Genomic DNA, 144179 nt, shown 5'->3' on the forward strand with positions numbered 1-144179 from the left:
ACCGATTATGTATTATCTTGCTTTACATTCAGTTATAACAATTTACTAGCATTTACTGACTTGAATCAGAAAGTAACAAAAGTAATACAAAGAAGAGCTATTGTGGCCAAATTTCCAAAACAAGCATCTTTGCATTTTCCACTTGCACTAGGCTAGCAGAAACAAGCTTTCCTCTCAGATCCTGTTTAGGCTTCTAGGCAGTGTAATAGCAGTGGGCAACATGCAACCCCAAAACTGTGTATGACCCTCAGTCTAATTTGAAAAGCCTTAATTTAAACTCTTGGTCCTTCCAGGCAACCTATAAGATAAGGAAGAAGAGATACAGATAAAACAGAATCATAAAGAGACAAAGAAAAGAAGATGCCTGCCTGGAGGGGAAAAAAACAACAACAACATGTCAGAAAGATAGAAAATGAATTCCCCACTCACATTGGCCTCCAGTTCCCACACATTGCTTGCTTCAGCTGTGACCCCCTTGCCTCTTGGTATATCATGAGATACAAACAAGGTTAACAACTTTTCCCATATAGATAAGTCTGCTGAGTAGTGTATTGTAGCATCCAGTGCAAACCATGTTTTTCATTTTTTATAATAACCTAAGATACAAAATATCTCAAAGAGATCTCAGCACTTCATATTATGACTCAACTATATCAGTGATATTATAGATACTACCATTTTTTCTGAATTAATAGATTAAGCTAGCACAGCACATACAGCTTAAAGATTTACCTCTTGATTGAGAAATGCAAGGTGCCTCATCTGGAACTCACTGATTCTGATTATTGTTGTCTGCCAAGGACTGCAGTTCAGAGGGAAATGCAGTACGTAGCTGGGAATTTTAAGGCAGTGTTATAGAATGCCATTCCTTATTATCCACAGCCGTCATCTACCAGAATTGGTTGACAATCATTTTGCTTTTCACAGTTAGTATATTTTTACTATATCAGGATTCCTTTTATTTTGTTAAACTTCCTTAAGATTTCAATATAAAAAGATAAAAGCAAACAAGAAATGGAAAAAGTAAAATATGAAAACAAAATAGGAAAAAGTCAAAAGTGCAGAAAAAGAAAAGAAAGAAAATACAGAAAAAGAATGACTTCTGACTTTATTTGCTACAGATAAGTATATTTGCATTAAACTTTTGCTCTAAGTTTACAACATGGTTTCATTAATTTTATTGCCCATTATTATTTCTAATGATCAAAGCCAGATATTATGATTTCATTTTTTTATGTTTCATGAAAAAAGTTCAAAACGAGTTTCCAGGTAGCATTGAAATTAGTCAATGTCTTTTCTCTAATCAAAGGTGTCAGTTTCACCATCTTAGCCTATTCCATCAATTTCACCATCCATTCTTCCATTGTAGGTAATGTTGAATCTGTCCACCTTTGGGCATATAAAAGCTTCACTGCTGTTACCATATATAAAAACAAAATTCCATGAGTTCTTTCTCACTGTTTGGCCTCACAGTTTGCCCAAAAGAAAAGTCTCTGGTTTTGATTGTATATTAATCTTTAAGACCTTCTGAATTAAAATATGTATTTGATCCCAATTTTCTTTAGCTTTTTTGCATGTCCACCAAGGATGATAAAAAGTCCCCTCTTGTTTATACTTCCAACATACATTTGAAGTTACTTTGTACATTTTAGACAATTTATCTGGTGACAAATACCAATAATACATCATTTTATAAAAATTCTCTTTAAGATTATAACATAGTGTAAATTTCAATCCTTTCATCCACGTATTCTTCCACTGTTCTATTTGTATAGTATACCCAAAGTTTTTAGCCCATTTTATCATACAAACTTTAACTTGTTTATCTTCTGTTTCTAATTTCAATAAATGTTTATACATCTTCGCAATAACATGTTCATTTGTACAGAGTTCAAATTCAGTTTTACCATATTCAGAGTCAAAAATCCTTTTATCTGCTTTAAATCTTTATAGTAACTGAACATATGAAAATCATTGACATATATAACCTCCAGATATCAAATGCTCTCTTGATTTTAACTTTAAATCTGCCTGTGAAAAAGCCAATACAGGTAGTCCTCGTTTAACAACCATTTGTTTAGTGATGGTTCAGACTTATGGTGGTGCTGAAAATACCAACTTATGACCAGTATTTACACTTACAACTGTTGCAGCATTCCCACAGTCACGTGATCACAATTTGAGTGCTTGGCAACCAGTTCGCATTTATGGCTGCTGCAGCATCCCATGGTCATGTGATCACCATTTTCTACCTTCCTGGCTGGCTTCTTGCAAGCAACATCAATGGGGAACCATGTGGTTTGCTTAATGCCCACATTGATTCACTTAATGATTGCCACAAAAAAGGTCATAAAATCAGTTCAGATTCACTTAGCTACTGAAATTCTGGTCCCAATTGTGGTTGTTAAGTGAGGACTACTTGTGTGTCACTATATGTTAACAATTTATGCTTAGTTATCATTTCTTTTCTATAAAATGCTTCTTGTGGTGACAACCATAAAGGAATTTTCAGAGACAACATAGCTCTGTATAAACTAATTCTTAAAATCTACATTGACCTTGACTTTATCACACCGTAAATAGTTGTGCCATCCAAATCTCAAACCATGCCCTTCTAATTTCAGTAACCTCCTGTTTCTCAAAGTCACCCAATATTTCATCCACACTAGGCAACAAACTGCAAAACACAACTTCAAATCCAGTAAATCTAAACTTCTTCTTTCTTTAGCATCTTGTAGCACTTTGTACTTAATTCATGTTTTTTTTAGCTTGCCACACAAATTTTGAAATATCTTTCTGGCATTGTTTAAATGGTACATCAGTTGTCAAAACATGTATTGTCTGAAACAAAAATAATATTCTAGGTAAAACATTCAACTAATCACAGAAATTCTTCTCAACAATAACAATTGCAGTTTTTCCCATCTTAACATATATTTTTTATTGTATCAGGATTCCTGATGGATCATATTCGAAGTCCATCTAGTCTAGCATTTTTCCTTCAGTGGCCAGCTAGATGCCTTTCAACAGCCAAAAAGCAAGGCATAAAGAAAATAGTATCTCACATTATTGTTCCCCGGTAAGTTACTGAGCTGTATCTGGAGTTTAACATTACATTTCATAAGAAGTATCATACTGAATTATGTCCACAGATTTTGAGAATACTTCTTGAGAATAGCCTTTCTAAAATGTTGAGAATTTTCTTATGTTTGATTAATATTTTTAGAGTAGGGTCTCTAATAAGAAGAGCTCCTGGGAATATTCCTGTTAGGGTATATATCTGTTTTCTAATACAGAATATCCCTTCCTTCCTTCCTTCCTTCCTTCCTTCCTTCCTTCCTTCCTTCCTTCCTTCCTTTTTGGTACCCAGTTCTCATCATTAAATTGATACAATTAACAAAAGATGTAAGAAACAATGGGATAAAGTTAGTAATTAGAGTTCATTAACTACAAGTAATACTTGGCTATTTTTATTACTTGTATGGGATCGAAACGTTATCATTTTATCATTATTTTTTTAATGTTTTATTGGCTTTATTGTATTTGGTTTGCTCACCTGCAGTTTGCACTGACACTGGAAAACCTTCGCAACTGCAAGATTTCCTCTTGCAGGTTGACAGGATGGGAGGGTGGAAATGAATAGGAATGAAGCCAGCTGATGCAGGGACCAACAGAAGATCACAGCAGCTGCTTCCATGATTAGAAGTGCACATATATTACTGTTTTCCTAATTATTGTAATCTGAGACAATATTTGGACGGTCCCTATCTTACTTGAGTCAGAATGGATAGGAAAGAAGCCAGAGACACTAACTCAGATAATGAGTGAAGATAATGCTGTTTATTACTATATAAATGTAGTGCAAAGTGTCTTTACAAGATTTTTATATGTATGTATGTATTTACCTATATGTCTCTATAGTAACCTTGCATAAATATGTATTCTAATACTTGGAACTTAACAACTAAAACAACTAAACAACTTAAATTTCTAACACTTTACTTATAATACAAACTGCTTTGCTGCTATTTTCTCCTCCCAGCCAACTTCAGGCTTAGGAATACTAACAGCTTAATAATCTCTTACCCAGTTATCCAGCACCTGGACCATGTAGAGTTTGCTCTGCCAGAGTCCAGGCCTGTGTCACCTTTATGTTGGCTCTTTTATATAGGTTCTTCTTTGGTTTCAGCTGCTCTGTTGCCTCCTCTACTCCATGCCTTGTCCAGTTGCCTCTCACTCCAGCAGCATCTCCTGCCAAACCTGGAAGAAAACCTCCTCCTTCTGTCTATCTGTTCTGGCTCTTTTATATTTCTTCCTTTTGAACCCTATATGTTAGCTTGTAGGTGCATCTAAGGAGTTTTAATCTCTCCCCCCACTTCTCTGCAAGTGCCTATGTGACTACGTTGGGCATTGCAGAGATAAAAACTGTGACCTTGATAGTTTCAGAGCAGTTGATCCTTCCACAAGGCCTAATCTTGTTCCTAGCCAATATTAAAATGTCAGTTCTTTAAGTTTTACAAACAATTGTTTTTATACTTAATCCATAACAGAACCAAAATTTGTAAATTTTATTTAATTTTCCCACATCAGAGAGTTGTGCTCAAGTGACCAACCTGATCAGATTCTAGGGGGAAGATGCCTGTATCTTGTGATATGAGACAGGAAATGTATGACATTGACTATTAATCAGCCAATTCTATCCTCTCCAATGGTGTACCCATTGCCAGTGTAACTGAGTCTATCTTGTTGTTGATCATTCTCTTCTTCTCTTTCCTTTCACCTTTCCCACCATTAGAACCTTTTCCAGAGAGCTACAGTCGGTCGTCACATAATGTGTCCAAATTAGGATAATTTGAGCCTGGTCATCTGTGTCTCAAGTGAGAACTCTGGGTTTATTTCTATCTAATAAAAATAAATAATTAAATAAATATGACCACTACATCTAAATGGTATAGGGATACAGAGAATTATATTAAAGATCCTACCGCGGAAAAGCTTCTTATCTGAATCTAACCATTTTTTTTAATTATTACTTTGATGGTGCCATTTAAATGTTCAAGTTCTTTCAACTATCAATGCAGTACTTCATCTAACATTTTCTCAGTGCTAACATCAACTCAGACAGCCAGTCTGGTGTAGTGGTTAAGGTGCCAGGCTAGACACTGGGAGACTGTGAGTTCTAGTCCTACCTTAGGCATGAAAACATCTGGGTGACCTTGGGCCACTCTCTCTCTCTCTCTCTCTCAGCCCTAGGAAGGGGGCAATGACAATCCACTTCCAAAAAACTTGCCAAGAAAACTGCAGGGACTTGTCCAGACAGTTGTCAGGAGTCAAGACTGACTTGATGGCACTTAAAAAATAAAAATCAACTCTAGTGTTCTGTCCACTAGGATACACCATTTTCATAGTTTTACATGCATTGAAGATGCTGAACACATAATGCCAAAACTAACTCCGAAGGAATACAACTGCATACATGACATAAGTATTGAAGGCAATGAAGAATATAACAAAGAGAGAAAGCTTTTGGTGTGACTCAGATAATTGAAAATGTCAGTCCTCCAAATCTTCTGGGATGTGCTTCATAATTAAAGCAGTAATAGAAAATGATAGATCTTTCATATTTGGCATAGAAATCGAGCCTTGATCAGTGAACCAAACTAGCTATGATGACTACTGTTAAAAACTGGGAGGGGTGGTAATTGAAATCCTCACTGGCAAAACCCTTCTTCCAATAGTTGCCCAGTAAAAGATAATTACAATAGGCTGCCACCAGTCAAGCTAAACCTCATGACACTGACAAACTGCAAACCTCTCCAGATAGGGTGTTTTTAACTTTTCTGCCAAGGACTTCTTTCTTTAGCTTAAGCTAGGAAAAACAGAATATTGTTTCCAGCCCAAAATCCAGAATTACAGAAATTAACAAAATTAAATATCTATTCTGAAACCCATGGCTGTTCAGTCTAATATGTGGGGAAGTTTTCAATAAGAAATTCTCAATGAAGCCAAATCTCCAGAGAAGGAAGGAAGGAAGGAAGGAAGGAAGGAAGGAAGGAAGGAAGGAAGGAAGGAAGGAAGGAAGGAAGGAGTTTATTAGGCAAAGAGAACACAGAGTTCCAAATAAAATTAATACAATCATATTGCAGAGATATATTTTGGGGGAAAATATAGATTCAGGACTTTATGGGCTAGGCTAATATAATCCTTTGTAGAAGGAAAGGAGGAAGGGAAGGAAAGAGGGAGACACTGTAAATGTGGTGCTCTACTAAAATTAAGTCACATTTATAAATACACATTTTAGCTGATCACAAATAGTAGCACTTGTGTTTGGGGATAATCCTTAAAATTTCCCACTATAGGACATGTCAGACATTCAACCACCTTTATTTTCTTCCCCCATCCCCTTAATTCTGGCACTTTACAACCAAGGGACTGAATTAGCACTCCAAAACCCTAGATTTCTCACAAAGCCTCTTGAGAGACTTGATTAAATTTGGATCATGTTATAAGGATCTCACCCACGGAATCAGTCCATGTAGCAATTCATAGGCTATGGGCACATCTGCAATTTTGAGAAGATGTTGAAGACACTGTCTCAAAATGGTTGCTGGAGGGACTGGCATGAGGACAGAATCAGTAAAAATACTAATTCCTTGAATGCTAATCACCTACAGGATATCTGTTATTATCCCTGTCTATTCTTGTCTTTTTCTGGGCAGATTGCATACTTCCAAACAAAGCAGTGGTATCTATTTGGGGCCCAGAGGCATTCTTAGAAATAAAAATAATATTCAAATTCTGGTGTTTCATTTTCCAGCATGCCACTTCCCCATTTATTTGAATAAATTGTGGGTTTTTTTAAAAAAAATTAAATAGAGCAGATTAGGGAGAGAGCCAGGTTTCTGCAAGTGAGTTACTGTTTGGGCATACTGGTGGTTCCAGGTACCATGTCAGTTAACTGGCATCACACTGTCACCCAGACCCTTCAGACAGTTATTCATGCCCTGGTCACCTTATGACTGGATCACTGCAATGCCCACTACATGTGGGCTGCCCTAAATGACCATCTGGAAGCTACAAAATGCATCAGCTTATGCAGTAACAGGCACTTCTTGGTACGCCCATGCACTACTATAGCTGTGTGAACTGCATTGGTTGCCAGTCAGCTTCTGAGTGGAATTCAAGGTGCTTGTTATTACCTATAAAACCTTTCATGCCATACAGCATGGATATCTTACAGACTGCCTCTCTCCAATTATTTCTGCCCTCCCAGTACATTCTGGCAGAGTGGGTACAGGTCTCCTCTATTAAATGTTGACATCTAGGAAGCATGCCTTCTCTGTCATGGCTTCCAACCTCTGTAATAGCATCCACCCAAAGATATGGATGGTGCTCTCTTTCCTGGGGTACCTAAAAGCCCTTAAGACCTGGATTTGGTCTCAGGCTTGGTGTTAATGTGTTTTGAGGTCCCTGGTGTGGTTTTTGTTATTGCTATGGCTTTTTCAGCCAGGGCTGTCTATGTTATGGTATGTTTTTAGTTGTTTTTATTGCTTTTTGATTCTGTAAGCCACCCAGAGTCTACTGGAGTGGGCAGTTTAAAAAAATTAAGAGGAGGAGGAAGAGGAGGAGAAGGAGATGGTATCTTCAGGGATCTAGAATTTTGCCAATCTTTTCTACATTTCTAATATAAATAGTTATTGCTAGTCACTGAGCCTTTTATTTGTACACTGTATTTTGTTTCAATTTCTATCATGGGGCTACATAGCCAAATGTGTCCAACCTTTTTAGTTTTAACCTTTCAAAATAGGTCTAGAACTTGCAAATGAAACTTTGAAGAAATTCACTGTCATGCTCTACTCTGTGGGTGGTGAGAGGAAGCAAAACATTTACTTAAAGTTTCCTTCATGAAATTCAAATTGGGGAATATATAATAGCTGTTGCCTGTGAACATTCGTATAAAGATAAATATACTATATAAATATTTAAATTAGATTCATCTCTCTTGGAATTTAAGCTCCAACCACACTTGGTAGGGGAATTTTTTTTGGTTAAAACCATTTTTTTCTTCAAGGGAATGTTCTGATCTTGTGGGATCACTGCAACCAGCAATAACTGGTAAATATTAATTTGCTGCTCGGTCACCCACTGGAAAAGTGACCGCAGACAACTCTTCAACTTTGACAGACCTCTTTGAGATTTCTTACCAAACATCTATGCACACTTCTGCCATTCTATTTTATTCTCAGCATATGCTGCAAGAAAACCAAATAAAGAATATACAGTGTTTCTTATTGCCACAAAATTAACACATTATCTTAAACTGTAATTGCTCTTCCCATTGCTAAAGAACTGACCTGTGGGTGGGGTGGGGGCAATCAGAATAGTTTCTTATAATGTAAGAAAAAGAGAAGAAAATATTTCATAAAGTTGAGAGAGAACAGTATAAATTATTTACATGCCTAGTATAAAAGGCCCATGACATCTTGTTTTTCTGATTTTAAATTACAAATGATAAGAAGATACTTCATAAATATGAACTTCCATTCATTTTGTCTTTTCCTTTCCTTTAACATCTCTGAATCTCATTCTTCTTCCTCCCACCCACTAAAGCATCATGGCTAAGCAGACCACAGCCCATGGGCTGCAATTAGAGTCCATCAAGGAACAGACTGTTGGTTACTCCTTTCTCCCAGCACTACAGAAAAATACTTCAATTTTCAGTATAGTCACTGGGAGGAAAGGAAGAAACCACTTCACCTGTCCCCTCAGATTCTCTGCTGGAAGCACTGGAGGGAAAAGTGAAGTCTTATGTTATCATCCTTCTCCTTGTTGACCTGAAGGTAGTTGTTAACATGTCAGTTTTGTTTTCTATATTGTGGAATTCATTATAATTTTGGATGATTCTAGTCTTGTGACATCAGAACATTTCTCTGCAGAATTGTTGTTTCTGGCTATCAAATATAATTCTGCTAAGCCCTATCCCAGCACTCACATTTTTGGATAGCATGTAGAAAATTCTCCAGATGTTATGGAGACATGTACAGCTCCTCATGGGAAGAAGGAATCAAGGTTACCATTGTATGATGTAATGTATATATGTGGAAGGAGGTGTCATATGAATCTCTTTCTTGTCAGCTGTATTTAACTATAATGCAAGGGAATGAAGAGGACCTGCTAGTAACACCAAAATATATTTCTAGATTTAAAAAAATCAAACACTTTCTATTTTACTGCTTCATGCCCTGGCTGCTAGCAGCACTGTTCCTGGAGCTACCTAAAGATATGAGTGCTAGGATGTATGGGAGCTAGGGAACAGATTAGGTCTTACTATGCCCACAATCTCTTTGATATAAACATCAGGCTTCACTTTTCGCATAAATGGGATGAGTAGATATAAATAGCAAACATGACTGGCCCTATCATATTTATTTTCATTCTCATGAAAAATTGCAAAAGCACTTTGGGTGAATACTAACTTACTTAATTTTTTTGATTTATTTACTTTTTTATTAAAGTTATATTTATTTTTATTTAAATATAAATAACTTTATATTTATTTATACTTCCTGATTGTAAGGGTTAGTTGATTTCACTCTGTCTCTGATTCATTCTTGATTAGTTGGATAAAGATAACTAGTTATGCGACCCCTGAGCAATAGTGGTTTGTTTGAATGTATTGTTGCTGCCAGCGGGGTGGGGTTGTAGTGGGTTTTATATTTGGCATTTTATTTATGCAAGCCTCCCAGAGTCACCATGAGTTAAATCTCGAAGGAAGGGAAGGAAGGAAGGAAGGAAGGAGAATCTGTGAGACAGATTGTTTTATGCACCTATTAGAACATTGCACTTGGAGAGGAAAATATCCTTTCTGTCCATATCACTGAAGATTAAACTCCATCTGTTCACTTCTATTGTGATCCTGACAGCTACTTATGCCAGTAAGACTTGGAAGGCATCAGCAAGTATCAACAAGAGGCCTGATGTGTTCCAACAGAGATGCCTCCGCCGAATCTTAAAGATCCGATATTTTGACCACGTCACCAATGAGGAGGTGCTCCAAAGGAGTGGTTCATGTAAACTTCATAACATCATCACATGTAGAAGACTCCAACTGGCTGGTCACATCTTTTGCATGGAAAACAACCAGATCCCTAAAGTGGTAATGTGTTGGACACCCCCCCCCCCCGATTTTAAACGTCAACAAGAACACCCTCAAATAACATGGTGAAGAAAACTGATATAAGACCTGATTGAATATCACATGGAAAGATGCCAAAGCACTCACCCAAGACCGAAAGAGTTGGAGAATCCTTACTGCCCAATATGCCATGTAGCATTGAGTCAGGACAAGAGAGAGAGAGAGAGATTAGAACATTGCACTTGGAGAAGAAAAGTTCGCATTCAAGGTGCTGCTTAGCTTTAAGTTCAATGTGAAAATATGAAATACATATCAGGATCAAATGGGATATTGCCCAGCTACACATATTGGAGAAAGAAGAAAATAAACTCAGGAGTTATTTATGATGAAAGTTATTTACTCATGGGTATTTTATTCTAACTATAATGCAAGGGAAAGAAGATGACCTGCTAGTAATACCAAAATATATTTCTAGATTTAAAAAAATCAAACACTTTCTATTTTACTGCTTCATACCCTGGTTGCTAGCAGCACTGTTCCTGGAGCTACCTAAAGATATGCCTAGTAGCTGCCAAACCTGGCCTGAAATTTACCTAGGTATGAGATATTAGATGACCCGTAAAAGGGTTAAACCTTATCCAGACATAGAATATTAGGTTCCAAGCAACAGTTACCACAATATAAAAGGATGAATATGTATGTATGTATGTATGTATATACTGTGTATACTGTATATATACCATATGTATATGTGTGTGTGTATACACACACACACACACACACAATGATGCTTTGCTTCACATAGCATAGTGGTGACTCACATTTTGCTTCAAGGGAAAAGCACCATGTAAAATGTTTCATTAATACAGTATGAACTTATTGCACCTTTATTTATATCCAGGTTTATGAAGGGCCACTGGACTCCCCTAGTGTAAGCCCTTCAGTCTGCCACCACATTGCCAATTCTTCTTAATAAAAGTTTTCATTTAGGATAAGTGCTTGGAGCGGAATAGAAAAATATTAATTTGATAAAAAGATTCACCGTCATGAATATTTCATTCAACTCAATGCAGCATGATTCCTGTTTACCACCCATAAATTAACCTAGGGATATAACTTTTAAATTTACATGTGAAATTACTTTTCCTTATAGATTTTCACTGAACCTTGAAAGATGCATTACTTTATTGAAATAGAGCCTTTAGTTAAAACAGCTCCTTGACTTACAGATTTATATCTCATTTCCCATACAAATGAATGAACTTACCCAGATACTCAATCTTGTCATGCCATTCCTAGGAGAATTTTACAGACCTTCAGTGTCCTGTGTTTCATTTTTTATAAGAAATGAACACCAATTATGTCACCCATGTCTTTCACTCAATAAAATATAGAACTTAGAGTTAAACATGCTCTTTGGGACTGTTGAGATTTACTCTAGCTTCTAGAGTATATGAAATTATAACTAAGATAAAAGCAGTATAGAACAAAGATAAAATTTTAAAAGATGGCAAAAACAGCAATAATCTTAAAACTTACAAGAACGTTGAAAGGTTTGATAATATTTAAATATCAATAATGCCATATAAGAAGAGGCCATATATTTTCTGGTACCTGAAATATAATAAGATGTACATATGCCTCGAAGAAGATTCCAGCATTTAGCCACCAGCATTAAAAAGACCATCTCTCCAGTGGAGATGTGTATTAGCCTGTATAATGAGTTTCAGCATTTTTGTTTTTGTTTTTAATTGTAGTGGAGAAGAAGTTAAGTCATTGCTGCTGTTTCTGTAGCTGAGTGTACTCTGATGGGGAACAGAATCTCGGTACTGTTATTAGTATTACTTCTACATATGTTATTTTCAATCAGCAATAGATAATTATTTCCAACTGAACTATTGGCTTTTTTAAGCAATTGAAAATATGTCCTTGATTTCCTGAACTCTTCAGTAAATCCCACAGCTATAATGTGGTGTTCAGATTTTAACTAAGCTTCATTACTTCATAATAAAACAACTTAACTTGCAAATAAGAAGCCTTCTTGGCATTAATAGCAAAAGATTTAAATCATTTCCTTTGCTATTTTTTACTTGCTTTCTAAAGTCAAATTTCTAGTGAGATTATTAACATCCAGATATTATGATAATTGGAGACAAAATGTAGTATATATTGGGAATATTACTTTGAGAAATTACACAAACAATTAGTTTTTAAATTCCTGCTTAAGGAAAAGTATTTAATCTAACATTCACTCTGCAAATATGTTTCTATTTTTCATACAACCATCTACTTTTTAAAACATTTTTATACTCTTTGTTCACTGATACTTTACTTTTTGGGCCACTGAGAGGAAGTACATGCAAATTTAATGTTTCATCTGTTATATATTCACTCAGTTAAGAGAATACTTTTTTTATTCAATTACACAATATCTGTTATATGTGAGAGACACTGAAGAGTTTTTTAGGCCTTCAAGATCAGAAATAATGTTGTCAAGTTCATTGTGTTAAAGTAATTTGTAATTAAGAAACCAGTAATGAAGTTGCAAACCAGATTAAATTTTCAGTCACCAATTCTGCCTTTGTTGTTATTTAAAAAAATGTTGAGTCAGAAATTATTGCCATTAAGTATCAATAAGTCCTAATATGTCTGCTACTCAGTGCTAGTTCAAATGATCTTGAAATTCTGATCCATTCTAGGATGATGTTCTCTTTTGAACTCAGAACAATAATTATTTTGAAGAAGAAAAATAATGCAAATATGAAAAAAACACAGTATTCTCATTTTCATTTATCATATTTATCCACATTACTAAAAAAACATTTTATGACAGGTGATTTGAAACAACAAAAAAAAGAGATTGTTGTCTGCTTTTAAAGTAAAAGCTATATTGTGCTTTATCAAATAAAATGTGTGAATATAATTATCCTTCAGCTGTGTACTTCTTCAAAATGTGGGATGTCATTTAATGAGTCAAAATTATATTACAAAAAATAAATACTGCATACACTGATGCATATATTATGGAAAGTTTAAACTTACATTTATATCAATGTGAATGTTGGAAGAAATAGTATATATGAGTCTCTATGCAGTTCCCTTCTTCCTATCCTTAAATTACAGACTGCAGTGAAAAAGGTAGAGAAAGGGCTTATGACTGATTGCATGCAAAATTCATGTGCCCCCATCCCTGCTCTTCACTTATAGTTCTCTCCTATAATGAAGAAAGGTTTTCTAGCTTTTTACATACATTTGGGCCATTTATCACAGAATAAGAACAAGCAAGAGCTCTAGAATTAGAGGAAAAAATAAAATAGTCATAAGCACAATCATAAATCTGTAGTTGTAAAAAATGAATTATGTTACCTCTCTATTTCATAGCTCCTGATTTCTACGTCTGCTTTAGATTTCATAGGAAAGCTCAACATTGTTAAATAATGTTTTCATTGTTTCATCCACTACAGATGTCTCCTATCTATTAAATAAGATTCAATATCTAAAGGGAAGCTAATCTGTGTTATGATAGATAACCCAAACATGTACCATTTTCTTTAATCTCCCATATTACAAATAGTTACTCTTTCCTTTTCCACTACCATGGTAAGCCCATGAAGAAATAATAATGACAGACAACAATTTTCTTGAATCTTATGATGCAATTCTTTAAGATAATGTAGAGTATGAATTCTACACTTATTTAGTGGGAAATCAATACAATAAAATTTTGTATTAATTAGTTATGCATAAACTTAGATAGAGGTGCAGTGTTGCGTTATTTCTTCCTTGCAAGTCAGTTCACTCGCCCTTATTCAATTGTTAGTAACAGAACAGAAATGCATCACCTCTTTAAAACTGTGCCTGACCTTGAAAGGACTCATGGAATTGCCTCAAGGGGAAGGAGAAAATTATCTATTCCTAAGACACCTTATCTATACGCACCTTGAATAATGCTTAAAATAAAATTTGCAAAAGTATGTCTGAAATCTAAAGAAAACAGTAGCTATTATGATGAAACCAGCTGTGGCCTTTTATAGCTTTCTTTATCTTTTATGACTGCTCTGTTCCCTGAAGTCTATCTGTGAAGTGCAGAAAAAGTTTGCACCATATGATTATGCTAAGGTTCCAAAGCCAGTGAAGTACGAGATAATCTTCTGAGCTGAGAATTAGTGTCTCGGGCAACTAACAAGAAACCAAAAGAAAGTTATTCCTAAAGGAAAGTTGGATATCTAAAGGCTCACCTGAAGCTATAGCACTTTATCATTCTTCAGATCAATACTTGTGACTATCTGCATGTTAATATTTTCTCTCACATGTGACATGTGTCTTGCATTCTTTGCCAATACAGAACATTGTGTGAATTCGTACAAATTTCTAGTTGGTAGGCTCAGAGCATGTACGGTACAAAGGTGATTTTTGCATGTACGAAATGTTTTCACCTTTGAAGCCACAAACAAAGTACAAGGGAAAGACACTGGATATTTTGAAATAATTATTTTTCTACAGTCTTTTCCATGTATTATTAAATCTCTGCACCTGCACAGGGGCAGTATTTTCATTCCTTCCACCCTATCGACTTCATCACCCTCCAAATTTGGAAGGAGTTTTGGAATGAGAGATTTCCTCGGAATCTTTCATGAAACACTGCATTCTAACAAGTGCATGCAGAATCTCCATGGACAGAAGAGGCTCTCTAGTTCATATAATCAGCCTGCACATGAAGAGGGACAACAATAGAAAAAGGGAGCTAGACTCTGCTTCCTCCATGTATATAGAGGCTATGCACTTTAATAATGCTTGAGGGATGCTTTACTTCATTATTAAAACATCCAGTTCTGAGATGAAATAGAGTTGAGATAAAATAAAACTGACATCTCAAAACTGTTTTAAATCTTCATCATATTGTAAGGCATATTCATACCTACAGAGATCAGTGACAGCAGTTGATGTTAATGGTGCAGAATTGTCATCTTAGTTGAGCTGTATGACTATGAAGTTTATGATTTAAGAGTATTCTGAAATTATTTATCACACTGAACATTTTCTACTAAATTGGAGATTGTTTTATTTTATTTGATTTTGTTTTATGACATACTATAAAAAGGGATGACATTAGTCATGGTATTGGCAGGGTGCTAAATCATATAATACACAGAGAAAACTCTTCTATAAAAGGAACAGGGATTCAGTACTGCTTCTATCCCTGGATATCTTTCACTATATAATCATATAGCACTTGTAGAAATTGCTATCAGGAGAATATATTTTATACTTAGTATATTGGAAATTCTAGATCAGACCTGTCTACAAATCAGCAGCGCTATACCAAAGCCTGAATTTCAAAGCCACACAGTCTAGAGGCCGTCAATGACCCCTGTTAGAGATTAGTAAAGTTCTTCCAATGCAGGCATTTCCAATTATTCAGACCTGACCTTAATGAATGGCAAGTAAAGGCTTATGTATTATGTAATGCTTGCAATATATTAACTAGAAAAGTCGATCCAACTGGTTAATTTCCTCCAGGGTTATTGTGCTGCAGACCCTGGGTGTTCACACAAACACAGACATCTTTGCAATATCATGTCAGATTCAAGAGCACTGAACTAATACCTTAGTGTTTGTCCAGTCTAGTTTATTACAAATTGCTCTTTCAGGTAAAGTTTATAATTTGCTACTAGAAATTATTCATGGCAGCAGAGCAACCTTCACTCTGGCTCAAGATAACTGTGGTAAGGCACTCAAAATAATTTCTCCTGATTGCCTACCATATGCACAGAAAAGTTAGAGCATGGGAAGTACAAATAATTCTCTTTGTCCTTCATGCTTATTATATTCAATTAATTTTTCCTATGCTCTTAACTGAAGTCTATCTAACTCCACTCTCAAGCTCACATTCACACCTGCAAACAAACAAAGCTTTTCCCAGTCCTGCTTCTCTTTTGTGGCTATATAGCAAAATAGCAGTGAAAACACAGATGTTAATCTAAGTGATTGTATTAAAAGAAATAATATGTTCTTATAAGGAATGAAAACAAAAATAATAGTTTGATATAAAAGAACTAATAATCTAGATCCAATAAAAATATATTGCTCTACTGCAGGTAGATTGTGGATAACCAATCTACAATCTATCTAGAAGGGTGTCAAGCTGGAATTAAAAATAAAATAAAATAAAATAAAGGGTGTAGAAGAGATTGTGCAGGAATGAAAAGAAGCAGTTCTTCTGTCTATGACCATGGTTTATATATTTTTATTATTTCAGGATCCAGGCTGTAGGTTGTCCTTCTCCTGGTTCTGGGACATGATTAGTTCTGGCCTTTGTTTTCCTCAAGCATTTTTCTCAGGCAAGGTTTGGCATCCAGAACAACCCTCCAGTGTCTGGGTATTATTATTCTTTATGTGGTAGTTCATTGGGCATTGACAATCAATGGTTGGGATTTTACAAAATCACATCAGCTTTGTCCTTGTTCATAATTCTTTCAGACTGTGGAGTTTAAAAAGTAGGTTTTCTCAGTTAAGACTATGATTTTTAGGTTTAAATAATGTTTCCTGTATCAACATAAAAGTTCATAGAATTAAGACAGTTGTTGGGATTCAGGATGCCTTTTGATATTATAACTTACTCTATATCAGGGTTTCTCAACCAGGGTTTTATGGAACCCCAGGGTTCCATGAGAGGTCACTAGGAATTCCCTGGGAGATCACAATTTATTTAAAAAAGCATTTAAAATTTGGTTAACTTCACATTAAAGAGGTAAATTTCATTCTTTATTTTTAGTTTAAGAACACTGTTAATGTGTATATACAGGCCTACACATGAAACAAATATAATAATTTTGTAACTTCTGGCCTATATTTGAGTTTCAATGTGCAGAGGTTCCCCAGGACCTGAAAAATATTTCAAGGGTTCCTCCGCAGTCAAAAAGTTGAGAAAGGCCGGTCTAAAGTGACGCTGAGGAAGAGAGCAGAAGCCAGATAACAAGGCATAAAAGTGTCAGGCAAATGGTAGTGTAAAAGGTATAAAGCAAGACTATGGCACCAGCCTCAAGGTCCGAATTTGGGCGATAACTTTATTGACAATATAAAGTTGGAGTTAATACCTACAACAAAACAGTGCTTGTTTCAATGTAAGTCTGTTCATATTTAAAGCTGTAACTGCAGTCTCTATTTCATCCCTATATTCATGATGGTGTAAAATTGCATAGTCATATCTCTGGCTGTTTTCTGTTTTCAAACAACACTGGGCATTTTAAATGTGTGTTTCATTCATTTTGTACTAAAAAAAAAAAATAAGGACCGTAAAAGAATGGCATGTCAAGGATAGGGTAGGCTATGTCAAGGATAGTTATAGTTCACAGTGAAATATGGTTGCCTGAACAGGAGAGGGGTATTAGCAGACGAATTTGCAGCTGACTTAATGATGCTAGAATGATGACACATAAACATCACACAAATGCACTTTTGTCCTTGTACATCCCAGCAGCTAACACAGTTCCTCAGGGTACCCCCCACCAGCAAATGCCCATGACTATTAAGCTATTAACTCCAATGACTAGTTGTGTTCCCGAACGTCTGATAGAACCCTTTCAGATATCTAGTTGAAATCTTTCCAAGCCCTGCTGTTTAGCTGGGGAATAGACATGGAATCTTCTGATGCAAACCACCCATGTTCACTGCACAGGTGCTTCTCCTTCCTTGTTGTAGGTCTTTACTTTATGGTGTGATTTTTTTTTTAATCATGATGGCATGAACATTCACAGATTTCTTTTTGAAGCAGTGAGGTAGGAATCACATTACCTTCTATGGCATGGTAAAAGCACAGTCTGAGGATATGACTGAATGGCTGGAGCAGGCGTTATTTTACTTTTTTTACACCTGGTTTTCCTTTTACATAAAACCACATAATAATGATTTTCACCAACTGTTTTAGTAACCCATATATTAATCCACCAATATTACTTTAAATATGAAGGATATTTAAGATATTTATTTCCTATTATTCTTCCATCTTTGCTGTGCAATTTTATTTAAAAAGGCTGTCAAATTCCACTTTGCAACTTTCAGGGTTTTTTGCAGGGGAAGGGGGTAACATCTCCCTGGAATTATTTCAACAAGAATTGATATTAGATGGAGATTTGAACATTAAAATGTCAAGCCAAGGATGGTTAAGAGATGGAAGGTAGCAGTGAATCAGCTGCCATTCCAAAAAACTTCAAAGGCATGCAAACAAAACCTATCCTGTAAGGGTATCTGACCTATTAATTATGTGCTAAAAAAGCAAAGCAGGCTCCCCACTGTTTTCTGAATTGTCTACACAACAGAGATTGGTTTGTAAGTGGCTATCAACAGCATAATAATAAATGATTTAAGAAAAGTATTAAAAGTTAAAAACAAAGTTTATCAGGTGTGAGCAGTTCTTTAAATGAGTGTGATTATTGCATGCTGGTGATAAATACTATACCCAAACATTTTAACCATTTGTAGTCATCATAAAAAGCATTTTTGTGGAGTTTTGTTGAAAATAAAATGTGCATAATTGTAAAATACTCTTTCAAGATTTAGCTTTTCTTGCTTTCATGCAAAATGTTCCACAAAGGAATGTTACATTCCTTGTATTCACATTAAATATGAACTACCATACTTCCTGAAAGTACCTTATTGACATAAACACATCTAGACATACAACATATGGAAGAAATATTTATGATTTATAGTTGATATAAAATTGAGAGAACTTTTGTCTCTCTATAAGTTAGAGAAGGAAGAAATCTAAATTAATATAGGAAAAAAATCAGTACACTGACATTGGACAGATTATATCTTGCTTTGTCATAGTTTGTGTGAAATGAGTTTTGGAATTATAATGATCATAAGATGAATATGAGTTAGCATTGTGATGCGGCTATAAAAAGGTGAATATAATTTATGCTTCATCAGTTTCCAAATACTAGAAAAAAAGTAGTTTTACTTTATTCTGCAATGGACAGAGCCTACGTCAAGTCGTTCATTCCACTTTTACAAAGGTTCAGAGTTATTGGAACAGGTGAAAAGAAAGCAGTAAGAATGATCAGGGGACAAAAAACTAAATACAGTGAGCAAGATGGATGTTTAGCATTAAGGGAAGACAGGGGACGTGATAGCATTCTTCAAGGGTGATAAATGTCTGAGGGCAAGAGGCCACCTCTGATCCTACAATGGCATGGTTGAATTTTTCAGGCATTTTTGGCCTTTTCATGGGATACGTATCAAGGATGGAAACAGTAGGTCTCCAAGAGGCAACTGTTCTCATACCTACCTTTAATAACATACTAAGTTCCAGAAATGGGCCCAAGTTTTAAAATTTGGCTATTGAATGCTATGGTCTGGAAACCACATGCAGACTGGGGCATTTAAATAAAGAGATGTCACAACAAAGAAAGCCAATACCTGTTTCTGTTGTTCCAACATGAAAGACATGGAATGAATGTCTTAATTTACAAGACAGCAGATTCCAGCTGAATGTTAGGGAAGGAAAAAGAATGGAAATAGCTCAGCAGTAGAATCAGTCCCCAGAAAGATGGATGCTCTTTTCCTGGTTTATTTTATTTTATTTATTAAATTTATATTACCACCCCTCTCCCACAATGGAGAACTCTGGGCGGTTTACAATAAAAAAGATCATAAAAACTTCTAAATCTCAGTCACAATTTTAAAAACATATATACGATAATAAATATTAAATCCAAGGGGAGATGGAATCCCGATCCATAGGGGTGCTATGGCACCAACCACCCCCAGGTGGAGCTGTTACCCTCCCCATCCCAAGCAAGGTGGCAGAACCAGGTCTTCAATTTCTTCTGGAAGTCTGGGAGCGAGGAAACCCATCTCAACTCTGGGGGCATGATATTCCAAAGGGGTGGGCACCGCTGCAGGGAAAAACCACCTCCTGGACCCCGCTAGATGAAATTCCTTTGTTGATGGGGTCTGTGGCATGCCCTCTCTGCCTGACTGGGTGGGGCAGGTGGATGTTATGGGGATGAGGTGGTCCCTCAGATACCCTGGTCCCATGCCATGCAGGGCTTTAAAGGTGATAACCAACACCTTGAATTGGATCCAGAAGCAAACTGGTACCCAATGCAGCTCACATAACAGTGGTGTCACATGGGCTGATTTCACAGCACCAATAACTCTCTACGCAGCTGCAATATGAACCAGCTGAAGCTTCCGGATACTCTTCAGGGGTAGCCCCATGTAGAGCACATTGCAATAGTCTATGTGGGAGATGACAAGGGCATGAGTGACTGTTTGGAGAGCATCTCGATCCAGGAATGGGTGGAGCTGGCGCACTGCCCGAAGGTGTGCAAAGGTCCTCCTGGCCACGTCTTCCACCTGCTCTTTGAGCAGGAGTCACAAGTCCAGGAGAACCCCCAGGTTCTGCACTGGTTCTGAATGGGGCAGTGCCACACCATCCAGAACCAAAGATGACAACTTCCTGGAAGCCGAGGGGCCATCAATCCACAGCCACTCCGTCTTACCAGGGTTCAGTTGAAGCTTGTCATTCCTAATCTAGACTCCCACAGCCCCAAGGCACTTGGAAAGGGTGGAGACTACATCACTTACTCTTCAGCAAAGGATCGTTACCTTGTCGTGGTGCTGGAGCTTGAGCACCTCAATGATGCCATGAGCTAAACCGTGAAGGGCCACCCAAGACGGGAAGGCCATGACAGAGAGGTCAGACTAAATGCGATCCCTGGGGAAGGTAATGGCAACCCACCCCAGTATTCTTGCCGTGAAAACTAAATGGATCAGTACAACCAGAGATATGTCGGTATACCATCGGAAGGTGAGACCCCCAGGTCGGAAGATGGTCAAAATGCTACTGGGGAGGAACAGAGGATGAGCTCAACTAGCCCCAGACGTGATGGCGCAGCTAGCTCAAAGCCGAAAGGACGGCTAGCGGCCGACGGTGCTGGTGGTGAACGGCGAATCCGATGTTCTAAGGATCAACACACCATTGGAACCTGGAATGTAAGATCTATGAGCCAGGGCAAATTGGATGTGGTTATTGGTGAGATGTCAAGATTAAAGATAGACATTCTGGGCGTCAGTGAACTGAAATGGACTGGAATGGGCCACTTCACATCAAATGACCACCAGATCTACTACTGTGGACAAGAGGACCACAGAAGAAATGGAGTAGCCTTCATAATTAATAGTAAAGTGGCTAAAGCAGTGCTTGGATACAACCCAAAAAATGACAGAATGATCTCAATTCGAATTCAGGGCAAGCCATCTAACATCACAGTGATCCAAATATACGACCCAACCACAAATGCTGAAGAAGCTGAAGTAGAGCAGTTCTATGAGGATCTGCAGCACCTACTGGACAACACGCCTAAAAGAGATGTTATTTTCATCACAGGAGACTGGAATGCTAAGGTGGGCAGTCAAATGACACCTCGAATTACAGGTAAGTATGGCCTGGGAGAACAAAATGAAGCAGGACATAGGCTGATAGAATTTTGCCAAGACAATTCACTCTGCATAACAAACACTCTCTTCCAACAACCTAAGAGACGGCTTTATACATGGACTTCACCAGATGGACAACACCGAAATCAGATTGATTACATCCTTTGCGGCCAAAGGTGGCGGACATCTGTACAGTCGGTAAAAACAAGGCCTGGAGCTGACTGTAGTTCAGATCACGAACTTCTTCTTGCACAATTTAGGATCAGACTAAAGAGATTAGGGAAGACCCACAGATCAGCTAGATATGAGCTCACTAATATTCCTAAGGAATATGCAGTGGAGGTGAAGAATAGATTTAAGGGACTGGACTTAGTAGATAGCGTCCCGGAAGAACTCTGGACAGAAGTTGGCAGCATTGTTCAGGAGGCAGCAACAAAATACATCCCAAAGAAAGAGAAAACCAAGAAGGCAAAATGGCTGTCTGCTGAGACACTAGAAGTAGCCCAAGAAAGAAGGAAAGCAAAAGGCAACAGTGATAGGGGGAGATATGCCCAATTAAATGCAAAATTCCAGAGGTTAGCCAGAAGAGATAAGGAATTATTTTTAAACAAGCAATGCGCGGAAGTGGAAGAAGACAATAGAATAGGAAGGACAAGAGACCTCTTCCAGAAAATTAGAAACATCGGAGGTAAATTCCAGGCAAAAATGGGTATGATCAAAAACAAAGATGGCAAGGACCTAACAGAAGAAGAAGAGATCAAGAAAAGGTGGCAAGAATATACAGAAGACCTGTATAGGAAGGATAACAATATCGGGGATAGCTTTGACGGTGTGGTCAGTGAGCTAGAGCCAGACATCCTGAAGAGTGAGGTTGAATGGGCCTTAAGAAGCATTGCTAATAACAAGGCAACAGGAGACGACGGCATCCCAGCTGAACTGTTCAAAATCTTGCAAGATGATGCTGTCAAGGTAATGCATGCTATATGCCAGCAAATTTGGAAAACACAAGAATGGCCATCAGACTGGAAAAAATCAACTTATATCCCCATACCAAAAAAGGGAAACACTAAAGAATGTTCAAACTATCGAACAGTGGCACTCATTTCACATGCCAGTAAGGTAATGCTCAAGATCCTGCAAGGTAGACTTCAGCAATTCATGGAGCGAGAATTGCCAGATGTACAAGCTGGGTTTAGAAAAGGCAGAGGAACTAGAGACCAAATTGCCAATATCCGCTGGATAATGGAAAAAGCCAGGGAGTTTCAGAAAAACATCTATTTCTGTTTTATTGACTATTCTAAAGCCTTTGACTGTGTGGACCATAACAAATTGTGGCAAGTTCTTAGTGGTATGGGGATACCAAGTCATCTTGTCTGCCTCCTGAAGAATCTGTATAACGACCAAGTAGCAACAGTAAGAACAGACCACGGAACAACAAACTGGTTTAAGATTGGGAAAGGAGTACGGCAGGGCTGTATCCTCTCACCCTACCTATTCAACTTGTACGCAGAACACATCATGCGACAAGCTGGCCTTGAGGAATCCAAGGCTGGAGTTAAAATCTCTGGAAGAAACATTAACAATCTCAGATATGCAGATGATACCACTTTGATGGCTGAAAGCGAAGAGGAACTGAGGAGCCTTATGATGAAGGTGAAAGAAGAAAGTGCAAAAGCTGGTTTGCAGCTAAACCTCAAAAAAACCAAGATTATGGCAACCAGCTTGATTGATAACTGGCAAATAGAGGGAGAAAATGTAGAAGCAGTGAAAGACTTTGTATTCCTAGGTGCGAAGATTACTGCAGATGCTGACTGCAGTCAGGAAATCAGAAGACGCTTAATCCTTGGGAGAAGAGCAATGACAAATCTCAATAAAATAGTTAAGAGCAGAGACATCACACTGACAACAAAGGTCGGCATAGTTAAAGCAATGGTGTTCCCCATAGTAACTTATGGCTGCGAGAGCTGGACAATAAGGAAGGCTGAGAGAAGGAAGATAGATGCTTTTGAACTGTGGTGTTGGAGGAAAATTCTGAGAGTGCCTTGGACTGCAAGAAGATCAAACCAGTCCATCCTCCAGGAAATAAAGCCAGACTGCTCACTTGAGGGAATGATATTAAAGGCAAAACTGAAATACTGTGGCCACGTAATGAGAAGACAGGACACCCTGGAGAAGATGCTGATGTTAGGGAGAGTGGAAGGCAAAAAGAAGAGGGGCCGACCAAGGGCAAGGTGGATGGATGATATTCTAGAGGTGACGGAATCGTCCCTGAGGGAGCTGGGGGTGTTGACGACCGACAGGAAGCTCTGGCGTGGGCTGGTCCATGAAGTCACAAAGAGTCAGAAGCGACTAAACGAATAAACAACAAACATCACTTACTTCACCCAGGATAGAGATACATAACTGAGTATCATCAGCATATTGATGATACGTCATCCCATGGTGACAGATTATCTCATCCAGCAGTTTCACATAGATGTAGAATAGGAGAGAGAACCGAACCCTGCAGCACCCCACAATGGAGGTGTTGAGGGTCGGATATCTTCTCTCCTATCACCACCAATTGGGAACGGCCCTGGAGGAAGGAGGTGAACCAGTGCAAAACTACACCACCCACCCCCAATCCCCTGAGCCACCCCAAAAGGATACCATGGTCAATGGTATTGAAAGCCACTGAGCAGTCCAAGAGAGCCAGGATGGATGCACTCCCTCCATCCTGCTCCCACCAGAGATCATCCGTAAGTGCGACCAATGCAGTCTCTGTCCCATATCCCAGCCTGAAACGTGAATGAAAAGAGTCTAGATAATCTGTTCCACCCAGAATCCTCTGGAGCTGTAGCGCAATCACTTTCTCAACCACCTTTCCCAAAAAAGGTAGGTGGGAGACAGGGCGAAAATTGCCCAATATAGTAGGGTCCAGGGATGGCTTCTTGAGGAGGGGGTGCACCAGCACTCCTTAAAGGCAGCTGGAAATGCCCCCTCACTCAAGGATGCATTAACCATTGCCTGGACCCAACCACAAGTCACCTCCCAGGCTGATTTTTCCAGCCAGGAAGGGCACGGGTCAAGATGGCACGTGGTTGCATTAACAGTCTGGAGGATCCTGTCCACTTCTTCAGGCCCAACAGGATCAAACTGTTCCCCTATAACAGGGCAAGTACACTCCCTTGGCATCTCCACAGACTCCACTTCATGCTTAGAGTCCAACTTTGAATGGATCTGAGCGATTTTGTCCTGCAGATGTTTCGAAAACTCTTCCGAACGGCCCTGTAGGTGGGTCACTGAATCTACCAGACCCAGAAGAGATTGAGCAATCTTAAACAGGGCTGTCAGATGGCATTCTGTGGACACAATAAGGGCGGAGAAATACTCACGTTTTGCCACTCTTACCACCACAAGGTAGGCCTTAATAGTGGCTCTAGCTTGTGTTTGGTCGGATTCAGTCTTTCTCCAGAAGCGCTCTAGACGCGTCTTAACCCTCTTCAAAATCTTCAGCTCCTCCATGATGTGTATTTCACCACTAGTTATGGATGGTGTATAGCTATTACCAATTAAGAAACAGTATACAGATACATGAACAGTAACAGGCATATAAGTACACTAATAACTTTAAATAATACAAAGCTATTTAACAAAAGGGAATGAATTCCTCTTTGTGGAAAGAATGCAGGGAGACTGGCTCAAAGGTAGTAGTGGTCTTTTTACACACAAAAGACAGAGAAGTCTCCTTCAAGGTGCTGTATATTTTTTAAGACCAATATGTACTAAATCAAATCAACTTCCCCCATCCCTTGCAAATACCCATAATCTTTCCATAGAGTCTCAAGTAACTGTTTTTCCAGCATTTTGATCCCCTCTTCATGGATTGAACATTCTCTCATTTGGTCTACCTGAATCCAGTCAGTTTCTCCTTGTCTTGATTACTCCAGCTGAATCCACCAGGTAGTTCCATCATGGGTGAAACTTCCAGCTTCTCACCTTTCACATTAGCTAGCCTGCCAATCAATGTTCTGGAATTCTTGCAAACCATACTTTTCCCTTCAACCTTTTGCTTACTCATAAGTAATCTTCTTGCCATCAGAATGGAGGCTTCCTGACCTGCTAGTTCCAAATGCCCATCCTTTCTTGTTTCCCTCTCTCCTCTTCTGACTTGCCACACTCCAAACTGAAGTTCTATATAGATTTCTAAGCAGGCTTTCTGTGTCCTCCCCAGTATGAACTTCATTTCCATTGACTCTGTCCCCTTTCCCAAAACATGACCTTCAGAGGCTGGACTAGTTAAATCATAACCTGCATATCAAGAGAGCTAGGAAGAGCTTCCTATCTCTTCCCATTATTTCAATATCTATTTCTCTACCATCTCTGAAGATCCTACTTCCTGTGACCTGCAATTTACTGTAGCCATTTTATTATAAGGTCTAAAAAAGGCAGAGAATTCAAATTTCATATTATAATATTCATATTATTAATATTCATGTTAATTCCATATTATAAATAACTGCATTTCATGTTTCTCATTCATCTGTATACAACATGAAAGCTTGCATATTTATATAATATACAGTATTTGTGTTAATTTGACTGATTAAAGACAGTACTCAGATATTTTGTTATCTTCTTCACCCTTCAATATACACCAATATGGCTGGCATAGCTTTATAAGATTTTACAAGATATTACATTTAGCCATTCAGGATGCATTCTATTTCAGAGGAAGATGATTGTATACAATCTAAGACAAAATTAAAAAACAAAACAAAACAAACAAACAAACAAAAAAGAAACAAGAGAATAGAATTACCTGAATCTGTATTGGAAAGAGATATGTCTCAACTCTAGAAGAGACAATCAATCTATTTGTTAAATATTATTCTCAATTGTTTCCATTCATCAACAGCCATTTTCCTGGGACAGATTTCCCTCTATCTCATTTTATCTTGGACATCTTCTACAGATCCTTGGAGATTTAAATCACTTAACTGTGAGGCTGATGGAAAAATAATAAAACTTTCATTAGTGTCAGTTTCTGCCTTTATATTATAAAAAAGCAAGACCTTTTTCAGGAGGACAGGGATTGGGGAAACCTTCTGGGTGTATGTGCTAGAAGGAGCATCTCTCTCTGAAAGATTCAGATACAAAGACTATCTGGCAAGAATGGCTCGCAAAAAGGCTGCAGTATTGTGAAAGCAACTGAGAGGGGAGATTTTCATTCTTCCCATATCCTGATTTTAATTATATATATTCAGTGACGTGTTCTGAAGTGTGTAGAAGCTTTTGTATAATTTGATTGGACTTAATAAAAGTGCAACAGTATTTTGTGAAGTTTGTCTCACCCCAATGGACCTGTATGACTATAACTGTTTTAATATATCCAGGCAAAAAGCAGGATTAAATCTGTGGAACTGTTAAAAAAAACAAAAACCTTGACCTTTCATTTTATCTTTTCAAATGGAAGCTTAATATAAAATGGTTAAAACAGTGTGGGGGTAGTTAAAGAAGGAAAATGGGGTAGATAAGAAATAGAATTTAGTTAGACTATCAGAGACTCTGGATGCACATCAAAGAAATGTCTGTGAACATGATCACTTTGATTAATTCTAGATTCTGGTTAAAATAGGCAATATATAATTATTTCAGTGTGGAATCTTATTACTGGCAACTTACTATATTCCATCAATATACGTAAGAATTTGATTTGTTCTTCTCTGGCTGCCTGGAATCCTATCAGATTTCTCTTTCTCTAGGAATGGAGAAGAGAGAAGCTTCAGGAGGTATAAAAGCTTGAATGGATTTAGGATAAAAAGAGAATAGTTATTTTTATTGCTGGCCTCTGCCTCTATGCCTGAAGGAAAATCTGCCAATCATTCAGTGATGAATGCTGTGGTGAAAAGGATGGCGTTTCTTTCCTATCAACTGAATATATATATATAAAAAAAAACCTCAAATACATACAAACACACATGCATGCCAGAATGTAAGAAAAATAAAGATCAGTGTTTTCAAATTGTGGTAATTGTTAATGTACGCCTCTGTATGTGTGTGTTCTTATTTTATCAAAATTATTACAGTAATTGATTTGCAGCTATTGATAAATAGGCCAAAGTTTCTGTAATTTGCTTTTATTAATACTAATAGTATTTAAGAACATATAATTAGACCTGCTTGATGAGCCTACAGGCCTGTTCAGTCCACAGAGAATAATTCAACAGCCAAAAGGATGCATTTGGGAAGCTCTCAGATCTGACTGGAAGGGATAGCCCTCTTCTGTTGTTGCTTTCCAGCAACTAGCATTTATGATATGCTGCCTATGAATCTGAAGTAATAAACATCCACTGATTTCCTGATATTTCAGGAGCCTGCCTGCCCAGTCCCCTTATAAAACCATCTAAACATTTGTGGAATGACAGTATCGGCATAGGATTACTCAAAAGATAGAGTCAAATTCAGCGATGACTCCAGATAATAAAGCAATCTGAAACTGATTTGATGAACATATTTCTTAAACATCAGTTACAATTAATACATGAAGACATGGGTTTTTAAATGGGAAAAAAATGCCACCAAAGCAGTAGTAGAGAGAAAATAAATAATAGAAAATGCAGTAATAGAATGTTACAAGATAATTCATTTTATAGGAAAATAATAGTACTTTCCTTAAAATATCACTATTGCTCTAAAACTCAAAGAATATTCCTGTATTCAGTATTACCTGGAAAAAAATTAAATGGCATACAGTTGAATTTAATATAACTAATCTATCTGCATTGTCTTATTTTTTTAAAAAGAGGCTATAGAACTGACTGCCACAGTGTTCACAAAAATTGTCCCAATGGGGATATGCTGTTTCTTCTATACAAGCATTCACTGTTTTTACTTTAAAAAAAGCTCTGCATCTTACAGATACTTACTTGCCTGGTTCCTCTGATATAGGCAAAACACTGTCACTGCTATAAAAAGAAAATTACTATATGAATAAAAATAAGACTTATTAAGGGAATTAGTTACAGGGGAATAAAGTGTTGCTTTTCAACTGAAAGTATGAGATTATTTCAGAATTAGGTTAAATACAGTCAGTTACAGTTCCTAGTATGTGACAGGCTTTCAACTACTTTAGCCTTTAGTATAGATAACCTAGCTCATTGCTTGAAATCAAAAACATACACAGAGATTACTCACAGAATATAAACTCTGTGTGTGTGTATATATGTGTGTGTTTATAAAAGAGAGTAATTAAATATTTTTAAAAGTTTTTTTAAAGTTTTAAAATAATACTCTTGATCTACTCTTCAAACAAACAAAAACATACAGCCTTAGTCAATTATATAATAGAAGAGGAGTAACAATAGTAATAAGGCAATGTCTCTGGCTTTTAAAGGACAAAATGTTCAATAAAATAGGATCAGTTTTCAAGCTGTGTTTTTTCCTCCCTTAAAATCTATCAGGAAACATGTTAATGCTTTTTTAAAAAAATAATATCCATCAGAATTAGTGCAGCTGCTCTGACTTGTTCAGTTCCTGCAGAGCAGTGGTGTGCAAGAATATTTTTGTTGTAGATCTTATGTAAAATATGGATCTTAGTGATATTTAAAATTATTTATTATTCAGAAACACTACAAATATAACCTTTTGAACTTGCACTCTGTGCTTAAGCAACAAGTGCTGAATGACATTACAACAGCTTCTGAAAGATGACAAATACATTTTTCTAATGTGTGATATCATTGGCTTTTGTGTGTGCGCACACCTTCAAGTCAGTGTTGACTTCTGCCTTGACTAGTTGACTGTAGACTCCTGCAGGTTTTTTGGCAAGATTTCAGAAGTGGTTTGCCATTACCTGCTACCATTTTCCTAGCGCTGAAAAACAGTGACTGGCCCAAAGTCACCCATCTAGCTTCATGCCTAAAGCATGAAGACTAGAACTCATGGTCTCCTGGTTTCTAGTCCAGTGCCATAACTACTATACTAAACTGGATCTATATAGTTGGCTGTACCCTTTAGACTTTTGGTTTTATATACTTTCCTTCCTTCTTTAAGCCTGTACATCTCTATGAATATTTTAAAAATATTTTCATGATAATTTATTCTGTTTTTACTATTCAATTCAATACCCTTTTCAGAATTAAGTAACAACAATCTTATTTGCTATTTTCATGTCAATTAGATTTTACTATGAATAAAATTTAAATGACTTCCCTGTTTCCAAATTGTCTAGCAAAATCCAGTGGAATATGCATTTACATTAAGGTCTTTAGGATTAATACCCTATTCTCTTTGATTATAATATTAGGTTTCTTTTGATTATTTCAATCAGACAATGAAATCAATAACTTCTGCAAAATGTTAAAATTCAAACATATACACATACAGGTGTACAGATTTAATTAGAAGTCCTGATTAAATGACCTATGTGTATCAATTTCAAAGCAGAATTTTATTAGCTTTAAGTCATTTATATTTAATGTGCTTGATCCAGATATTTAGTGCAACCATGTATTTTTAGGCAGTCTTTGTTGACTCAAGATTTCATGTGTTATGTTTTGGATTTGTGATTATGAATTATGAATATAAGTGTAAATATACACCAGATATATACATATTTAGCCATGCCATCCTTTATCTATAGTTATTACCAAAGCTATCAGATTTGGACTATGAAAATCTAAATGTCTACAAGCTCACAGCAAATATATGTTAAAAAAAAAAAAGATAGAAAATTCTGCTGCTTTGCTAAGAACTCTAGGGAGTCAGGAACCTAAGGGAAAGTCTCCATGGCTGGCAAGGCTCTCCATTGCATACACTTATACTCTACATGCAGGTAAAACAAGAGAATGAAACTACCATGCGGCTGCATAAAACTAGTAGTCCAAAACAGTACCTGGGAGTAAGAGAACTACTTAATTTACTGGGATTTACACTTAATACACAGGCTGAGTAAAACTAATGCCTTCACCTCCATAACTTGAGTATAAACTGTATGTGGATGTTTTAATGGATGAAATAGGAAAATTTGAAATCAGTTCTTTTGTTGCCTCTATATATTTCACCATATAAGCATCACCATCCACTACAAACTTCTGCCAAGACTGGATGGGCAACTTAAAGCATCACAATATTTATTTGTTTGTTTGTTTGTTTGTTTAAAACAGGGCCAGTCCTTTCCGCCTCTTTATTTGAGACAAATAGACATCTTCAAAGTATTCCTTCAATTTTGAGAAAAAGTAGAAGCCGCATGATAACAAGTTTGGACTATCTGTGAGGAACCCGTCTTGTACAAACCTTCTGATTTTGAAGAACTTCAGTAATATGACCCACATGTTCCTGTGAAATGCCAAGCCTAACAGCAATTTTTCTTTGAGAAATCTGCCAATTGTCCTTAATCAGTTCATCAACTTTTCTCATGTGACTCTTGCTTGTTGCTGTCATATGTCATCCAATTCATTCTTGATCACATAAATAAGCTCATCCTTGGTTCACTAACTTTACATTTTTTTGGCCTAGCAACACACAGTACTCACCAATGCACTGATTCCTACAAAAAATCTGCATTCAGCACTGAATTTCAATTGGAGGAACTCTTTTAGCAGTCAAAATTTCAATCACGGCACACAGTGGGGTGATCATTTTAATTTCAGGTATTATATATTATATATACTAGGTATAATATACTATATATACTACCCTATATTCATGTAAATATAGTATATACCATTGATTGGAAAAGGATAGAGGCACGTAAAAAAATTGTCATGTATTCTGCAGGAAAAATGTAAACTGTATATTAGGCTTTGGATGGGTGTATAGTGTAAGCCCTAATTAAGCCACCTGGTAAAGCACTACCTTCTTTATGATATAAGAAGTTTCAGCCCTTTCTTGGGAAACAAATGTATCTTGCAGAAGATAAATAAAGCCAGCTTGATCTTTTAAAAAATAATTGTAATAAAGCTTCTTTACTTGAGATACTAAAATGCCAATCTATCTGTTGAAGAAAATAAATACAGACCTATTCCAACATGGGAAAACAGAAGCTTTAGAAGGGAATTTTATCCCCCCCCCCCCACACACACAATCCAATTAGACCTCAAAAGAGTGCTGGTCTGATACAAAAACAGAATTATTCTCTTAAGAGATTGGATCAGGAAATATAACTTTTTACTCATACAGAAACTGAGATAGGCAGAGAACGCTGAAATAAAAGACAGAAGGCATTGAAGCTTTAGAACAACACAGACAAATAAAAAACCAACAAAACATAGCATACATCCTGCCTAGAATGCATTTACCCCTTTCTACAGGAATGTTCTGGTGGTGGATATTTTTTTTTTGGTAGTGTTTTATTTTGTTTCAAATAAACCCTTGCTTCCTTTTAGCTGAACTTCCTTTTTTTCCCTGGAAATTCCAAATTTTAATCTGTGAACAGACTTTTCTTAATTTCTCCCTCAAGATTTAAAATGATCAAAGTTATTCTGTATCCAATAAGGTGGGGAGAACTGGCTTAATCTAATTCTATATGTATGTGACAGACAGCATCTCTCCCTTATAGATTAGTATTTCAAATGTCTGAATTTGGCTAAATGACAAGGGAATTATATTCACAAGAGAATGCTTTCCTTCAGTGAAACTTTGAATGAAGGCTTTCTCAGAGCTACTTCATAAAGTGAATATAGTCCTTTTACTTCTAACAGTGAAACAAGAAGACCACTTCGGTCTGCTTTGGAGCCCCTCTCATCCTTCTGTAGAACACATGTTGTGGTAGAATGTTTACATTGACTTTCTTCAGGAGTGTTGTGGTAGAAAACTGAGAAGCCAAGGGTTTTCTATGCTGGGTAACTATGGCAAGTGATGGTCGTATGTGCCAGAACAACCCAGCTCAAGCTTTCTTAGTCATCCCGCCAGTCTGTGAGATCCTTTCTGCTTGTTTTTGGCTGGGAGACTTTGTGGCATTTTTGTGGACTCTCTCAACTGCTGGTAAGCACCTGGGAGATCCCAGTAGCATGAAAAATCTATGAAAAGGAACAGGGATCAGGTCCTGCTTTAGCTTTATCCTTCACCATATCTTTCCCTTTATGTATTAGCATGGCACTCCAGACATGTGTTGTTTGCTTGTTTATTTATTTATTTATTAAATTTATGTCACCGCCCATCTCCCCCAATGGGGGACTCTGGGCGGTTTACAATAAAATAACACTAAAAACATAGCCATCTAAATTACCATTAAGATATAATAAAATGAATGAAAAATCCAAGTAGAGATGGAACACAATTACTAAGAGGTGCTATGGCTCCAGCCATCCCCAGGTGGAGCTATTGCTCTCCCCCTCCCAAGCAAGGCAGCAGAACCAGGTGTTCAATTTCTTCTGGAAGTCTGAGAGCAAGGAGACCCATCTCAACTCTGGGGGCAAAATATCACAAAGGGTGGGTGCCACTGCAGAGAAGGCTCACCTCCTGGACCCCACTAGATGAAATTCCTTTACTGAGGGGGTCTGTAGCATGTCCTCCCTGCCTGACCTGGTGGGCGGGTCGATGTTATGGAGATGAGACAGTCCATCAGATACCCTTGTCCCATGCCATGGAGGGCTTTAAAGGTGATAACTAACACCTTGAATTGGACCTGGAAGCAAACTCATACCCAATGCAGCTCGCATAACAGTGGTGTCACATGGGCTGGTTTTGCAGCACCGGTAACTGTCCGCGCAGCTGCATTCTAGACCAGCTGAAACTTCTGGATACTCTTCAAGGGTAGCCCCATGTAGAGGGCATTGCAGTAGTCTATATGGGAGATGACAAGGTCATGAGTGACTGTTCAGAGGGCATCTCGGTCCAGGAATGGGCATAGTTGGCACACCACCCAAAGATGTGCAAAGATGCTCCTGGCTGTGACTTCCACCTGCTCTTCTAGCAGGAGTCATGAGTCCAGGAGGACCCCCAGGTTCTGCACTGGTTCAAAATGGGGCAGTGCCACACCATCCAGAACCAAAGATGACAACTTCCTGGAAGCCGAGGGGCCATCAATCCACAGCCACTCCATCTTACCAGGGTTCAGTTGAAACCTGTTGTTCCCCATCCAGACCCCCACAGCCCCAAGGCACTTGGAGAGGGTGGAGACTGCATCACTTACTTCATCCGGGATGGAGATATATAACTGAGTATCATCAGCATATTGATGATACGTCATCCCATGGTGATGGATGATCTCTCCCAGCAGTTTCACGTAGATGTAGAATAGGAGAGGAGAGAGAACCGAACCCTGCAGCACCCCACAATGGAGGTGTTGAGGGTCGGATCTCTCCTCTCCTATCACCACCAATTGGGAACGGCCCTGGAGGAAGGAGGTGAACCAACACAAAACTACACTGCCCACCCCCAACCCCCTGAGCTTCCCCAAAAGGATACCATGGTTGATGGTATCGAAAGCCGCTGAGAGGTCCAAGAGAGCCGGGATGGATGCGCTCCCTCCATCCCGCTCCCACCAGAGATCATCCATAAGTGCGACCAATGCAGTCTCCATCCCATATCCTGGCCTGAAACCTGACTGAAAGAGGTCCAGATAAAGGGGTCCGTTTCCTCCAGAATTCTCTGGAGCTGCAATGCAACCACTTTCTCAACCACCTTTCCCAAAAAGGGAAGGTGGGAGACAGGGCAAAAATTGCCCAGTATAGTATAGTTGTTGCATTCTGGATCTCATGTTACGGTAGAAATGATGTGGTTTAATGTTAATTTACTAACTAGAATATTAACATGCTTGTAACTGATTAATCTTTATTAAGAAACTGACATAAAACCAGCTTCTGTATGTATATGATTTTAAATACATTCATCCTTTATTAATTTATCCATCCCGGGTATAAAATGTTTAAAATAATAATATAATTGGGCTTGTTTGTCCTCTGCATATTTGAAGTTCTCAACCAGTGCAACATTTCAGAAAAGTAGCTATGGAATTGATTAATTCATTTGTCTACATGATCAGGAGAACTTCTCTACACATGTCTAAGAGCTACTATGAGTGGTAAGAACCTTGACTTTTTGAGAATTGAGTTGTTCTTTACATGTGGTCAAGAATCCTGTTTGAAAAACATATAGGAAAAGAACCACTACAATTATTATATGTTGTCTAGATTGTAACCAGTAGAATTTCTACAAATGACATTAATCTCCTGCTAGAGACTGACTGCCTATATTCATATCCTCATTAGTAATTAACTACTGCTATAAATCTTCCTTGCCTATACAGGTATTTCTGATAGTTGTCCCACATTGATTAAATATAAGCTCATGTTCTATGCTAAGTATGTGTTTTATCATTAAACTTCAACCCATGTTCTTGTTCTCATATGAAAGAGAAGAGAAATGATGACGGTATTGATGTCATTGTTTGCATGCAGAATGTAATCCTTCATTTCATGATTTCCCCTTCAGTTTTCCTGAATGTAGCTGAGAACAGATTAACAATCAAACATTTCAAATGAGAGCAGAACCACATACAAAAGTTAAAAGACTTTTCTTGAAAGTAATGACATTTTCTTAAATTGCTTCCAGGGCAATTTAAATCCCCTTAAAGAGTATACAGTGTAATATAGGAACAGGGTTTTGCACTTTGTGTCCTAAAACTGATATCAGATTATAACTGCAAGTATTTGGAGAATTTGGCAATATCTCTTAAGATATATTAAGATGAATTTCAATGGAAAAATGACTAAAATACATTCTACATACTCTGATTTTGAATGTGACCTGGGTTCATGCACATACAAAGTGTACATGTGCCTTTCCACAATCCTCTTGACTCCAAAGAAGGACAGTAAGAAGAGGAGAAACAAATGACTAGTATTATCATCGCATGCATAGATCAGGCAATAACTACTCATCAGAACTGCATGGAAATATGGACAGATTATCTATCTCGCTGCTCTATTAGGGCAACTACCAGAATATATTTGAGCCTTTTAAAATAATTGAAAAAGAAGAAAAATTAATTGCTCATAAAAATACCTGGAGAGTATGTACTCTATAACATGTCCCAGTTTAACAAAATATATTAAAAAAAAAAAAAAGCTCTGGTTATTATATAGAGGATTACACTTTATTTAAAATGTAGAAAATGCCAGGATTCTCCCAAGGTTACAATATGAATAGCTTACAACTGCCTCAACCCTGACTGAGTGCTGCATATGCTACATTTTTATTAGGACTGGATTATAGTAGCAGCAATCCTGGAGTTTCAAATGCATAACCACTAGAGACAATCAGAAGCATACAAAAATCTCTACATAATAAACTTAAATATTCTTTCAAACAGAAAATCATAATCTACTCTGCTGTAATCAAGTCCATATTGTTGCATGAAGAATTTTAAGCAGTGAATCATGTGTGCTGCTAGAGAAGGAGGAGAAGCAAAGAAACACTTTTCTAGTGTTCCATAAAAGCATTCTGAACCCCTAATGCTTATTTAAGTCTAAGTATAATTAGAGCCAATAGATGAGCTCTTTGGTTTTTGCTCTCTTACACTTTTCCTTTAAAAATAGAAGAAAATTTCTTTAACCTGCAACTTTTGAGAAATATATTCAAGAGGCTTCAATGTTTAAAATGATCATTCTGAAAACTCTAATATGCTCTACATAATAGCACTCTGTTTGTCATAGATTCTGATTACAATTTCCATAATCTCAGGCTGTAGAAAATGGCTGCTCTTCTTCCATGGCTAAAAGGTGTTGTTTTGCAGCTTTCATGCTTCTTTACAGCGTCTGCTTACTTACTAGAGATTTTAGACACTTCACTAACAGCACAAATATATAATTATATTGTATTCATCATGTCAGAAGAACATTTTCATTCAGCTTTAAGTTACTCATTTTCTCATTTATAAACCCAAGTCAGATGTACTCTTGTTTATATAGATTAGGACTAGGGAACCTGTGGCTCTCCAGTATTGCTGAATGATACCCCAGCATTTTTTTTCATCATAAATTCAGCTAGTTGAGCTTGCTGGAAATGGTAGGTTTGATCTATTCAGAAATGTACAGTTTCCCCAACCCTGATGCAGGCAGGAATTGAGAGTGGGGGAGAGGGTGGTTGTTTGTTTGTTTATTTATTTATTTGGGAATGTTCTGAACTGACCTGTTCCTCTTAGTGTTATGAAGGACATTCTATTATTATTTATTGTAGAGAAAGGCCACATTTTCATGTGCTCAAAGTACTAAATTGTCTTTGCCACAGCCTTTTTTAAATTATCTTTTTCCCTAAGAAGGTGGACTCACATAACAAGAACGGTATGAAACTGAGTAGCAGAGCTACTTAGAACTATTATTTTTTTGTTATAATGATTTTTTTATTTTAATCTGTTGACATAACACAGATTGGGATGCACCAAAAGCTCCCCTTGGACATTTGAAAACTCAGCTTTAAGTGTTCTATCTTTTGTTCAGGTTATTTTTTGAAACAGGATGCATCTTCTGTCCATGGAAACTCTCCTTAAAGTATACAACTCTATATAGAAGTCTCTGAATTGTCATGTTTGTTCTTCCTTTCCCTCCTCTGATTTGTTGTAAGCTGAACACTATAGGAGCCATAAGAAATGTATAAACACACCCACACACACACAGACTCCAATATAATCACTCGATTACTATACATGCAAGATGCAGTGTTCCAGTGATGTGACACTTCAGTTTTCCCAAGAATGTTCTTTCTTTTCCCAGAATGCACCATTTAAGCCATAGATATATAAAAAACATATATTTTTAAAAGTATTAAGTGTTTTATGCATCTGTGGAACACTGTTCTGCTGCAAGAACTGAAATAATCAACAGATGTACACCTCCTTAAAAATATATATATTTTTATCTCTCAATGGCAACTTTAACATATAATTATATATTTACAGTATATTTATATTCACACACATGCATACAGTATACTGTATACTATACAGTACAGTATACTGTACATACAGTATATCTCAATCACAGGAGGCAAATGAAAAGTGAATGTAATTAATACCAACTGAGATTCCTCTTTAAAAGCAATTAAATGTGGGGGGAGGATTTAGATAATTATAGTGCATATAAAAGAAAACAGTTCTTAAAGGGTGCTCATCAGTGATTCCATTTCAAATTGGAAAAATCGTTTTAATGGGATGTTACAGGACTATAACCTGAGTCTAAGACTTTTCAACATTTTAATTAATCTCTTAGATCAGGAAAGCAGTTTTTAACTGAAGTACATACTTAGCTTTAATATGTGGATGGGGCCATATTTTACATTAGATAGGGTCAGGACAAAGAAGTCTTTTGTGCATAAAAACTAAATTTGATTTCATTTAAATTCAAATTTAATTTAATGTAAATCAAATTAATAAAACATTGCTAATAAGATTACTTCCATGAATGCAATAATTTCCCCAGTCTGTCATATTAACCATTGTTAATATGGTTAACCATAACCATTCTTTATCAACTTTGGAAAAGAACTTAAAACTTACACTTTCTATTGTATAACACTAAACTATATGAGATGATGTAGACATTTATTTATTTATTTATTTATTTATTTATTTACTTATTTATTTATTTATTGGTGTTACAGTTCATTTTTCCACAGAAGGAAAAAAAGTTCCATTTCCTTTTCCATTTGTTTTCCTCATAACAGCTTTCCTCTGAAGTGCATAGGTTAGTAAAGATCACACTTTCTGCTAGGCCTCCCTGTCTTGGTTAACACTTAAACCAGTATCCCATGTTAGGAATAATAGTTATGCATATTTAACACCTAACTGAGATGTATTTTAACATTTCAGAAAACATGAATAAAATGGCTGTGACAGAATCCAGAAATGGACTAAAATTACCAAGATAAATTTTGTAAACCTTTTCAAGTGTAGGAACCAAGTTAAAGCAATTGCCCCTAAAATTTGCATTATTCATCAGATGGTTAGCAAAATTTAAACTATCTCACATTTAGTTCTTCCCCATCCCTCCCTGACACACAAACACATAAATAAAACAAAGATTAGGCAAATTACTACCATAAAAAAACTGAAAGGTAACCCCCCACCCCCCCACCCCAGTTTATACTCAACAGTACACTTTGAGTCCCAAAGATAAAAGTAACCTCATCTTGACACTCCCCAAAGTCCTGAAAAATACTCAGGATGAACAGTGCCTCAATGCGTAGGAAAAACACCTTGACAACACATATGTACACAGACACACAATTCCATTCTCCTCCACTCTACCACAAAAGATTGTCAGATACCAGAGTCAATTTCTCTCTCTCTATCTCTCTCTCTCTCTCTGTATATATATATATGAAATTGAAATTGAAATAAAAAATTAACTGATGGCATGGGGATAACTCAATTAATGCAATCAGCAACAGAAACCACTTTTTCTTTCCTTGCTATTCTCAAGGCTATTCTTTATCATGATATTAAGTCACACCAACATGTATAGAAGCATGTTGTAAAAGCATGAGATATTATGGTAGATTGCAAGTCTGCCTTGAAGCCATTCAGAAGTTTCAGTTTACTCTGTTTTTGTTTTTAGTGGTTTTAATTTTAAAAAAAATCAGACAAAGCAGAATAATTCAATGGACATACTGTAGTCCCTGTGACACTGCTGATCCCTGATTTACAGTAGCAAAAATTCTGGTCAGTATTGGTATGTAATATTGGTATGTAATGCTTATCAATCAACTTGAAAAACCCTTGAATCAATCTATCAGTCAATCAATCAATCAATCAATTTAAAAGGAAACTTTCATTATAGTTGTTGGATATTGCCAATTAGAGCATGGAGGACTGAAATAATTTGAATAGACTAGGGTCATTTTTTTAACCAAAACATACTGGAAGTTCTTTTACTCTATTCTCATAGCAGGCAGCTCTAACCAATGTATTAACAGCAATAGTGTGCCTTGTATGCAATTGCTGGAATTCAATTAGAGTGATGCAAACCAGGAGACATTGAGGCCATTAGTACAGACAGAATGCAGAACCTTCTATTTCATGACGCAGTCCTTTTTAAAATGGAGATTGCATAAAACCCTAAACACAAGCAACAAAAAGGCAGAGGCACGTTTTCCCCAGCAGGTCTAATCCTACACAACCTGAACCTATGATTACAGGTTAAAGTGTAAAGGAAATTCAATTAAATTGTGTATTACTTCCATCTAAAGTGATGTACTAAAGAATGCGGGTGCCAGTTTGCTGCATGCTATGCTGAATACTAACAACATGCACTTCATCCAACAGTTTTCTTTAAAAAAGAATCCTGAAAAGATTTGGGGCTTTTTTCTTTTAATAGAGACAAGCTACTAAAAAATATAACTGGCAAGGAAGAAATCTAGAGAGAAATAGCTGCTAATGACAATATGAAGGCAAAACATATTTGTAAAAAAATTACTTCATGCCTACCTAGAGGTACCGTGATTGTACTTAAGGAATTTAGCCTTTTGGTTCAGAATTTCTAGAAGTATTTAATCTTGGAGTTCATTTCTGCGTATTTCCTGCACCTATTCCCCCCGGCTCTGTCCTCTTTCTCAAGTCTCTTGTTTTTACTGAAACATCTGTGTAGTTTAATGAAGCTGGGAAGGGAAAAATCTTTGTTATCCTGTTTTTTTTTTTTTCAGCCTGTTTCTCCTAGGGAAAGCAGTAGAAGGGACAGTATCAAGGTCAAAAGAGTTTTCTTGGCATCCACATGTCCTGGCTTTGCTGCATGCTGAGCACCTGAAAACAAAATGTGCAATGTCTCATTCTGTAGATCTGTGATTTTCTATATTTCCTATTATCCTTTATATCTGTTAAATTGTTCTCCATAGATAAAATGTCTAGAGAAAGAGGAACTAGAATTAGACTTGTGGACCTACTGCTGACACAGGACAAAATGTTGTCTCTTGCCATTTCAACAGGAAAGCCCTGAGCACACGTAGCTGACATGACTAGTTAATACTCTGTCACTGACCTGAAGGAGCCCATCCTTGAGAAGAAAAAAAAAAAAATGCTTAGTATGAACAGGGATTCATTAGAAGATTTAACACCATTTTTCACAGATTAAACAAAGGTCAGGGTTTTTCATTGCATTACATAGGTTAACTAGCTATTCAGTGCAAGAATGTTTCCCTCACACTTAATATCTACTTTATGTTTATTCACTTCTAAGTCAATTCCATTTCTTACATTTCATTCACCATTCTCCCTTTTCTGCTCTCTCTTGTCTCAGCAGCAGCTATTTCCACAGAATTCAACGGCATGTATCCAATATAGTGAGCTGTGATCAGCAAAGCTTATGCAATAATGCACTGGTTAAGCGTTAAAGTGCCATAAGACTCTTTGTTATTTTTGAATTCACATCTTTCTTTTGTTCCTCCCTGTCCCTTTCTTTTGCTATATTCAGATTATGTTATTAGTCATTATTTTAAATTGTGGGCTGCCTAGAATACAAGACAGAAAGTTGGCATGTGAATGTAGCAAGTATATTATTAAACATATAGCCAAATGTACATTTGCAGTGGAATAGACATTCAGTACATAATTAAACATATGCATATAAGAAGAGTCCTGCTGGATCAAGATTACATGCCACTGCATGCTCTGTTTCTAACAACATACAAATGTCTTCAGGGATGCTCATAAGTAGAATATGAGAATGTTTTTCACTATTTTAAGACCCAAGCCTCCTTTGATTCTACATTTAATGCTCTTAGCTATCAATGACTATTATAATCCTTCATGAATTTTCTATAATGCTGCAATTTTCCATTATAGCAGTTTAGTTTGGCAGCCATCACCATATCTTTTAGTAGTAATTTTATAGCTTTATTAGGGATTGAGTGAAAGAATAACTCCTTTTGCCTGTTCTGAATCTTCTACCATTCAGCTTCATTAAAAGGAGAAAGAGGGAAGCCTTTCAAATTCACTCTCTTCACAACAAGCACTGGATCATTGAGTTGCCCATTTCTGCATTTCTGCAACTCTGAAATGTAGCAAACAGATCTCATTTCTATTTATTGATTTAATATAGTCACCCATCTCACACTGTGAATCTGGGTGGCACACATAGTCAAACAACAACAGCAACAAATATTCAAAATAATTAAAAACAAAACCATTAAAATACAATTGAAACAGTTTAAAATTGTAATAAAAACAAATAATATTATACAGTATTACCACAAGCAACTATGAATGCCATTCCCTGAGGGTGTGGTCAGCAATGTCAAAATGGCAGGCTCGACCAGGCAAACTAAGCCCCACCCCATTTTATGTACATGTGATGTATGCAATTCATGGTAAAAAGCAATAGTATTTTGATCTGCCAGTAGTGTTGAAATTTTGATGTTGTTGCCCTTCCTCACAGATGCCCCCGCATTCCTCCAAAATTAGAAAATTGCTGCACTTGGAGAGAAAATAAAAGAAAAAACATACTATTGCTTCTGAAGTAGGCCAGTTTTACAATTTTCTAACTTCCAAAAGCATGGCATGGGATGAGAATACAGAAATCAAACTCAGTGTTATGAAGTATGATCTACAGAAATCTAGATATTTTTACCATATCCAGGGTTTTAAGCATATTAAATCAAAATCAGCATGTGATCCAGACTGAAAGAAAAAAGGGAAAAAATATGCAATCCATCTGAAAGCATAGAAAACAATGCAACTGAACAGTGTGAAGCACAGCATGGTTCCATATTGTAATGGAATACAGTATATCCTTTAACAAGCACAACCTAAACTAATTATGCAAGCAAAGGAAACATTTAAATTGCCACATAGATGTTACAAAAAATGATTGCTTAACAAGAAGATACAACCAGCAAGAAAGATAACTGTTTATGGATTCATGTGGGCAGTCATCCTTTTTCCGTAAAGGAAATTGACATGTGCCGTGACATCACACTCATATCTGAAAGTAACAGAGCTTCTTTTGCAACCTGTGCAGTGCTGCTTTTGTCATTTTGATGAAAGCATCAGATCCTGCAGATACCATTGCATGCATCCCCTTTTCTTTTTCCAGCAGAAACAGCAAAAGAGAAGAAATAAAGCAAAAGAGAAGGGGAAAAGTAGGAAATAGGGGGAAGGATTTGCTTTCCTGGAAATGAAAAAAAAGACAAAAGAGATAATGAAACTGGCTGAAGATGACACAAGCAGAAGAGGTAACTGGACAAGAAAGGAAAGAAAGGGAGAAAAAAAAGATGTGTTTAGCAGGCCTGCTTGAAGCAATGCAGTTTCATTTTAGTGAAGTAAGTCAGACTACAGAGGTCACCTCATTTGGTTTGCCAAGCTAAACAGGCTACCAATGTCATGCTGACCAAGTAATTTAGGTGGCCTTGAACTTCTCTGAAGAAAAGTACAGAATAATGTTCCCCTCAGTTTTCAGTATTCCCTGAAGAAAGTCTTTTGGCCCTTCGGTGTATTGGCTTCCTTCTGATACCATATATGGAGACCAGCAGTACAAAAGGATGTTTCCTTTTCCTTCTCTGGCTTTCCCAACTGCTGGCCAGCTGGGAGCAGTTGGGAGAGACCGTGGCATAAAAGGAATCTTTCTGTGTCATTGGTGTTCTTCATCCACTGGCAGGGTTAGGACTATCAAAACCACCTGAAAGGACACATCCTTTCCCACCACTGTCCTTCTTAATCACTGGGAAGTGGTTGGGCAGCCCAGCAACATAAAAGGAACTTTTCTGCACTGCTGCCCTTTCTCAATGAGGTAAGAAGTCCAGGGAGGATTCCCTGCAATCTTCACTGAAACTTGAGAAGCTTCCACCATCACTGTAGGGAAAGGCTTCTCTCAGCTTTCTACCATAGCTTTAGCTCTGCAGGAGAAGGTTAAGGGGGCTCCAGAACAGACCAAATCTAAGAAACATGGCTGCTTCACTTTGAACTTAGAAGTGATAGGACCTCTGTTGTTTCAGAAAGCAGCTTTGAGGGGGTATTTTTTCTGAAGCTTCTTTGAAGAAAAGCACTCTTTCAAAGCTTTGCACAATCCTACTATTTAGGTGCTGAAAAAGAATGGTAAAAAAATTCAACAGACAAGCAGCCATTCCAAAGCTCCAGCTCATCTTCAAAGACATCTATATTTTGTAGCAGTGATGTTTAGAGCTGTATACCCATTTATTTCTTTTATGCTTTCCAGCAAATGCAAGATTACCCCTTCCCCCAACCATGGATAATTACTCTGGAAAAATGAAACCTCATCTTCCAATCAAGTAAGTATAGCATCTCAAATGCTGTCACATGCAACAAGTTAATGAAAGACTAAGGAATAATTTAATATATTTAGGCATGTGTATCACTAGGGAAAAAAATTCTTGAAGACCCATAATTAACCACGGAGGGCTCTGTTGAACAGCTTTGTGATTTAAATGTTGCAAAATATAACAAAAATTCTGCTTGTATTTTGCCATTGCAAATTAACCCTCATTGCCATTACATACGAACACTATTGTCTGCAGTGGATAACTAGTTATAAATGAGAAACCAGATATAAATTAGGTTTTGCTTGAACATGTTACAAAACCTGTTAAATTAGGTTTTAATATCTTTCCATGTTACAAAAAAGATGGACACTTGAACTTACATAGTAATTATTTTTCAAAGGTTTTCTATAAAATTAGAAGGAGAAATGTATATGAAAATGCATGGTCATATGCTGGGTGTCACAACTGCCTGAAAAACTTTAAAGTATACTTGTCATGACTTTGATACATTTAAGGTCTTCTATTGGTGGAAGACTTCATTTCATTTGTGGGGAGGCTAATAATTCATTGGAATGGGCACTTGTAAAACAGAATTGCCACTCAGCAAGTGCTGGACTTATTTAAATGGCCCCTTTGAAATTTATGACTTTTTGGTCAATTCTTTGCCATGCATTTTCTTTGTCAATCTTCTGTGCCATTTCAGAGATTCTTCCCATCTTTTGGAGCATATTTTAGAAGATCACATAGATACAAGTAGTAAAAGGAAGATGGCATACTTCAGTGGTACAGCTTCTGCATTTAGCTAAACGCATTTTAACCAAATGCAGAAGTTTCCCGATTTAACTTATAATGTCTCCAGTTTAACAGGACTCAGGATAGTAAAATATAATTCTGTGTGAAACTATGGAATAAGAGTAGACAATATAGGCAGACAGGAACAAATAGTCTGTAGTGTTGGGGTCACTGGATTCCAAAAACTTTTCCAGCAAAGCAAGATTATGCCAAAATTATGGCATGCACTTGACACAAATCCCACACTTACCTAATTATGTCTCAGTGTGTGATGGGATCATGATTTGTTGCATCTTGATGCCCATTTTGTAACTTTGGCCTGCTTGCCCCCTATGGACACCTTATGCCACATATCAAGATAACAGAGATCATGACCAATAAGCCAGATGTGATCCACCCAATCATTCACATATCATACATAAAATTCAGCAAAACAACCACCAATTTTCAACAGTGTGATTTTTCACACTTTAAAGGCCAAAAAAGAGAAGCAAAATAAGTCAAGCAAGGCTTCACACACCTACCTTCTATTTAACACCTTCAAACAACCCTCTCACACCAGAATATGAATAATGTATATGAATTAAAGTATAATATAGAAATATTTATATAACCAAATGAATACTTTTTTAAAATTATGTAAATATGAGGAGGTTCTAAAAATACATAGCAACTACAAACTCATTTTTCAAGACATGTTGTTCTGCCAAGTGTCCAGGCAGTGATCAAGTAGCCAGACAATTGGTTCTTTTAGATCCAGAGACAATAAGCACACCAGTGAGTAAAGAGATTTTAAGCTTTATTATTAACTTAAGGAAACAGATTTAAACAAAAACACAGTTTAGGCAGAGAAAACAGAAAAACAAGAAAGCATAACATAAAGAAAAATAATAACCTACCAAGCAAGATGATACCCAATCTCCCATTGGCTGTCAGGAGCTTCCAGCAAATATACCCCAGGGTAGCTCAATTTCCAGAGTAATGAGCCTTAAGTCTATGCAGAAGCTTCCCAAGCCAATTTTGCACCCAGCACCCGGTTCCAGGATCTGTGGCCAAACTCCAAACTCAAGAGGCAATCCTAAGATTTTTATCAAAGTCTGGCCCTAAAACCTCGTGACCCTGTTTCCATGATACTGAGACTGCAGGATCTGGCCTTGACTGGATAGTTTCCAGGTTCTCAGCTGTTTATGACATAATCCAAGAGCCTGGGAAGCTATACAGATAAGATAGGGCTAACATAAACAATCTTGAGGTTTTCTCTTCTCCCGCTTTCAAACAAGAGTAAAAACAAAAAGGCTGGCTAAACATTACTATGACTCAAAATACACTCTAAGCTTCTTCGTGTGAAAAAGAAAATCAAAATGTGACAATTAAACCCGTAAAAATACAATGGTTTTCCATGTTGCCACTACACACGTGCAGCACTTCTAAAATATACAAAAGCATAATAGGTTAAAAAGGAGAGTTTCCTTCTCTACCCCACAGTAGCTTACTCAACTATATTTTCCCAGAGTAAACACATCATATTCTATCAGCTTCTGTCACTGTTTCTACTTTTAATTCACCTCCAGCTTTGCAAAAACACAGAGAAGGCAAAAGGAAAGGCAAGAGTTCAATTCCTAAATATGCATAATATTATTTTTTTTAACATTTTTAGAATGTAAAAAGTAATATATATTCAAGTAAGGATAAGACTTTGCCTCCAAGGAAGCATTTCAAATGACAGAAGATTCTACTCTGTTGAAAGAACAACCAATAAGTCATTTCCCTTCCTCTAGTAATATACAATCTTAATTTTTAAAAAAGCATTAAAAATAGGCTCTGGAGGATAAAATATAATGATAATCAAAGAAAGTATGTATGAAAAGAGTGCATGCAGAAGGAAATACAACTATGAAACTGTATCAAGACTTTGGCAGACTGAAGTTCTGCAACAAAACATGTTTATATGGTTTACTTATACTAGTATTAGTATAAGTAAATTACATTTCAATTATATTTCAATTGAATGGTAGGCAGATTTAAGAGTTCTTAAGATTTAAGATTAGTTAAGATTTAAGATTTAACAGTAGGCAAGAGTTTAAGTCTAAATTCTTCTCTAGATTTTTGTTAAAATATCACACTATTGGAAATTTAACAAGATATGAGGTTAAACTTCAGCAAAGGATCGTTACCTTGTCGTGGTGCTGAAGCTTGAGCACCTCAATGATGCCATGAGCTAAACCGTGAAGGGCCACCCAAGACGGGAAGATCATGACAGAGAGGTCAGACTAAATGCAATCCCTGGGGAAGGTAATGGCAACCCACCCCAGTATTCTTGCCGTGAAAACTAAATGGATCAGTACAACCAGAGATATGTTGGTATACCATCGGAAGATGAGAACCCCAGGTCGGAAGATGGTCAAAATGCTACTGGGGAGGAACAGAGGAGGAGTTCAATTAGCCCCAGACGTGATGGCGCAGCTAGCTCAAAGCCGAAAGGACGGCTAGCGGCCGACGGTGCTGGTGGTGAACGGCGAATCCGATGTTCTAAGGATCAACACACCATTGGAACCTGGAATGTAAGATCTATGAGCCAGGGCAAATTGGATGTCGTTATTGGCGAGATGTCAAGATTAAAGATAGACATTTTGGGCGTCAGTGAACTGAAATGGACTGGAATGGGCCACTTCACATCAAATGACCACCAGATCTACTACTGTGGACAAGAGGACCACAGAAGAAATGGAGTAGCCTTCATAATTAATAGCAAAGTGGCTAAAGCAGTGCTTGGATACAACCCAAAAAATGACAGAATGATCTCAATTCGAATCAGGGCAAGCCATCTAACATCACAGTGATCCAAATATACGCCCCAACCACAGATGCTGAAGAAGCTGAAGTAGAGCAGTTCTATGAGGATCTGCAGCACCTACTGGATGACACGCCTAAAAGAGATGTTATTCTCATCACAGGAGACTGGAATGCTAAGGTGGGCAGTCAAATGACAACTCGAATTACAGGTAAGCATGGCCTGGGAGAACAAAACGAAGCAGGACATAGGCTGATAGAATTTTGCCAAGACAATTCACTCTGCATAACAAACACTCTCTTCCAACAACCTAAGAGATGTCTTTATACATGAACTTCCCCAGATGGACAACACCGAAATCAGATTGACTACATCCTTTGCAGCCAAATGTGGCGGACATCTGTACAGTCAGTAAAAACAAGGCCTGGAACTGACTGTAGTTCAGATCACAAACTACTTCTTGCACAATTTAGGATCAGACTAAAGAGATTAGGGAAGACCCACAGATCAGCTAGATATGAGCTCACTAATATTCCTAAGGAATATGCAGTGGAGGTGAAGAATAGATTTAAGGGACTGGACTTAGTAGATAGGGTCGCAGAAGAACTCTGGACAGAAGTTGGCAGCATTGTTCAGGAGGCGGCAACAAAATAAATCCCAAAGAAAGAGAAAACCAAGAAGGCAAAATGGCTGTCTGCTGAGACACTAGAAGTAGCCCAAGAAAGAAGGAAAGCAAAAGGCAACAGTGATAGGGGGGGATATGCCCAATTAAATGCAAAATTCCAGAGGTTAGCCAGAAGAGATAAGGAATTATTTTTAAACAAGCAATGCACGGAAGTGGAAGAAGACAATAGAATAGGAAGGACAAGAGACCTCTTCCAGAAAATTAGAAACATTGGAGGTAAATTCGAGGCAAAAATGGGTATGATCAAAAACAAAGATGGCCAGGACCTAACAGAAGAAGAAGAGATCAAGAGAAGGTGGCAAGAATATACAGAAGACCTGTATAGGAAGGATAAAAATATCGGGGATAGCTTTGACGGTGTGGTCAGTGAGCTAGAGCCAGACATCCTGAAGAGTGAGGTTGAGTGGGCCTTAAGAAGCATTGCTAATAACAAGGCAGCAGGAGATGACGGCATCCCAGCTGAACTGTTCAAAATCTTGCAAGATGATTCTGTCAAGGTAATGCATGCTATATGCCAGCAAATTTGGAAAACACAAGAATGGCCATCAGATTGGAAAAAATCAACTTATATCCCCATACCAAAAAAGGGGAACATTAAAGAATGTTCAAACTATCAAACAGTGGCACTCATTTCACATGCCAGTAAGGTAATGCTCAAGATCCTGCAAGGTAGACTTCAGCAGTTCATGGAGCGAGGATTGCCAGATGTACATGCTGGGTTTAGAAAAGGCAGAGGAACTAGGGACCAAATTGCCAATATCTGCTGGATAATGGAAAAAGCCAGGGAGTTTCAGAAAAACATCTATTTCTGTTTTATTGACTATTCTAAAGCCTTTGACTGTGTGGACCATAACAAATTGTGGCAAGTTCTTAGTGGTATGGGGATACCAAGTCATCTTGTATGCCTCCTGAAGAATCTGTATAACGACCAAGTAGCAACAGTAAGAACAGACCACGGAACAACGGACTGGTTTAAGATTGGGAAAGGAGTACGGCAGGGCTGTATACTCTCACCCTACCTATTGAACTTGTATGCAGAACACATCATGCGACAAGCTGGGCTTGAGGAACCCAAGGCTGGAGTTAAAATCACTGGAAGAAACATTAACAATCTCAGATATGCAGATGATACCACTTTGATGGCTGAAAGCAAAGAGGAACTGAGGAGCCTTATGATGAAGGTGAAAGAAGAAAGTGCAAAAGCTGGCTTGCAGCTAAACCTCAAAAAAACCAAGATTATGGCAACCAGCTTGATTGATAACTGGCAAATAGAGGGAGAAAACGTAGAAGCAGTGAATGACTTTTTATTTCTAGGTGCAAAGATTACTGCAGATGCTGACTGCAGTCAGGAAATCAGAAGACGCTTAATCCTTGGGAGAAGAGCAATGATAAATCTCGATAAAATAGTTAAGAGCAGAGACATCACGCTGACAACAAAGGCCCGCATAGTTAAAGCAATGGTGTAACATATGGCTGTGAGAGCTGGAACATAAGGAAGGCTGAGCGAAAGAAGATCGAGGCTTTTGAACTGTGGTGTTGGAGGAAAAATCTGAGAGTGCCTTGGACTGCAAGAAGATCAAACCAGTCCATACTCCAGGAAATCAAGCCAGACTGCTCACTTGAGGGCATGATATTAAAGGCAAAACTGAAATACTTTGGCCACAGAATGTTAAGACAGGACACCCTGGAGAAGATGCTGATGCAAGGGAGAGTGGAGGGCAAAAGGAAGAGGGGCCGACCAAGGGCAAGGTGGATGGATGAGATTCTAGAGGTGACGGACTCGTCCCTGGGGGAGCTGGGGGTGTTGACGACCGAGAGGAAGCTCTGGCATGGGCTGGTCCATGAAGTCACGAAGAGTCGGAAGCAACTAAACGAATAAACAACAACAAATGAGGTTAATACCTCTGCTTCATTTTCAACTTTTTTTAATATCCAAATTCTGTTTTATTATTTTAAGTGAGTCTACTGAAGCTTTGAAAGGTAAGTCTAAAAACAGATAATTTTACCAGTATGAAAAGTAAGTATAAAAACAGATAATTTTAATGTCACTTTCTCCAACATTCTACTTAAGGCTGAAGGCACACTGTAGATAATCTCATCCTTTTAAGGAAGAAAGGAATCTTCATGGGTTGAAACTATATGTTAGGTTTCAACTTTTCTTATTATTTCTACATAAAAGTGGAGGATAACAAGGTATTATCAACAACAACAACTACAGCTATGAAGACAGAATCCCATTCTGCTTGGCTATTGCTAAGACAGATTCCCAACAGATGTTCACCTTAAACATACAGTATATTATAATTCATGGATTTTCTTATTCTCACTACCTTTTTACTTTCATAGATAATATGTTTCATCCTAATTCCCAGAAAATCTAGAGGCACAAAATAGCAAGAGTTTAGCAAGAAATCAGGTTCTTTTAAGTTGAGTTTATCAGGATCTCTCCATTTGTGTGGTGCCATGACCACCCCAAATATCCAATGTAATGGAGTGACCATTACATTGAATAAAACAAATGAACTCCTCCTCAGCAGCAGCAGGATACCAACATTTCCTCAGGATCTTGATCTTTTGTCAAAATGATGACAGTTGTGTTGCAGAGTTGTGCTGTAAGATTCATCCCTTTTGAACATGTGTGCAATATCATGTCATGGTAGAAAAGGAGCAAGGCTTCCATCACAATGTTGCAATTCTGTCTTCATCAATATGACCTCCTTTCTCCCCTCTTTTTATCCCATTCCTTATCTGCTTCCACCACACTGGCTCTGTGGCCCTTTTTTTCTTAAACTAATTTTTTGTATAATTCTTCTAGTCCCCCCCCCCCAGTGTCCACTGCTGTACCCCCCCCACACCCCTTGGCAGGCAGAATAAACTATATAGCTGTTGTTGTTTCTATAGAAAGACACAAAAATTGTGAAGCACAAACTTCAGTTTTAGTGCCGTGTTAACCAAATTCCTAGTCCTCACAAGCAGGCTGGCCATAATTTCAGACCTGTGATTGTCAATGTCTGGTCAAAGATATGCCTGTTATATCCCTGTCCCCCATTGCCACATAGCCATATGTTCCAAGATATACTTCAGCATCACTTGAGCTGGGAGTGAGATATGGCCAGTCCTGTGATGGAGTGGGGGAATTAGCCTAAGTGGTTTGGTGTCAAGTTCATTGGAAGACAAGAAAATGGCCTGACTTTATGGCTCATGAAGGGAATGTTCACAGCACATACATACAGTATTTATGACACCTCTCCACTAGCTCTGCAGCTGCCTTTTATTCCCAGATACCTTACTTCATAGATTCCCTTCCAACTGCTGATAGCATAAATGGAAAGGCTCATTCACAGTATACAAACTGCAGGCTCAGAAAGAACGAGTCGAACCTCAGGATCTGAAGCTGCAGCCAAGAGCACTTGGATCTGAGCTCCTCCCAGGCAAGGTGGGGGAGAGGGATGCCCTGGATCTGCTGCTAGCTAGTCAAGGGCAAAGATCTAGCTCATTATTTCAGGCCCAGCAGGGAGCTTGCTCAAAGTATAAATTTAGGTAAACACAGTTACAGGCCCAGCCTGGTGATGCTTCTCAGAAGATAGTCCTTATGGAACTAGGAGGTGTAGTTTTTTGTGCATTCCTTTTCTGGGCTTCTGCATGCATATATGTTAGCAACTAAACTCAACATTCGTAAACTTTACTAGGCGAGCGTGCTCATGGGCAAGCAGTAATCTAAATCCCAAGGCAATCTAGTTAGGACAGAAGAGAAGTTTTTTCTCTTTGCTTGCATTCCCTTTGGTTCAGGCAGAACAGCTTTTCCATGTAGGTTTAGGAACCCACTCAGAAGGATCAAAGGAGTGCACCTGCCTGCTATCCTGGCTGCTTGGCTTTATGGAGGGTCCTGAGTTCTATGGAGGCTTTTCCTTACTGACCATTGTTCACATTCAGGTCTCCCCAGATATAGCTTCCTGGGTGGTTGGGATTGTCTAGGCAGAGTAAGAACAACTTCTGCCAATGATCTAGCCTTGCATGGGTAGTTCATAAAGGGGAGAGGGTATTTGGAGGCCATTCAAAGTTGGAGCCCTATGAGAAAGGGCAAAACACAAGCACAGTTATTCTCATAAATCAGAGTTCCTTGGCTATGTGGAGCTGATGCTTCTAAAGACACAGGATCCTCATAAATCACTGAATTTCAGTGGCAAACTGCTAAGAAACATCAGTGTGATTTGCCACCATTTCCTGGCATATTTTTTTTAATTAAAGTATGAACCTTAATTTAGATTTATCGTTCTCCAAACATTCCTAATAATTAGAGATATCACTATGTCACCACCTTGTTCACTGCATAAATCAACCAACAAAAAATAAAATGAAAAATATGAATAAATGTGCTCCCCCAACTATTATAAGTAATTTTATATTGGTAGCTCTGTATGCATATGTCTCTCTGTCTGTCTTCTCTTCCTACTTAATTATATTTACCATATCTCTACTTAGATTTATAACAGAATGATATACTGTATGTGGTTGAAATGGGAATTTGAAGTCACTTTAATTTGTACTTTCAACCTGAATTCAATTTTTCATCATGCCATCACCTTGTGTGAATCAGCCTTACTCAAATGCACATTAGGAAAGTTGTGTGTTTGCAGTGTGTGTGGATGGATGGTTGGATGGATAGATGGAGATAGAAAGATAGATAGATAGATAGATAGATAGATAGATAGATAGATAGATAGATAGATAGATAGATAGATGATAGATAGAATATGTGTGTGCATATTCAAACTGATATAGAAAATATTTGTTTGATGAGTATGTAATTCAGCTTTGATGAAATACAAATATCCAAATGAATTTGAAATTTGAAATTGATTTAATTCAGTTTTCAGACTTACTCAGAAAAGTGATTTGATCTTACTGGCAGATACTTAAAACTGACAAGAGTTTCCCCACCCTTTTTTCTTTGGGCTGGGACGAGGGGTTAATGGAAATACACTTGCTACATGCAATATCATATACCACACAGTTTTATCTCTAAGATTCCGTTTCATGCTAATCAACTTTGGGGAAACCAAAATAATTGCATTTTTATTCTCTCCAGGAAAGGTCAGAATATAAATCTTTCAGAAAGGGGTCAAAATACAATATATTCCTGTCCCACCCCTACAATGATGCCACAACAATGCATCTGAGCTTTAATTATGGGTCTTTGGCTAAACACAATATAATTTTCAATAATACTTTGTAAAGAATTATTGCACTGAAATACCTTGTAGAAATGAAGGGGAAAAAAATGAAGATACATAATATTAATGCTTTCAGAAATGAAGCCTCTTATGTTACCGTATGTTTATACCCCTTCAGTACAATTCCTGGGGATAGGCTTTGGGTGGCCTTTTCTGTTGTTCAAAGGCTCTTACTTTTGGTTATGAAATCTTACAAAAATACTTAAATTAAAATTACATGTGTTCAGGATGCACCTCTCTACCCTTACCCCAAAAGGAGTAAAGCAAGATTGCATACTGCCTCATCTCCTTTTTAATGTTTACATTAATACAATAACCTAAACTCTTGGAAACATTTAATTTCATCCTCCTAAATTGGCTAATTAATTTCATTTCTCCTTAATGCTAATGACACACTTACCCTGTCTACAAAGCAAGTAGGTTTAAAGTAGTAACAGAGGACACACAAAAGTGGAGTCTTCAAACTTTTGCCTTCATTATGAAAAGGAAAGGCTTGGATTCATTATTCTTGGATAAATATAGCGGTCTTCACCAAAAGGCTAGCAAGCCTCATGCACTTCTGGTAAATAAATAACATCTCCCTAGAAAAAACAAAAAATTTCAATATCCATATTTTTTTTAAAATCATTTGCTGCACTGATGGAGCAAACAGCTCTCAAAAACTGACCTGAAAGGACCCAAATGCAGTTCTGCATTCTGTGGGTAGCACAGTGCCTGATCCTACTGTATAAGCTTCGGTAAAGTTTAAAAGGTTAGTCTTGTGCTTTATGGTTCCCAGACAGAAATTTACAAAGACTCCTTGAAGATCTAAATTTTTAAGATCTGCACTCCAATATTTTTAGATTATTTCCAATCCCTGGTTACATTTAGAATTTTAACTAGCTTCTTTAGACACTATGTAGACACTTTATCATCTGAGATTTTGGTTAAAATAGATTCTTGGTTAAAATAATTTCTTACAGTGGCCTCTTTGATGCTTTTGGGTGGTTTTAGGTCAATTTTGGAAAAAGGTATTGATTTGGACCTTAGGTACTATGATTTCACAACCCAGTAATTAGTTTCATTCAGGTTCAAGGGAGCCAATTCTGAGCTGAAATGATGTTCCCTTGACACCAGTCTTCAAAGTAATTGGAGCACAATATCTCCCTAGCATCAGAGTGGTCTGGCCAGAAGGTAGTTTACTCCAGTAATTAACACCACATGAATACTGTACCAGAGACTTTTGCCACTGGATAAATACTTTGTCATCTATGTTAGTAAAAAATAAAATACAACATTCCAAGACAGGATCACTGAAGCCCCTGCCAGCTGTAGATATTGTTTCTGCTACACTTGTCCTTTTACTTTCTATATGGCTTGGTCCGCAGCTTGAATAACCCCCTCACTCCTAAACTGTCCTGGCAGGTCTGATGTGGAAGAACTCATATCCTATTGGCTGATGTGCCTGCAAAAATATCTAGCAAAGTAGTCAAATTTTGTACAATTGTTATTGCTATTTGGGGTTAATAGTGTAGACTTCTCAATTATTAAAGTTTAAATTATTAATGCCTTCTTAGTTATTTAATCCTGCAATGTCATTGGCAAGATTAATCAGTTTTTCTACATCCATATAGGGATTATTATTATTATTATTATTATTATTATTGATTTATTTTTTGAAGTGGGGCTTTTTTACTATCTGGCTTGTAAATAAAACTTAACTAATTTAACTGAAGGTTTAGCACAACATTGCATTCATTGTTATCTCTTCAAAAAAAAAATAGTGCTCTGACAAAAGGAGCAAACATTAAAGATTTTTTTAAAAATAAATAAAAGTTGATGTTCTTTCCATTTCAGATATATTATGACTCACACTTTAGATGGCAGAATAATTTCACAAATTGGAATGATGCTAAATCAACTCTTTGGAATAAAAACCATAATATGCCCAGAAGCAAAATTTATTTGGCAAGTAACTGCTGTCTCATAAATAATTACAGTGGGACATATAAAGACCCAAAGAGGAAAAAACAGACTTAAACATTTTTTTTTTTCTCTAACAGGTTTTCTTTGACCAAACTAAAACAAGAATATGCATACTGAGGTTGTCACACATGGCTCAGGATCCATGACTTCTGACAACCAGAACATTATCCCAATATGTATTAGGCTTAATACACATAATGAACCTATATTGATTTAAGTTGTATGGAGCAGTTTAATAGCAATAATTGGGTGAATAACCTATTATAACTTTCTAGTCATGGACAAATAATTATATGAGATTTTATAGCTTTAGATGTTTGGTGAACATTAAAATCGCCTCCCTTTCTAATGATTGATTGATTAGATGGTTCACAGGTTTTCCTCAGGCTGTCTCTAAATAAATTATCAGCTGTCCTATGGAAGCTTTGAGTGAGAAAACTAGCCCTGATAGTTAACCTGATTATTCCTAGTTTTCACATTATTCAACCTTCCACATTGTTTCCTAGTTTTTTGAGTTGCTGTGGGCAATCAAACAGTCAGGATAATGCAGGATAGAAGATAGTAGAAGTCTTGCTACAAGTTCAGTTTTAAAAACCTAGAACCTATTTGAAGGCCTAGACCTGCTAACAATAATGGCATAGCAAACAAAGAAACAAAGAAACAAACTGCTATTTTTTTCAGTTTTATTTTATTTTTTTAATCTGAATACAGTGCTGGATACCTCATGCACATTTTGGCAGGGCATGGTAGAGCATATAATAAGAAATTTCTTGTTTCCCAGTGCCTTCATTTCTAAGTCTCCTTGTAAGGGAAGTAGCAATTGGAAGAAAGTGCTGAGAACAGAACAGAAGAGTTAAATTAATTACTGCGATCCTATTGCAATGATGACCATCACTGCTAGGTGGAATGTAGATGCAGAATTTGGCCTGGACCTGATGGAATCTAACATTTTTTTTAACATCCACTGTACTGTATTCAATTGCTATGATGGAGTCACACAATACAAAATATTCCAAATTACAATAAAGTCTGTTCTTGTCTGCTTTATATTTGAATCAGCTTCTGTCACTGGACTTAAACTTTGGCCTGGGACAGATGCATGTTTTCAAATGTATAATGAAGAAGCCAAACAAGAAGTTTTTTTGTTTGTTTGTTTGTTTCCCTGATTAACTAGAATGGTTTTAGATAAATGAGTAGTAAAGGAAATCTAAGTGATTTGTGTGTCCTCTGTTACTACCTTTGCATCTTGGGAAACAGGGATGACAGGAGTATAAAAAAGTAACATTAGGCTTAAGTCAAGAATTGACTCTGGTAGCTACAGTATATAGGCATGTCAACAAAATTCTTGCGAAAATATGGAAATAATTTGTCATTGCCTTTCTCTGGGATTTTTTTAAAAACTTCATAATCTAATTTAGTCCTAGATTTCCCAGTTGTCATATCCACATGCCTACAGGTCAAAAATCATTTAGTCCCCCCCCCCCTAAATTAGCCAAGGTTCTAGGTGTTCCTACTTGCTATGATTTGCTTTCATTTAATGGGTATATCCCATGAAGTTACATGCATATTCTGTTCAGACATCACTATCAATCTGAAGAAGCATTGATTCTTTGTTCTGATATTGCTACTTAACAGCCTCATGAGAAATCTGGCCCTATATAACATTTATCTATCCTCCAATCAATGATACATACTTAGTCCAGTCAATGGAAATATGCACTTAGTGCAAGACATAAATATATCTTCTTCCATTTATAAGGCAACAGAGGAATAAATAACTCACTGTTTCTATCTTATAACTTCAGGAATGTTGCTAATTATGGACAATGTTAATCTCATTAATTTTTTCTAGAAATATAATCTTCATGCATTCACAAAACCTTCAGCAAAGGATCGTTACCTTGTCGTGGTGCTGGAGCTTGAGCACCTCAATGATGCCATGAGCTAAACCGTGAAGGGCCACCCACGATGGGAAGGTCATGACAGAGAGGTCAGACTAACTGCGATCCCTGGGGAAGGTAATGGCAACCCACCCCAGTATTCTTGCCGTGAAAACTAAATGGATCAGTACAACCAGAGATATGTCGGTATACCATCGGAAGATGAGACCCCCAGGTCGGAAGATGGTCAAAATGCTACTGGGGAGGAACAGAGGATGAGGTCAACTAGCCCTAGACATGATGACGCAGCTACCTCAAAGCCAAAAGGATGGCTAGCAGCCGACGGTGCTGGTGGTGAACGGCGAATCCGATGTTCTAAGGATCAACACACCATTGGAACCTGGAATGTAAGATCTATGAGCCAGGGCAAATTGGATGTGGTTATTGGTGAGATGTCAAGATTGAAGATAGACATTTTGGGCATCAGTGAACTGAAATGGACTGGAATGGGCCACTTCATATCAAATGACCAGATCTACTACTGTGGACAAGAGGACCACAGAAGAAATGGAGTAGCCTTCAGAATGAATAGTACAGTGGCTAAAGCAGTGCTTGGATACAATCCAAAAAATGATAGAATGATCTCAATTCGAATTCAGGGCAAGTTATCTAACATCACAGTGATCCAAATATACGGCCCAACCACAGATGCTGAAGAAGCTGAAGTAGAGCAGTTCTATGAGGATCTGCAGCACCTACTGGACAACACGCCTAAAAGAGATGTTATTTTCATCACAGGAGATTGGAATGCTAAGGTGGGCAGTCAAATGACACCTGGAATTACAGGTAAGAATGGCCTGGGAGAACAAAACAAAGCAGGACATAGGCTAATAGAATTTTGCCAAGACAACTCACTCTGCATAACAAACACTCTCTTCCAACAACCTAAGAGATGGCTTTATACATGGACTTCACCAGATGGACAACACTGAAATCAGATTGACTACATCCTTTGCAGCCAAATGTGGCGGACATCTATACAGTCGGTAAAAACAAGACCTGGAGCTGACTGTAGTTCAGATCACGAACTTCTTCTTGCACAATTTAGGATCAGACTAAAGAGATTAGGGAAGACCCACAGATCAGCTAGATATGAGCTCACTAATATTCCTAAGGAATATGCAGTGGAGGTGAAGAATCGATTTAAGGGACTGGACTTAGTAGATAGAGTCCCGGAAGAACTCTGGACAGAAGTTGGCAGCATTGTTCAGGAGGCGGCAACAAAATACATCCCAAAGAAAGAGAAAACCAAGAAGGCAAAATGGCTGTCTGCTGAGACACTAGAAGTAGCCCAAGAAAGAAGGAAAGCAAAAGGCAACAGTGATAGGGGGAGATATGCCCAATTAAATGCAAAATTCCAGAGGCTAGACAGAAGTGATAAGGAATTATTTTTAAACAAGCAATGCGCGGAAGTGGAAGAAGACAATAGAATAGGAAGGACAAGACAACTCTTCCAGAAAATTAGAAACATTGGAGGTAAATTCCAGGCCAAAATGGGTATGATCAAAACAAAGATGGCGAGGACCTAACAGAAGAAGAAGAGATCAAGAAAAGGTGGCAAGAATATACAGAAGACAGTATAGGAAGGATAACAATATTGGGGATAGTTTTGATGGTGTGGTCACCTAGGTAGAGCCAGACATCCTGAAGAGTGAGATTGAATAGGCCTTAAGAGGCATTGCTAATAACAAGGCAGCAGGAGACGATGGCATCCCAGCTGAACTGTTCAAAATCTTGCAAGATGATGCTGTCAAGGTAATGCATGCTATATGCCAGCAAACCTGGAAAACACAAGAATGGCCATCAGATTGGAAAAAATCAACTTATATCCCCATACCAAAAAAGGGAAACACTAAAGAATGTTCAAATTATCAAACAGTGGCACTCATTTTACATGCCAGTAAGGTAATGCTCAAGATCCTGCAAGGTAGACTTCAGCAATTCATGGAGTGAGAATTGCCAGATGTACAAGCTGGGTTTAGAAAAGGCAGAGGAACTAGGGACCAAATTGCCAATATCTGCTGGATAATGGAAAAAGCCAGGGAGTTTCAGAAAAACATCTATTTCTGTTTTATTGACTATTCTAAAACCTTTGACTGTGTGGACCATAACAAATTGTGGCAAGTTCTTAGCGGTATGGGGATACCACGTCATATTGTCTGTCTCCTGAGGAATCTGTATAACAACCAAGTAGCAACAGTAAGAACAGACCATGGAACAACGGACTGGTTTAAGATTGGGAAAGGACTACGGCAGGGTTGTATACTCTCACCCTATCTATTCAACTTGTATGCAGAACACATCATGCGACATGCTGGGCTTGAGGAATCCAAGGCTGGAGTTTAAATCACTGGAAGAAACATTAACAATCTCAGATATGCAGATGATACCACTTTGATGGCTGAAAGCAAAGAGGAACTGAGGAGCCTTATGATGAAGGTGAAAGAAGAAAGTGCAAAAGCTGGCTTGCAGCTAAACCTCAAAAAAGCCAAGATTATGGCAACCAGCTTGATTGAGAACAAATAAAGGGAGAAAACGTAGAGGCAGTGAAAGACTTTGTATTTCTAGGTGTGAAGATTACTGCAGATGCTGACTGCAGTCAGGAAATCAGAAGACGCTTAATCCTTGGGAGAAGAGCAATGACAAATCTCGATAAAATAGTCAAGAGCAGAGACATCACACTGACAACAAAGGTCCGCATAGTTAAAGCAATGGTTTTCCCAGTAGTAACATATGGCTGCAAGAGCTGGACCATAAGGAAGGTTGAGAGAAGGAAGATCGATGCTTTTGAAGTGTGGTGTTGGAGGAAAATTCTGAGAGTGCCTTGGACTGCAAGAAGATCAAACCGGTCCATACTCCAGGAAATAAAGCCAGACTGCTCACTTGAGGGAATGATATTAATGGCAAAACGGAAATACTTTGGCCACATAATGAGAAGACAGGACACCCTGGAGAAGATGCTGATGCTAGGGAGAGTGGAAGGCAAAAGGAAGAGGGGCCGACCAAGGGCAACATGGATGGATGACATTCTTGAGGCGACGGACTCGTCCCTGGGGGAGTTGGGGGTGTTGATTACTGACAGGAAGCTCTGGCGTGGGCTGGTCCATGAAGTCACAGAGTTGGAAGCGATTGAATGAATAAACAACAAAAATCACAAAACTGAATTGTCAAACTATGTTTCAGCTGTGTTTGTTGGGTGTTTTAATCAGAAATGGGTTTTAAATTTTATTTTTTTCCAAATGACAGCCATCTTCTTTTACTACAAATGGAGTTTATTTTATAGCTGTAATTTGTATCAAGGCTCAGTTGGGTTAAAACAGGGTTTTATTCTGCATTATATACCATGAGAGCAGATAGAATCTATTTGAATCCTAATAGATTCAAAATTCATCCATCACCACTGAGTAAATTGTCAACACACATCAGATATTAGGAAAGGGTATCTACATCAAAGACTGTTTTCACACAGATTTTAGTTCCCGTTTTTATTCTAGACATTAATATCTGTTGTTATTGACTCCTTGATGCTTGTCTTTTCATATACTATACAATCTGTAGTTAAATTATCTTTTAACATTCCGACATTTACTTAGAATGCATTACATTTACATTTACTATTTAGCTTTAGCTGTCCTTTAGTTTCTTGTGATTTCTTGTGCTTGGCTCTTTTTAATCTGGTTTGGGTTACCTTTAACTGCTGCTGTCTTGGACTATTTGTTTGTATGATGGCTGTTTGTTATCTATGCTTTAATCTTTTACTGTTTTAATCTTGTAAACTGCTTTGAGTATCCCCAAAAGAAAAATGGGAGTAAAAATAATAAATCAAATCAAAAGAATAAGACAGACAAATAAATTGAGAACTCAGGAAAATCTAGTTTAGTAGTATTTATTTTGATAATAACTTCTGCCGACTTCCACCTGCAAAGTAATTTGAGAAGGTAATGAGAAGAGTTATGCTGCCATCTATTGGCTTTGAAGCTGTGTTCCTGATTTTATTCTTTTGAAAGAAGATGGAAAGGAACTGCTGCATGTCTGTCTGTCTGTCTGTCTGTCTACCCACCCACAATACATATTTGAAGTGTGTGATTTAGTTTTCATTGTTTGGTATATAGAATACCAAATACATAGAGTATAACTACCGGTATTAAAGATGCAATTCTAGGGATTGCATTAAATATGATTTACTTCTGAGTATATATAAAATGTTCACACTGAAAGTGAATCATACTATTTGCATCAGTGAGGATGATTTTACTTTTAGAAAGAAAACCTGATATTCTGAATTGCTAATGCATGGAAGGAAGGAAGAATGGAAAGGTTGTATGTCCATCTCCTCAGGAGCACTATGGTCATTGTAGCTATTCTCCAGTTCCATACTAACTGAAAGATATAAACATTAAAAAAAAATGGAGGAGGAAAATTGTGTTAGTGTATAGCACAAAAAAATAAGAATGACTCTTATAGCACCTTTTCAGCTTAGCAGACTTTTTAAAAGGCATAAGTTTTTTTAAAAAAAATCAAATGCAACAGTAGGATTTCAATTGCACTGAGGAGGGGAAGAGGGGAATGAAATCCAGATGTCTACTTTCCCACCATATTTACACCAATGGTATCCTCACAGGTCCTAGCAACTTCACACACAAGATTAGAGGCACCTAAAGGAAGACACCCTTCCTTTAACGTTGTACAGTATATGCCACCATTTGCAGCTATACCCCTCTGGATTCTATGTAGGGCAAACAGGCCAATTTTTTGTCCAAAAAATTAACAGGAGCAAGTTTGACTCAAAACTAGGATAAACTAATATCAGACTATTTCAACCTTCCAGGGCATTGCATTACAGATCACAGAGTAGTCATCTTGGTAGGGGGGACTTTACCAACACAACTAAGTGAGAGATTGCTGAACTCACATATATCAAAAGGTTTCAGACTATCTCTGAAGGTATCAACAAATACTTCTGAGTGAGGCAATGGTGAACAAACACTATGGGTTTTTAATATATTACAATTGTTAACTGATGAGGTACTTGTAATCTGTATCTTATGTAATCAATATCTGCCTAACCACCCAGTCTTCCCCTTACATCACCCCAATTTAAATCTTACATCAGTTTGACCACTCATATGCATCTGATGAAGTGAGCTGGAGTTCATGAAAGCTTGTGCCTTTTAATAAAAGGAAAAGTTCTGTTGGAAAGGTGCTACTAAATTCCTTCTGATTTTTAAACAGAAATAATATTCTCAGAGCAATGAAAACTTTGATGTCTATAATTCAGTGGCTAACAATGGAATGTCACTAAATTCCATAAGCACCCTTCATGGAGTAACACACAACATAGAAACCATTTATAGTTTGCAATCCAGTCCTAAACTGGTTTACACAAAATTTGGAACCACAAGGTTGGATCCAGACTCCTTCTGAAGATAAAGATCCAGAAGAAGAATCCTTCCACAGGAAGGTTTCCAAGGTAGCTGTTTTTACTAGGTATAGAAATACCTGATACCATGACTTATACAAATCAGAAGGGTTCCCTAATCCTTAAGACAACACAAGTAGCCACAAGTAAATAGAAGAATTGGTGAAAATTGCCATCCTGCCCCTTCCTAAACTGCTAGAAAATGCTGCTGAACACAATTCTAGTTCCACCCATAGATTTATCTAAACACAGAGAAATTCGTTAATTGTAGGTAGACTGTAATAACAAAGCTCTTAACCAGGATCAAAAATTAACTAGTTTTACTTACTTACTTACTTACTTACTTACTGTTCACATTTATATGGCCATCCATCTCATACAAGGCAACTCTGGGCAGCATATAACAATGAAATAAAAACAGTGAATAAATAAAAACAATCATTATCAAAAGATAATATAGCTTTTTATTTATTTAATATTAAAAGAATATTATCACATAATTATAAAATACACCAAACCTGCAGAGAGAGTGAAACTGTCAGTCATAGTGGAGCCATCTAAAAATGTATCCAAGTCCCAAAGACCCCAAGGCCTAACAACATAACCAGGTCTTGAGGGACTTGTTAAAAGATAGCAGGGAAGGGGTAAGGCTAATTTAAGGGGGGAGAATGTTCCACAAGGTGGGAGCCACAGCATAGAAGGTCCACCTCCTGGGACCCACTAAATGCAAGTCCCTGCTGGATGGAACCCGTAATATGCCTTCCCTGCTTGATCTAATGGGATGGGCTGATGTAATTGGGGAGAGGCAGTCCCTCAGATATCCTGGCCCCATGCCATGAAGGGCTTTAAATGTCACAACCAGCACTTTGAATTGGACCCAGAAGCAAACTGGCAACCAGTGCAGCTTGCAAAGCAGAGATGTAATATGTGCTCTTCTAGGGGTTGGTCAGCCATCAGCAGGGGCAGTTGCCTCTGCTCAGAGAAGATGAGAACTCAGAATTGCCACCCACTCCCAAAGCAAGAGCACGGAGAGCAGAACAAAGAGCAGAACAAAGGAAGTCAGTGAGGTTACTTGCAAGGAAGCAGTCTCACCCTCCTAAATGAGCCCCACCAGGGCTGTTCTTATTTAAGAAGAGCTATGAGCCCAAGACTGCTGTTGGAAACAACCATTCATTAACTTTGTCTCTCTGTGCCTTGCCTTTTGACTGAACCTGGACCAGCTGACAACCTCCCCAATGCTTTGGATTCCTAGACAGCCTGCTCCCTGGATGTTGAACTCTTTATTAAGGCCAGTCGCTGGACCTGTGAGAACTTGGTTGCTTTTACCTGCTTGTGTTTGCGTGTAACTTTTTGCTGCTGCTTGCTATAAATAAAAGTCTGCAACTACCTCTTGTGTATTTAGCCACACCTGGGGATGGCTAGTGCCCTAGAGTGATTTTTGATGGACCTATTACACTCACAGACTGATAAAGAACTCTCAGCCATCTAGATTCCATCACATTTTTATTTTTATAGCATTTATTATATTTATAATTGTTTTGAATTTGAATTTTGTTTTTATTGTAAACCACCCAGAGTCCCTCCTTGCGAGGGAGATAGGTGATGATGAAGTTTGACAAATAAATAAATTTGTGTGTGCCTGGCCTGAGACAGGACGACTGCATTCTATACCTGTTGACACTTCCAGATACTCTTCAAGGGCAGCCCCATGTAGAGCACATTACAAAAGTCCACTCTGGAGGTGACTAAGGCATGAGTGACAGTGAACAGAGCCTCCAAATCCTGGAAGGGGTGCAACTGGCATACAACATGAAGCTGCACAAAGACCCTCCTAGCCATGACTGCCACCTGTTCTTTGAGCAGGAGTCACGTGTCTAGTAGGACTCCCAGATTGTGCACTGCGTTTGTCTGGGGCAGTGCAACCCCATCCAGCACCAAGGATGGCATAATCCCAGAACAGCACAACCCAAAACCCGGAGCCACTCAGTCTTGCCAGGATTCAGCTGAAGCCTGTGGTTCCCCATCTAGACCCTCACAGCCTCCAGGCATCAGGATAAGGTGTCCACAGCATCACTTAATTTGCCTGAGGCAGAGATGTATAGTTGGGTGTACTGATGATACTGCACCCCATGGCAATGGATGAGCTCACCCAGCAGTCTCACATAAATATTAAATATGAAGGGGAAAAGTACCTGTGGGACCCCCCATAGTAGGGGCCAAGGGCAGGACCTTTCCTCCCCAGTCAACACCAACTGAAATTGACCCTGGTGAAAGGAGTCACACCAACAGAATATTGTGCCACCCAGCTCCAACCTCCTGAGCTGATATATCCATGGTCGATGGTATTGAAGGCTGCTGAGAGGTCAGGTAGGGCAAGAATGGATGCACTGTCTCCATCCCACTCACCCCAGAGTTAATCCAAAAGCATGTCCAATGCCATTTCTGTCCCATATCTGGGTCTGAATCCTGACTGAAAAGGATCCAGATAATCCACTTCATCCAAGGTTCTCTGAAGCTGTTGTGCAACCACCTTCTCAACCACCTTCCCCAAAAAGGGGAAGGTGGATATTTGACAAAAATAGACTGGATACTGGACCTTTGTTTCAAGAAGTATGCTATGTGTCTTGTCTCAATTACCAATTTGAGTTCTTTGAAGGAATAATTAGATTAAAAAGTAAAATAAATAAGAAAACAGCTCAAATAGCCATGTGCTGATGTTTTTACTAGGTTATACACTATTAAAATACATTTTGGAACACATATTTCATGGCTGTGCCATATAAAAACATTAAAATACAGAGGAATAAGTGATTAAGTCACATTTTGCAAATAATTAACCTTAAAATGTTCTTTGTTAACTTCATTTGTAATGGTGTCATCATATAAATAACACAGTTAAACATTTTATACTGAAAAGGAGTGGGCTGTGACAATCTTCATATGAAAATGAAATTGTATTGAAATAAAAGAATAAACTAATGGCTTCACTTTACTGTGAAAGTAAATATTCATTCTACTACTAAATGTATATTGGTAGCACTATTTGCATATGGAAATATAGATCAGTGGAATGACAAGTGACCTCACTACATAGCCAAATGATGTGAGATGCATACTTTTCTGGATTTTAACTACTGCATTATTTCCAAAGGCAAGCTTTTCTTTGATGTGATTTTCTCCCTTCTCTTTCTACATATTGCGATTTGTTAATACCCAGCAAGATAGGAGAATCTTATTTGAAACACTTCATTGTATTTTATATTAAAATTCAGGAAATTCTAAACGGTTTAATGCATAGAAATGTGGTTGTATTTGCATTTTCTGCTTTGTAATCAGCCATGTTATTGTCTGTTACTCTCAGCTGAATCTTCTGTCAGAAGCAATACTCTCATCAATCTATCAGGAGAACCAAGCAAGAAGTTTTCCTCATCCAAAGTTCCTATTAGCTTCACTGCCTGGAGACTATGGCATATTGAAGAGTACACAGTGACCCAAGTTTCCTGCGATGTCAGCTATCAGAGACATGTTCTTCTATTTATCTTTCTTATATTGTCCATTCCTAATGTATAGGTAATAAAAATAATCTCTGTCTGGATCATTAGGAATTATTTATCATTTTTTCTATTTCATTTCTACCTTTCTACCTTAAGTTTTCCATACTTGTGATTACAATTTTAAGCCACTGCAAATCATCAACTCTAAAAAAAGAAGAAGCTTGTCTTTCTCCAGTTACAATGATTTAAAAATACATACATACACTTTGGCAATTTGCACTTTTTTTTCTTTTTCCTTTTATTAATTGAACACATACTAAGATAAACAGTATTAATATTGTTTCTTGTTCAAATCATATCTTGTAAACTGAACAGACATGTTTGATCTGATATACAGCTAGTTCCAGAAGCTCTACTCACTCATAATTTGCCTTGGGTATTTTTATCTTAACATTGACTGAGGAAAGGGGAAATTATGACATTCAACAAGGACAGCTTACCTGATAAAGTTAGTCTGTTCAGAAACTCTTCCTACAGATTACTTACTCTTGAGTAATCATGTCAAGAGAACTGAAAAACCTTTGAGCTCCATTCAAGTTTTCACTTGAATGTGTGGAAAGCTCAAAGTGAGTATGAGACCACATTTTTCTCTAAACTTGACATGTTCAATATCATTTTAAGACACTTGGAATTTACCTTGGAATTTTCCACTAAATGTAGTGATTTATAGTTTAGATCAGCAGATATAGAAGCAATACTGTTTTTTCTCCCACTTTTTAGAAACTCTGGCATTTTGGGAAGGGGAAGACAAATGGTGAAATCCTCAGTGGTTCCTTCCTTTAAAAAATGCATCCATTAAATCTGGATTTAAGTTACTTTGCTACATTGGCAGAGTAAAGAATGCCTCTTTTGTGCATAACATCCCTTTCCTTGAATTAAGAAATAATATATGGATTTTTGTAATATGATACATCTATATATTTATTCTGCAATGCTTTCTTTCCCTCTTATATACCTATTCTGCAATGAGACTATGCAATGAAAAATATTTTAAAAACTTGGGGACACAGGGAACTTCTTATCTTTTATCAGCCATTGATCATCAATGACCTTTCCCATTTTTTTCTGGGGATTAGGAGAGATTAAGCCACCATTTTCTGCTTTTCAGATGTAAAAGCAGACAAGAACAGATTTGATTTCTGACTTCAAAGTCCTACTTGACCTGCATTATGAAGTCTTGTCGTCATTGTATTTTTGTTATAATGGGGATGTCAAAAGCTCATAATTGAGAAATTATGTATGGGATGTATTTTAGCCCTACAGTTACCAACCTTTTTAAAGCATTTAAATGGACCCTTACACAAAATAAAATATTACCACCACCTCTGCCACCAACCCAAAAAAGGAAGTTTATATAATAAACAACATGTTTTGAAGGTATATTTTAAAATCGTAATGTTTCATCATACTTTTATCCAGCCTCGTCTGCAGCAATACAGGTAGGGTCATTTATTGCCTAGTTGCTGTATATCAAATTTTAGTGGATTGGGATAGACTGTTTAAATCAGGACCAAAGCCTCATTATTTTTAGCATAGTTCCCCCAAATTTTGAAGTAGGGAACCCATTCAAACTATAGTATAGGTCATAAAATATATATAAAAGCAACAAGTGAAATGTCTCTCACCTTCAAAAAAAAAGTGCCCAGGAAAAATATTTGACCTGTCCACAGGTTTCATATGCCCCCCTTTCAATATTGTAGTGCCGTTGATTCTGCACAAAAGTTAAATAACTTTAAACCTGGTGAATTTAATCAATGGAGATAGGGATGTTATCTAAATATAGCTTATAGCTAATTCTTGATCTACAGTGATTAAATATTTTGCAAAAGAAAAGATACCACTCTCAGAAACTGTATGTAAAACTAATTACATTGTATAAAATGTTGCTCATATGAATTCTTACAGCTTATTATATTATTGTACAATATAAATTGTCTACCAGTATAACACTTACTTTGCAGCCACAGACAAAGGAAGAGCAATGGTCTATGTATCTCAAGTTGAAACAGCAATCTCCCAAATGTCCACAAAGATCTTAGACTTCTTGTAAAAACAGAGTTCTCTCCATTTAAGGATATGGAACATTTGTAAAAAGAAGTATATGTGACAGTTTCTTAAATAATTGCCCTAATCAAGTGATACAGTTTTAAGATGTAATTAGTCACAGACAAATGCATGTGTGAAAATATAGAATATAGAATACATTCACATTACTGAATTCTTCCCGCAGAATTAGTAACAGAAAGTCCTAACCTAGAGAAGATGAAGCAATGACTGTTCCAAGATATGGCAGTATGTATCTTTCTAGTCAAGTGGTCAAGTGGTATTTTATTCTTTAACCTTTTTTTTTCCAAAGGAGATCAAAGAACTCTAATATTCAGAGCAATATATGAGGATTAAGCTAGGTCATTGTACTTTGGAAGCAGATTTCTACAATGCATTATGACTCCTCATACTTCTTTTGTCTGGTGGTTGAACTCCCCCCCCTTTTTTTTTTAAGTTCCATTCCTATTTTTCACTCTTGTCCTTTATCTTGCTTTTATAGTGTTACCTAATTGTTTGCAAGCCTGGAGCCTGTAGGCAGCACTTTCTTTCTTTTTTTATAAGAATTCTATTAAGTTTAAGCAAAGATAAAAGCTACAGAAAAACAAAAAACTACAAAGAAAAAAAGAAAAAAACTAAAAAAGTGTAGAAACAGAAGAGAAAATTTTCAAAATTACAGTAAGAGGTGACTTCTGACTTTTAACAGCAAGGTTATACAACAATTTTCCATAATTAATCCCTTACTCTATATTAAACCAAAATCACATTATTTCTATAAATCATTCCACTGGCACATTATAAAAATCACTAAATACAGTTGCTCCCTCCCCACTCCCCTTATAGTAATACACACACACACACACACATATACATACATACATACACATATACATATACATATACATATACATACACACACACACACACACAGACATATACACATATATACATACACACACATACATACACACATACACACACACAAACACAACTCCTAATCAACTTCTCTCCCAAGATAGCATTTATTTAATTATTCCCTTCCTACTACTATTCTATACATTCCTGTCTACTATAATAAAGATCAAACTAAAAAAACATATAACTTGTCTGCCATTGTACTTAATAATACAACAATTTTAATAATCTTAATCATATTAAACCCAGAACCAGTCATTTATTTTTTATTATACCTTAATAATCTTAATCCAAATTGTTAAAGATAAATGAAATCAGTCAAACCCTAAAAGAAATCCAGATAAATATTCTTAAACCCTTATCCCTCTTCAAAATAAACCACAGCATTTACATATCCCCACAATGTGCACAGAGCTTTTTTCTTTAAAAAATCAAACAGCCCAACTGCCCCCTCAGAAATTCCAACTTCTCTTTAGGAGACCTCCCATACATAATGTCCTGTTCAGACTATGAGCCGGCCAGGCAGATTTACTAATAAAATTCTTTATTGCATTACCTATTTACAATAGCAAAAGTTCTTGCAATAGATTAGACTGTATAAATCAATCAAGTCCACCCAGGTGGCAAGGGACACTCAGGAAACCCTGCAGGGTCAGACTGTGGCAAGACTATGAGGCAGAATTCGGCCAATCCTCTCGTTGAAACTGCAAGACTGGAAGGAGCTAGAGTGCATGGCAAAGGAGAGGCTGAACACTCAAATTTGCACCCTGGCACACAGGCTGGATCAGGCTGGTACCCGGAGGCTAGACAAGGCTGGGCTGAAGTATCTAGGCAAGGCTGAGGTCTGGAGGCACTCCCAGATTGCACTAGAGTGACGCAGCGAGGCTTTGAATCGGACATGAGGCTGTGCTCAGCAGGGACAGCAAGGAGAGGCTCGACTGGATTGCCTTGTGCAGGAAGCAGGTTGATGGCAGAAGGTGCTGACTCTGGTTTCACACTGGCTACAGGCAAGGCTTCTGATGCTGGGAAGGACTTTTCCACAAGTTCTGTGAGCTCGAAGGATCAGTTGTCTCCGGCAGCTTGCTCTTGGCGCACCTGCCTTTTTATTTGCTCCTTTATGCGCTGTTTTCATTTAGCAGCCAATCGGGCTTCTTTCTCTTTTGCATGCTTCTCTGCTCTCCTTCTCGAGCACTGATTGGAGGTTTCAAATCTCCCTCCAGAGTTTGTCCAATCAGTGTCTGCAATTTCTCCCACTCTGCTGAGTCACTTCTTGGTTTTGATTCTTCAAGTCCTTCCTGTAAAGTTTCATTTTCCCCTTCTGACTCCAGATAAGTTTCATTTTTGGAATCAGAAGTAGGCTCAAACCTCACACATAATAACCCCTTCTTTTCCATGGTGTTCCATCAGAAGATCAATTTCACTTATGGCTTGCAACGCCATCTCTCCCTTTAATTTCTTCAACTCGACTATCCAGTCTTCATCCAGCATTTCAACAGAGGTCCTGATCTCACTCTAAGAAGAAAAAATTCTGTCACTGTTAAATTCCTCAGTTTCATCCATGACATCCCCAACCAGATGACACATTTTAGACCTCATATTTTCCACAATGTCCTGAGTGCCTTGCATAAAAACTTGGTAGGAATCAGAAAGAATCTGTTTAAAATCTCAATGGAAGTCAGAGAAAGTCTGTTTAAAATCCTCCATGTCTCAAGCAATAGATTATGGCAACCCCTGGGAACTTAACCAGAGAAAGTCGAAGATATGAAAGAATTCCAGAATGTGTTTACACAAGTGAAAGTGAGATATGCAGACAGTTCCCCAGGGAAAGTAGAAGCAGAAAACTGAATATTCAAAACAGGTAATTCAATGTGTAGGAAAATGCTAATATCTTTAAATTTAGTACAAAAATAATAACAGGAAGACAATTATTTATTCTCAATCATCCTTAATATTTGGAGGGAAAACAAAGTCCAAAACTTAAAAAAAATAAAATAAATTAATCCCAAAAATAACGATAAGCATCAAGAGAACCCACTTCTCCTTGCTGTAGAAAGCCTCTCTTGAGGTATGCATACTTAAAAGAAATATAAATATGGTGATTTAGAAATGGGGTGGCCTGTCTTAGTGTCCCTTTAAGGCTACAGCGTGGCTTGGTAATGATGACATCCCAGCTCCCCGGCTACTCTTACCAGTCAAACAACAACACTGTTTGTGATCTTCTGGCTGCAAGCAGCCATCCAGAGGACAGATGAGGTGATTCCAGGTGTTTTCCTTACTCTGGAAAAACACCCCTGGGCTTCAGGAAAAACCTGCCTAAGCCCCCCAAAACTGCCACATTGTCAGTTCTGCCTGCTGAGAACCACAGGCACAACTGTTCAGTCCAAGTCCCCACCAGAAGTCAAGTTTCAAGCCTATAGGCAGCACTTTCAACCAATCACATTTTTAGCTAAACTACCCAATAGCTGAGTGAAGATGCAAAGGATACAAACCAATCAGCATTATTTTCTTCTACTTCAAACTTGTCAATCCCTCTGGCTTCCTGCATTCTATATAAATCTTCATATAAAAATCAAAATGTTTCTAGTTATTTCCCCCACCTGAAAGCACAGAGTCCAGTCATTTATCTACACATATTTTTGTGCATTCACCTTGTGGTTTCCAAAAGGATTCCTCTGATAAGTGGTAAGTGAAAGTTAGTTTTGAAAATATTACCAATATAATAAGCCTTTCTTTAATTATTTCATTCCAACCTTCAGGTGAGAATCATAGGAGAAAGATAAGGTACACCTTCTCTATCCAACCCTGACAGGGATTTTTTTTTTTAAGGGCTTTGGTTTTTCACTGTATGCAGAATATTATGATTGCTGTCAGTGTCATGTAACATGGATGTTAATAGACAGCTGTTGAAAATGTAGTGTAATTTAATTGGCTTTTGTCCAGAGTTAGGTTGTCTGGTAAACTTAATGTGGACTTATGTAAGGTTGATTTTGACCAACAGAAAACTTTAAAAAATGTTTAAGGTCACAATAAGTAAAGGTAAAGGTTTCCCTTGATGTAAAGTCCAGTCATGTCTGACTCTAGGGGGCGGTGCTCATCTCCGTTTCTACGCCTTAGAGCCGGCGTTGTCCGTAGACACTTCTGGGTCATGTGGCCAGCATGACGACACGGAATGCCGTTACCTTCCCACCGAAGCGGTACCTATTGATCTACTCACATTTGCATGTTTTTGAACTGCTAGGTGAGCAGGAGCTGGGACTAGCAATGGGAGCTCACCCCGCCACACAGTTTCGAACTGCCGACCTTCCGATCAGCAGCTCAGCGGTTTAACCCGCAGCGCCACCGCAATACAGGGGAATAAAGTTCTGAAGAAAAAAAGTGCTTTGAGAGACAATCTTCTTGAAGGCCCATGGGTCAGAACATTGATGGAAGAACAGAAGATCAAAGGTTTTCCTGTCTTAGGATAACCAGCCAGTCACTTGTCAGTTCTTCAGACAGAAAGTGGATAATAGAATGTCTATTAATTTTGTAAGCCTTTTCTTTAATCCCATATATTTGAATAGGACTACTCTTAATAACTAATGGTATGAGAAATGCTAGGAACACAAACATATCAGGTTCAAATCATAATGCATCTAGATAGAATACTTTTGAGAATAAAAACTAGTTTAGAGATAGAATCATTTTTGTCAAATATAAAAAAAAAACTTTTGCAATTGAAGGTGTAGAAGTTCATTCTTCAGTTGCAAAAATTAAGATGCTTAAAGGCCAGTGAGATATTCAGTATCTCCAATTATTGTAATATGTAACCCAAAAGTTATACCTTTGATTAAATGAACCTGTTCTGAACATTGGAAAAGATGTTATAAATATGAATTTAAACAAAATATAGTTAAATATTTTGATCTTTCAAAAATCTGAAATTCAAATAAGATTTCTCTCCAGAGATCTGAGCAGACACTGCATGATACTTTCAGCCTTTCATAAACTTACAAGTATCTATTCTAGTATGATCTTTGGTGAAAGAAAAAAAAAATGATAATGGTCTACCATACAATGTCTGTGCCAGGTCCTACTGTGCCAAGAAGAATTCATCATAATTACATTTTAGCAAGTCTTTAGAGAAAAGCTTTAAAATCCTTACTTTACAATGCCATTCTGCTTGCTTTAGCTCCCTACTGTGTATGTATTTAAGCTGCTGCTTCTAACTATACAGTATATCCATATTTGCTTTGTAAACTGGAATTTTTCCATACACATTGTTTTATCACTGAATATTTTTTTAAAAATTTCTGTTTACATGACTAGGTATTCTGAAAGTATTAGAAGACAAAGTATGCAAACATTAATGATTTTATTTTTACCTTATTTTATTCTATCACTATTTTTAATATATATATATTTACTTCTATTTTAGTGTGACAGTTATGTTATTAGTTTTATGCTTGTCTGTGACTGAAATAAACAAACTAAAAAAAAAAACCTAATTCCCCACCTACAAATCAAAGTACTATGCTAATATGTATTAACTCATAGCATATTACTGTGCTAATAGTAATAAATATGACTAAACAATGGGATTTAATCACATGTTTAATTACTTTATTAAAAATGGCAGATTATATACAGTAAAATTTAAACACAAATTTAAACTTAGAATTTTCAAGGGTTGACCTTATGGAACCGCTTGCCATTTTTTTTTTTTAAAGTTCTCAGAGAGATCTCTCAGATATAAATGTTGCATGAATGATAAATTCTTCAACCACTGTTCCAGATAAGCCCTGTATATATTGCAGAAAGTCTATAGCTTGCTTTTTTTCACATATCACAGGATGGGTTTATGCCTCACCTTTCCTCCTGAAGATCAAAGTAGTATATGTAGCACTCCCTCCAATTTTCACTGATAAGAACAAGGCTGTAAGAGTCAGTTGAGAGATAGTAGCTGACAGAAAGGCAGCCAGTGAGCTTCCAGGGCTGAGAGTAGACTTGAACCTCAGTTGGCCCTGACCCTGTCCAAGCACTTTAATCTCTACAATGGACTGGCTCTTGTTCCTAAACAAATGAACAAAGGTATGACATTAATCAGGGGAATATCAGTATACCTGAAAAGTAATGTTCTTCAAAGGGAAAATGCACAACATCCTATGGTAAGTTGACCTTTTTGGAGTTTCTAATATATATAAAATGTCTTCATCATTACCTAAGCTTTCAACAGTTTTCTTTTCTTAACCTCACCCCTAAGTTGTTTCCTTGCAACCAAGAATAAATATTATACCACAGTCTTTTTCTGCAAGCTTCTCATGCTGTTCTTGGTTTCTAGGATTTCAAATATTTTAAGTATATTTACAGGTATGTCAATATACAAATATACTCTGCATGAAGCATTACATTGCAAGGTATTTTATTGAGCCTGGAGCTTTACTACGGGTTCACATTTTGGATCTCAGCTGCTACAGTTTGAAGTCCACCTCAGCAGATTTCTTGGACTAAAAATATCTTCTTTGGGTGGTGGGGGGGTTATGTGTATCTACTCTGCTTTCTTTAGCTACCAACTGTAGTTCTCTTAAAATGACCACCAGTTCTCTCCTTAATTTATTTTTAACATCATTATTTGAATCCTCTCTTCCACAGCAAATTTACTGATATAGCTATCTAGTTTATAGAGTTATAATATTAAGAGAAAGAAATTGTTTATTATTTTCTAGAAGGTGTTAGTTATTTTCTAGAATGTTTCTAGCTATTGTTATTACTTTGTTTTCTATTTTGTAGCAGCATCAATCATCATCAGCAAAAACTAATATAGCAAAGCAAAAATAAAAAGACATTCTGAAGAAAATACTTCCTGGCAATTTCTGATATGGAAAAAACTAGACTGACCTCTTTTAGAATTGAATTCTAGAGTTCTGGGCAGCCATAGACATGTCTCTGTCCTGATCTTTGTTTAGGCCAAACTTTTTACTAGATCCAATTTAAATAAAACTACAAATCATGTTTTGTTGCTGAAATAGCTTTTGTTTTTGGTTTGCTTTAACTATTTTGTTTTGACCTCTGCTTTTTCATTAAGGATAGGAAAGAAACACATAAATCAAGGTGTATTTTGTTAATATACCTTAGGATGGGCTTCAGAGCACCACACAAAGCCCTAGATGTAATTTTATTCAGCCTACAGTAAAAAGCCCTTTGTCAAATCTAGACTGCTGGTAAAAGCAATCTGCTTTTTCCTTGCCAGCATGCTGTATGAGAAGGAAGAGGGAGAGAAAAATGGAATGCCAGAAAAAGGTGAAAAAACAAACATGCTATCAGGAATGAATGAGAAAGAGAGAAAAAATGTCTCCATAATCCATTGGCAAACAACATGGTATCCAACAGATTAGTCCTGTAGGAATGCTGCTTGTAATAGGGAGAAGAAAAAAAAAAGGATTTCCATTTTACATAATGTTAGCCAAAGTATTAATGACTAACTATAATGAAAAGTAGCTGAATTTGTATTTAAATCTACTTGCCATTTCTCAAAAGTTTTATTTCATTGTGTGAGAAGCTTGTCTTTTTCTATCATAACTTCAGGATGCTTGACTTCTTTTTTCAAACTCTCCTAAAGGTATATTTTTGCATACCTTACTGCTAGATGTGGCAGAGGGTGCTATGGCTGGTATTACTATTTTCTTTTAATCCTTCTGTCACTCTGATGCCTCCTTGTTTAACCATATCTCCAATCTGAAAGAGCCAAATGGAAGCATTTTCCACATAATGCCTTTCCTTGGCATTCAGCTGAAATGGAGAAAAGGAGAAAGGCTGCAATTAAATTGTACAATGAAAGACAGGATGATCACATACAGCCCTTGACCATTTTTTAACTAAATAAATGTAAAACCACATTCCAAATCTGAAATTTTCACTGAAATTCTCATACTGAAAGAAAAATTAAAAGCAAATTCTATTTCTTCAGATTGAATGAAGTCTGTTAAATGAAAAATGCAGGAGATTTAGTTTTATGCAGCACTAAAAATAACACTATTTCCAGCCATACAGAATAGAATGGAGTATGTACTTATGAATGATAAGCATGAAATGTGAGGCAAAAAAAATCTAGGTTTAAACCCAAGTCAATTAATTCTCTGAAGGGAAAGAAAACAAAATCCCTAGGGAAGGTGTATTCCAATTTCTTTTACTCATTTGTACTTATTCTTTGTTTTTTGCATCTCCAAGAAAGAACAAAGTAAAATGATCAAGGAATCTTCTTTCTCACAATGTAAACTCTAAAATGATACTCTAATAGGATATCCACTCAGATCATATGGCTTGCCAGGGGAATTAAAACAGAGGAGTGTATTCTTAGAGGGGAAAGTATATCAACAGATGAAGTACCTCTATTCCAATGTCATTTATGTACTTGAAGCAAGGATGAAATGGAGCAACAGTTTAATTAAACTTCTTTAAAAATTCAGCATCTTTGAACATTCCTTGATTCAATTTTGGGAAAGCTCATTTTCAAACTTTTATACTCAGAGGCCCATCTGATTTAATTTAAGACATTCTTAATTTATCTAGGACATAATAAAAATGCATGGAATTTTCATAGCATGAAACTACTGTGTAGGGTGATATGATACATTAGCTTTCTTCTATCAGTGCTGCAACATATGGGAAAATCACTTGAGTTTAAAAGGTGACAGTTCAGTTAAGTAATTCTTGTCATATGCCGTTTCACAACAGCTGAAGTTACTGAATGGAACAGAGGTCATTGGGGAGGGATGGGAAGCTGAAGCCATAAGAGATTAGTAATTAGAGGCAAAACCTTTCACCTCAGGTCAACATTGAAAATCCAGTAAGTTTGCAGCAGCTAGAACTCATTATCATCTGCAGCTTCTTTTATAGGCTACATGAAATGAAGTGACAGTGCTCATACCTTTGAGATTATCATATGGAGTACATCATATCCTGTTCAAATGAACATTTAATTTCTAAGTTTCTTTGGCAAAATAGGAAATATGCCTGCTTCAGTATATTGCACAGTGTTAGCTACAACATTGTTCCTCAGCAAATGAAAAGCTAATCATATTCAGTGCCATGATTGCTGCTTATAAGTACAAAGGTAAAAGATGTGAGCTCCTTTTGCATAGCATCATCTCCCAAAGCCAAAAATTTCATTGTAGAAGCTTAACTAGCAACTTATTTGTCTATTTAAATGAACAACTTACTATTTAGAGCAGAATGACAGATCAGACATTCATTACTATGTAGTTAATTCTACCTCCATCCAGCCAAGATGACTTAAATGATAACAATTGCTACAGGCATCTTCATGCAACTGTGCATATGTTGGCTTTACATGGGCCAGGACCTTTGCTGCTGAAGCTGCTATCTGGGCCACACAATTCTGGCATATGCAGTATAGGAAGGCATTGTAAAGGTACTTTTTAATTTTATTTTCAAGAGTGATAGCTATGTTAGTATTTTGCATGACAAAACATGAGTCTTGTGATACTTTAAATGCCATTGTTTTTATTACTGTATATAGTCAAGGTTTTTTAGGTACTGGAAGATTCTGTATTGTTTCCTTTTTCTTATGTATTCTTCTTTATCACTATCTTAGTTTCCTTCAGCCTTTATACGTATTCAAAAGTAAATGCTGCCAGTAAGATGTCCCTCTATGTAATTATATCCTTTTTGATTGATTATGTGCCATCAAGTCATTTTCAACTCCTAGTAACACATAGATAGATTTTCTCCATGGCAATCTATCCCTAACCTGTTATTTCAAGTCACACAATGGAGCACTCATTGCCACCATTACTGAATCCAATGGACAGTCCTTACTGCTGGTCATCCTCTTCTTATTTTTCCTTTCACCTTTCCCAGCATTACAGCTTTTTCCAGGGAGCTGGGTCTTCACATAATATGTCCAAAGTAGGATAATTTCAGGCTGATCATTTGTGCCTTGAGTGAGAACTCTGAATTGATTTGTTCAATTATATATTAATTTATTTTCTTGACTGTCCATGGTATTCTCAGGAATCTTCTCCAATGCCAAAGTTCAAAGGTGTCAATACTCTTTCCATCCTACTTCTTTAAAGTCCAATTTTTGCTTCCATAGAGTATCACAGGGAATACCATGGCATGCACAATTCTGATCTTTGTAGGTATAGACACATCATGGCATTTGAATATCTTTTCCAAGGCCTTGATGGCTGCTCTACCAAGTGCTAGTCTGTAGTCTATTTCCTGACTGTTCATTTACTGTTAATAGTTGATCCTAAAAGGCAGAAATTACCACCACTTTGATATATTTATTGTCAATTCTAAGGCTGGTTGTTCTACCTGTTGTCATTAGTTTGGTCATCTTTATATCTAATTTTAGTATCATTTTTTCACTGTGCTCTTTGACTTTTAGTACTAAAGTTTGCAGATCCTTTGCATTTTCAGCTAGCAGGGAAGTGTCATCAGCATAATGAAGGTTATCGATGTTTCTTCCTCCAATTTTAAAACCATGCTTATCTTCTTTCAATCCAGCTTCCCTACTGGATATTCTACATATAGGTTGAATAAATAAGGGGAGAGTATGCAGCTTGTTGCACTCCTTTGCCAACCTGGTCTCTTCCACCACGTTCTGTCCATACTATGGCTTCCTGACCTGCATATATGTTTCTCATGAGGTCAGTCGTATTCTTAGTTATACAGAATCATATCCTTAGTTATACAGAGTCATATCCTTAGTTATGCAGAATATGTGCTGCTTAAATTTCCCTACTCTTCATGTCTTTCTGAACCTCTTTCTCTTTGCATATGTCTTGTTTCTCATTAGAAAAGCGTATTCAGCTTTTATGCAAGTTCTGTACATATGGTTTTCTGATATTTCTGCTGGGCGTATGTTTGTAGGTGTATGTATACTGTATACACAATGGAAGTCACTTTCAATTATAGTTGCCTACAACATTAAATTTTTAAAAATAATTGTTCATGCTGTGGGGTGGGGGAAAACATGTTCCAGCTTCGCTAAACATTTAACTTATCTTGAGTGAATCCTTCTGGCACACATTACTTTTAACAACTATTTTAGATATGGAAAGAGTGATTACAATACTCCCCAGATTAGTCACCTTCATCTCCCATAAGACAACATTTTCTTGCACTAACAGTTTTATTGTAGTAACACGAGACAGGCAATTTCATCCAAAGCTGACAGGTATCACCCTGCACAAAACTGAATAAAGTGAAATCATAGAATTATGGAGTCATAAGGGTCCTTTTAAGAAGAATTTCAGAACTGCCAAAGACACAGGCAGCTATATAAAAATGACAGTAACCTAACCACACATTAACAAGATAAGCCACTTTGAGCAGTGTTCAGTTTTCCTAAATTCCAAAAAGCAGTATGTGCTGTTACTAGAGATGACACCATGCTGCACAATGACTAACCATCATGGCAGGGTAATGAGCCTTGAAGGCAGTAGAGCTTTGCCACTCTGTTGAGAATAAATACTAGCAATGTTTTTATGGCAAAGGATACATATTTAGATGTGAAATGTAAGAGTATAGGAAGAGGCATCAGCTGCTGGCCAATAGCTAAGCAATAAGTGGCTGGCAATTCTCTCTGCTTTGGTACTGGCAAGGAAAGGCAAATGCTGGCTGGCAGTTGCTCCTCCCCAAGTTCTATTGACTTGTGGATAGTCAAAACAGCTCAGATCAACCCCAGCTGTGCTTTTATGTGGAAAAAGAAGAGCTGAATGATTAAAAGGTTATCTTTTCCCTTAGATTACACATATTCCTGCTAGTCAAAGCAGATCAAAATAAGTTAGTGTCATTTTTATGTACTTATCATTAATATTCCACTGAAACATAGAAATATCCCTCCCTGGATTGAAAAAGGAGATAGTCAGGAAAATTCTGCATGGGGCTGAATGTGTATCTAAATTTGGTAATCGATTGGAATAGATACTATTAACTGAGGATAGATCCAAAGAAGTTAGAGTTATTGTAGTTAGATGTTCCTTTGCTCTAGAAGACACAAAACGATGCTGGATACTGAGTGCTGATCCATACAACTTATTATAGATTGGATGGCTATCCAAGTGTGACAATTAATTTTCACAGGGTCAGAGAAAAACAACCTAGTATCAGATCTGTCCACAACCAAAACAAGTTACTGATGCAAACTGACTTTCTGTCCCAAAGAGGAGACCATCCAGACTGTTGTATAGCTCAAGTGGAAAAAGGAGACACAAGAATCAAGATCTGAACACTGACTTCAGTATAAATAGGACATGAATTTGAAACCCAGAAATCACTGAAATTCTTTTGTGATTATTTATAAACTTTTATAATAATAATAACAACAACAACAGATAACACTAAATCTGTTTATCAGAAGGTCCTGGATTATTGTGTACCCCTTTAATTGGTTCCAGTCTACACTTGATCTTAGCCAAAAGGCTGAGAAGCAATCTTGGTCTAATCACTAGTAAAGTGTGGCCCCAAAGTTTCAGGTACATTTTTATAGGTAGCATTTTTAAAGAGCTATATATAGCTCTTTACCAAGAGCTGTTGAAGATTGAATCTAGAACGTTCTTTAAGCAAAGCATGTGATTGGTAAATTAGTTTTTATACTGTTTTGTACATGGTTGTAATCCAACTGCCAAAACTGTTTTTAAACAAAGGAAGTATTCCTAAACTTAACTGTGGCACTTGGGCTCCAGGTAACCCCAACGGGATTTGGTATTTTTTTACAAGTTGTGGCTGCTGTAGCTGCCACTACTGTTTATAAAATGAACAAAGGCTGGGCATAATCATCCATGCTATGGTAAAAAGTTTCCTGACTTTCCTATATTCTGCATAAAAGTGAAACAGATTCAGATTTTTGAAATTTTAGCTTCATTCTCATCCTTCTTATCCTTTCTCTAATGAATTTTGAATATCAAAGTGACTTCAATTTACCTCTGACTTGTACATTCAAAAAGTTATCTTACTTCTAATAATTATCAGTTTTGATATTGGACAGGCTGGTATACTTTGCCCCTCCTCACCTTTTTTTGGTACTAGGCTTAACCATAAAAAAACTCTATTTTTTTTTTCCATTGGCTGTAAATCTATCTACTGCTGTGAATGTACAATTTCATTTCCCCAAACATATACACACATGTGCACACCTGGTGTAATGTTCTGACTTTAAACCATTCTGAATATGAAATATCTTGCCTTATATTCAGGTACAAAAGAAACCATCTCTGAGTCTGAAGTGGCTTATTTTGATCATCTTTGAGGGAAACTTGAAATAGGTTATTTCCTACTTGAAACACTTCCAAATGACAGCGCATTTTATAGTTGAAAGAAGCCTTTGCATAGTCTATATGGGGGATTTGGAATTCAAGATGAAGTGGTCTAAATTCCAGTGGTTGGAATTTGAAAAAAAATTATACAACCACTTTATTATTGAAACATTAGTGAAAATATATTACAGTCAAAGATCATTGCTTACAGCTTGTAATATGATGGATTACATTGCCATCATTTTCTTTATTTGTGATGGATTTCATTGAACAACTGCAAAAATATATTGATTAGAATAGGCTTCTATGTTCTGAGGAGTGATTTTGAAAATCATTCAGAAATGGTAATTGGTAAAAATGATTGTGAATTAGTTACCTGGGAATGGGAATTCAATTAGAAACTCTAGCTGATTTCTAAACCATCTTTCATGGCTTACAGTAGGGTTTCTTCAGGAACATTTTGTGAGAGGCATACTACATGTCAATCAGCTGAAAAGGGTTGGAGTCTGCTGATCTGAGATGTATCAGGACAGGGAAAATAGGCTATTTGGTCATGATAGAATAAAAAAAAAAGATCTTTTCAAGGAAGTGTGGCTGCCTTTTTCTTAGATTTCATGCTATATTTTCACTAATGTTTCAACCATAAAGTGTCTGTATATTTTTTTTTCAAATCCCAACCACTGGAATTTAGACCACTTCATCTTGAATTCCAAATCTCCCATATAGACTATGCAAAAACTTTTTTCAACTGTAAAATGGGCTGTCATTTGGAAGTGTTTCAAGTAGGAAATATTTCCTAAGTATTTTAATTCTATATTGCAACATTCCTTAGATATTGCAGCCCTATATTTATCTATTATCTATCTATCTATCTATCTATCTATCTATCTATCTATCTATCTATCTATCATCTGTCTATCATAGGATATAATATAAATCATGTAAGCTGAACAAAAAAATTGTTTTTTTTTTGAGAAGAGATGATCTAAATTGCATTGTTGAGTCAGATTAGGCAGAGGTCATCTGTGATATGTAAGGATTTATTTTTCATTCAATACCAGGCTTTCACTGAATTTGTTCTGTTTGAAATCTAGACTCCTCCATTTTAGAAACAAATTAAAAGAACAGAAGATAAGGGATGTCCTTCCCTTCTCCATATGCCTCAGATTATGTTAGTGACAAGTCTCAGTGCTCTCTTCCCTCTTTCAGGTCATGGGAGTTACCACCACTATCATTGTCACAAAAAAATATTTATATTCTTATCCAACCATTCTTTCACTGAGCTCATCATGGTATTCCTGAACATGAATTTGTCCCACAAAACTCCTTTCCATAGGTTTCTTCTCCAAGTAAATTGGTTGATTTGTGCATTTAGGAAACACCATATAAAACAGAAAATGTTTGTAATGAAGAAGGATGAATTAATAGAAAGAGCCTATAATGTTCAGTATCTATATCTATAACAGTTCTTGTTATAGATATTTCTCATGAACAATGTTAAAAAGATGTGACAAACAGAATAATGACCAAAAAGGGCTATTATTTGAATTATGTTAAGTGTTCAAAATGTATACAGAAGTAAACTTAGCAGCCACTTCCCTTCAACCTAATGTAAGAAAGAAGAGGACTTAGCTCTATGTGTGAAACTTCTTTTTAATGTATAAGAAGTTAACTCCAATTGTAGGAAGTTAATATTCAGAAGCACAGAGAAAGCAGAGTGGCTTGTGGTGCAGCACCTGTATATCATATCCATAAAGGAAAGTGATTTATTGGTGGTACAGAGAAGAGTTAAAGATTTCTGTTCACTTTCAATATTGGGATACTATTTTGATTCACACTAATCATTATTTAGAAAGGCTGTGCAGACTTCGAAAATTATTCAGAAGATGTCCTTTAGATTTCATGCCAGTGTGAGCATAGATCTTCTCTGATGTTAATTAAAGCAGCCTCTATATTTCCAGCAGTCCATGCCAGACTGAAAAAAACAGTGTGGATGCTTTCAGAATTGCATTAACTTTTATTGGTGAGTGAAAACATGGGCGTGAAAACATGGAAAAAAAACTGTCTGCTTTAGGGAATAACAGAGGAATGTTCTGCTTCTACTGGTGCAAGGTCTAAAACACTTTTTACAAATACTGCTTGAAATAGGCAGAGGCCTACTATTTAGTTACAGTCCATAACATGTGTTAATGCAATTTGAATGATATTGTTGGCTTATGTTTGGTATTGTAAACAATTATTTCAATCCTAACTTCAATTACCGATGGCACTGGAAATCACTGAAGAGAGTCATTTACTTCTATTTACACCTTCTCTGTAGACCACTCTGTTGATTGTTTTTTCCATAGCTTTCCTTATTTATTTAGCCACTGTGATAACTTTTCCAATTTTTTTTAAATTAAAAACCAAATCCTAAAATAATAATACTTGAGTAATTCATGTCTTTAATATGCTTACTCTAATTCAAAAGATAGTTGCTTAAAACAGCAGAATTTGTCCTTACTTAGAAAAACATTCAAGCAATATGTTGTAACTGCCTACTACATTGTTAAATGAAAGTTGGCCATGATAGCATTTGGATAATTTGTGAATTTTAATGAATAATATGATCCAGTGCATTCCTTTCCTCAAGACACATGAAGAAAGAGATTTAAGTAGAAATAGAGAAGATATTTTAATTATTATTTTTGCATCTGAATTATGCCAATCTCTGTTTAATAAAAGTATAGGTCTCTAAGGTAAAAAATAGAGTTAAGTTTGTCTATCTCTTACTCAAAATTGATGTTTCTTTCAATAAGTATTGATATTTCCCTGAGACAAATTCAATAAACCATTAATGTACTACTAAGCATCAACAATTAGACTCACCAGAGCCAGTAAATCTTGTAAGTACTACAGGATACCATAGGAATCTCAGTATATTTGATGAAACAAACATTAGGAATTTGTCACCATTTTATCCTGGCTTTACTAGGCAAATTTTAGAATTAGAAAGTTCAAAATAGTAATGAAAAAGTAATTCTAAATTCCAATTTGAATGTAACATTTTCAACTTAAGATATGAATGCTAAAAGCATATATCTTCCCAGATTTACACAAATAACAAAGATTTAGGAAAACATTTGCTAAAAGTACTAATTTTCAGTAGCCCACAAACATTTAGCTTTTCATAACAGCAGCATCTGCAATAGAGGTCAAACAGGTCAGTCTAATGAAAGCAGAATTGTGACATAGCAACACAAGCTCTGTCCCTTTTGTACTCATGTTGTAACATTGCATGCACTTTCAAAGGGATAGAGATTATCGCATCATGTTTTTTTTTTTTCCATTTTGTCAAAAGCAGCAGATGCCCATATTTAATAAATAAACCTTTCACCTAGCCTTTCACCCACTACTTGCTATAAATATTCTGTTCTTTCAAAATAAAAGCCATTGATTATTATTCCTATGACCTGCAACAATGAATTAATGTATACGTCCTCACTGTTTACTTGTTTGTTGAAAAGCACAAAAGTTCATCTACTATCAACTTATTGATATTATAATTATTTCAGGAAAGTTTGTAAAAAATAAATTAAACTTTAAAAATTGTATATATTATGAGATTTACTTTGCAGTAGCATATTTAAATTTGAATGAAGTAATTTCAAAACATTTTAATTTCAATAGATTTGTTGGGATTCACAGCTAAAACATAATGTTTGTCATTGTGCAACATTACAGGCATTAAGTAAAGAATATTAGCAAATTACACATAAGTTGTAAAATTAATTCCTTGCTATCTTCTTTTTAATGCTAGTGTACATAAGGCAGCCACCTCACTGCATCAATGTACTGTTAATTCTAAAATCAATAAAGAAAAACATGCTAGAACAGTTAAAGCAAAAAATATGAGAACAGGGGTCAGTATATGAGAATAAAATGGCAAACTGAAATATAGAATTTTAATGTAGGCATATACTTTACTATTCATTGAATGAAAATATACAGTCTCTGAATTAATTGTCGATGTGCTTGAAGAACCTCTGCTTTCACAGACAGTATGTTGATAGCCTGTCAATTATTTCTATTAACTCAAAGGAACAGATAATGTCATTCTGTGTTGCTTGTGAATATTCCTGAAACAATTGGGTGGTTAAAGGGACAGAACAGAATGGTTTGGAGCAGCTGAACACTCCAATGATCTATTTTCCTTTGGGTGGTTTCTTAAGAATGTTTTCCATATATTTTTGTCAAATTATGACAACAATAGCAATAAGGATGGTGATGAGTTTAGGACTGTGGGTTACAAATCTGTATTTTATTCTTGTACTGGTAGTAACCCTCAGAGAATTTGTTCCTGATGTATAGAATTGTACTATTATTTATTTATTATCAAATTTGTCACTGCCCATCTCCGACCGGAGGGACTCTGGGTGGTTTACAATATAAAACAATAAATATATAACAAAATTCCAATAAAATCCCTCTAAAACAATTCCTCAACTACCCCATTTAATAAAATCCAGATGGCTGTGATCTTCTTCAGTCATTATGTAGGAGGGGGACTTCAAGGCACTAGCCAACCCCAAGTATGGTGATTCTTCTCCCTGCCCCAAGCCCGGTGACAGAGCCAGGTCTTCAACTTCCTCCAGAAGGCTAGGAGCGATGGAGCTAATCTCACCTCCGGGGGCTATTACTCTTTTGACTGATTTGGAATAATCAAAGGCTGAGTTGCAGGCCTCTTGTTTTATTCGATCTGTAGCTCTGGGTTACAACAATCCAGACAATCATCTTTGGGCTGCAAAAAGCCAGATGACTGCTAAATGGCAGCAAAGAGATAATAGAAAGTGGATTTTTGCAGCCCAGGTCTCATAGCCCTAATTTTATATAACCACCAAACTTGGAAGTATTTGTTTGATTTGCTAGCAGTGAAAGCAAAATAAAATATTCTGCTGTGTTTGTTTTTACTTGAAGCAAAAAGAAAACACAACCCAGTGCTTTTCAGTGGCTTCAGTAATCCAACAGAAGTGATTTTTATAGCTTATTTAACGTGTGTGATATTGGGAACAATTAATAGCATAGTTAAAGAGGTTATTTAAATAGTTTCAGTTAACAGAAAATGCATGCTATCTTGTTGAAATTCCTTTATCTCAACATCATAAGCACTAATAGTTGTCACCTTGTACTATCGTAATCAGTGACAGCATCTCCTAAAAGTTAATGGTCCATACACAGTGAGAAAGAACTAACATTATTCTTACAGTTACATATATTACTCTCAACAGAAGGCAGATAAGGTGCTGAACTGCCTTAAATATGCTAAGTGTTGATGGAATATGTTTATTTAACTTATTAGTAGAAAAGCACCTTTTTTAAACTAATCAAAACTAGAATTCATTATACAGTATATTCATAACGATCTTGAAACTGCTTAATTTGCTTAATACCATTTGGTAGTCTCCACTACTTTGATGCTGTCCATATTACCTGGGGATGGGATCCATGCCTATCAACCCTTAGTGTTATTAGAATCACTACTTCTTTTAAATGTTTTTTTATTCAACTAGAATAAGCAACCAAAAAGTATACAAATTTTCACTTAGTGTAGAGGATAAGGAAGATGACCTTGACAGAAATATGCAAGTACCATTACTTAGGCAAAAGGGCTAAAACATTTTTAAGGTCTGGGAAACAAGGTAATATTCAGAAGTAGCTCAGGCAGGTGCCTCCCTGATTTACAGAGGTATGACAAGGGCAGTGGGAGCAGAGCACAATCAGACTTGTAATTCTGTTATTATAGCTAATCTCAGAAAATGTAGTTCTAGTCTTACTGTGGAGATGATTTCTTGATCTGGTCTACCTAGTGAGGCTGACAGCCTGCAAAACCATCACAAAGAGAGTGACATACATGGAATTATTTAAGACATTCATATAGTGAGTAGGCAGAGCCTATGTGGTTTGGTTATGATTGTTGTTATGACCCTGGATCAATTTCTGTATGTTAAAGATTATGTTTTCTTCTTCTCTTTATGTCTAGAAATTAGAACTGACAAAGATATCATAAACTGTGGATTAGGTGGGAAATGGCAGGAGCTTGGCTAAAAGAATTATTCAGCACTGGCAGGAAAAATCTATACTATATTTACAGCAATTACTTATGGATATGTGTTATCCATAACGCGGTGGCGCTGCGGGTTAAACCGCTGAGCTGTCGATCGGAAGGTCGGCGGTTCGAAACCGCGCGGCGGGGTGAGCTCCCGTTGTTAATCCCAGCTCCTGCTCACCTAGCAGTTCGAAAACATGCAAATGTGAGTAGATCAATAGGTACCACTTCGGCGGGAAGGTAACGGCGTTCCGAGTCGTCATGCTGGCCGCATGACCCGGAAGTGTCTATGACAACGCCGGCTCCAAGGCTTAGAAACGGAGATGAGCACCGCCCCCTAGAGTCGGATTCGATTGGACTTTACGTCAAGGGAAACCTTTACCTTTACTATGTGTTATTTGTTAACATTAGTTTTTTTTTTTTTTGCAGAGGATCAAGGAAGAATGCTTTAGAGCAAACTGTCGACTTTTTAAAAGTTGTTCTTCATAATATTATTTACAAGCCTTCTTGTCCTTATCCTTTTTTAATGATTTTTTTTATATATTTGAAGATTATATAGATTCTTTAATGTCCTTCTGTGCATTTGTATTTTTTTCTTTGTTGATTAGTTTAGCCAATTAAAAAATAAAAAATAAAAAACTATCAGAACAGTAGATTGAACCAATGGTGAATGGGGTCAAAGTTTGGAACAGCCTAGTGAAGTTTTAATAAGCAGGAATATAACAAGATATTGCTGGCTCAGAAAAAGACAGAAAAACTGATGTTTAGAATTTATTCTAATTTTTCAAATTTGGGGGGTGGGATGGGGGAGGAATTACAATCCCGCTGGTGATATATAATTTCATACTACCTGTAGGGGTTGGGGTGCAGGTTACCCATTAAAATATGCTAAAAATCCTGATGCCTTCTAGCTTGTTGGACAAAAATATTAATAATTCCCAACCATCCTGACCAAAGATGCAGTTCCGCTAAATTGTAATATCAGGGTATAATGGGGTCTTGAAATTGAGTTCCACATAACCCGAGGTATGTGTTGAAATAGAAGGCCTTTGTCTGATATTATTGAAAATCAGTGATTGGTGAAAAAACTTGCATCCTAATTCAGAAATTATTTTTATTTGAAGGAACTTCCATCGAGTTCCCATATGTAAGAATTTTCCTATTTATTACATCAAGAGTATGAATAAAAGAATAGACAGCAGTAGCATGCATTCTGTAGAAATTAATGCATACATCTCAGATAGGACACCAACAATGCTCCAGAAAAGGCAAAAAGAATGAAAACTACTGCCTTAGTTTTTTTTTTCTTTTTCCATGTTTCAGCATTTATCTGAAAATGTGACTAACATAATAAAATAAAATATAATCTTAATGTGGGGCTTTTGAATGTGATGTGATGAACACAATGTGATGTGATGAACATGCTTTTATTGTTCCTTGTCTATGTCTAACTGCTCTTTTTAAAATCTCTGTTTTTAAATAAAACATATTTAACTACTCCCCACTCAACTGCCTTGTATTTATTATGTTTAAAGCAATATTGCATGTATTAAATGGCATTGTTTAACTTGATTTGTTGACAAAAGTGTTCCATTTGGTTTCCCCTGTAGTTTGACTTTAATTGTATCTATTGACTGTGACTGATAACCACTTCATTCATTCAGTAAACTTTGCTCCTATGTTTCAATGCTCAGGCTTATATCAGAGTATATTTTTACATTTTCTTGCAACTTTACAATTAGATGTCCTTTTGAACAAAGCATTTCAGAGAGTAATCACATTAGACGGATCCATGGCTACCAGCTCTGCAAAATTAAATTTTCAAGATTACTTGAAATGTCCGTGGTCTCATTTAGTCAATTTCAGTACTGTACTTAGATATAAATAGTTTTAAATTATTTTAATCATATGGCTTTGAAATTAGGCATTTTTCTGCATTAAAAAATTGATATCATAAAGAATCAAAGGCACAACAAAACAGCAATTACAACTTAGGAGTTCCTTTTTTTATAAATTGTTGTTCTAATACATCTACTTACAAACTGTTTGGCATAGGCCTTGCAAGTTGGAATAATTTTTTCTTCAGTCTATAGGTTAAAAGAATACATTAAAAATGAGCTGGAGGGATTTACAAGGTGTCAGGAGTATCAGTCAAAATATTAAGGTCTAAAAATACCTTACTGTTAGGATGAATTGAAGTGGTTAAAATGAAAATCCTTTCAAGACTTATTTTTTTATTCCAATGCCTACCCATGGAAATTCCAGAATGGGTATCAAGACATTGGCCAAACAAAACAAATCAAAACCCAGACATCTTTTGCTTTTATGCAAAAAAGTTTTTTTATATATAAACCTAAGAAACAGGGAGGCTGGTGAATAACAACAATAAAATTATAAGATGAGTAGTTAGGGCATACCAAGTTGGGGAAAGATTGTCATGGAAAAAAATCTATGTGGTTGCTAAGCATCAACAAAGACTTGATGGCACATAATCAAGTTAGGGCATATAATTCCATTCATTCTGGAAGACCTATCTAAAGAGTGGATCCAAACAGAAATTATATCAGACCCAGATATTTTCATAAATTAATGGTTTCCCATTAAAATATTTTTGTAAAATAAATTGATAACTACTTTATTAAAATAATGACTTGATAAAGGACATCTTCCCTCTAACACCTTTATTACTTACACAGAGCAGGATAATCAGAATAGTTTTACTCTTTAAAAAAAAAAAAACTTCTGAGAAGTTTTAACATTTGCATAATAAAATGTTTTTATACTAACACAGAATCTCTCAATAAAAAACAGAACAATGACTAGATGACCAGTTACATGGTTTTTCTGGTACCAACTTAAAATCATTAGTAGGTAATAAGGATGCAATCTGTAGTTTTACCACTTTTTAAAAATTAATATTTAACTATTTGGAATAATCAAAAGGAACATTGTCACAAATGTATAGGTTATTATTGCAGTTAGAAATGTAAGATCCATTCCTTGGCTTTAAGAAGCTTGATTGACTGACTGACTGACTGACTGCCATCAAGTTGATGTTGATACTTAGCTACCTCATAGATAGATTTTTTTTTCTTGATGATCTATCCCTAACCTGGTTCTTCAGATCTTCCAACAGTATACCTATTGTTACTGTAACTGAGTCCATCCACCTTACTGCTGGTTGTTCTCTTCTTTTTCCTTCCACCTTTTAATGCCTTCTCCAGAGACCTAGGTCTTTGTATAATTGTATAAATTATAATTTGAATGTGATCATTTGTACTTTGAGTGAGAACTCTGAATTTTGTTTGTTGATCAATTTGCTTGTTATTTGGCTGTCCATGGTGTTCTCAGGATTTTTCTCCAACACCAAATTTCAAAAGGATCAATACTCTTTCTATCTTATTCAAAGTCCAACTTTCACCTCCATAAAGTGTCACAGAGAATGCCTTTGCATGAACTGTTCTGGTCTTTGTGAGTACAGACACATCACAATGTCTAAATATCTTTTCCAAGGCCTTAATGGCTAGCCTACCAAGTGCTAGTCCATGGTATATTTCATGACTGTTTGTTTCTTTATTGATGATGGTTAATCTTAAAAGGCAGAAGCTACCAACCACTTCAATATCTTCACTGTCAGTTCTCAGGCTGGTTGTTCTGTTGTTATTAGTTTGGTTTTCTTTATATATAATTTTAGTCCCATTTTTTCACTGGGCCCTTCACTTTATTGCTAGAGCTTTCAGATCCTTTGCATTTTCAGCTATCAGAGTAGCATCATAGGAATAGCACAGGATTAATATTTCTTCTTTCAATTTTAAAATCACACTCATCTATTTCCAATCCAGCTTTCCTTAATATAGATTAAATACATAGATTGAATAAGTAACAGGAGAGTATAGAGCTTTGCCTCATTCCTTTGCCAATGTGGAGCCAGTCTGTTCTATCTGTACTGTGGCTTCCTAACTTGTATATAGGTTTCACATGAGAACAATGAGGTATTCTAAGATTCCCACTTTTCTAAGCACATTGCATGGCTTGATGTGAATTACACCATCAAAGGCCTTTCTATAATCAATTAAGTACATACTGACTTATTTTTTTTGTATTCTTTAGCTTTCTCCATTGTCCAGCATGCATCAGCAATAATGTCTCATGTTCCTTAGCCTCTTTTCATGTCTTGAGTAGTAAACAGTGGATCTTCTAACTGAAAGTGTCCAATCCCAGTCCATCTCAATTCACTGATGCCTAACATGTCAATTTGTAGTTATTTCATTTCATCTTTCTCTGTGTTGATCTTTCCCCTGTTCATGTTTTTTTATATTCCATGTTCCCTCTGTAATTCTGTCTTTTTAAGCTTTGGATTTTCTTTTCCTGTATGGCAACATCAGCAACTAGATATCCTGAAGGATTTAAACTAGCCACTTCATAAACACCATTAGTACTCCAAAAGATCCTCAGATGTTCCTCAGTAGCATATTGAGTGCCACCCTACTGGAGGGCCCCATCATCCAGCACTATTTTGTCAATTATTTTGTATTTTCTATCCATGTGTTTTTCTTGGTAAAATACAGGAGTGGTTTACCATTTCCTTCTTCTCCTTACCATGAATTGATGCCTTTGCCATTGTTAATAGAGTGATTGTCTACCTCCAGCATCTTCCTATATCACTGTTGCCCAATATAGGTGCCTGCTTGCTTTAGCTGGGCAGCTTAGATGACCTGCACACCTTGGGTGACCCTGCATATATATTCATGGCAAACATTCCCAGGAACACCCCATCACCATGATGAGGCAACACAGCAGGACCTGGGGTGTGGGGTGGAGGTAAAGAAACTTGGGGTACTGATTTTGGTGAAGGCATAAAGAGACAAAATGTCAGGCAACCAGGTGGATGCACTTCAGCATCTATGCAAGAGCTCCAATGAAAGTTTTTACACAGCTGGCATTTGATCCTGGTTAAATTAGGGTAAATATATCACAATGATGGTTTCATACTATATATGGTGGTCATGTGATAAAGTTATGTGCTTCCAGCATAAAATTGTCAGTGAGGTAAGCATAATTTCTAAACAAAGAATTGAATTACCCACAGAGTTAGCATTACTGCATTTATTTGCACATCAGACCTTAAGCTTAAAAATAAGGAAATTATTATTTACTTAATCTTAGCACCCAAAATAATAATTTTTCAACTATGGAAAATCTTAAAGACTCTAACAATTGAGTTGTGGAACAATAAGTCTTCTTCAATTGCCATGTTATAAAAGCTTACAGATGAAATCAGAATAATGAAACATCATGGGCAGGAACCAATTTTTTATCAAATCTGCATGGATTTCATACATTATTTTAACTGTAACAGACCCATTATCAGTAATGTATGGCAAAAATGAAGGGCTTTATTATCTGTTTCTCTCTACTTCTTTATTTTCCAGCATTTTTCTTTTTTCCTATACATTATAGATTTATTATTCAATTATTATAAATGCTTATTAACTACTGTTCAGTTAAAAGAAGTTTGAAACATGTTATCAGTATGAACTTTTTAGGAAAAAAAATCACATTTTAATGCCTATTAATTGAAGTGTTTTGTCTATCCTTTGATGACACCAGGTTCCTCCTTTGATGATAGCAATGTGCAACTCTTGTCATTGTCGCCTTGTTGGAATATGCAATACAGAAAAACTAGAGATGACTGAGCCAGCCCCCATGCCAATCAGTAATAGAAAAGTTCAAGTAAATTTGATTTGTCTTTCAGGAGTTTGAATAATTGTTCAAAAATGTCCTTTATTATAAATCACTTATACATCCCACCTTCAATTTCCATTACTATAAACAGGTATGGGTGACCCTTTTTCTCTTTGTGCTCTTCATAAATTACATGAGAAAAAACATCAGTGTCAAACTACAGTCAATAATTCATATTCCATATCCTTCCCAGATTATGCAAAATGCATGGACTTATAAAGAAAAGCAATTCATTATCCCATAATTAGTTTGGACAAACAATCTTGTTTTCTCACTGATGTTGTCATCTTGTAGGTTTTCCAGAGGATTTTAAGAAAAAAAAACCCTTCTGTTGTCAATTGGTGCTATTAGCTTTAAGATGAATTTATACCTATATTATCTTTGATACATAGATGAGTTTTGTAATTTTCTGTTACTGGGAATAAAGGAACTGGCATGACCTATTTAGACCCATTGCTAATTTTGCCTAAAATTTCCTTTCATAAGGCAGTAAACTTAGCTACTTCCTAATCTAGGGCTGAAGAGCACATAGGGCATCCTTCATGCTCTAATGTCCTGGGGCCTGAAAACCAGTCACAATGCTACACTTTCTCTCTACCTGCTGCTGCATTCCCACCACTGCTATTTTCCCCCACCAGTAGTAACTCCATCTATATCCACACCCCACCACCCCACCACCCCGGAAAGACAGTGCACTTCTTTTTTTAACAAAGAAAATGTCTTTCTTTCATTTGTCTGAAGAAGAAGGGAGGAAAGAAAGAAAAAAGAAAAACTAGAAAAGAAGCTGGATCACTTCTTCCTGTGATCTGAGACTGAAATTATATTGGTACCATTGAGAATCTGGGACCTGGGTGCTATATCAGCATCTACTGTACATTATATTTATTTATGTATTTTTCATTTTTCTTTTGGCTTTTGAGATATTTAGAAGAGTGGCCTGTGTTTGAGGAAACTAAGCTGTTATATGTAGATGTGAGAAGAAAGTAAAAATTAGAAATATGTATAAAAATCAACTAAAATAATTTCTTCCCCAATCGAGGTCCTGTTCTCTCTGTCTTTTGGAGAACAGCCTGCAGCACACTGCACAATATATGTAGCTTTAAGACTATTAGAAATTATGCATTCCAAGACTATGGGATGCATCCAATATTTCTGAAGTTAATATAGATAACATTAGCACGGTTATTAGAGCAAGCCTTGCTATTTTTCTATGTACAGAAAGAAGTAATCCATAAAATCCATATCATGATGCACTGAAGAGCATATTACTTCTATTCAGAGATGATCACCTTGAGGTCAAAAACATGAAGCATTTACAAGAAATAATTCATTTAATTCTCAACCTGACCATTATCTAATATAAATAAGTTGCCTTCTCATCCCTGTGGGTAGGTCCTCCTCAATCTCATGTTCTCTACCAGAGGCCTAGGAGTTTGAGGGTTCTGCACAGTATCTTAGTTGTTCCTGGCACTGCACTCTTCTGGACTGAGAGCTCTGATGTTGTTCCTGGGATCTGTTGGAGCCACTCTTCCGGTTTGGGGGTCACAGCCCTGACTGCCCCTACCACCACTGGGACTACTTTGGCTTTACTTTCCACATCCTTTCTAGTTCCTCCTTCAGGCCCTGGGACTTCTCCAGCTTCTCATACTTTTTATCCCTGATGTTGCTGTCACTTGGCACCATTACATCTATCACCACCGCTGTCTTCTGGTTCTTGTCTACTACTACAATGTCTGATTGACTGGCCAGTACCTGCCTGTCCATCTGGATCTGGAAGTCTCATAGGAACTTAGCCCTGTTATTCTCCATGACCTTCTGTGGAATCTTCCATCTGGACTTGGGAGTCTAGCCCATACACTGTGCAGATGTTCCTGTACACAATGCCAGCTACTTGGTTTTGCCGTTCAGGGTATGCTGTTCCTGTCTGCATCTTACACCCTGTCATTATGTGTTGGGTTGTCTCTGAGGCCTCTCTGCACTCTGTACCTCAGATCCTGTCTATTGTGGTAGACCCCTGCTTTTATGAACATGTTTCTTAGGGCCTGTTCTTGTGCTGCTGTGATCAGTGCCTTAGTGTTGTTTTTTTAGTCCAGCCCTTTCCAGCCACTGGTAGGATTTCCCAATGTCAGCCACATCAGCTATCTGTCGATGGTACGTCCCATGCAGGGTCTTGTCTTGCCATAGCACTTCCTCTGCTTGGTCTTCCATGTCTGCTGCTGCCTCAGGCATTTTCTAAGCAGCTTATCTTTGGATGCCATCTTACTGATGTACTCCTGGATGCTCTGGGTTTCATCTAGGACAGGTTTGATACTCCCCGCCTGCTCTCTTTCCAGCTGCTGTAGTCTCTGTGTGTTGGACTTAGGTTGGGAATCTCCATACATTGTAAGGAGCTTCCAGGTCTTCACATCAGCAGCCTCCATGTCCTCCTTTGGCCAGCTCACTACACTAGCAGGGTTTCTGATGACTGGCAGGACATGCGTGATGATGCATGGATCTTGTTCTTCACAGTGAGCTGGCTCTTCAGGACCAGTCTTATCCTTTGGTGGTCCTTGGATGTTGCCATCTTCCTTGCCTCCTCATCATGGTTCCCATGTGACTGTGGGATACCAAGGAACTTGTAGTTGGTCTATATGTCTGCTATTTGCCTGCTGGTAGTTCCACCCCATCAGTCTTGACCTTCTTCCCTCTCTTTACTACCATCTGGCCACACTTCTCTAGTCCAAATGACATCCCAACATCCTCATTGTTGATCTGTGTTAGATGGATCCGTGAGTCAATGTCTTGTTCACTCTTAGCATACAGCTTGATGTCATCCATCTAGAGGAGCTGGCTGATGGTAGTTCCAGTCTTGAACTTGTATCCATATCCAGTCCTTGTGATGATCTGTCTGAGGGGGTTCAAGCCTATGCAGAACAGCAGCAGGGACAGTGCATCACCTTGGTATGCCACACTTGATGGCCACTTATGCAAGCTGTCTTGAGTTGACTTCCGGTGTTGTGTTCCACAGTCTCACTGAGTTCTTGACGAACGTCCTTAGTGTCCTGTTGACTTTGTATAGTGCCAGGCATTCACAGATCCATGTGTGTGGCATTGAGTTGTAGGCTTTTTTTGTAGTCAATCCAGGCTGTGCTCAGACTGGTCTTTCTAGACATTGAGTCTCACACAACCGCTCTATATATCTATGACTCGGATGACTTCTGTATCTCTATCTATGATAGGGATGATAGATAGATAGATAGATAGATAGATAGATAGATAGATAGATAGATAGATAAGTAGGTAGGTAGGTAGGTAGGTAGGTAGGTAGGTAGGTAGGTAGAATCAGATATATGAAGCAGTTTAGTTCCTTTGAAAGAATTGTGTATGACTGTATAATGAAATTAAGACCCTTAGTCTACATTTATCTCTATTTTGGTTTAGTTGTTACTGTTGTTGCTTTGTGCTGTTTTTCTTTAAAATACTCTGGATCTGGACTTTCCTAATTCACGGCTTTCCTGTTTCTCAATCCTAATTTTAGATTCATCTGAGTCAGTACATAGAGGCTTCATTATGTTGGTGTGAGGTCCTTAAATGACAGAAAAATAGCTGGAGTGTAATGCCAGATCCTGCAGAGACTGATGTGATTTGGGCCTTCATTCATTTGTGGCTGTTCAACTTCTGTTTATACACATTGTCTCTCTCCTGCTGTCACACAGTCCACTTCTATGTGGTAAAATGAGATCTGATGCTGCTATGAACAGTACAGTAGGCAAGCTGCAGAGGCCACTCAACGGGAATATCTCAGACCACTTTCGAACTTACTAATTTCATTTTGAACTTAGTGATGCTCTGTTGGCACTTTTATTGGTTGCAAAATTTCAGTCCCCAAGATGTCTTACCTAGCACATTAAACTAAATATGTGCATTCAGGAGATTGTGCAATTACAGAGCAGGGACTAAGAAATGATGCATCATTCTCTTCCTCAAAATTTCAGTTCATCATTAAACTACCAAGCAATTTTAAATGGGTCAATAAGTTTTAAAATTAGCATGCCAGACATCACATCACATTTCAAACTAGGGTGGTTTAAAGCTTCAAAGGGGTATTCACTCTGTGTAAGTATGTTCTCAAAATTGCTTTGTAAGCTTCTTCCAGCAATTTCCAGAAGGACTAAGAAGAGACTGTGAAACCTTGGCCTCCTCCACCATCTCCTTTTTGTGACCACACACTCTTGCAAAAGTGGAAAAAGATTCCTGTGCAAGTCCTGCACATGTACAAAAATGTCTTCCATATTTTGCAAGTTGAGAGGCAGCTGCAAGACAATAAAAGTTATATTACCTCTTTGCATGGACAAAGTGAATTGTGGTACCTATGTGACACTAATCAACTATCTGACCATGGCAAAAAAATAGATGAAATCAGGAATACATCAGATTAAGAATACAGCTAATAGCCCATAACTATTAAAATAATTAAGATGATCAGTTAAAAATTGATACTTATATATTACTGCTAGGAAGCTGCTGAGAAAAGTGAAATGAAATGTTTTCACCTAAAAGTTATTTATTGCAAGAGAAAGCATAGTATGTTTTTACACCCAACCAGTGAGTGAAGACAATGTGGGTTATACATCTTCACTTCCAGACTGAAGGTTTGCAACCCCATAGTCACCAAAAACACCAAAAATAAGAATACTTCATGAAAGCCTAAGCTAACCCAGACTGAATCCAGTTGGAATACATTAATCTGTAGAGCATGTCTTCAGATAGAGTGAAATGAAGAGAAATCAGTAACAAAAACAAGCTATTTGTAATATACTGTGAAAAATCACTAAAACAATAGGTTTTGGAAACCTTGCATCTGTAGAAAACCTTCTGGGCTTGAATTCAATACAAACTGTCAGAAAATATTGATGAAAAATGTGCATTTACAATTGTAAATAAAACATGAATATGGAGCCTGCTCCTAAATTCAATTTTTTCGAGAAGGAAGGTAAGCCTTATTTCAAAACATGTTATTTAGACAAAATGATTTAATTAAGACAGTGTTGTTGGCAACAAAATTACCTCTGAGCTGAGCCACTGAAATGATTATTGAAATGACAAAGAACACAAACATCAATTACCATAACCTTATTTATACTCATTGTTCCTATAGAACCTTTTAATAAATTACTGTGATATTTGTTAACATGTGTACATATGTGTCTACCTACCTACCTACCTACCTTCTTCCAATATATTCAAGACAATTATCAGTGAGCTGAAGAACATTTTTTTTCTATTCTAAGCAAAATTCTTTCATAATATTCAGGGTCTCCGATTAAAATTAAATGTGGAAGATTCAAAGCTGAGGAAAGAAAGCACAATTTCCCACTGCATTAAACTATAGAACATGCTGTCTTCAGTTGTGGTGATTCATATACCAGACAGCCATTACACAAACCTCACTAGGAAAGGCAGCAAACTAAACATCAATAGCTAAGATTAAAGTGGCATGCTAAGGCACTTGGGGAAGAAGCAGAAGAGAGAGAAAGATGTAAACTTGGATTTTTATAAACAGCCAGCATGGGAATACCTGGACAATGTTGTTGTGTCACACTCTAAAATATTAAATCCTAAAGTCATAGTTCCAAAAAGGAATTAAGGAGACAGAAAGGAATGACATTTTGATGATGAAACCTAATCAATGTCAATTAAAACACAGGTCATCTCCCTTTTCTACAAATCTACAAATTCTTCTGGACAGTTATCACACATAGTTTTGGTCATAACTGATGTGTCCAGAGGAATTTTAGGTTGCTGAAGCTGATATGGTCCAGAAGAGAGGAGATGGAACAGAAAGATTCTAAATAGATTAGCACCAATCATTTCCACTTCATGTACCAGGGAAAGCTGACATGAGTTGCTGGGCATCAATCAAGTATGTTTTAAGAATAAACAATGGAAATTAGGAGTTAAGAAGGAGAAGATATATACAGCAGGAGATTTACATGGTTCCCCCACATCACAATTGCTTTTCCCTAAGATTGGGTTACTAATTTCTGATAGTATGATTTTCTGCTGTTTATTTGGTTCAGAGAGAAAGTTGGCAATGGATTGCCTTCCAGAACCTTCATATTGGTGCTTGGGGATTTTAATCTGCTTACCGTAGCTGCTCGGCTGTTAGTGCTTGGGGATTTCAGTCTGATGCCTAGTGACATAAAGTCCAGTGCAGCACAGAAGTTTATGGCCTCCAAGGCAACCTTTGGCCTGTCTCAAGTCATTGATAGCCCAGTGCATACCAGGGATCACACATTAGATCTGTTTTTTGTCTTGTGGCTGTTGTTAAATGATCTGGTAGAAGATGACATTAACATCAGACTGTTGCCATGGACAGATCACTCTCTGAATGCCTTCTGGTTCACTGATCCCAATCTCCTCCACAGGGAGCTAGGGCCTGCCCCAGGCAACTGATGGACCTTTAAGGGTTCCACAGAGAGTTTGTGGATTTCCCAGAGGGTATAGTGGGCAGTGAGGCTGAGGGCTTGGAATGGGTGGGTGGCTCAGGCCTTAGATTACATTGCCCCTATGCAGCCTCTCCCTGTGTGCAGATCCCAGTGTGTGTATTTGTTTACTGAGGAGCTCCAGGAGATGAAACACAAAAAGAGACACCATTAGAAGAACACTTGGATCATGCTGGCTGAACACAGATAAGAGCCCAAATTAAGGATTACTTTGTGGTGATAAAGGTGGTGAAACATCAATATTTATCCACCCTTATTGTGTCTGCTGATAGCTGTTCAGGGTGACCTGGTCCCTATTGATTAGGACAGGCCAAAGGACCATCTGCAAAATTGCTGTGAGGATTATTCTGGCTATCTGGTAGATAAAGTCACTTAGATCTGCATAGTCTTGGATTCCAACTGGGCAGGTCCAGCCAAGATGTCTAGGGCTTGATCTTGTGGTATGATCTGGGCTAAGTTTGAACACGTGACTCCTGAGGACCTAGACAGGGTTCTCTGCATTCTTAGCTTGGTCAACTGTGTGCTGGATCAGGGTCCCTCCTAGCGGCCAGGGAAGTGATCTATAGTTGTGTCCATGATTTGGTGTCTGCCTCTTTAAGAAACAGTGTGGTGCTTGGACCCAACAGTTTTAGATAACTATTGTCCTGTGTCGGGCAATCCCATTTTAGGGAAGGCTATTGAGAAAGTAGTTGGACTACAGTTGCAGAAGACCAGATTATCTAGACCTGTTTCTGTTGGGTTTCAGGCCAGAATTTAGTACTGAGACAGCTTTAGTCACACTTGTAGATGACCTGTGGCAGAGCCGGGATCGAGGTATATCCATTCTTGTGCGCCTGTCTGCCTCACCAGGTAAACAAGACCAGGAAATGAAATCCACAGGAAGTTGAAAACTACTTTTATTGAGACTGGCTATAAGAGCAGAACTGTGCAGTTCTCCTTGTGCTGTACCTCCTGCCCATTCATATTTTCCTGTGAATTAGGGAGGTGTCTGTCTGAACCTCTTCCAAATATTTTTTGCCTATTGTGGACTTAACATGTGTTTCACCCCTTGTTGTTCTGGTAATGGAGTTGCATATCTCCATCAAGGTTATCTTCCTTACTCTCTAGAGTTCTTTGATCTCTCAGCAGCTTTCGATACTATCAACCACAGTATTCTTCTGAACCAGCTCCAAAGATTGGGAATGGGGGGGGAAAAACACATTTTTTGGTGGTTTTCTTCCTTCCTTAGAGGCCTGTTCCAGTAAATGTTGTTGGCCTGTTCTAGTTGATGTTGGTCATTCCCTAGTCTCCTACTCTGTGGGGTGCCACAGAGTTTGACTCTCTCTCCCCTCCCATTCAAATCTACATGAGACCACTGGGTGAGGCCATACACTTCGGGGTTCAGTATCACCAGTACACTGATGATACCCGATACCTTTTGACTTCAGGGTGGCCAAGTAAAGCTGCCAAGATCCTATCTAAGTGCCTAGAGGTTGTATGGGTTTGGATGGAGAGGAACAATCTCCAATTCAATCCTAGCCAAGCCTATGGGTTTTGGGACCATCATTTCTGGGCATATTCCATCTTTGACCTGAGATGGTATTGCATTTCCCCAAATCTCTCCATTCAAATGTGGTCCACAAACTGGAGTTCTTCATGAACTCAATTTTGCTTGATGGACATGCGGAAAGGCCTTTGCACAGCTTGTTCTGGTACACCAGTTGTGCCCTTTCCTGGATCAGGAGGCCTTTAGAAACCTAGTCATCTCGGACTTCTGGTGGGAACTTGGTGGTCTGAACAGCTGTACTGGTGGGCTCCATGGGTAGAACTAACAACATGGCAGGGTTTTTTTTGGCTCAGGAAGGCTTTTCCTGAAGCCCCAGAGTGTTTTCATGGATACTAAGGAAGATTGAGAATAAATAATTGTCTTCCTATTATTATTTCTGTACTGAATTTGAAGAATGTAATATTTTCCTAAACACGGAATCTGCTGTTTTGAATCTTCAGTTTTCTGCTGCCACTTTCCCTGGGAAGCTGTCCTTTAGCATACTTGTGTAAACATCTCCGGAAATATTCTATTAACTCTTACTTTCACTAGTGAAATATCTAGGAGGCGTCATAACCTATTGCCTGTGATATGGAGGATTTCAAGCAGACTCTCTCAGAGTTTCACTGTGAGCTTAAACAGTTACTATGCAAGATATTCAGGACATTGTAGAAAATATCAGCTCTAAAATGTGTTATCTGGCTAATGTTCTAACAATGTTAGAAATGCTTCTACTGAAAATAAGACTGAGGCTTTTGTTAAAATGCCAGACGACCAGATTGTGATGCTGAAAGAGTTAAAGGGACAAACCGAACTGCAAATTACAAATGGAATTGTTTTTCTGATGGAATATTATGGTAAGGAAGAGATCTTGTTCTATAGGAGGTTTTCTGCTGAGAAGTCAAAGTTTTTAAGGGAGGCAGTTGGGTTGCCTGATTTTTTCATGAAAAATGTCTTGTGTGTAATCTGGAGATATGTAAATGCATTGGTATATTTTGAAGTGGGTTTAAGAATGTTATTTGGATTGCTTTTAAGGTTTGTTTGATTTCATTTTCTTTTAATGATTTGGATTAAGATTAATAAGGTATAATAATAAATGTTTGGTTTTAGGTTTATTATGATAAAGATTGTTATGTGATTATAACAATAATGTAATAAGAGTAGACAATTTATATGTTTTAGTTTGATCTTTATTATAGTGGACAGAAATGTATAGAATAGTGGTAGGAAGGAAATACTTACATAAATGTCTTGTGTGTGGAGTTAATTAGGAGGTTTATATATTTCCTTTTCTTTTAATAGAAGGAGAGGGAGCAATTATATTTAGTGATTTTTATAATGTGCTAATGGAATGATTTATAGAGATAATATGATTTTGGTTTGATATAGAGTAAGAGATTGATTATGGAAATTGCTATATATTCTTGTTAAAGGTCAGAAATCACCACTTTATGTAATCTTTAAAAAAAAATTCTTGTGTTTTCACAACTTCTTCGTTTTCTTTTTTAATATTTTTTTTCTTTTTTGTAGTTTTTATCTTTGCTTTAAATCTAATAAAATTCTTATTAAAAAAATAGAAACCTAGTCACCTCGTTGCTTGACTATTCCAATGTACTCTACATGGGGCTGCCCTTGAAGACCACTCAAAAGCTTCAACTGGTCCAGAATGGAGCAGCACAGGCAGTTATAGGCATGCTGCAGTATGCCCATGTGACACCTCTGGTCCCTGAGCTGCACTGACTACCAGTTTGCATCTGGGTATGATTGAAAGTATTGGTTATAACCTATAAAGTCCTATATTACATAGGACTTGGTTATTTGAAGAACTGCCATGGTGTCTGCCTCGCCAATTCAAACTGACAGGGTTAATTCCTTTGATTAATTGCCACTTATCAGGTCCCAGGAAGTGCACCTTCTCTGTTAAAGCACCTGCAGTCTGGAATGAGTAGCCTTTGAGATCTGGGGGCGTTCCCATGTGTTGCTGTTCCAAAGAATCATAAAGACCTTGGTGTTCCCCCAGGCCTTGGATGTCAGTTGTTGTTGGGAAGTTGTGGAATTTGCTAGGTTCACCATTTTTGTTCTTTCTTTTCTTTGTTTCAGTCTGATTTTGTTGTTTGTTGTTAAACTGGTTTTTGTGTGTGTGTATGTGTATGTGTATTGTGAGCCACCCAGAGTTGGTTGGAGCCAGGCAGAAGCTTTGGAGCTGAAGCTTTGGAGTTAAAGCTAACAGATATAAAAAAGGTACATGAAAACATAAAACACTTTATAAAATGGAAATAAAATATTTGTGAGGTGGTGGGAAATCATATGCATTGCATTAAGAGCTGAAAGCAATTAATTTACTATGTATTTAAATATTACCCAGTTCAGTAGAAGGGCCAAGCAATAAACAATTTGTATAAGACTACATATTTCATGGGATATAAAAGAAAGAAACTGTTTACACATCACACATTAGAATATATGCTTCTTCAAACATATATGTATCCTTTTTTCTTATATATTTCCAAATTTATTTGCTTGCATTTCCATTTCTGATGGTAATCTGTGATTTTAAAAGAATTTCCCCTACAATAGCTACTTTCCATTGAAATTATTATTGTACAATATTCCATTTTTAGTATAATGTTATGTGTGGATGGAATAAATTGCATCCATGTTTCCCTCCACCCCCTATGTAGTGTAGAGGTTTAACTGTATCCTGACATACAGAATATGGAAGATGCGGTTAAGTAGGGAAGGGTGGATGAAGCTAAATAAAAAAAATAAAAATTAAACTGTAAAAAATGTGTCAAATGAAACAGTTTACATTTGAAATTACTGTATATGTTGTTTTACATTTTATCAATTTTAAACACTTAATTATTTGCTTGCTCTTGAACTGGGTTGAGAAGACAGTGAAGTATGTGGTTTTATTGAGTAAAACAGGATAAAAGCAACATAGGTCTTTACATTGTATTAGAGGTTTTCCAAATATTTCAAGTGCAAAGTAACTATTATAGGTATTCTGATCTTGAAAAAATGTGTGTGTTTTCAAATAAAGCAATATACACTTTTGTTCTGACCTTACAACAGTACCTTGAGCAGCTGCCTTTTGAGTGTTCCAGTTAAAGGAAAAAACTGTTGGAGGTTGATCCAGTTTGTGTGTGCTTGAGAGCAGAAATCTGATCAGAGCATGATTGGTGAAGCAGACTTTACACAAATAACACAAATATATTCATTTACAGGAGAACCACATCAACAATATAGTTAAAGCCTAGCACAATGCAGGTGGTAGTGGGGAGAGTCAACAGTGTCAAAATGGCAGATGTAACTAGGCAATTGAAGTTTTCCCCTTTTTTAGATGTGCCACATGTACTGCATGTACGTAAAAGAGGATGGTGATTTGATCTCCTGGTCATATCCACCAGTCTGATGCTGTTGACACCCACCCTATAGATATGTCCTCAGCTAGCTAACTACAGTCTACTAGGAGAAGTCAAAGAACATATGTTCTATGCATGTGTTTTTGGGAATAAAGGAAGTGACCTCAGATAATGAGTTTCTTGGACAGAGAAGAGAGATAGAAACAGTAAACAGTAAAGTTTTTATCTATCCCCTACTTTCCCCCATCTTGTGGTTATCAGTCACGAAGTGCTGAATAATCAGCATCATGAGATTTGGTTCTCTAACAGAAACAACCTTGAGATAGGTCATTCCAGCTTCAAACTGAGCCATTTATTATTTTATATAAATATATATTGTGTTATGCTAATCATTGACAGCATAATAAACTATCATATCATAAAAACATTAATATAATTGAAATATAAAATAAAAAGTCACCAGATACCATAGATACCCACTACATAACTGGCTATCTATACTCAAATGGTTTTGCAGAAGAATAGTTTTCAATTCTTTCCTAAAAGTAAGCAGGAAAGAAGCCATCCTAATCTCTGTGGAAAAAGGATTCATAAACTCAAACAACTATGGAAAAGGCCTATTTCCATGCTCTGGTAACCAAGCCAGCTGTTGGTTCACCTTCCCACACAGAACACGCAACATCTGTAGCATAGATGTTATGCTCCTTAACTGACTCCAGCACGATAGTAGGTATATTGCTGCTTTGGACAGATGTGATTTTTCAGTAGTCTACAAGGAGGACTCAATACAGTGGATTACTATTATGATACAATATGGTGAATGTGCAAGTAACTGATACCAGGGCATCTTGATTCTGGAAAGGCTGCATCTGAAATATTGTTAAAGGTGGGCAAAGGGTGTTGCTCAAGCGGGAGCCACAAGTTTAGGTTAATCTCATGTCATGGTCCTTTTTCTTTCAGGACAATATTATACCATTGAGAAACAAAGTTGGAAACAACCTGGTTGCATGTGATTTCTGGATAAAGAGCCATTTGTTTTGCTGGGACTATCAGAGTCTGTTTCATCCCATCCAGTGGCATATAATCTCTAAACATCAGTCAGGATTTCAACAGGATCTCCTGGCTGGGATGAGGTTGTACAACTGCATTATGGAGGAATTAACAAGAAATGTATTTTTGATTTATTGGTTAAAGAATAAGGAATCTATTACTCATCTGTTTTTTTCACTGTGAACATGATGGAGACCAAGTCATTTCTAATACCTACTGTAAATAAGCTAATGAAATCTAAAGCTTGCTTCTTCTTTCTCCCCAAGTCCCTTTAGTTTCATCAGCAACTGAAACAAAAGAACTCTATTTACCTTAGACAGACAGCATGAAACTGGCTAGAAACAGCAGGAACTCAGGTCCACCTAATCATATAGAGCCAACCTAATCAGGGAAAAAGCCAACAATTATCTCAATATACATATGCATAATTTCATCAACATTCTACTACTTGTTAATAAACATATAATGCCCTGTTTCTCAGTAAATTAGCTTTCCTTTACACTTACGTTTGTAAAACTAATCAGATTTGTTTCTCTTACGTTTAAAAAAATTACAGCAATTCAGTGACAGACTCTTGGAAGCAACCAGTACTATGGTTCAAATTGTCTATAAAAAATCTTTACTGCTCTATTGATCTCTGTTCCTCTTTTTGAATAAGCTGCAACCCAACCATTACTGTATCAATAAATATAGCCTCTTTCTTTGTGCTTTGCTCTCTTCATCCATAACAACTGAATAACATCCTTATATTAGTGCTACCTCATCCTGAACCAATGATTTCCTATGGTTTCATACAGATGTTAAGTAAAGAATCAAGACATGTGGCATCTGACCCAGGAATGGTCAAAGGCTCTACTTTTCAGCCCTCATAACCCCAACTGGAGCCATCTACCCATGAATGAGCTGAACTACTACAACCCAGTGACTCACACTTCCAATTTTTGCAGACAGCCCAGAATACCACTATCGATCATATAAACCCCCCCTGAGAGATCCATCAGAATGGGGAGCACTGCAATTCCTCCTTCCAGGTCCCACCACACCATCCACCAGAGTGACCAACGTGGCTTCTGTCCCATTCCAGGGATGAAAGAGATCTACAGTATATGTCTCATCCTCTGTAACTAAATTCCCCTATCTCTTGACCAGGCTGAAGTTAATCAAAACCTTTGGATCCAAGAGTTGGTTTTTCCCTCTTTTTTTTTTAAGAGATAACACAACACTGCATCCTTCAAGATCGTTGCACCACCCTTCCCTTAAAGGGGCACTTAAGACCCTCACATTCTGTAACCAGTTCTTCTGGAAGCTAAAACAAACAAACAAACAAACAAACAAACCGTAGGAATAGAAATCAGACTGCTGGGATCTACTAGATGCTCTTTGATCACACACACGCACACACACACATTTAAGTATTGCAAACTTGAAACAAATCATTTATATCCCTAGAATATTGTTTTGAGGACAGTACCAAAACTCCAACTGTTCTGAATTTTGTTCTGATAGAATATAGTCAACTTAGCCTGTTCCAGTGAAATGTTACAGACTATTTTGTTCCAAACACATTTTCATTTTGTTTATTATTCCTAGATTAGACTGACTGGTAGCTGCACTGCAGCTTCATAGGATTACAAGTCAGTAGATAACAAAATTCTGTAATGTGTTTATGGGGTAGTTTAGCATGGAATTTGTAGAAAATGAATGTCTACATTCTATTTCTATTCTTACCCTTATACTGAATGAGCAATCAGTGGATTCAGCAGTGCAATAGCCTCTTACATTACAAACAGATCAGTATGTCCCCTGAGAGTCTGCAATAAGTACATAGATTTCTATGTTTCATTCCCAAATAAATTTTCTCACAATAAACTCTTTTTCACAATAACTGATGTGTCCTAATCTGGTTAATTACTGTATAATGTAAGTACATAATCTTTAAATTGGTAAAAGCAGTCCCTAAACAATTTTCCTTCAGCAAAGGATTGTTACCTTGTTGTGGTGCTGGAGCTTGAGCACCTCAATGATGCCATGAGCTAAACCGTGAAGGGCCACCCAAGACGGGAAGATCATGACAGAGAGGTCAGACTAAATGTGATCCCTGGGGAAGGTAATGGCAACCCACCCCAATATTCTTGCCGTCAAAACGAAATGGATCAGTACAACCAGAGATATGTCGGTATACCATCGGAAGATGAGACCCCCAGGTCGGAAGATGGTCAAAATGCTACTGGGGAAGAACAGAGGATGAGTTCAACTAGCCCCAGATGTGATGACGCAGCTAGCTCAAAGCCAAAAGGACGGCTAGCGGCTGACGGTGCTGGTGGTGAACGGCGAATCCGATGTTCTAAGGATCAACACACCATTGGAACCTGGATTGTAAGATTTATGAGCCAGGGCAAATTGGATGTGGTTATTGGTGAGATGTCAAGACTAAAGATAGACATTCTGGGCATCAGTGAACTGAAATGGACTGGAATGGGCCACTTCACATCAAATGACCACCAGATCTACTACTGCAGACAAGAGGACCACAGAAGAAATGGAGTAGCCTTCATAATTAATAGCAAAGTGGTGAAAGCAGTGCTTGGATACAATCCAAAAAACGACAGAATGATCTCAATTCGAATTCAGGGCAAGCCATCTAACATCACAGTGATCCAAATATACTCCCCAACCACAGATGCTGAAGAAGCTGAAGTAGAGCAGTTCTATGAGGATCTGCAGCACCTACTGGACAACATGCCTAAAAGAGATGTTATTTTCATCACAGGAGACTGGAATGCTAAGGTGGGCAGTCAAATGACACCTGGAATTACAGGTAAGCATGGCCTGGGAGAACAAAATGAAGCAGGACATAGGCTAATAGAATTTTGCCAAGACAACCCAATGTGCATAACAAACACTCTCTTCCAGCAACCTCAGAGATGGCTTTATACATGGACTTCCCCAGGTGGACAACACCGAAATCAGATTGACTACATCCTTTGCAGCCAAAGGTGGTGGACATCTATACAGTCGGTAAAAACAAGACCTGGAGCTGACTGTAGTTCAGATCACGAACTTCTTCTTGCACAATTTAGGATCAGACTAAAGAGATTAGGGAAGACCCACAGATCAGCTAGATATGAGCTCACTAATATTCCTAAGGAATATGCAGTGGAGATGAAGAATCGATTTAAGGGACTGGACTTAGTAGATAGGGTCCCGGAAGAATTATGGACAGAAGTTCGCAACATTGTTAAGGAGGCGGCAACAAAATACATCCCAAAGAAAGAAAACCAAGAAGGCAAAATGGCTGTCTGCTGAGACACTAGAAGTAGTCCAAGAAAGAAGGAAAGCAAAAGGCAGCAGTGATAGGGGGAGATATGCCCAATTAAATGCAAAATTCCAGAGGTTAGCCAGAAGAGCTAAGGAATTATTTTTAAACAAGCAATGCACGGAAGTGGAAGAAGACAATCGAATAGGAAGGACAAGAGACCTCTTCCAGAAAATTAGAAACATTGGAGGTAAATTCCAGGCAAAAATGGGTATGATCAAAAACAAAGATGGCAAGGACCTAACAGAAGCAGAAGAGATCAAGAAAAGGTGGCAAGAATATACAGACAACCTATATAGGAAGGATAACAATATCAGGGATAGCTTTGATGGTGTGGTCAGTGAGCTAGAGCCAGACATCCTGAAGAGTGAGGTTGAGTGGGCCTTAAGAAGCATTGCTCATAACAAGGCAGCAGGAGACGATGACATTCCAGCTGAACTGTTCAAAATCTTGCAAGATGATGCTGTCAAGGTAATGCATGCTATATGCCAGCAAATTTGGAAAACACAAGAATGGCCATCAGATTGGAAAAAATCAACTTATATCCCCATACCAAAAAAGGGAAACACTAAAGAATGTCCAAACTATAGAACAGTGGCACTCATTTCACATGCCAGTAAGGTAATGCTCAAGATCCTGCAAGGTAGACTTCAGCAATTCATGGAGCGAGAATTGCCAGATGTACAAGCTGGGATTAGAAAAGGCAGAGGAACTAGGGACCAAATTGCCAATATCCGATGGATAATGGAAAAAGCCAGGGAGTTTCAGAAAAACATCTATTTCTGTTTTATTGACTATTCTAAAGCTTTTGACTGTGTGGACTATAACAAATTGTGGGAAGTTCTTAGTGGTATGGGGATACCAAGTCATCTTGTATGCCTCCTGAAGAATCTGTATAACGACCAAGTAGCAACAGTAAGAACAGACCACGGAACAACAGACTGGTTTAATATTGGGAAAGGAGTATGGCAGGGCTGTATACTCTCACCCTACCTATTCAACTTGTACACAGAACACATCATGCAACATGCTGGGCTTGAGGAATCCAAGGCTGGAGTTAAAATCGCTGGAACAGTCTCAGATATGCAGATGATACCACTTTGATGGCTGAAAGAAAAGAGGAACTGAGGAGCCTTATGATGAAGGTGAATGAAGAAAGTGCAAAAGCTGGCTTGCAGCTAAACCTCAAAAAAACCAAGATTATGGCAACCAGCTTGATTGATAACTGGCAAATAGAGGGAGAAAATGTAGAAGCACTGGAAGACTTTGTATTTCTAGGTGCGAAGATTACTGCAGATGCTGACTGCAGTCAGGAAATCAGAAGACGCTTAATCCTTGGGAGAAGAGCAATGACAAATCTCGATAAAATAGTTAAGAGCAGAGACATCACACTGACAACAGAGGTCCGCATAGTTAAAGCAATGGTGTTCCCCCTAGTAACATATGGCTGCGAGAGCTGGACCATAAGGAAGCTGAGAGAAGGAAGATCGATGCTTTTGAACTATGGTGTTAGAGGAAAATCCTGAGTGCCTTGGACTGCAAGAAGATCAAACCAGTCCATCCTCCAGGAAATCAAGCCAGACTGCTCACTTGAGGGAATGATATTAAAGCTAAAACTGAAATACTTTGGCCACATAATGAGAAGACAGGACACCCTGGAGAAGATGCTGATGCTAGGGAGAGTGGAGGGCAAAAGGAAGAGGGGCCGACCAAGGGCAAGGTGGATGGATGACATTCTAGAGGTGATGGACTCGTCCCTGGGGGAGCTGGGGGTGTTGACGACCGAGAGGAAGCTCTGGCGTGGGCTGGTCCATGAAGTCACCAAGAGTCAGAAGCGACTAAACAAATAAACAACAACAAACAATTTTCTAAACAGATATCATAAGTCTCAGAATGGAGGTTATTGGGTTTTTTAACAACTTCATAAATAGATATCGTTCCAGACTTTGGCTCTTTGATCATACATATAATCTCAAATCTAAAGATAATCCTCCTTAGACCACCTTTTTTCAAGGAAATCTTCAGTTCACTGAAACTCAAAATCCTAATCAAATATATAAGCATAATATCAAATATTATTTTCTGTACATAATGGTTTCCATTTTTCCTCCTCTGTATCTGTACCTGCTTTTTCAGATAATCGTGTCTTTTGTATCTTGACATTTGGCTACACTGAAAAGAAACTTTCATGCTAAATTTTTTCTATGTGCTAAGACCATATGGTTATTTGACTGTATCCTTATATTCTAAGAATAGTTCATAAAGTTCTTTAAAGTTTCATATTTGCAGGGAAGGATGTTATGAAATTAACCTTGTAACTCTTCAAGCAGCTGAAGTATTAACCTGAGGATCAGGCAGAGAGGTTTGCTGATCAGTAATTCTTTTGGGAAGACTTAGTATGAAAGTGTTCAATCAATAAAGTGAAAGTCTCCATCAATCCAAGACAGGCACTTTTATAAGAATATTAGGAAAAAAAGAAATTCAAGCCTTTTCTTCAGTCTTAACTGAGTAATTTATAGTGACTGATATGAGTTTACAGTATATCATTTTCTCCTATATAGACACATGAGATCCTGAATTTATCTGATACTTCAGAGATAACCTGATCCATGTACTAAGAGATATATTACTTGTTGTTATAATTTTAGTTTTTCTATCCAAAGTTGTTTCAGAATTTGTTTCCATTTTAGTAACTGTTTTAATGGGCACAATGTAATGTTAACTGGCTTGCTAATAGTAATTATGAGTTTCACAAATTTTGGACTTCTTTAAAATGAAACTAAACTGGATCACTGAGAAAATGAATACCATGATTCTGGGCATCTAAACTGTTCACATCAAAGACTACTATTCTATCTGACTTTACCTCACTGAATAATACATATCTAGATATTCAAAATTTGTAAATAAAACATTTTATTTGTTTTTCCTCACAATGTAAATAAGGATTTTAATGAATCAGAGAATGAGGCATTCTTAAATGCAACCAATTGTTTTCAATCCTAATTAAATTTTGAAGTATATAACAATATTTTTAAAAGCCTGTTTTTAATCAGTTTTTATTTAAATACATCTTGGGTTCAAAAAAAGGGGTGGTGTTATATAATCCAACAATAACAAATAGGAAACAAAGAGGCAAATATTGTTAAAATATTCATGTTATTTAAATATTGCTATACACTTGGTAAAACTAGAAACATGTATTATTTTGACAGTCCTGAACAAGAAACATTTCTCCAAAAGGAATACATTTTAAACATAATTTTAACACCCATGTCCCTTGTAACCCTATGGTAAAATAAAAACAAATTATAAAAGCAGTAAAATCAGAAGCTGCTGGGTCCATAGAAACTTTAGCAGCATTTTGTTCACTTTTAAAGGTTAAGGAGCTTTTGAACTTCCACTGAGGCAGCTTTAACTATCATTTTTGGTTTCTCTTGATACTTCATAAAGGTCAAAATAAAGTACTTCTTGATCAAGTCACAGCAATAGCAAATCCAAGGCTTTTTCCCAGCCTTTTGTGGGGCAGAATGTAAAGCTTCTACACTTGTCTATCATCTATTTCAATTTTATTTTCACACACACACACATTTCATTAACTCTTCATGCCTTCCTACTTGGTTAACCTTTATTTGGTTCTGTCAGGAATGTTCGAATATAACCTTGGAAAGAATGCTAGTAAAATCAGTATTTCTATTCAATGCCTTTTCATAAATATTGCAATTATGTAAAAGGTAGAACTGGAGGGGAATGCATTAGTTGGCATCATTCCCTGTATCAGCCATCTGCTTTCCATGTATTAAAGGACAAACTTTTGACTGGGGATCCTGCACTTTGCATTCAGGATATTTATGCTATTCAGAATACTGCATTATCAGCATCCTAAGGAATCATATACCACAAAAAATAGAAAAATGCAACAGAAAATAACTGAGAGGGGGGAAAAAAGCAGTATAATTCCATTCTCTTCAGACCTCCACAAAGATTTTAACTGTATGTGGGAATCATCTCAGTACAATTATTGTGATATACAGTTTTGAATCTATCTCACTCTTTTACAGATAGAAGATTAGGCCCAAGCTTGATATGACCCAGCTAGGAAGGACATATATCCACCAGTGTGAACACAAATGCCACATATTACTTATGCCACTAATTACTACCACAACAATCATCAGTTGTCAATTTCATTTCTTTGAAGTTAAGGATAAATAGGAAAATCTATTTACCATCTACAGTAAGTCTATATATATTTATTCATATATTGAGATCACTTTCCAATAAATCTGTGATATTTAAAATAAACAGCTTGAATAATGGCATAATTGTTGTATTTCATCCTGAAAGTAAACTTTTTGGTTTGCATTTCACCATAAAGTAGATATGTTTATCAAACTGATACATGTTTGAGCTGAGATCTTTATTGCAAATTTGAAGGAAAAAAAAGTGCATTTGCTTAAAATGAAGACCAGATAATATCCTCAAACTCCTTTTCTTGATGTACCACACTCTGAATAACAAGTGCTGCTGCTGAAGGAGTAGTCATTCTTTTCCTGAGTAGAAGTAGCACATTTAGCTGCCGTTTACATTTGTACAATATATTGTACCATATGATGTTTGCATTTTTCTTCCTATCCAGTTCCCAAACACTTACATGTGGAAATGTTTATAAAAACTAAGACACCTACATGCTCATCCCTTCTGCTTTCCACACACAATCTGCAATAGCATTTGGAAAAAAAGTATTTTTAAAATTCTTCCTACTCAAATTGCTAGAATGAGCAGACTCATAAGTATTCACTGGAGAGTGAAAACACAGGCCTTGACTTAACCCTGGCAACTTTTGCTTTCTATTCTTTCCACTCCAAGGGTTAGGAGAAATAAAAAGAAAATCCATGTTAAGAAGAAAAGCTTAGAAGCAATCCTGGGATGCAGCCTCAGCCTCTGTTTTCTCTCCTCTCTTTTAACTTTACAACTTAGTATATTTGGAAAAAGGACAAGAAAGAACAGATAGTTCACTTTTTTATCTATCAGTTTCTTTCTTTTCTTGTATGAGCACAGAACACATTAAAGAATGGAATGTGGACCTTAGCTTATATAATTTGGGGCTTTCTAAATGGAAGAGGTGGTGCTTCTTTCCCTTCCCCCATTCTAGAATTCCTCCATGAAAAATACATTGGAAAGGTTTTGAACTAATGGTCAATTTGGCTGTTATGAGACCTTTCTCTGTTTCCCTGGTACTCCACAAAATTGTAACAATAATTTAATAACAGTTGTTCCTTCCTACCACCTAAATACGTTTTAATGACTTTAATGCAAAAATCAAATAACAAAATTATATGCAACCGGGGAAGAAGATTTGGGTATGTGGGTGAAGAGAAAAAGTTATCAGTATGTAATCACTAATTATTTGTAGTAAATTGCTTCATTACTTTGCTGAAGTCAGAATAATTCAGATTACTATTGATATCTCTTCATATTTATAATCTGACAATATTTCATCATCAATTGACAAATAGAATCTGCAAAGTTTTTCATGCATAAACTAACGAGTTTAAGGCCAATAGGTCTGTGGTGGCACACAACATTTGCAGTTGGTGCAAAGTTCAAAGAAGTTCCAATGTCTCTGAAACTATTGTGTTATCATCAGACAAGACAAAGATAGGTTACAGACATGTTACCAAGAGACCTTCATTGATGCAGGTTGAATTTATGGGAGTGACTTTTATAAAAATATTCAGAATTTACTGATAGCAGCCACTGCTTTTCTGGCAATTACAGTAAATATGAACTTTTTTTTTTTTTTTTTAAATGGTAGCCAATAGACTGGAATAGCTTATTCCTTAGGTTCATTTGTATGCTTGCCCTACTCCTTGCTGGCATTTCAGGAAGCTATAAAAACTTATTTCAAAAGTGTTCAGGCTCTAAAGGTGGTGAGTGGGTGGTTTCTTGTGTTAGCTGAACTTTGGCTTTGGCTATTAATAGACTTTACATTTTAAAAAGAAAACCTAAACTAACCCCACCCCCACCCAAAGAAAAATCCTAAAAGAAGCCAAACAAACAAGACATTACAAAAATAACAAGAGAAAAGAAGGAACAAAAAGCATTAATGAAAACACAAAGCTATTCAAATTTCAAATTTATGCTATCATTCAACAGTTTCCAGTTTTTAACTTTATATTAATACAAATTAGTATTATAAAATTTTAAAACAGTGAATTAAGCCTAGACCACATGGAATCACACTTTCTAATCTTGCACATCCTTTGATATAAAGCTGACTCAAATACTGAAGACTAATTTCATTAAGCCAACTTTCACAGTCTGCTTCATAGGCACCCTTCTGTTAACCCTTTGAGGTTGACCTGACCTGAGCACCAAAGTTATGAATACAAATGCTACTTTTATTACATGGCTATATTAACAGAATATTGCAACTGTGAGTTGCCTGTCCCTCCCTACCTTTATCCTAAAAGGAACTAGGGAGGATCAAGCCTGAGGCATTTTTTTCTCAAATTCCATTCCTGCTTTGGACCCAGATTTCTCTTATCTGACTGTTGGTTTGGCTGTGGCTCCTTCTCCTGTTCCTCATGGCTATTCTCATAGCCCATTATACCTTACAAGAGTCCATAAACACTTTGTGGCAACCTTCAAACATGATAAATCCAAAGTTCTTCCTAAATTGAGAGATTCCAGATTTTGTGGTTATAATTTAACCACTTCTTTCTAAGTTCCTTTAGAAAGTAGGAACAGCAAACCTTTTTTTAACATGCTTTGAGGGGTCCAATAAACCATACATAAGATCCAAGAAATGAATTTAATAATATTTCTCATTGAAGCAAATGTAAAAAGTATTTCCTATGTTCTAGAAAGTAATTAACTGTATATTATTCACAGGGTGCTTTCTATGATTTCTGTTTTTTTTAATATCTTTTTGATCATTCCTTTTTTATGTTCATTTGAATTATTTAAATGCCCAGGTTCTGCACTACTGTGGTGTTTAGTATCTGAAGCAGTCAATAAACCAGTAGGTAAAATAATTGCACAGGAAAATTTCATATCAGCCAATAGCTAAAGCAATTATATAGGAAAATTTTGTACTTAATTTGGTTGTCATGTATCTATAAAGATAAATCGGTATGACAAAAATATTGCAGGTACAACATACCTTAATTTTATTAAGACTTCAATATTGAATAAAATAAATGTCAAACCAGGCAAGATCCTATTCATGTATTTATTTTATGGTCAAACACTTACTATAGATTAAATCTGTTCAGCTCCATAGACCCTGCAATCTCTACATACAATCCTTTTGATAATTCAGGGAGAATACAAGAATGGAGTAGAAAAGTGAGTAAAACATTATAATGTGTTCACCTGGTGATGCAGTCTGTTCTCCAATCAAATTTTGTTTCCCAAAGGAAAGTCTACATTTTAAATTGCGCAGAAAGTAGGCAAAGAAAAGAAACAAATAATCAAAACTCTCCCAGGAGGGGAAAGAATAAGCAAGAGCTCCAGATATTCTATTTAATAAATAAACACCTTCATTTCTGTAAGTTAATTTCACTGCAGGAAATAACTTTAGTCTTAATTATATTGCCTTATGTCATGTTTTATAAAAGGTAAATGAGGTTCATTGACTCACTCTTATTAAAGGTATTGTGCTCTGTAAAATCACTGCATGTAAATTAGATCTAAGCAGAGAACTGGCAGACTACACTTACGTCCTATGGAATATTGGTAGTATAACCTGACATTCTACAGTTGAATGTTATTGTTACCTAAAACAAGCATGTGGGCATGTGTGGGCATGTGTGTGTGTATATGAAAAACGTGTAAAACGAAAATAAATAAACCATAGAAAAAAGGCAAGGAAAAGATCTGATACTTCGTTATAGGCAACTCTTGTTAACTAGACAGTGATGTTGCTGAAGTCTGAAACAGCTGCCTTGGATGCACACTTAGTGCATTTAAACAGCATATTAAAGAAGCCAAACAAGACCAGTATTCTCCACCCAAGATGTTTTTTTCTGAACAGTCAAGTCCCCTTTTTTCAAACCAGCAAGATATTTACATCATACAACCATCTCCAAGTTCTAAAGAACACTAACTTTACCATGCTTCAACGCTGTCCCCACAGCAGTTTTGGAAGGCCAATATAAAAAAGTTCCCTATGAGCTAAGATTGTGTCTCTGTGGATAAGGAGCTATTGAAACTACAGTTCATCTCCTGTTATACTTTACCCCTATAGAGATCCTAGGAACTCTTTACCTGGTAAACTCCCCAGGAAATTCTGATCTTTTTTAGATACAGCTGTTGTAATCAGATCAGTATCATTCAGTTTCCTTGAATGTAGCCAAACTCTGTTATACTGCCTTTAAAATCAGACACACCTTTGCTGCCCACTGATGAACACACCACCTATTGTAATATTCTTATTTTGTTCCAGATATGCAAAGAAAGGGACCACTTACCTGATTTTCAAGATATTCTAACACTTGAAATGCTACTGAAGCAGCCTTCTTAGAGGCTCTACAAAGAAAAAAAAATCACAAGGAGTTTAGCAAGCCCTCCTTGATACTGTTCCTTTTGTCCCTATTCCAAGCTACTTTTCCACTGTGAACAGGCAAGTATATGAAAAGTTATTCTCAGCACTATCATTCAACATATGATCATCCTGTAGTCATATTTGCAGCACACTTGCATACATGATTTTTTTCTAAAAAAATAAAATAACCACCTTTTTTAAGGGCTTGCATAAGCATTTGGGCCCTGAAATCCTGAACTTTCAACAAATAGGATGGGTAGGTTGCCAAAGATTCACTGAGGACTTGTAGTAAAACTATGTCTCTTCAAATTGTTGGGTCCTTCCTAACAGTGAAGGCAGTTTTCAAAGTTATGTCACATTCAGAAGATAACAAGTTGTGAATGCCACAAGCCCTTGGCAAAATTATCCAGTGTTAGTCTTCAACTAATGCAGAGCTGTATTCACAACAGTGAATACAGCTCTGCAAGCAAAGACCAAAGACCTCAATTTCAAGTGTCCACAGAGAATTAAGCATGAACTTGAGTTTCACTGCATTTGCGCATTCTGCTGTAGACTATTATTGCACTGCCTGATACGAATTATTTTCACCTACAACTTGTATGTAGCTCTATTTATATAATCACAGCTATTGTCATATGCAGATCAGTCCTAGGCTAAATGAAGATAGGAACAAGGATATATGTGAGCTACAAAAGAAATAAGGAAAGAGTAAAATGGTCTTCCACCTCTGTTCTACTACTAATACCAGTTTTTACATCTAACAAATATATACTGTCAAATGAAACTGAGTGAACTGAGATGCATTTCTTCCTCATCATACCTTCCTCATTATACCATAAACAGTATACCAATATCTAATTGCCATTTAAAACTTTGTACAGTGGCTTCAGTAGCAAAATAAAATCCTTAAACATGCAAACAGCGATTAATCAAGTAGTATGCATAAGTTCAACATTTTAACATTTCCTTCTTTTAGTAGGATAGGATAAAAACAAATCCAATATTTAGCTTGCCTCTGAATGACATGCCATTCTCAAAATACCAAGAAAAAGCAGGAATTTCCAATGAATCAACTTAGTTATTAAAATTCTGAAGCAGGTTAAATTACCACTATAGGTCTATCTATGTACACTATAATGTCATATGTTCAGGATTTCACAATGAATCTTTGCATTTAATTGTATAAATTCTTTAAAAAATAATAATCAGAGTCATACCCTATTTGAATTTGTATAAGCATATTTATTTATTAAAATATGATAAGTATGATAAATATGATAAATAAACTATTTATTTACTTATTTATATAATGTTAATACCATCATGGTGATAATTCTGATTATATACCACACAAACACTTTCTTACAATAGGAGATTGTAAGATGTAAGATGTTTTCTCCCAAAACATCTCTCCTATCCCACCAATAAAGCAACCTATCCAGATAATATATATAAAATGCAGTGTGACCAAGTAGGCATGAAAGCATTGCAGTCCTATTTAAAAAGAAATAAGGAACCAATGAGCTTTGGGGACAGCATGTTTCATTGAAACAAAAAGAAGGGCTTCCTAGTATTTAAATTCATAGCATTTGTGGTGTCTTTAAAAATTCCAGACACATTTTAAAATGTATATTCAATTTCAATGGATTTCAATCCTTTTAACACACACACACACGCACACACACACACACACACATATTGCTAGCTTATGGTCCTGGAAGTACCTGGAGTCTACCAGAGAATGGTAGATAAGTAAGTATGTAGGTGTATAGATCCAAACTCTTGGGAGATCACCAAATTTGCACATTTTCACATGCTGCCTGATGAAACTTGATATTATTGCATAAAATATCACATGATCTTAAGCAAGAACATCAACAATTTTCAGCCATTAAGATGACTTTTATTTAATTTGGGGGTCAAATGGTCATAACTTGTCAGTTTTCAAATACAGCTGACCAGTAAATCTAAAGTTTCCAGACCTTTTATTCAGGAATTGGCTTCTTCAGCAGGACTTTCAGATATAATCTGTCAATATTAATCTATTGTTTAAGAATGTATCCAAATACATAGAGAAGATTTGCTCTCTGAAGTAAACATAAATCTGTGTTCAAACTGACAAAGATAATCCATCTTTGATTCTCAACAGTGTTGTTATTTCCTGTGATGGAGTTGGCTCACAATCTGGAGTTTCTCCTGCTTGACCAGCAGAGGGTGTGGCCAGAAGGACCCTAACACAATTATATCACTTTGGGCCTTTTCTGGACAGGAAACTAGGCTCTTGTCACTCATGCCCTTGTCACTTTACAGCTAAAGATATGCAGTTTGTTCTTCATGGATCTGCTCTTGAAGACCATTAGGAACCTTCAGCTGGTACAGTAAATATAACAGCCCAAGTAATTATAGTAAAGGTAAAGGTTTCCCTTGACGTAAAGTCCAGTCGAATCCGACTCTAGGGGGTGGTGCTCATCTCCGTTTCTAAGCCTTGGAGCCGGCGTTGTCATAGACACTTCCGGGTCATGTGGCCAGCATGACGACTCGGAACGCCGTTACCTTCCCGCCGAAGCGGTACCTATTGATCTACTCACATTTGCATGTTTTCGAACTGCTAGGTGAGCAGGAGTTGGGATTAACAACGGGAGCTCACCCCGCCGCGCGGTTTCGAACCGCCGACCTTCCGATCGACAGCTCAGCGGTTTAACCCGCAGCGCCACCGCGTCCCAGAGTAATTATAGTAATTATAGGACTGCCTAAATTCACCAATGAAACAATGCTGCTTCTGTCAGTTTTCAGATACAATTCAAGGTGATGGTTTGTCACCTTAAATTGATTTAAGGCCTGGGTATCCCTGGGACTGCCTTCTTCACATCTGCCTAACTCAGTTAGATCTAGTAGAAAGTACTTGCTGAATAATGACTCCTCAGCCTACCCCCAGATAGTCAGACCCCTTTCTCTCCCTTATTTTTTCCAATATGGCTCTTCAGAGGAACAATCAGGGACACCTGGATATTTTGCTGGAAAAATTTGAAACTTTGGGCCATCTTGTTATATTTATGTTATAGATTTGCTATGTTTAATTTTATGTTATTAATTGCAACCTATTCATAATCTTTGGAAATGAAGCAGCATGTAAACCAAACTAACAAACAATTCTAGTTTTGAAATGGCAACTCCTTAAAGACTGATCTAATCATTGGCCTGGTATTTGAGACAAGTTTTCTCAAGTTTTGCAATATTGTACCATCCTAAAATAAGAAATGATAAACTACCCTTGCCTTAAATCAGCTTATTTAAGGTGCTGTTAAAATGCTGCAACTTGTAAAACCCTACCAGTTTATAAGATGCTTTTGCTAGTCTATTCCAGTACACATTCAGTGAAATCTCCCTTCTTTTCAGCCTAGTGCTTGATGATTTCAATTCCTCCCCATTCCATGCTTGCAATTCTGTCCTTTCTACAACTTCATAACTCCTTCTTCCTTTCTCTCTACTGTAATTCCCCCTGTAGAGGAGGTCAGGTCACATGGACAGAGGTTTGTATAGGAGCAAGATGATTCCTTTCAAAAGCAAATAGGATGTCTAAAACAACAACAAAATCAGCATTCAAGCATCCTACAAGGCTCTGGAATATTGCATTGCTTTTATTCAACATACTTCAGAACTGAACTGGTAAAGCTTCTTGATATGCCTAGAAAGACACTTCTTTGTAATTCCCCATCCACTGTCATGTGATCTCCTCTTGGGGGTCACAACCCCATTTTGATGAATACTGCTCCAATGGTTTTGGTATAGTATGATAGGTAGTTTCACTGTAGCTTACAAACTTGCCCATCATGCTGTGCCAGAAAAAAGTGAATCACAGTAGAAAAATATCCATTTCCAATCTGTATTTATTGACTACAGGGAAATGTGTGTCCCTGTAGTCTTTCTTGTGTATATACGCCCTGGTTTATATTCTGAAACAGTTTATGGCTCATTCTATAGCCTTATACTCTTGCATGCCTGAGGGCCAGAAGCAGTTTAATATCCCTTTAAGGCTACAGCGCTGCTTGGAAAATGGTGATGTCCCAGCCTCCCATCAGCTCTTACCAGTCAAGCGTGAACGCCGTTTACAATCTCCTGGCTGCAAGCTGCCATCCTGGAGGACAAATTCTGAGTGTTTTCCTTTCCTGGTAAAATGCTCCTGGACTTCAAGAAAAACCTGCCTGAGCTCAAAAAACCCTGTTGCGCTGTCAGTTCTGCCGTCAGAGCCTGCGAGCACAGCTGTTCAGTCTGCCATGTCCCCACTGGAAGTCCAGAATGTTGTTGTACCTTTGAAGTTGGGATATAAAGGCAGATTGGAAGCCTAGTTGATATATTCCACATTTTTCTGAATATTTTCATTCAACCTGTAGAGAAGTGGTTGTGTGAACACAGCTATTCTCTCTGTTCATACACTGCTTTCAGTACATCCTGTCCATATTTTCTTCCCATACTGTAAAAATTACAATTCTATAAAATTGGGAAATGCCATTATAATGTAATGTATGTGTATTAATGTGTATTTAATGTGATACCCAATTGAAAAGCCATGATGTCCATTAGCAAAAAGCTTTATATTTTGAGATTAATATTTCTAAATTTCTGAAGAGCAAGTCATGCAATCAGCATCCTTAGAAGCAACTCAGACATTTCTGCTAAACCACTTAATTATGCAAAAGGGCTCCTCTTTTCATTTTTCAACTCATAGAAGATGTAAGACTCACATATAGCTGACTGAGCACATTAGATAAATAGCCCACAGTAATTTGCAGTCACAGAATAATCAGTGTGGGTGGTTTACATTTTCAAAGGAATGCAGGATAGAGGTAACTTTTAGAAATGTATGGTCTGTTTTGCTGAATTCAAGAAGGTCTCATATATTGCTTCTTCCCCTTTATTTCATTCCCTTTTCTTACATATTATGTATATTCTGCACACTCAGCTAGTCCTTTCTGTATTATATGACCAAATTGAATTTGTTTTTCCAGGAGTAAAATGTTAGCCATGGGATACAAACTCTAATGGACTAATTTTATATATAAAGCCAAGGTATTGATATATAACAAAATATTAAATCATTTTTGGGAAGAAAAAAAAACACTAACTGGAGTCTGCCATCTCTGATAAAGATTACTAAATGGTGTTGTCTGTCTCTTTTTCTAGAATTTTATATTAGAACTTTTTAGTATCCATAATCACATCAGTTTTTGTGTGAAAAGTACATCTATCAAATATTGGATTTCTAACCTCATCTGCAAAGCTCAAAGCATACTAAGCTCTTTTTGTAAGAAAGTATTGTTCAAAGGAAACAAATATCTTAAGAAATATAAAACCATTTGATATAAAATTCCTTATTTATTCCAAAACAATAATATTCCTCATAGCATGTATAAAGTAAACTAATGAACTGTATTCAAGTGAACATATACAATTTATAGAGGCTGATTGACACACTTTGTGTACACATGCTTTCCTACATAAACACAATAATACGTTTTCATTCCATGAAATGAAAAGCAAACTCAGATGTATGTATGCACCTGCAAATTTTACAATTAAAATTACTTTTAAATATGGTTTTGAAACTGCCTTTCTTGGTACCTTATTCTATTTTCTATATTTACTTGTCATTAGTTTCCTTCCTTTTTCTTTAATCCCACAGCAGAACTTGGAAATATACTTACAACAGTCCTTTTATCTCTAAGCTACTTCATTTGCTTGTATTCCAGCTTTTGTTTATAAACAAACCAGCACATAATAGAAAGAAAGCAACATGATATTAGAGGAACAACACAGAATGCCCAATTTTCCCTTTTTCTTTTCTTAACTGAAATCTCCAAACAGATATCATTGAAAATGTCATCATGTCAGATATTTTTCTATGTGTTTATAAATTGAGAAGAAAAGGAATTTTTTAAATTGACACCATGTAATAATAGAGAAAGGACACTCTGCACCTCAAGGGTAATGTATAATAGTGATATCAATTTTACAATTTTTCCCCTAATAACGTTCAGGTAAAGGATTATATATATATATATATATATATATATATATATAAAATAGGTATAAAGGATCACTACCAGCTAAAGTATTCCATTTGTTGCTGAGATACATATAAAACAGATAAGAAATCTGCAATATTCATACAGAGTCACTGGGAGTTGGGCAGCATGGAAATTTAATAAATTATTATGGTTGGTCACACAGTCAGCTAGATGTTTAGACTGGATTTGGCATTTTTGCCCACCTATCAAGTCCTTCCCAAGGACCTGGGAAAGGCAGATGCTGTTGTTTAATAATATTAAAATTATCGTTGCAGGATGTAGGCTGTTCCAAGTAAAGCTGCCTTTTGCAATTGACTGATGGTTATTTTGTCAATGCTGATGGTGTTCAAGTGCTGCTCCAGATGTTTTGGAATTGCACCCAAGGTGCCTATTATTATTGGTACTATCTTTGCTTCATTTTGCCACAGTCATTCTAGTTCTATTTGCAGGTCTTTATATTTAATTATTTTCTTCAGTTCTTTCCCTTCTATTCTGCTGTCTCCAGGTGTTGCAATGTCTACTAACCAGACTTTTCTGTCTTTCTTATCAACAATTGTTAAGTCTGGGTGTTGTGTGGCAGATGCTTGTCTGTTTGAATTCTAAAGTCCTAGAGCACTTTAGCTTCTTCATTTTCTATTACTTTGTCTATTTGTGGTCCTACCAGTTCTTGCTTGCAGGCAGTAGCATTTCTTGCAGATATCCCAATGCACCATTGTTGCTACTTTGTCATGTTGTTTGTAATCAGTCTGTGTGAGTGGGCCACAGAACTCAGAACTGTTGGCTAAGCAATCAGTGCCAGCAGCTGCAGGACCACTGGCAGAAAAATTGCTTACCCATCGCAAATATACAAAGACTGAAAACAAAGTAACAAATTATTATTATTGTTGTTGTTGTTGTTGTTATTGTTATTGTTTTAGTGTGAATAGCACATAGAGACCACAAGTAATATGAGAATTGCAATTACCATTATTTCTAAAGGTGATGGATACTGTTCAATACCATTGTGGCATTGCCTAAATCTTAACTTTTGTGGCCACTAAGGTCCTGTGAAATTTAGAAAAAGGAAGAGCAAACAGAAAAGAACCTTGGTATAAACACAGTCTGCCCTAGGTCTATTTTAGAATTGATATGACCTTGACCATATACCAACCATTTTCAAGGGAACATAACAATCATTTTCAAGTCCTCAACCTCATTGATAGGGAATTGGAGGAACTGTGGAATGAAATCAAAGACGTTGTTAAGGATAAATGAAACTACCAAAAACCAAGTTACAAAAGAAAGCATACTGGATGTCAGAACAAACTATGGAAATTGCCAAGAAGAGAAAAGAAGCCAAAACCAAGAAAGATAAAAACCTCAGGAAGGAACTTAAATAAGAATTTCAGAGAGTTCTTAAAAGACAAAAGAAGTAATATTAAAACAATATGGAAAAACAAGGAAGGTCTTCCAAAAGATGAATGCCAACATTGAATTGATATGCCAATGGACAGATACTGATTCCAAGAAGATCAAACAATGATAAGAGTATACTGAAATTCTGTACAGTATAGCTGTCAATATCCAAGATACTTTAGAAGATATTACCTACTCTCAAGAACCTCTAGTACTAAAAGATCAGTCAGCATTCTGCTCATTATCAACCTGGAAGGCTACAGAAATTAATGGAACATTTACAAAAATCTGGCAAGCCATAAAAGAAAAATCAGTAAAGGTTCAAGATGTTCCAGCAAATCTGGAGAATGACACAGTGGCCAACAGATTGGAAGCAGTCAATTTACATACCAATACTGAAGGACACTTAACAGAATGTACAAACTATCATACAATGCATTTAATTTCACACACTAGCAAAATAATGGATAATCCAACACAGACTAGAGCCCTACCTGAAAAGGGAGATGCCAGATGTTCAAGCTGCTTTAGAACATGAGACTGTTTTTGCTGATGCCTCTGGATAAAAAGCCAAAGAATACCAAAGAGAAGTTAGTATGTGCTTCACTGATTATAGAAAGACCTTTGATTGTGTCAATCATGTCAAGTTGTAGAACATGCTTAGAAAAGTGGGAATCCCTAAGAATATCTCATTGTCCTCTTGGAAAAGCTATATATGCTATAGGTCAAGAAGCCACAGTACAGACAGAGCATGCCAAAACAGACTGGCTTCAGGTTGACAAAGGAGTGAGACAAGGCTGTATACTCTCCTTTTATTTATTCAACCTATATGTGGAATACATATTGAGGGAAGATGGATTGGAAAAAATTAGGTAAAATTTTAATAATGAAGGAAGAAAAATCAATAACTACTGTATATTATGCTGATGACACTACTCTGATAGCTGACAGTGCAAAGTATCTGCAAGGTCTAGTTATGAAACTCAAGGAGGACAGTAAGAAAAATGAGGCTAAGTTTAAAGAAGACCAACCTAATAACAAACAGATATAACAACCAGCCTTAGAACTGACAATAAAGATATTGAAGTGGTGAATAGATTTTGCCTTTTAGGATTGTCCCTCAACCAGCCTATAATGCTGGGAAATATGGAAGGAAAGATGAGGAGGCTTTTCAAAACTGATCTTTCCTACAAAACTGATGTGTAGGAACATGTGGGAAAAGATACCCCTCTGATTCTGTGGTCCCAAACTCTGAAGAGTGTTAAAGGCTAAAACCAACACTTTGAATTAGAACAATGGGTAAACTGGAACTAGTGAGATCAAAAAGAACTTGTGTGATGTGTTTATATCACCCAACTCCAGTCAGTCCTCTTGACATGGAATTTCGCATTAACTAACATTTCAGAATTGTCTTCAAAGACAGCCCTATGCATTACTGGTTGAACAAGTTACCAGGGCATGGATTATTGTCCTCTTTTTATGTTGTTACACATCCCCAAAGAAGTAAAAATTGAATTAATAAAAATAATGAAATGCAAGAAGCCCCTTTGCACTGTGCTGCTGGGCCAGGCTGGGGCTGGGTTTCATGCTGCGCTGAGGCTCTGGGGCTTTGAAGGACGAAGGAAGAAGACTCACAAATAGCCAGCAGCTTCCAATGTGAGCTGCAGAGTGTGCACCAGAAGCACCCCTGGACACCCTAGGCGTGCTTCCAGCATGTGCTATGCAACCCGCATTGGAAGCTGCTGGCCTTTCATGAGGCTTTCTCCTTCCTCCTGCAAAGCCCTAGAGCTGCAGCGCAGCGTGAAGCCCAGCTCCAGCCCGGCCCAGCAGCAAAATGCAAAGGGGCTTCTTGGCACAAAGTGCTTGTCTGGGTGTGTCTCATCAACAGTGGGAGCAAGAAGACAATGGGAGCATGAAGTCAGCTGGGGAAGTGGAGTACAGGGCATCAGGGGTCTCAGAATGCAGGGTGGTGAGGGCAATTGCAGCTGGGACTGCGTTGGGGCAGCTGAGGCTTCCAGGGGCAGCATCATGCTATGCTGCAGCTCAGGGGCTTCTTGTAACCCCAGAGCTGCAGCATGCTAAGAAGCCCCTGAGCCACAGTGTGGCAAGTAGCCTCAGAGCTGCAGGGTACAGGGTGGCCAAAAGGGCAGAGATAAGGGGAGATAGGCAGGTGGGGGGAATTGGAGGCCGTTCTTTACCTTATTGAGGCTCAGGACTGGGGGGGTTCTTGGCTAACGGCTGGTGGAATTTGCTTAATGACAGCAACAGGGAGTGCCAGGATTGTCATTGCTAAGCAATGCAGATGATGTTTTGCTTAATGACTCCATCGCTTAGCAATGGAAATTCCTGTCCCAATTGTGGTTGTAAGTTGAGGACTACCTGTATATCTAGAAGAGAATGAAGTATTTGTTAAAATAATTGACATTCTCAGATAAATAATTGAGTAAGTGAAGTTCTTTTTTTTATCCACGGATACAATGCTTGGTGTAGTACTTTTATATAGTTTGTCAGTGTATCCTCTTTATTCTGAATGAGTAAATCTGCCAAGTCTGAATTACTCTAATACATTTTGACCCATTTCCATTTCACTTTGTGAAGTTAGCTGAGAAATGTATGCATGGAAATTTCTACTTTTTATGGCACATTTTAATGTTATTTAGTAATATGTGCATTTTTTGCAGGGAGTATTTCCTTAAAATAATCTTTGTATCTCCTTTTTCCTAATACTTGTGCATTTACTTTTGTGAGATATGAATTATATTACAACATTCTCAGTGTTATAAGATTTGAAACACGATTGTGTTGAACCTTATTATGGTTTTAAAGGTGAGCATTTGATGACTTTGTACAAAAATTTAGATCAAGCAGATTTCTCTTATCTCTGTTATCTAGATTCCGTGATCAGAAAAGGGAATCAAAGTTAGGAATCAATATATTTGAAAGGCTATAAGCCTGATAAATCTTTAGTATTCAAGTAAGAAAATATGGAATAAGATATAAGATTTGGGCTAAGAACATGGGACAATTTTCTGGGGGCATAAAATTCTTGAATCCTCTCCTTTAAAGATGGAATCTGAGCTCTTTTAAAAGAAGAGATCAAAAATCAGTTTTCCTCCAGTTATTTATTCTACAAGGTTTCAAAGTTGGCTGTTTCTATAATTGTGGAATTCCACACCAAAACTGTCTCAAGGGGTTAGACAAGGGAAGAATGGGAAGGGAAGGGAAGCCCCCACCCCTCAAAAAAGTGTATAACTCTGGAGAAATTTTAAAACAACAGTTAGCCAGCAATAGGAGGATAAACTAATATTTTAAAAATAAAGTGTATGGAATACATAAACATCTATCCATCTTTATTTCTGTCCAGCCAGGTTGCATATGACATAGTCTTTGGTTAAGCTGGAATGTTCCAAAGTCAGAACATAAGAGCCTAATTGTTCTGCCTATTAGTTTTACCCTTTAATAATCTAATAGGGGCTAATGATGTCTCTCAAGAGAGATTCTGTCTGAACAAAATTCCTATCTCAGCTAGGCCACTTTAAGTTATTGGTTACCCCACTGAAATCAAGGATGTTGAACAAATGTCAACATGGTGGCAGGTCAGTTAGTTCAAGATGAATGATAATTCGTATGGTACCTATACCATTGCAAGTGCACTGTTTAATGCAGTGTCTTATGCGTTAAATGGAATGTTAGCCTAGAGCATTTCAGACCTGAAGATTCTAAATTGCAGTGCTTCTAAATGCAAATTACAGAAAGAACTAAGTAGTGTGAGAATTTTTTCTTGACAGTAGATAGTTCTGATTATACCTGCATTTAACATTTATATTCACAATAGTGGCTCCAGGCTCAGAGTGAAAATGTACATTCCTACTCCTTAAAAGTTTTTAAATAGTTACTCTATTAATTGTGGTCCTTTGGTGTGATCCATATTTCATGAAGAATGACATTAATTGCAGTTTAGGAAATTAGTCACCATTCTTCTTAACTGTAAGAAGGATTACATTAACGCTATATCCTGGGGAAAAAGGTCCATGGAAACATTTCTGCTATATTCAGTAAAAAATAAAAAGTGAATGGGGAAAATAGAAAGGTGGATATAATTTTAGTATTCTGTAGTTGATTGGTATGATTATCCTTGGCTAAAATTGGAATTTTTGAATCCTCTCCAAATGGCATGATTGTAATCAAATCCACAAGCAACAACACTGCATCTGAAAATAAGTCTGTTAAATCTATAGAAATGACAGCTGCAGATTACAACCATTTTCAGCAAGTGTAATCAACCTGAAGCTCCAGAGTCAAATACAAATTCTGACCATACTGCTGAATTTTGGCACAAGAGAGCTTCTTGCCCTTTAGAGCTTCTTGCCCTTCAGAACATACAAAAATGTCAGTATAAATTCCATAGGAGTCAACATAATTAAGAAAAAAGAAACATTTCCAAGATGCAGAATACTTGGAGAGTCCTGTTCCTATTTTCCAATCCACATTACCCCATATTTCCATCAATGTTCCACACTCCCAACTATCCTCAATCCCAATACATACTGAGATTTCTCCATGGCATAGAAAGATGTTACTGGATAGAAAAATTAAAACACAGACAGATGGTCATATTTGAATTAATGCCCTAAAATCATTAAGAAACACTGAGGTAGACATAACTAAGTTCATAAAAGAAGCTAATAAACCAGAAGTCTGAAACTAGATTAACATGGCTAATCTTATAGAAACAGAAATATAGAACTTTATTGTTCTGATTCAGCATTTCTGTCAGCTCTTTACATAATGAACTCAGTGATAATGACAATGTAGGCAATGATTGAATGGTACATCATGTAATTCGTTGCAGCAAGGAGGTATGACAGAAGCATTATTTTGTATGCCCAACCAAGTATTTTATATCTCCCAATCATGTAAATTTATAATATTAAAATTAAGTAGGTTGATAAATTTTACCTGTTTATTTTGTAACTCAAAAAATATTCCTTAGAAACAATCATTTACATCATGATAATACACCATTTTAAAACAAATATTGGCAAAATGTTCAAAGTATTCTCACATCAGCTTCATCTTTTCATTCATGAACTGTGCACAATGGTCCTGTTTTTAGTATCAGTTTTTGTTTTTAAAACAATTTCTTCCTAAGCTTAAATAGACTATACAGCAACTCAAAAATCAAAGTTTTTTAAAGTTCTTCCAAAATGAATCATATTATTAAAATATTAAAAGGCTTAATTTTTTTTCAAATGTCTGTGCTCTATAAAACATTACAAAATCACAAATTGATTCTGGGAGGTTTTGCTTTTCCTAATTTGGTTTGTTAGATTTCTTTTTATACTTCATTCAATTTTCCTAATTTTCAAAGCATGCTAAGGCCTGGTTTATATTGGTAAACCTTTGTCTGGCCTAACTATTTCACATGAAAGATGGGACTCTCAGTTCTGCAAAGCATACTTAATAATCCACAAGCCCTCTCTATCTAGTATATTTTTAAGAAAAGATGAAAATACATTGGAATAATATAATATTCCTTGAATTTTTTAAAAAATATCCTTGATATAAGAGAAGAATTCAAAAGAAACACACACACACTTACACCATTCTTAGGAACATAGGATATTTCCACACAGGAGTTTTTCTCTATTCTCAGTCCTTTCAAAGCTGTTTGAAAGAATTTAACAATCTGAATCAATAAATGCATTTTTTCCATGAGGTTGACAGGAATTTTCAAAAAGTCTTTCAGTCAGAGCCCAGTCCAAGCTTCTGTCATTCTTATGTAGATCAGCAAAAATCCCCTTACCTCATTCTAATGGCATGTTCTATCCATGTTCTCAATACATTTTGTTGTCCTTTTCCATCTGCAAACAATTTAAGATTGCCTATTGAGCTATATTTCTTCCTGTGTTAGAAATTATACTGAGAGTTATAATGGTGGTATGATATTGTATCAACAATTTTGCAGCAGGATAAAGACATCTAACTATAGCTTGTTATGCTCATGTAGATTGGGTTCTAAACAAGATCTGGTTTATTGCAGATTACAGTATTCTACGGTAACCATAGTCATTCCATAACAAACCAGATTATCCATTCAAGTCCCAGCATCCTCTGGAAGCATGTCAATGGGGAGGAATATTGGACATTGTACTTTGACTGAGGATGGACGTTAGGATGCCTATTTCTGCAATACAGTATTTTTCCCCCAAAGATTAAAGTTAAACTAAAGTAGTATGTAATTTGGTAAAGAGAGTTTACTTTTTCCATAGGTATGTTTAGACATATTGGAAGGGCTTTTATTATTATTATTATTATTATTATTATTATTATTATTATTACTTAATAGTAGAGTTTTCCAAATCATTAAAAAGGCTTTCTGAAACTGTTCACTAGTTTAATGCAGGCGTTTAACATACATATGGCCACTGCCCTGATGGCATTTTTTAAAACGTTGATAAATTTGCAGCTACCCTGAAGGATGCTCAATTAGCTGCCAAACTGCTGCTCAGTGTGCCAAGTATTAATTAATTTAATTTGATTATTAATTTATTAATGTGGCCTTTCCCTTCTATGAATTGCGCAGGTCTGGTTTAAAGTATCAAATTTTCCTATATATTAAATTAGTCAATTTTTTGGCGTAGGTTGCTGTACAATTGTATCCACAGTGATTAACACATTTATATTTAGGATTTGTTCTGCAGAATTCAAAGCCTCTGATGTCCACAGTAATAATAGTTTTTATTATCAGTAGCATTCAGACATACTGTACATTTAAAAATATGGCCTCTTGAAGTCTGGCATAGGTTACAGTTTGCAAAGTGCAGTGTAGGTCCTATGTGTTTAATCTCCTTTTCTCTCTTTTTATGTCAAACAAAACTATTGCCAGATTTCTCCACAGAATCTGAATAGCTTTTCCAAGGCCTTTGTGGCTGCTCTGCCAAGAGCTAGTCTGCAGCCTATGTCTTGACTACTGATTCTTTTACTGTTGATGGTTGATCCTAAAAGGCAGAAGCTCTCCACCACTTTGATATCTTCACAGTCAGTTCTAAGGCCAGTCATTCTACCAGTTGTCATTAGCTTGGTCTTCTTTATATTTAATTTTAGTCCCACTTTTTCACTATGCTTCTTGACTTTTATTACTAAACCTTGTAGATTCTTTGCATTTTAAGCTATCAGGGAAGTGTCATCAGCATAATGAAGTTTATAGGTATTTCTTCCTCCAATTTCAAAACCACAGTTATCTTCTTATAATTCAGCTTCCTGTAATGCACATTCAGCATATAGGTTGAAAAGATAAAGGAAGAGTATACAGTCTTGTCTCAGTCCTTTGCCAACATGGAGCCAGTCTGTTTCTCCATGTTCTGTGTGTATTGTGGCTTCTTGGTCTGTATATAGATTTCTCATGAAGACAATGAGATGTTATGAATTTCCATTCAGCACATTCCATAGTTTGATGTAATTGACACAATCAAAGGCCTTTCTATATTAAATAAAGCACATACAGACTTATTTTTGGTATTCTTTGTCTTTCTCAGTTATCCAGTGTGTATCATGTTGCATGTTCTTCCACCTTTTATAAAGCCAGCTTGAACATCTGGCATTTCTTTTTCCATGTAGGTTGTAATCTGCACTGGATGATTCTAAGCATTATTTTGCTAGCATGTGAAATTAAGGATATTGTATAATAGTTTGCACAGTCTGTTAAATCTCCTCTATTTTTTTTTTTTTTTTTTGGAATTGGAATATAGATTGACCTCTTCCAATTTAGCATGTGCTAAAAGGGGCAGAATATCCGTGGAAGATTGATTGATTGAATTTGATTAGTCTTAACAGGTTTAATGGAATGGCATCCTAGACAGAGCAGTTAAGGATAAGAGGTAAATGATCCTCTCTATCCTAAGTAAGATTCTTCCTGAAGAATAATACTTATCTTATGGAAGAAGTCACAGCATTTTTGCTACTCCAATGATTCCATTTACAGGGAAAGTTTCCTAGAAGGAGGGCATTTTTTTTTCAGTTTGCAATCTCCCTCTGTGTTTAGAAGAGAATACCCTGCAATGAGATGACTTTGTTGCTGGAGTGTTAGTTACATTAGCCCTCCTATATTTACTTGATTTTTAATCATCTCACTAATTTCTAAAAAACTACTTCTCTTCCTGGATGTAGCCCATATTCTTTGAGAAATTTGTTATCAGGACCTCAGTATTTTGATTCAAACAGGATAGTTTCTCAAGGAGGTCTGAGAAATTTTCAACCATGAGAAATGTTTGTTTAGCAAGAATGTCTATTAAAGTTGGATTCCCACCACTATAGTTTTATTAATGGGATTGCTGGGGTTTTGAATCTTAGCCATTAAAATAGATTCTAAGCCACTAGGATCTGAGGGATTTAGCACAGCACATTAGCAGGTTCTTTGTCTGTAAAAACTTGATCCAGTTTAAGCTGTTTACTAGATTGCCCAGGTGAAAATATCAGCAATTTTTTGAATCCCTTGTTTACACTGAAGATGGTGGCTTTTGCCAGTCTCTTTCTCCCTTTCAGGGGATTAAATTTCCATGAATAGTGACCCATGCTGAAACAGCCATGTTGATCTTAAATTCAGTGAAACCAGCCAGACAAATCCAAAAATAGAATTTATCAAAATAACAACATAAAAGGGAGCGGCAATCTGCTGTAGCAGAAGAATTGCATAATGTCTATAATTCCCTTGCCGAATACATGCAAACATAGTTAGCTCAATAATCAACAAAGAGTCTCTGTATATGCCCTAAAGCATAAAACTCACAAACTGATCTTGATTTAGAATATGGAGAGGTTTAAAAATGGAAAGAATCCTAGACTCACTATGAAATAAGTCCTAGCTAACAAGCAAGTTGAAAGAAAAATAAAATAACTTGCATGAAATTTGTAAACTCTGTTTTTTTATATATATAATTTTATTAAATATTTTTAAAAAGCAAGATAAAATTAATACAAAATAATATAAAGTAAGAAGAAGAAAAGGAAAAAAAAGAAATTAAAGAGAAAGCTAAAAGTGCAAGAAAAAGAAAAATAGAAAAGAAAGAAACAAAGAAAGAAACAAAGAAACAAAGAAGTAGCTTCTGATCTTCTTTACAGCAGTTATAAGTACAGTTATAAATTTACCTCTTACTCTTTGGTCACAACATAATTCTCTTCTTTCTATAATCTATCCTGTCTAATCATCAAAACTATAAATCGTAAATTCATTTTATTCTGTTTCAACGCAAAAAAATTATATAAACATAGATATTTTGAGGGAGGTGGGTGTCAGCAATAAATGTAGATATTTTGAGGGAGATGGGCGGTGACAAAGTATGATAAATAAATAAATAAATAAAACATTATTTTTCTCTGATCAAAGAAGTCAAGTTGGCCATCTCAGCAAGTTCTATCATTTTCACCAACCATTTCTCCGTTGTAGGAAGTGCCAAATTCTTCCATCTTTGTGCATACAATAATCTCACTTCTTATCATATACAGAAACAAACTTCCATAACTTTTTCCAGCTGTTTGTTCATCTGTCCCCAAAGAAAAACCTCTGGTCACAATTGTATATTAATCTTTAAAATTCTCTGAATCAATGCATGTATTTGAATCCAGAATTTTCTAGCTTTTTTTACATGTTCACAAAACCTGAAAAAATGTCCCTTCCTTTGACATTTCCAACATAAATTGGAAGTTTATACATTCTAGACAATCTTTCTGATGATATACCAATGGTACATCATTTTATAGAATAGTTTTATAAAATTTATAAAAAATTCTCTTTAAGATCATAATGTAGTGTAAATTTCAATCCTTTCAGCCACATATTTTCCCTTTGTTCCATCTATATATTATAACCAAGACATTTAGCCCACTTTATCATACATTCTTTCAAGTGTTCTTCTTCTCTTTCAAAGTTCCATAAAAGTTTATATATTTTAGCAATTGCATGTTAATAATTTGTACACAATTCTATTTCAAATTTACAATGTTCAAAACCATAAATTATTTTGTCTACTTTAAATCTTTCTAATAATTGTAAATAAGAGAACCATTGACAACTGAATCCCTCTGCCACCAGTTCTTCTCTTGATTTTATTTTTCATTCCCTTGACAAAATACACAATAAGTTACCCATTTGTGTTTGCCTTTTATTTCTCATCTGTAAATTGCTTCTTGTGCTGAGATCCACAAAGGTTTTCGGGCACAACCTGGGTTTGTATCTATTCCGTATTCTCAATATCACACGTCTTATATAATAATTTCTAAAATCCACATTAACTTTGACTTTATCATACCACAGATACCCATGCCACCCAAATCTCACATCCTTCTGACTCCAAAAGCCTTCTATTTCTCAGCAGCACCCACTCTTTCATCCTGTTCTGGTTAGACTAGGAGACAACCAGAGAAGAGTAGAATGGAATTCTTTATTTACAAAACAACTATATACAATTGTCGAATGTCTCTTAAATAATAGTTCAGTTCAATTCAAACCCAACCAGGCAATGGCAGAGTTTCTGGCTGTGTGGGGGATGGCAACAAGGTGACTGGACCAGGCTCGGCTGGAGAACGCGACAAGGCTGCAAGGCAAAACTTGGCTATGGATTGCAACGAGGCGACAAGGTTAGGCTCGACTGGGCTTCATGGCAAGGCAGCAAGACTTGACTGGGCTTCATGGCAAGGCAGCAAGACTCAATTCAGCTGGACTCCATGGCAAGGCAACAAGACTCGACAAGACTTCACCCAATCAGCTGCTCAAGACTTTCCCACTCTGCTGAGTCACTTTTAGTTTCGATTTCCCCATTTTACCTAGCATGGGTTTCAATTTCCCCTTCCTCAGCCTCAGAGTCAGACTCAACCCTTACACATCCAAACCAAACAGCAAACTGCCAAGTATAATTTCAAATCATGTAAACCCAACCCTCTTCTTTCCTTTGCATCTTGTAATACCTTATATTTCATTCGTGTTTTTTTTTCCCAGCCACACAAGCTTAGATATATCCTTTTGCAACTGTTTAAATGGTGTATCAGTTGTCAAAACAGGTATTGTTTGAAACAGAAACATCATTCTAGGGAAGACATTCACTTTTAGCACAAAATTCTATCCAATAATAACAGCTGTAATTTCTCCCATCTTAACATGTCTTTTTAAACTTCACTCCATGTCTTAACATAGTAACTTTAAAATAACATACAATTCATATTTGTTACAGTGATACCCAGAATATTTTACCTTCTTCTCAATCTTAAAACCTGTTTTATTCATCAATTTTGTTTGATCATCTATTTTCACAGTTTTGTTAACATCTTCATTTTCTGCTTATTAATCTTGAAACCTGCTAATGCATCAAATTATTTTAATTCACCTATTAATATTTCAACTCCCTTTAAGGGATTTTCCAGAACCAACACCAAGTCATGTGCAAAAGCCCTTAACTTATAAATTACTTTTTAAATCTTCACTCCCACAATCCTCTCATCTTGTCTTATATCTCTATTCAGTATTTCAAGAACCAAAATAAACAAAAGAGGAGACAGTGGGCATTCTTGTCTTGTTTCTTTTTGTATTTCACAGGGTTTTGTTAGATCTCCCTTAACTCTCAATTTTTGAATGAGTAACTCCATTACCCCCAATACCAGTTCAGTTCCAATGGTGGTGATGGGGAATCCCTGGCCTCCAGCAAGAAAGGTATGTATGAAAGGGAGATCAAACTCTCTCCCTCTCCCCTCAAAGAAAAATAGCAAGCCAACATCCATCTCCCATTGGCAGACTAACATGAGTTGAACAATATGGCCAAGGCACATTCTTTTCTGCTCATCTATTTCCAAATGGAAAATGATTGCCTCTGGAAAATTAGTGGAGCAGTCCATATGGTTTTGGTCTGATAGATTTTTCCTGATTCCTTTAACAATCTTTTTTACTAGATTATCTCCTCTACACAAAACTATTGTTATATCAAATACCATTGTTAAAATTTAAAGCATAAATTGTTTTCTCAGCAATGAAGAGAAAAAGTGACACATATTCATTTCCAGGTTTCTGATGAATTAAGCTGAAGCTTATATTTATATTGTGTGTGCCTGTGTCCCCATCAACCAATTTATCTGAAGTAGCAAGAAGTAAATTAGCATGTTCTGCATGTAGTCAATTTAAGATTAGAGCTAATATTACCACATATGAATTATAGTATGTTATTTTACATTTTGCTGTTGTTATTATTCTTTTCTCTCTCTCTCTCTCTCTCTCTCTCTCTTGGTATACTCAAGCAATTGTTAAAAAGGTTTTCATATCAGCTGTAAGTATCCAGATGACCACTAGAGGGTCACAAAGAGTTAATGATTTCAAAAAAAATTGCTGCCATTTTTCAGGAAAAAGAAAAAAGGCAAATTTCTAGAATTTAGGGATATAATATTCCTCTAGATTGGGAAAATGCCATATGCTCAGTCAGAACTAATAAGTAAACAAGACTAACTCAGAGGGGTTGTCAAGATTATTATCTGTTCTTCCCTTTGTCTTTATGGTTCAGCAGGAGAAACAATGTTAAAGTAAATAACTGGATTGGCTAAATTAGTAATGCAAATAATTAATTGGCAGCAGAATGCAATCTCAGAATTGTCTAACAAGGGAAATTATTTCTCATCAGGGATTTTGGAGGAATGTGACTTTAAATTACAGCACATTTTCTCAGCTGTACTTTTTTAAAACTCTCAGTTGCTTTGTCTTGTCTCCTCTAATGTATGTTTCTAAAAGTAGAATCTAGTTACACTTACTGTGGATCTTATAAACTTAAAGTTAATAAATTTAGAACAGAATTACAATTCAGTGACTACACCTACAGTCTTAAGCATATTTATTCAAGAGGAATAAATTCTTTATACACAGTAGGATTTGTTTCCAAGAAAATATGTATAACAATCATGCCAAGCATTTCTCTCTCATCCAGTACTCATCCTATTGAAAATTAGTCATTATAGAAAGTATTGATTTATTTTATTGTCTCCTTAGGTCCACCAATATGTAGAACTAGATATATAAATGTTGAAAATAAATCCCATTCTAATCTAATCTAACATCCATGCTATTTTTTTTTTAAAAATACTTTATTTTTATTTATCCATATTTCAAATTTCATCACCTCCCATCTCACTCTGAGGACTCTTATTTTCATGACAAGAAGCTTTTAAAATAAAAAAAAACCTATCATTTAGAAGATAATAATCTGGTTGTTTGTTTTTTATTATATGCCAGCTGTCATGTGTATAGATGTCTTTCCATATATTTAATACACATAAAAAAACCCTGTCTTTGATTGACTGTAGCTCCACCATATCAAATTAACAATTAATAATAGAAATGGATAGGTCTGGGGCTGTTAATGGGTGAGTTTACAAATCCAGAGCTGAAGATATTTATTTATTATTCAAATTTTGTTACCGCCCATCTCCCCCAAAAGAGGGACTCTGGGCAGTTTACAATAAAATTAATACAATAACAATAAAAGTTAAAATCCCATAAAAATAAAAACAAATTACAAATATAAAATACAATATAAATAAATATAAAATTCAAGTGGCTCTAAAGATTCCAATCTGGTGGGAGGGGCTCTAAGGCGCAAGCCACCCCCAAGAATGGCTAAACACCTTCCCGCCCAGCAATATTTTGGCTTTTCTTAGTCAACAATATAATGAAAGACACTTACATTAGGATTTGTGGATCATGGCAGTATTACAGTATAGCTCTTTCCTATAACAACAGCCAGTTTTCTTTGTTTGTTTGTTAAACAATGTATAAGGCTGCCCAACTCACACACAGTGACTCCGGGCAGCTTACAGAATTAAAAACCATAAAAACACAATGCACACCCCTTGGTGGCAGAAAACACTTTCAAATCAACCATTTGATCAGCTCTGAAGTTACCTGGGGTCCCCAGGCCCGCTGACAAAACCACATCTTCAGGGCCTTCTGGAAAAGGAGCAATTTTATCTCTGGGGGAGTGATATCCCATAGGGAGGGAGCCACCTTTTTTCTTGGCCCTGCTAGATCTATTGCCCTGATTGAAGGGACCTACAGCATACCCTGCCTCCCCCTCTTGTGGGCTGGGTAGATGTGACTGGGATAAGGCAGTCCTGTAAATAACCTGGCCCCAAGCCATATAGGACTTTAAAGTTAATAACCAGCACCTTGAATTGTAAATGTTCATGTATTCTTGGAAGTAATAAGAAACTTTCTAGATAGTTAAAGAGGAAGTTCATCTATCCTAGTTCAGGCAACTCAGACAAAGTGACCAGTATGCAAAACTTACCTGAAAATTACTTTGCCAAGCTACTTTTTTTTTGGAGGGGAGATAATAGATTTTGTCTTCCTGTCATTTGATAATTATATCTCACCTCTTTCTTCCTGATGGAGAATGTAAATTGCAGCTCATCACTTTAATCCACAAACACTGGGATTTAAAAATTAGAATACTCAGTACTACCAACCAACTTTCCAACAAAATGGTGTAAGAAGTTATTTTGGAGTACAGGAAAGTGAAAATGAAGAACAGGGACCACCATACAGGGCCACAGCTGTCTACTGTACGACTTGCCAATATCTGAACCCTAATTTGCTAACCAAAATGTAGACTGCATACTGTATATACATTCTTCATAATAAGAAAGAACCGAGAGCTGCATGGACTATAAAGAAAGTGAAATTACATTTTATTTTCCTGTTCTGCCATACTAGTATGGAAACTCTATCCCATAGGCCAGATACAGCCTACTAACTATCTCCATTGAGCTTGCAGAGTGTCAGATGAGATTCTTCCTAAAGATTGTCTCACTCCTTTCCTTCATCATAAATCATATTTCTGTGAAGATACAAAATAGCACTAGGTAGATAATTCTTCTGCATTTTTCCTACAAGGTCTTAACATAAACAGAATATAATTCAGTAGAATGGGATAGTGTTGTGTTCTTTAGTTTTGGATAGCCAAGGAATACATATGAAATTTCTGTCCCTGTGCCATCATTTTCCCAATGGTTTACAGTTACACTGACCACCAGAAGCAGTGCATTACCAGAATCATCCTTACTGGGAATTGCTAGATGTCAGTAGCCAGATGTTATTGCATGGGTTTCAAACCCTCTAGTGGGAATTTAATTTTTTATGTATTATTTATTAAACAGATTTATAAGGCCGCCCAACTCACACACGGTGACTCGGGAAGGCTTATAGAATTTATAGATCTTCACATTTTAGATTACTATATACAGTGCATTAGCTTTAGGAGCTGTCCAGGATCTGGCACTCAGCAGTTGCAGGGAAGGATATCTGGTAGAAGGACTAGCAGAATGGTATAAACAGTCCATTTTCCCTTCAGCTCTCAGAGCAGAAAAATACAAATGTTGTATTATGTCATGGCCTTATATAGGTGGTTTTACATGAGTTCCCACCTGCCTCTTGAAGGGGGGAAATTTTTTCTATGATTACATAGTGTATATTGTGTGTGGTATTTTAGTTACATTTACTACCAGAAAGCCCTAAGTTATGGTTTAATCCTTATTGGAATGCAGGTAGCCATATCTACCCACAGCTGATGATATAATTGTGGCATAATATATTCAAAAATTTCAGTTACATTCAGTACAGTACAGTATCTTGGCTGCCTTATTTTATACAAAACTAAATTTTGTACTAACTGAAGATTCAGAATTCTAAATTCAGTAATCTCATCACTGTTGTACCAGCATAAATTTGCTCCAGACCAAGAAGATGCTGAACTCCTAACAACAGAGAGAAAATTACAGTATTGGGAGCTTCTAGTCCTCTACTATCTCCTGCACTATCCAAGATTAATATTTTCTTCTCTCTGTACTCTCCAAACTCCCCAACTTCCAAACGGGAGTCCTCCAAATTTGGAAAAGATTCTGAGGGTAAAAGAGGGACTTTGGGGTAGAGGGAATTGGAACTGCTCTGTAAGAAACTCCATCAGTGGAAGTATTGGATTCATTTTATAAACTACTAGAACAAGCTTACAGTATATGATAAATAATATTACAATTTGTAAAGAAAATAATCTCTATATAGAAAGAAATATTTCAAGGTGTGTATTTAGTACATTTTTCTGCAGTGTACTTTAACAATATTAAGACTATCTTAGGTTTGTCAGAATGATCGAGCTAAGCTTAGTTATAAATTCTCAGGAGGTATTATGTGAAATAAAGTACTAGGAACAAGTTAAGATTACAATTATCAACAAAGTAATGCAACCATCTGTGGTTAACAGAAATTTAAATTATTTTTGTTGTTGTGCAAAAGTGAAGCCAGCTTTAAATCTGATCATTTTAGCACTATTCATTAACAAGACAGCATTTTGCTCTTCTGGCTTTGAAGAACAGTGCCATATGAATTAATAGTTAATTCAGATTTTAAATTAATGAGCTTCCCTTCATTGATTTTTCCACCCAATTTTCTTGAGCAGCTTTGCCTTTAAATAGGCTTTCACATAATACATGATCATATAAGTCCCAAATGAGTAACCATGCTGTCTTGTTAGTTTTTGTCACCTCTTAATCATTCATATTGCATTTTAACCAAGCAACATAAATTGTTGCCTGGGGAAATTATTTTGAAATTATAGAAAAATATGTGCCAGCTGAACTTGCAGCTTATTCTGGTAAATCATTTGATTCACAAGAAAGTTGCATGCCATACAACAGTCCCTTTTTATTAAATTACTTATTTCCAGATCAATGTGAGCACCTTTTTTCTGTTCATTAAACATCAAAAAGCATGTTAAAATCACAGCATCTCTCCAGGGATGTAATTTTTTTCCACAAAGCCTAACAGCTATCAGTACCATTAAAAAAAGTATTACTTGATGTTCTCATTGCTCTTATTTAACAACTACATGAACAACTGGGCAAGGTCATTCAGCAGAATGAGGCTGGGGTTCATAATTAAACTGATGGTACCCAGTTGTACTTTTCAACTCCTGGCTGACCAAATGATGCTGTCAAGGTTCTGTCACAGTTCTAGAGCCTGTGGGTGACTTGATGGGAAGTAATAGGTTTAAGCTCAAACCTATAGTAGCTATAGTTTCATGGTCATCCAGTTTCAGGGATTTACCAACTTTTGGCAAATATTTCAGTCTAAGAGGAGTTCAGTCTGAGTTTAGTCTAAAAGGAAAATAAGAACAGATACTCCCTTTACATAACATCTTACGATTATAGATTGGCATCACTTTTAATTAGTTAATGACCCAATTCAGCTGTGATCAAAGCACAACAGCTAGATAATTCAGGATAACAATGCAGTTAATTTACTTTGATATAATACTATTTGTCTAATGACTTGTTATTTGAATAGAGTTTCAAGTAGTTATTAGATTGTTTTATGCATTAGGGCAATAGAATGTCTTTAGGCAATCAACATGTCACTCCTTTTGGAAACAGCTCACTATTTTTGTCCCCTTAGGAATTGTCTTTAAGATTTATATTGCTTAGCTTACCAAGCAACTTTATGGACACACTAATTAAATACTAACGCCTGATGAAGTAGCACTTTTTGTTTTTATATGAGTTTACAGAAGTTGAGTTTCCTAAATATTCTCTGAAGAGCAATTCTTTTAAGACAGCATATTGTTTTAGTTAGCTTCTATGACTAAATTTTCCATAGTCTTTAGCTACAAGGTCTGCTGCAAATTTGACAGTTTGTTTTTAATCCTACGTATTAATTGTTTTAGTTTTACACATATTAGTTCAAATATTTGTTCAAACAAATATAAATATTGGTTTCTTACAGAAATCCATGAAATAGATAAGGTTAACTGGAATAAGCTTCTTACATCTCCAAGTCATTTATCAGGTTCAATTTCTCATTAAAATAACATAGCCCGATATCATTAAAAATGTTGCTGCATTCACAGACGTCCGGGAGTGGGGGGGGGGGGAATGCTGCCTTGAGCCGCATCTTCACAATCTCTGCGGTAGACCAGTCATCATGGATTGTTTTTTGGGCTCAGGTAGGTTTCTTTAGAGTCCAGAAGTGTTCTCCGGATTAAGGAAAGCCCCAGGAATCGTCCCATGTGCTCTCCAGATGGCTGGTTGCAACCAGAATGCTGCAAAATGGTGTTGTGCAAGTGATCAGCTGGGAGGTGGGGTTGTCATCTCTTCCTAAGCATGCTGAAGCTGAAATCAGACTCTGAAGTGCCCACCCATTTCTAAACCACCATTTTTTTTCTGTTTGTTATTAAAGAGAGATTTTGCAACAAAGAAATACAGAACCTCTTGGTGATTCTCATTATTTTTGGAATTTATTAATTTTGAAATTTAGCTTTTTTAATATTTAAATTGTAATGTTGGGACTTAAAGATTTTTGCTTGTTCATTGCTAATTTTTTTAATGTTTTGAGGATTATAAAAGATTCACCTACTTCATTGAACCTACAGAGCTGAATTCTGATCTCTGCTTTCACTTTCCCATGAAAATAACTTCTGTTTACATTTTCTTTCATGTTTATTGAAGACTTCCTGATGATTAACTGAAGGACTTTCCAAGTCTCCTGCCTAATGTGTTTTTGAGGCACTAGAGGGCATAACAATGTTCTGTGGAGGGACATGGAAGAAATCAAAGCATTTTTAAAGCATTTTATCTTTGGGTTACCCATGTCCTGGAACACCTCTCAGAACGTGTGGAATAGAAGTTTACCAGGAGTCTGAAGAAGATGACAAGGGTGGAAGTGAAGGGAGAAAAATTGAATTGTGGAATGTTAACACTAATCCTGTGTCGCGTCGCGCGACCAGTCCTTCGCCCTTCGGTCTATGGGATTCCCTGGGGGGGAATGAGCCAACGATTCCCTCGCAAGGGTGAGGTCGAAAAAACAACGGTAGGTACAGGATTCTTTTGTGGTGAGAGACGCTACATCTCAGGAGGATGCTGGTGCTGCCTCCCGCGTGCCACGCCCCCACCTCCTTTTATTCAGCAGTTCTATCAGGGCGGGGGAGTGAGTACAAAGAGAATAGGGAAATACAAGTCATGCCCTTATAAGGGAATATACAGCATTCTGAGGCTACGTGAGAGACGTGCAATCTAGCTGTGCAGTAATGGAGTCAGGTTCGTCACATTTCTACCTTTTTTATTTAATTTAGTCCTCCCCCCAGAGGGTCTGAGTCGGGGAGCCAGGGACTCTTCAGTCCAAGGAGACCCATCCCAGCTTCCTCTTCCGGGGGGT

Source organism: Candoia aspera, chromosome 8 (genome assembly GCF_035149785.1).
Source record: "Candoia aspera isolate rCanAsp1 chromosome 8, rCanAsp1.hap2, whole genome shotgun sequence".
Taxonomy (NCBI): Eukaryota; Metazoa; Chordata; class Lepidosauria; order Squamata; family Boidae; genus Candoia; species Candoia aspera.